This window comes from Apodemus sylvaticus, chromosome 17 (assembly GCF_947179515.1).
Source record: "Apodemus sylvaticus chromosome 17, mApoSyl1.1, whole genome shotgun sequence".
NCBI classification, from domain to species: Eukaryota; Metazoa; Chordata; class Mammalia; order Rodentia; family Muridae; genus Apodemus; species Apodemus sylvaticus.
Window position 1 is genome coordinate 67831025 of NC_067488.1, and position 117116 is coordinate 67948140.

The window sequence follows — 117116 nt, forward strand, 5'->3', positions numbered from 1 at the left end:
GACCAGGCTAGCCTCTAAGAGAGATCCACCTGCCTTTGCCTTGGGAATGCTGGGGTTGAAAGTGTACGCCACCACACCGGGTCTTTGGGATTCTTCAAAACTCTGACTTTGACACTGAAAAGGGTGCCAGGATGACCTCCGGATTCTCCTAGGATCTCCTCCCTCCCAAATGTGGATTCCAGCCTACATCTTGCATAGGTTGCATGAGAAAGGCTATAGAGAATCAAGGTTTGAGTGAAAACTAAAGGGAAGAATTTACTGAGTGTTCACAGTTTTTACTGATAGCTATTACCACAAACATGGGATCATTCAACTCCGTCAAAAAATTCAGTTCAAAACAGGTCTTCAGCTAGCTTTCTTTCTCCAATGAACTCTACTGGATAAATGATGCTTCTCCATCAACGTGAAGCGTGGAGCAAGGGCTGGAGAAATGGCTCAGTGATTAAGAGACTGCTCTTCCAGAGGTCCTGAGTTCAAGTCCCAGCATGCACATGGTGGCTCACAACCATCAGTAAAGAGATCTGGCTCCCTCTTCTGCAGTGTCTGAAAACAGCTACAGTATACTGTACAGTGTACTTAACATATAATACATCTTTAAAAAAAAAAAAAAAGGCTGGAGAGATGGCTCAGTGGTTAAGAATACTGACTGCTCTTCCAGAGGTCCTAAGTTCAAGTCCCAAAAGCACATGGTGGCTGACAACCATCTCTAATGGGATCTGATGCCCTCTTCTGATGTGTCTGAAGACAGCTACAGTGTACTCATATAAAAAAAAAAAAAGAGAGAGAGAGAGAGAGAAAAGCCAGGCAATGGTGACGCGCATGCCTTTAATCCCAGCATGCGGGGAGGCAGAGGCAGGAGGATTTCTGGGTTTGAGACCTGGTCTACAGAGTGAGTTCCGGGACAGCCAGGGCTATACAGAGAAACCCTGTCTGGAAAAACAAAAAAAACAACAAAAAAAGTTTTATATGAGTACACTGTCTTCAGACACACAAATATTAACATGTGTTACAAGGTGGGCCTGTTAAAACTATAATCCCAGGTACTGGGGGACAGAAGCAAGAGGATCTGACGTTCAATGAGTGAACTACAGGGGAGCTCAAGGCTAACATGGGTAATTTAAACCATTTCAAAATATAAAGTGAGGGGACTAGAGGGATGGGTCAACAGTAAAGAGCACTTGCAGCTCTTCCGAAGGTCCTGAGTTCAAATCCCAGCAACCACACAGTGGCTCACAACCATCTGTAACGATATCTGGCACCCTCTTCTGGTGTGTCTGAAGACAGCTACAGTGTTATTACACATAATAAATCTAAAAATAAAAATAAAAAAAGTGAAAAAGAAGGCTGTGGATGTAGCTCAGTGGTTAAAGCAGGCACTTAGCACGCACAAGGCCCTAGGTTCTAATAAACAGTGCCACAGTAAATCAATCAATAATGATTATTGACATTTCCTGGATACTCCTTGCAGGTAAAGGACATAGGAGAAAGGAGGCCAGCCATGAAGACATCAACTGTCTCAGAACTGACTTCTTCCTACACCTCAGCATGATACCCATCTGTGTGTTCTTTGCTGAAACCTGGGCCCAGTGCAAGTCAGGAATATGCGATCCCTGTAATCCCAGCACTCTGAGAGGCAGAGGCAGGCAGATTTATGAGTTCAGGGACAGCCAGGGCTATACAGAGAATCCCTGTCTCTGTAAAAAAAAAAAAAAAACAAAACAAAAACAAAAAAACAAACAAAACCAATCCAAAACAAAACAAAAAAGGAATACGCTATTCAACACTTGAGAGGAGATAATCAGGAGTTCAAGGCCAGCCTGGGCTACGTGAAGCCAGGTCTCAAAACAAAGCCAGATGTGGTGGCTTTAAGCCGAGCCTTTAAACCCAGCACCCTAGAGGCAAAGGCAAGTAGATCTCTGTAACAGAGAGGGCTGCCTGATTTACTGTGCCCTCCCCCAGCCTTGAGCAGTGGGTGCAGACCTGGTTTTACCACGGTTGCAACCCAAGGTTGGAGCCTTTGGACCTAGGTGAAGTCTATTGATCTTCCTGCAGATCTGCAGCTTCCTGCAATCAGCTGGCTACACACTGAGCAGCTGAACCAGTTTTCTCGACCAGATCCTGGCATATTGGGGGATGGGCTTCTCCCCTTTAAATTCACAATTATCCATTAACCATTGGGCCTTGATCAGAACCTTTGTCTTGTTTCATTATTCCTCTCACCTGTCTGGTCTCTCTTCCGCCCCAGCTCTCCTTCCAGGTGTACCCAGTTCGACCAAGATGTGGGACAGCTACAGGTTTGGTGTTTTTTTGTTGTTGTTGTTGGTTTTTTTGTTTGTTTGTTTGGTTGGTTTTGTTTTGTTTGGTTTGGTTTTGGTTTTTCAAGACTGGGTTTCTCTGTATAGCCCTGGCTGGCGTGAACCACCACTGCCCAGTGGACAGCTACAGTTTACATAGCAAATATCAGGTCTGCCAGGACCACATAGACAAACCTTATCTAAAAAAAAAAAAAAACCAACTACAACAACAAAAAATGTGCATGATAAAACTTGACTCATGGGCTGGGAAAATGGCTCAGCAGTTACGAGCACAGGCTGTTCTTCCAGAGGTCCTGAGTTCAATTCCCAGCAACCACATGGTGGCTCACAACCATCTGTAATGGGATCTGATGTCCTCTTTTGGTGTCTGAAGAGAGCAATGGTATACATATATACATAAAATAAATAAATCTTTAAAACAACAACAACAAAAATAAAACAAACACAAGGGGTTGGAGAGAAGGCTCAACGGTAAGACCACTGGCTGCTTTGCTGTTTGTGTCTCAGCATCCGCATAAGGCAGCTTCCAACCGTTTGTAACTCTAGCTCCAGGGGATCTGACACCTCTAGCCTCTGAAGGCACCTGCAGTCTCATGTATGTACCTACATGCAGACACACACACACACACACACACCTACACAATGACTCTTGTAATTAATTTATTGTGTATATATTCATAGGGACATGTGCAGGTACACGTGGAGGTCAGAGAACAACTCTCACCTTGAAGAAGTCTGTTCTCTCTCAACCATGTGGGTTCTGGGGATTGATCTCCGATCATCAGGCTTGGTGGCACAAATCCTTAACATTGCACCAGCCCTAAGTCATGTAGTTCAATCTTATGTCTGAATATTAACAGTATAAAAGAGGCAGGAGAGAGAGTGGAACTTGAGACTAGGCAGTGAAGATGGATTCTAGTCCCAGCTTCACTTGCCCAGTCTCTGTAAAAAGGGGTAAAACCCCACAGTGCTCAGGAGGCAGAGGCCAATGGTCTCTCTGAGTTTGAGGCCAGGGTCTACATAATGAGTTCCAGACTACCCAGAGCTACATAGAAGTACACTGAAATGGTCCTATCTCAAAAACAAAAACAAAAAACAAACAAAAAAGCAAGGTGAAGGATCTGGAGAGATGGCTCACTGTTTAAGAGCACTGACTGCTCTTCCAGAGGTCCTGAGTTCAATTCCTATCAACCACATGGTGGCTCAGAACCATCTGTAATGGGATCTGATGGCCTCTTCTGGGGTGTCTGAAGACAGCTACAGTGTACTCGTATAGATAAAAATTAATTAAATATTTTTTTAAAGAGCACTGTCTGTTCTTGTAGAGGATCCAGTTCCTAGCACCCACACAGCAGCTCAAAACCTAATACTGTTACTCTACCTTGATGCCCCTTCTGACCTTCTTGGGCTGGTGCATGTATAATACATTCAGGAACACACACACTTAAATATTTCTAAAAGGGTGAGGGGGCCTAGAGATATGAGTTGGGTCAAATGTATTAGAAATAATTAGGAATGTAATTATTATAAAATAAAGAAAATATCTAATAAAACAGAGAATGGTCTTGTTGGACATCAATGAGAGGAGAAGCCCTTGGTCCTGTGGAGGCTCACTGACCCAGGGAATGCCAGGACAGGGAAGCGGGAGTGGGTGGGTTGGTGAGTAGGGGAAGGGAAGAAGGGATAGGGGGTTTCTGGAGGGGAAACAAGGAAAGGAGATAACATTTGAAATGTAAATAAAGAAATATCTAGTAAGAAAAAGAAATAATTAGGGATGTATACTTGGGGATTAGTAGAAATAATTAGGGTTACATCCATTTTGTATTGCTTTGTTTTGTTGAGACAGACTTTCTCTGTGTAGCCCTGGCTGTCCCAGAGCTTGCTCTGTAGACCAGGCTGGACACAAACTCACAGAGATTCCTTTGCCTCTGCCTTTTGAGTGCTGGCTTTAAAGGCATGTCCCACCTCCACAATCAACTAGTGTTACATCCTATAATAATAAAAACTCTGAAAATATAAAGTTTTTTGTGTGTATTCAGCATATATACATTTTTTGTGTGTATACAGCATATATACATATATATGCACATGTATAAACATAAGTAAATGTGTTTACACATTCAAATGCATACCTAAACATGCATATGTGTGTGTGTTAAGTGTACACACGCGCGCACGTGCACACGCACAGCACACATAATGTCTTAGGGATAAGACCCACACAGAGTGTACTGGGTGGTTTTCCATCAACTTGACCCAAGCTAAAGTCATCAGAGAAGAAGGAGCCACAGTTGAGGCTGTGGCATTTTTTCAATTAGAGATCAATGGGGACTGGGCAGTGGTGGTACACACCTTTCATCCCAGCACTTGGGAGGCAGAGGCAGGCAGATTTCTGAGTTCAAAGCCAGCCTGGTCTACAGAGTGAGTTCCAGGACAGCCAGGGCTACACAGAGAAACCCTGTCTCGAAAAACAAAAAGAAAAACAAACAAAAAACCCCAAATAATAATAATAATAAATAAAAATTAAGGGAAAGGAGAAAATAATATAATAATAAAATAATAATAATGGGACTGGAGAGAGGGCTCAGCAGTTATGAGCCTTCTCTTCCAGAGGACTTAAATTCAGTTCCTATCGCCCACATGGCAGCTCGCAACTGTCTGTAACTCCTCCTCCAAGAGATTTGATGACCTCAACTGACCTACTTGGGCACCAGACACACATGTGGTACACATACAAATATTCAGGCAAAATACTCAATACACATTAAAAATAAAAATAGGGCTCAGTAGTTCAAAGCATCAGCTGCTCTTCCAGAGGTTCAATTGCCAGTAACCACATGGTGGCTCATAACCATCTATAATGGATCTGCTGCCATCTTCTGGCATGCAGGTGTACATACAGATAGAGCACTCATACATAAAATAAATACTAAAAAAAAAAAACAATCTAAAAAAAATTAAAATACATCTTTTTTGTTGTTGTTTTGTTTTGTTTTTTCTGAGACAGGGTTTCTCTGTGTATCCCTGGCTGTCCTGGAACTCACTCTATAGACCAGGCTGGCCTCGAACTCAGAAATCTGCCTGCCTCTGCCTCCCAAGTGCTGGGATTACAGGTGTGCACCACCACTGCCTGGCTAGGGAAAATACATCTTAAAATATTTATTTTTATGTACATTGGTATTTTGCCTGGATGAATGTCTCTGTGAGAATGTTGGATCCTTTGGAATTAGAGTTAAAGACCGTTGTTAGCTACCAGGTACATGCTAGAAATTGAACCCTGGTTCTCTAAAAGAGCAGCCAGTGCTCTTAGCCCCTGAGCCATTTCTCCAACCCCTTAGATACATTTTAAAAAATTGTTTTTAAAATAGAGGGCTGGAGAGATAGCTCAGCAGTTAAGAGCATTGACTTCCAGAGGTCCCAAGTTCAATCCCCAGCAGCCATATGGTGGTTCACAACCATCTTTAATGGGATCAGATGCCCTCTTCTGGTGTGTCTGAAGACATTGACAAATAAATAAATAAATAAATAAATCTTTTAAAAAAATCTTTAAAGAAAATGTTCCTCTATATACCCCTGGATATCCTGGAACTCACTCTTGGGGTAGACCAATCTGGCCTCAAACTCAAAAGATCTACCCAACTTTGCCTCCAGAGTGCTGGGGTTAAACGCATGCGCCTTCACCATCCAGCAGAGCTAAGACATGTTCTTATAACAGTAGATATGACCCCCAGCATGACACTCTGGGCCATTTAGTATTTTTATTCTGTGTTTCTATAGAAACATGGTAACGGACAATAATAAAGTGTGTATAGTGTTCACTGGCAGACAGCTTGCTTCGTATGAGTAAGTCGGTGGGACACATGGGCTCCATCCCAAGTACTACACAAAGAAGACAGGGAGAAGGAGGTAGTGGTGAATCCTGTAATCCTAGCGCTCAGGAGGCTGAGGCAGGAGGATCATATTTGAGGCCATCCTGTCTACATACTGTTTCAGGATATCCTGGGCTATAGAAATAGAATGAGGTCTAAACTGAAAAGCACTACAGGCCTTTCATCCCAGCACTGTGGAGGCAAAGGCTGGCAGATGTCTGAGTTCCAGGCCAGCCTGGTCTATAGAGTGAGTAGCCAAGGCTATGTAGAGAAACCTTGTTTCAAAACAAACAAAAAAACAAAAGGCTAAGTGTAGTACACACACCTGTTAGTCTTAGTACTTGGAAGGCTGAATCAAGAGGATCAGGACTTTAAGACAAGTCAGAGAGACTGCTCCACGGGTAGAGGGGTGCATGCTGCCAAACTGACAACCTGAGGTAGATTTTTGTGACCCTTATAATGGAAGGAAAGAACTGTCTGTCTCCTGCAAGCAGTCCTCTGACCTTCTCACTCATGATACGGCAGCCATACCCTGCCATACACACATCACACACATGCAAATAAATAAAATATAATAAGCCAATTTTTAAAGAGTTTAAGATCTCCCTTAACTACCTAGGTCGTAGACCTGTTGTAATGAACACACCTTCTGTTGTTGTTTGCTTTATTGATTTTTGAGACAGGGTTTCTCTGTGTAGCCCTGGCTGTCCTGGACCTCACTCTGTAGACCAGGCTGGCCTCAAACTCAGAGATTTATCTATTGTTTCTGCCTCCCAAGTGCTGCGATTAATAGTGAATGTTCAACACCTTTAGTTCTAGCACTTGGTAGGCAGACACAGGTGGAGCTGTGTAAGTTCAAAACCAGCCTGGTCTATAAAGTGAGACCCATCCCCCAAACAATGGCAAAACAGAGAAACAGGAGAGAGGGGAGAGAAGGGATGGAGGAATGGCTTGAAATAGGGAATGGAGAATAGGGAAAGGCACACCTCTCTCTGAGAAGCCTGCCCACCAGGTCCTGGGACCAGTACTTCCTCACTCCCAGGCCTCTGTCTCTGTCTACTAGGTTCTGTGGGGCCTTCTCTCCCCAGAACCATTTAAAAGCCATAGAGAAGTATTGTGCCTAGATGGATGGATAGTATCAGGAGCTCTTGAGGGAAGATTGTGGTCTGTATCAAGTCTGACCCCAAACTGACCTTCCCACTTGAGGAAGAGGAAAGGAGTTCAAGTGGAATAAACTGACAGTTCATCTGCACACACACCCAAAGCAGAAGGTCACTTGGATAGCCTGCTTCTTCCATCTGGGCTAGAACCAAGAATAAACACTGCTGGGAATCCCCCAGCCACTGGGATGTGCTGAAACGCTCTGCTTTTCTTACGGCCCCCCATCCAATCACTCTCATCCCTGAAGCCTGATGAACTCAGCTGTCAGGAGTCAAGAACTAAGATGTAAAAACAAACAGCCGAGGCTGGGGGTGCAGTTCAATAGAGCACTTGTTCAGGGTGTGTGAAGCCTTGGGCTCAGTCTCCCAAATCAAAAAAGATAAATCAAACACTTATGCAGTACTTAAACTGTGGGCCAAGTACTATTACAAGAACTTGAGCACAGTAACATTTAATCTTCCCAAGAGCCCTATAGGGTGGAAACAACCATGCTGTCCTTCCCATTCACAGATAAGGAAACTGAGGTGGAAAGTGGAGGAGCCAGATTTGAACCAGGCAGCAGCTGAGTCTAGATGCTTCTCTCTCTCTTCTCTCTCTCCTTCCCTGCCCCTCACATTGTTGTTGGTTGTTTTTCAAGACAGGGTTTCTCTGTGTAACACTCACTGGCTGTCCTGGAACTCTGTAGACCAGGCTGGTCTCAAACTCAGAAATTTGCCTGCCTCTGCCTCCCAAGTGCTGGGATTAAAGACACACACCACCAATGCCGGACTTGTTTTGTTTTTTTTTGTTTTTGAGAGAGAATCTCATGTAGCCCAGATTGGCCTTCAACTTGCTTCTTAGCTAAAGATGGCCTTGAACTCCTGACCCTACTACCCATACTTCCTTAGTGTTGGGATTTCAGATTAGGCTACTTCAATTCAGGCTTTTTTATTTATGTATTTATTTATGTATTTATTTATTTTTTGAGTAAGGGTCTTGCTATGTACCCCAGGTTGGGTTCCAAGTTGCTATGCAGCTTAGAATGACCTTTTAATCCTGATTGTACAGCTCAGCCTCCCAAGTGCAAGGAACATAAGCATGAACTACTATGCAAACGATCAGTCAGTTCGCTGTACAGGCTCAATACAGCACCTGTGTGTGGAGTCAGCATCTCACTTGAACCATATGAACCCACAGACGGATCAGACTCCAGAGCCTAAATGCTCTCACCTTGGTCTAGCTCCTGGAGCAGGGCTTGGGACAGAGGAGCGAGGTTAGAGACTAAACCACAAGTGTAACAACCTTTACATGTATTTTCATCTCAGCCCTTTAAAAAAACAAACAAACAAAAAAAAAGCTCACGGGGATAGGGACCTTAAACTTCCTTCCAGAACTTGGGACAGAGTCTGACAGGAAAGAATACACCCTACTCTTATCAGACCCTTTGACACGAGCTCATCAGGGACAAAATTAAAGGAACTTCCTAAGTTTCCCTTCTACCCTACTTCCTTATCATTTAAAAATATGAGCCCCATCCCCATCATAGTGCCAGCAGTAAATACTACAGTCATCTATAAAACAAGTCACTAGCTAGGTATGGACATCTGTAATTCCAGTAGGCCAGGGAGCCAGGCCTCTGAAACTTCAGTGCCAGGCTGGCAGGCTGGTCTACAAAGTCAGCTGCAGGCTAGCCAAAACTAAATAGTTTAAGACCCTTTCTTTCTTTCTTTCTTTCTTTCTTTCTTTCTTTCTTTCTTTCTTTCTTTCTTTCTTTCTTTCTTCTTTCTTTCTTTCTTTCTTTTTTTTTTTTTTTTTTGGATTTGGTATTTTCGAGACAGGGTTTCTCTGTATAGCCCTGGAACTCACTCTGTAGACGAGGCTGGCCTCAAACTCAGAAATCCGCCTGCCTCTGCCTCCCAGAATGCTGGGATTACAGGCGTGCGCTACCACCGCCCTGCTAGAACCTGTCTTAAAAACAGAAATGAGCTGGGCAGTGGTGGCGCACGCCTTTAATCCCAGCACTTGGGAGGGAGGCCAGCCTGGTCTACAGAGTGAGTTCCAGGACAGCCAGGGCTATACACAGAAACCCTGTCTTGAAAAACCAAAAAAAAAAAAAAAAAAAAACAAACCCAGAAATGAACAACAAACATCGACAACAACAAAATCAAATTACTAACTAGGCTCTGGAATCCCATCTGTTCTAATAGGTAGATTCTGCATGGGTGATTCTTGACTAGGTAGATGGCAGGTAGGCTGTTTCTTCTCCAGACATCCACTAGGCATCAGCTTGTTCTATATATGTGGGGAGGCTCAAGGGAAGGCTTGAAGGGGAGGCTCATTCAGCCTCCTGCTCTCAAGAGATTACATGATAGGAAAAAACGGAATGTCTACAGATAACTATAAAATGAGTCTCTGTCTAGCTCAACTCTGTAGAAAGAGGAAGTTAAATTATTGCAACAGACTGTTTTGTTTAGCCTTGAGATAAAGGAGGAAGGAAAATGATACCTGTTTTTGTACTTATCCTCAACTTCCACAGCCTGGGTGGGAGATACACACTGCCTTCTGCTGAGTGCACTCTTGAGACTGTTCCATTTCCCCAGTACCCTGGTGCAGAAGCTCCTTCCTCAGCTTATGCTATCTCTCCACACAGGCTGGTACTTAGAGGACCTGGAACAGCCTGATCTCTTCTGAGACCTAAGGACAAGCAGTTAATTCCTTCCAGAACAGGTGGGTCCCCGTGCCCATCTCAAGCACATTCCAGGACACACCCTTATGCCACCGTCCTTCACCACAACCCTTCCTTCTTAGAGCAGGCTCTGATTCCCTTGAGAAGCCCAGGTTCTGTTGGGAGGAGGAAAGACAGATACAATCAGAGGCGAGGCAGGGAGGGGCCCACAAAACTGGTGTTCCCACTGGTACAATTTCCTGCCCTGATGCTAGCTAGCCTTTACCTAGGCTGGGTGGGGAAGAATCAGGTACAGACAAGACATCTCAGTCCCTCACCCATTACCACTCTCTTCTTGGCAGCTCTCTGCTTGTTTCTTGAAGGGACTCAGGACCTAGTAGGCCCTAAACAAATGGAGCACTTGAGTCACAAAGGCAGAAAGCAGAGGAGCATGCATGTTCAGAACAGCAATCTTATTCCTACAGGAAAGGCTTTCGTTTACCAGACTGGGTTAGTCACTGCAGCAGCCCAAACCTCTGGAATCTTTGTTCAAGGGCCTGGTATATTGGGCACTGGACACGTGCTCTAAGATCATTTTCCCCTTTCGGGGTAGATGGCTCAGTGGTTAAAGGCACTTACTGCATAATCATGAGGACCAGAGGTCAGATCTCAACACATGTAATAAGTTGAGCGAGTATCCTGACTGTAACCCCAACTCCAAGAAACCATCTTTCCCCTGCATGTGCACTGAGGATTTTGCTTGACAACTGGAGAGGGTACCTGTCCTGGTCACCTGTCCTGGTCAAGAGTAAGGACTTAGGAGCCTCTGGATCTCTCTATGCAGTCCTGTTGACAGGCATTTCACAGCTCTCAGTTTGGCTGGAGATATTTGACTTGAAGACATTAGAACCCCACCTATTACCTCAAAAATCTCCAGTTGCCCCCTCACCAGAAACTGAGGTGGGTACAGGAGAGGACAAGTAAGTGGAATTCATTAAAAGTGTTTATTTCTCACAGCGAGGAGAAAGGGCAGTACACAGTCAGCTTTTGGCTCCTTTCCAGGCTGTCTCCCCCATGTCCTTCCCAACACAAAGCACTGGCAAGAGGGGCTGCAGGACAGAGTCACAACGTGAGTCACAGGTGGGTAGATGGGGTTCTAGAGTCCCATCTTGGACCCCTTGTCCTGGAGAATCAAAGCTCGGGGGCATAGGGCTCCCCATTGGGGGAGGGGACCCGCAACTCAGCATCGTGTCTCACCACAGTGAAGAGTCCCGCCACTGCCAGCAGAGTCGTCACCATGACAGCAGAGCAGATGCTGAACATATTTCTGGTGCCCGTTTTCCGATCGCTGTCATGGAGGACAAGGAGCCCTAGGCAGGCCAGTAAATGCAGGGGCACTCGGAACCAATTGAGGACGCCGGCCTGCTCTGTCTCGGGGATCACTTTCCTCCGCAGGAAGCTCATGCTGGGAAAGTAGAGCCCACAGGCCAACTCGATAAGTAAAAAGGCGATGAAGGATTCCACAGGATTTTCCTGGCCTGGGCTGGTGGAGAAAGTCAACATGAAGAGAGAGAAGACGACAATGAGTACCGCCAGGGAGAGCAGGTGCATGGGCTGGAGGTGGTACCTCTTGGAGGTGGCGATGCGGTACAGAGAGGAACCCAGAAGGCTGGCAGCCATGAAGCTGGAGAACACAATGCCCAGCGGGGCCCCGTGTGGGTCCAGCACAGGTGTCCAGAGGAAGACAAAGATGAAGATGACACTCTCAAACAGGGCCTGTATGACACCCAGCAGCAACACCCGGCGGTCAGACAGGAGGCAGCGCAGGCCTCCGGCACAGGTCTTGGAGAAGGCACGCTGGCGGTCGTAATTCTCTCCCCAGTTTCGAAGGGCCAAGGCCCCAGCCAGAGCTAGAAGAGGGATGGCAGCCACAAAGGGTGCCACAGGCCCCATCCCCATCCAGCTAGCCACAGCCTCAGCTGCCACACCAGCTGCCACGGCCAGCACGTGGTTCCAGAAGGCGGCTCGGGCAAAGGTAGCCGGGATCCACTCGGATGGGAAGTCATGCCTCTCCACATGCTCGTGGATGTACCAGGCCTCAAAGGCGGAGAAGAGGAGAGCTGTGGACAACCCGCCGAGTGCTCTGCCCACCAGCAGCACAAAGTAGTCTTGAGAGAGCTTGGTTATGCAACATAGAGAGTAAGTGAGGGAGAAAAGGACACAGGACTTCTTACGACCCAGCCAGTCCACAAGCGAGGAGGCCACTAGGCCAAAGAGGACCGTGGAGGCAAGGCCACAGACGTAGAGGATAGCAATCTGACCCTCCAGGAAGTGGTAATGCTGATAGAGTTTATACAGGTAGGGGGCTTGGAGCCAGTCCGCTGCCAGGGCCAGAAAGTAGACTTGATAGAAGTCTAGTTGAAACTGAAGGAAGGAGGGGTTGCTGCAAGCTCTTCCAGGGGGCCTGGCTCTGCATCTGGACAGCTCCAGGCCCAGGCAGGAGGCCAAGAGGCCCACAAAAGACAAATAGGCAGTCAGCAGCATGGTGGGCCCCCGGACGACCTGGAGAGAGAACGGTGGTCACAGTCACATCCATAATCCAAGTTGCATAGTCAAGGGGTTGGGTGTCTAAGCAGAAGGCAACTCCACCCAACTGCACAGTCTCTCCCCCAGAGCTGAGACTGGAGGGACCAGTTGGGTGGGTGGGAGGAGAGGTTGTCTCCTAAGATTCTGTGGGGCAGGGGAAGGTGACAGTGGGGAGAGGCCAGAGCACTCGCTCCACCCTTGCCTGGTACAGCAAGGGGGACTCCTTTCAGTAATCCCGGTCCCGCAGGTTCGAAAGGGGCAACTGTCCTTCTCCATGATAGGTTCTGCAGGTTTCCTGTACCTCCCATCCTCGCCGATGAGCCAGTTTTAGACCTCAGTGTTTCCACATCTATTCCCGAGCATCCCTTCCGCCCGCGCCGGCCTCTCCAATGCTTCGCAGTCACGCGCGCGCACCGCAGGTTCCCCGACTCTGGGTCACGGGTGACCCCCCTGCGCCCCCTAGCCTCAGCCCAGCGTCCCCTCACCTGCTTGCGCCTCGCCCGGCCCCCATCTCACCTGCTGCCCCGGTTTGCGGGGACGCTCCGGACACGTCCGGCTCCAGGCCGCCGGGCCACCCTCCCCGCACTGGCTCCGGCTCCGCTCCGGTTCCAGCAGCGCGCCCGCCCCTCACAGCCTGCTTCCGGGAGCCGGGCTGGCTCGTGGCCGCCGCCATGATAGCCTCGTCACGTGACGGGGGGCGGGGGCGCGGCGCGGAAGCCACGCCCCATTGCCGCGCCCCGCCCTGGAGCGGAAGAGACTGTAGGGCAGGGGATGCTGGAGCGCGGAGCTGCTACTGCGGGCTCCATCGGGTCTTCCTGCTGGCTGGTACCCGCGGGATCGTCCGGAATGACGGAATATTTTCTGTTCTCCACGCGGTATCTCAGAAAGGCGCCGACAGTCCCTCCGAACCAGCGGGTACCGCTTGCTAATGAACTCCGCTGCTCTAAACTGAGCTGCTCTAGGGTTTGGACCTCTCCTGACCTCAGGACCAGCTGTCAGTATTGTCCAGACACCTGAGGGAGGCGGTATGGTGTAAAGACCGAGTCTGGCTGCACATAGATTGAGGTTGCAATCTTAAACCAGGGAAGCAGTAGCAAATTTAGAGTTTAAAACTTCAGCCCTGGAGCCGACTCCCACCTCCTACTACCTAGGATCTGCTAAATAAATAAACAAATGCTAGATAGAATGCTCTGTGATTAACAGATTAAGAGCACTTGCTGTTCTTGCAGAAGAGAGGCAGAGGGGTGGAAGAACACTTGTTACTGCTTTTGCAGAGTAATATGCAGAGTGGTTTTCACAATTGTTTGTAACTCCAGCTCCTCCAGGGGATCTGACTGAACTCTTCTGACTTCTGAGAGCACCTAAATGAAAATAGTGTGAGTAGTGTCGCTTAGGTACACATGCATTCACATAAAATAAATTTTAAATAAATCTTTAAATTCATAAATTAAAATAACAGACAAGCAGGACTGGAGAGATAGCTCAGCAGTTAAGAGCACTGACTGCTTTTCCAGAGGTCCTGAGTTCAAGTCCCAGCAGCCACGTGGTAGCTCACAACCATCTGTAATGGAATCTGATGCTCTCTTCTGGTATGTCTGAAGACAGCAACAGTGTACTAATATACATAAATAAATCTTTAAAAACAAACAAAAAATCCCAAACAAACAAAGACCCTAAGAAGTCGTTTTTAGCTATCCTCTTTTTTCACAAAAAGGGTATTTTTTGGAGGGGTGGGGTGGAGAGGAGTTTCCTCAATTTTATTTTAGATTTTTTTATTTTATGTATGTAATTGTTTTGCCTTCACGTATGTCTGTGCATCATGTGAGTGCCTAGTGACCACAGAGGCCAGAGAAAAGTGTCAAATCACCTGACACTGGAGTTACAGACAACTGTGAAAAGAAAAGATGTGTGCTAAGAACCAAACCCTGGTGTTCCTTTGTCTTGGGGGATGGGGGTCTCACGAATCTACAGGCTTAAAGTTTGTAGCCCAATTTGATCTTCAGTCTTAGCAGCCTGAGTGCTGAGCCTTGCATGTGCTAGATAAGAACTTTATCAAATGAAAAGACAAAAAAAAAAAAAAAGACACCCCAAGCCCCCCCTTTTGGATTATTTTTTATAGACTAGGTCTTGTGTTGCCCAGTCTGGTCTTTAACCCAGGATGTTACCAAAATTAACATTTAACATTGAACTCCTGACCTACATGCCTTCACCTCCCAAGTGCTTAGATTTCAGAGATGTACCACCAGGCTTAGTGGCCTGCTCTCCTTCCTTCTGTCTTTCCCTGTTTGCTACATTTTCTCTGAAGCACTTAACACCATCTGGTGGACTGAATTTTCTATTTGTTCATTTGTTCCTTCTCCCCACAGACTTGTATTTGTTTCTCCACCTGTATTCTCAATATTTAAAGCAGCCATTAATGATGTCATAAGTACTCTATAATTATTCACAGATAAAATGAATTTATAATTTAATCCATGTAAATTATATTAGAAAGTCCTGGCTCATATTAAGTTATCATTTGTCAGATAATTATTATTTGCCTACTCTCTGAAAAAGAACATATGTGTGTGTGTTTGTGTGTGTGTGTGTGTATTTTTTTGCAGGTACCTTTGGAAGTCAGAGGCTTCAGATTCCCTAGAACTGGAGTGGCAGATAGTAACAAGTTATCTGATGTGGGTGCTGGGAATAAAACCCATGTTGCCTGTAAATGAGAAATAAGGGCTCTTGACCTCTGAGACATCTCTCCAGCCCTGTGTGGTTGTACCACATAGGAAGACCCCATCTTGGCTGGCAATTTATTTACAAGATATATGTGTGTGTGCGTGTGTGTATGTATATATATGTTTATATACATGTGTATATAGATTAAATATAAAATAAAAACATAATAATAATAATTTTTAAAGACTTATTTTATTTATATGATCACACTGTAGCTGTCTTCAGTCACATCAGAAGAGGGCATTAGATACCCTTAGAGATGGTTGTGAGCCACCATGTGGTTGCTGGGAATTGAACTCAGGACCTTTGGAAGAGCAGTCAGTTCTCTTAACTGCTGAGGCATCTCTCCAGCCCCTGTTAATTAATTTTAAACAGGGTACCCTTCTGTAGCCCAGCCTGGACTAGAACCTCCGTCTTCTCGTCTCAGCCTCTCTGTTGCTATTATCATCATGCCTGCCATTTCTTTCAGTGTTTGTTCATTTATATTTTGTGTGTATGTTTTGCCTACATATATGTCTGTACACTATACGCGATCAGTGCCTGTGCAGGCCATAAGAGGGTATCAGATTCCCTGTAACTGGAGTTACAGTTGTTAGCCACCATGTGAGAGTTGGGAACTAACCCTGGGTCCTCTAAACTACTGAGATGTCTGTACAAGCTTTCTTTCTTTCTTTCTTTCTTTCTTTCTTTCTTTCTTTCTTTCTTCCTTTCTTTCTTGTTTTGGGTTTTTTGTTTATTTGTTTGTTTGTTTTTGTTTGTTTGTTTGTTTGTTTTGAGACAGGGTTTTACTGTAGCTCTGGCTGTCCTGGAACTCACTCTGTAGACCAGGCTGTCCTTGAACTCCTAGAGATCTACCTGCCCAGGCCTCCCGGGTGTTGGGAATCAAAGGTGTGTGCCACCCCCCGCTCAGCTTTTTCTTTCTTAAAATCAACTCCACGATCTCCATTATCAGTTACATGTTTCCTATAAAGGTATGGCAAATGAGTCGGGGTTGTTAAAAAGAAAAGAAAAAACAAACACAGGAATACAAATATTACTCCTTTCACTTGGTTGTTCGGATGTCTCTACATCAAGCACAGCAGCTACAGCTGTTTGAAGCTTAGACATACTTCACACCCATGGGAGCCACATGTGTCTTTTATAATCTCACCCATGGATTATGTAGATCATCGATAGAATGTTTGCCTACTGTGAATGAGAGCCTTTGATCCCTAACACTGGGGAAAAAAACCAATCTTGGCCAACTACTGTGGATGGCATTTAACTGTTAAAATAATTCATAAGGTAGGTGCCACTAGCACACAGGGTTAAGGAACAACTTTACCCAGCATTCCACAGTAAGAGATAAAGCAGAAATTAAGACTACAAAATCATTCTTGCACAGTTCCTGGGAAAATGAAATCGGTACAGTATCCATATAATCTATTTGTAAATTATTATTTAATCTATTTAAAACCTCAGAGAAAGCTGGGCAATGGTGGCACATAACTTTAATCCCAACACTTGGGAGGCAGAGACAGGCAGATTTCTGAGTTCGAGGCCAGCTAAGTGTAAAGAGTGAGTTCCAGGGCAGCCAGGGCTACACAGAGAAACCCTTTTCTTGGGGTGGGGGTGGGAGTGACACAGAGAAGCCAGGCAATGGTGGCACATGCCTTTAATCCCAGCACTCGGGAGACAGGCAGGCAGATCTCTGTAAGTTTGAGGTCAGCCTGGTCTGCAGAGTGAGTTCCAGGACAGACAGGGTCACACCGAGAAACTCTGTCCTAAACAAACAAACAAACAAACAAACAAAAACCAAGCAACAACAACTCCAAAGACTGTTTGAGTGGTTGCCTGCAGGCATGTTTATATACCCATGTGCTCTCAGTTCCCTCAGAGGCCAGAAGAGGGCATTAAAACATGTAGAATCTGGGTTCCAGGAGGTTGGGAGCTGTCCTATGGATGCAGGAAATCAAATGTGGGCTCTCTCTGAGAGTAGTACCCACTCTTACCCATGGTGCAAACCCTGCAGTCCCTGTATTATTTTTGTATTATTGTAGGATCTGTTCAAAATACATATACTTATCCGGGCAGTGGTGGCACACGCCTGTAATCCCAGCACTCTGGGAGGCAAAGGCAGGCGGATTTCTGAGTTCGAAGCCAGCCTGGTCTACAGAGTGAGTTCCAGGACAGCCAGGACTATACAGAGAAACCCTGTCTCGGAAAAACCAAATAAAAAAAAAAAAAAACCAAAAAAAAAAAAATACATATACTCTCAAGGTTGCTATGACCCCTTGGACTCTGAGGTACAACTTGGAAAGATCTTGTCAGGAAGTTTGCTAGCAGGTGACTAGAGGGGCCTGCCCAATCAGTTTGTCTCCAAGACAATCTTCCAGTCGCTCGGATGTGTGTGTGAGAAGCCATGAGGAAGTCTTAGCTTTCAGGGAGATGTGCTAGGAGTGTTGCTAGGAACCAAACTCAGCAGAGGAGTTTCACAGTATTTTATTATGAAAATGTTCACAATCCCATTCGCATTTAATCCAACAATGATACACTCTGCTGCTCCCACTTCTGCCCTCCCCAAGAGACATTTCAAACCAAGTAGGCTAGTTCACAACCCCAGAGCCATGTTTACCTCGGACAAAATTAGCACCAGTTCCTTACATCATAAAACTCAGTCCAGGGCCAGGAGGATGGCCACCCAGGGGGCTGACTGCTCACCACCAACCCTGACATCCTAAGTTTTGATTCCCCGAGACCCACTTGGGGGAGGTAAAGAATAGACTTGAAAAAGTATCCTCTGACCTCTACATACATGGTGTGTGCATGTGCACATGCAGGAGTCCACATGCACACACACATACACATGCACATAGGAACACATGCACTCAATAGGTAAATGTTAAGTAAAATTTAAAGCTATAGGACACAAGCTAAGAAGGATGATACATTTAACCTTAGCACTGTAAAGGCAGAGGCAGCTGGATCACTGTGAGTTCAAGACAGGCTAGATCTATATAGCAAGTTCCAGACCATCCGGGGCTGTATAATCAGATCCTATCTCATAAACAAAACCTATAACCCAAGTCTGCAATAAATGTTCTTGACTTCTAAAACATCTTTATAGTTGGCATCCCAAGTCTTGAAGGAACAGAGATCCATACATTCTATGTGGTTGTCCGCACCCCCATGCCCTCAGGCTTTATGCCCCCTATATATGGGTTCTGTCACTGGAGTACATTCTCAGCTCTGTATCTGTGTTTCAGGCTCCTTCCACATATGGGGGATACCCACAGCTGATGACTTATTTAGGTAACTGGGTCAGAGTCTCTTTAACGTCGCCCACATTTTACCGGAGTCTGCTTACTTCCTTGTGTCGTTTATGTTTCTCCATCTCCTGCATTTCTCACTAAAAAAGGGGCTGAGGAGTTAGTTCAGGAAGTAAAGCACCTGATTGACATACAAACTCAATGTGAGATTAATTCTCAGAACTGGTAAAAAAATTGTGGGCTTGGTGATGGGGCAAGAGTGTAATCCCAGAGCCAAGGATACAGAGACAGGACCTAGTGAGCGATTATGTTAAAAAAAGAAAAGAGGGCTGGAGAGATGATGGCTCAGCAGTTTAGGGCACTGACTGCTCTTCCAGAGGTCCTGAGTTCAATTCCCAGCAACCACATGGTGGCTCACAAACATCTGTAATGAGGTCTGATGCCCTCTTCGGGTGAGTCTGAAGATAGCTACAGTGTAGTTACATGTACATACAATAAAAAATAAAAAAAAAAAAAAAGAGGCTGGGCAGTGGTGGTGCATGCCTTTAATCCCAGCACTTGGGAGGCAGATTTCTGAGTTCGAGGCCAGCCTGGTCTACAGAGTGAGTTCCAGGACAGCCGGGGCTACACAGAGAACCCTGTCTTGAAAAACCATGCCGGGCCCGGGCAGTGGTGGCGCACGCCTGTAATCCCAGCACTCTGGGAGGCAGAGGCAGGCGGATTTCTGAGTTCAAGGCCAGCCTGGTCTACAGAGTGAGTTCCAGGACAGCCAGGGCTACACAGAGAAACCCTGTCTCGAAAAAAAACCAAATCCAAAACCAAAAGAAAGAAAGAAAGAAAGAAAGAAAGAAAGAAAGAAAGAAAGAAGGAAAGAAATCAAGGTGGACCACGCGCTGAGGAATACAACCTTGGGTTGATCTCCATGGATGCCTGCATACACATAGGATGCGCACATGCCACACTCATGAACACACACACAAATGGCACTTTGACTTAATTCATGTTGAGAGGTTTGTTTGCTTCTTTGGCCAGCATCTTTTCTAGGCAGTACTGGCTGCTTCAGACCGCATTGTGACAGCAGGCAAAGGTGTCCATGCCAGGCTCTGTCACATTTATTGATGCTAAGCTTCGTCAGTGGATTCAGGTGATGGCATCATGATTCCTCCATTGTAAAGTTCCCCACGAATCACGTAGGCACCATGGTACACATCTAACACCCCAGCTCTGGGGAGGTTGTGGCAGAATAAGACAGAGTTTGAGGCCAGCCTGGGGTAAGAGTCTGTCCAAAAAAAAAAAAAAAAGCAAAACAAAAAGAAAAAAAGAAAAAGAATTAATGAAACAAAGAGAAAAAGAAATCCAGAAGGAGAAAAAAACAGAGACTGGGCCTGTCAGGATGGCACAGCACCTGCTGCCAAGCCAGAGGATCTGAACTTAATTCCTGTGTCCTACAGGGTGGAAGGAGAGACCTGACTCCCAGAGGTTGCCATCTGCCCTCCACTGGTGTGCTGTGGGAGGCCAGGGCCCACACACACACAAAATAAAATAAAATGTAACAAAGATGAGAAGGGGGAGGAATTGAAGAAGGGAGAGTTAGGTACTGTGGCACAAACTTGTGATCTCAACCCTTGTGAAATAGAAGCAGGCTTGGGCAGTGGTGATGCATGCCTTTTATCCCAGCACTTGGGAGGCAGAGGCAGGCAGATTTCTGAGGTTAACCTGGTCTACAGAGTGAGTTCCAGGACAGCCAGGGCTACACAGAGAAACCCTGTCTCGAAAAACAAAACAAACAAACAAACAAAGCAGGAAGAATAGGAATTTAAGGCTAAAGTTGGCTATACTGTAAATTCATAAGGCTATATAAAACTCTCTCTCAGGGTTGAGGATTTAGCTCAATGGTAGATTTTTTTTTTTTTTAAAGATTTATTTATTTGGGGCTGGAGAGATGGCTCAGTGGTTAAGAGCACCGACTGCTCTTCGGGAGGTCCTGAGTTCAAATCCCAGCAACCACATGGTGGCTCACAACCATCCGTAAAAGAGATCTGACACCCTCTTCTGGTGTGTCTGAAAAGCAGCTACAGTGTACTTACATATAATAAATAAATAAATCTTTAAAAAAATTATTTATTTTATGTATATGAGTACACTGTAGCTGTCTTCAGACATGCCAGGAAAGGACATCAGATCCCATTACCCATTAGAGATGGCTGTGAGCCACCATGTAGTTGCTGGGAATTGAACTCAGGACCTCCAGGAGAACAGTCAGTGCTCTTAACCACTGAGCCATCTCTCCAGCCCAATGATAGAATTCTTGCCTAGCAAGCATAACGTCCTGTCCTCAGCTCCAGAAGAAAACCAAACCAAACCAAAACAAAATAACAAAAACCAAAAAAGCTACCTCATTTGGTGGTGTTTGAATCTCTCACCTCCACCCTAACAGGGAACTTACAACCACCCGTGTGTGGGTAGGACCCCTGAGATCCTCTTCCCCAAGATAGATGAACATGGCTGTCTCAGACAGGACAGGATTACTGCTGCAAGATTGAGGTCATGAGGCTAAGTGAGTGCTTAGAAATTTCCAACATAAAACACCCACATCCGGGTAGGCAGAAGGTTCCTGGATGGACACAAAAGACCAGGAAGGATGTCAAAGCCATCCCAGGGGAGGGGGAAAACGAGCCCTGGGCTTTGCCACCTCTTCTAGTCTGAGGGCTGCTTTTACTGGTTTACGACAAGAGATTAGGAGGCCAGAGACAATCAGGAGTGAGGATGGAGGTCTAGAGTCAGAACAAAGTGCTTCCCCAACCCTATCATCTAGAAAAGGAGCCTGTCATACCCTTGAACTGCAAGAGGAGACAAGCCTCCCACTGGAGGCTGAGAGGAGAGGAAAGGGCCACAGACAGACACACTTACCTTTAAAGGGCTGCAAGAAGGCTCTGAGGACACTTTCCAGGAGGAACAGGTTTTGGAACCAGCAGGATCACACCCAGAATCAAACGTCCAAGGAGTAGTTCCCTATCCCCTTCAGTCAGGGGTCTGCCTGATTTCATCCGGGCTCTATGTTGAATTTTTGTCTGAGAAAGTAGCTCCAGGGCTAGCGGAACCACCTTTTGCGGGACATATCTTCTCAGCCTAGATTATCTGGCAGAACCCTCGAGAAGCCCTCTGTCTCCTGAAGCAGACACTGCAGCAGCCCGTGGAGCCCCGAGGCCCCCATGCAACACCACGGCTACAGCTGCAGGCACTACTGCAGCCCAAGCGGGAGCTCCGACAGGCAGTTTGACCCACGGAACAAGAATAACTGGGGCAAGGCGAGGGCCGGCAGTAGGTCATAGATGGACCAGAGCAGAGGACGCAGCAGGTATGCGGACACGTCGAGGGAGGACATGCAGGGCAGGGAGGGCAAGAACACGTGCAGGGTGGGCCAGGGAGGCCTGGACAGGAAGGACAGGTGGCAGCAGAGTCTGAGGGACAAGCAGTGCAGGAGCATGGCGGAGGGGGGCAGCTGGGACAGGGGCAGGCACAGGCGGAAGGGGGACAGGACAAGCAGGGAGAGGTAGTTGGAGGTCCACGCCCAGAGGATGGAGGGGGCTCCTGGTAGGTAGCCTTCTTATTCCGAGGCCCCAGTCGAAGGCCCAGAGAGAAGTCCATTTGGTTGCAGGAGGCTACTTTGGGGGCAGGGTGGAAGGGAGGGCTGGGTGAAACAGGAGGGTACACAGTGGAGCGGAGGGGGGGGGCAGGATTAAGCCTAAGACACTCTGAGCTTCGCTGATCCTGCAGGGAGCTCAGACCTCCCCACCTGGCCATTCTCTTCTAGCCGTGCCTGACATTACTCATCCGACCTACCTTCTGCTGACAGTCTTTTTACCTGTGCTACAGCAGGACCCAAACTTCGGTCATCAGTTACTCTTACAGTTCCTTCTGCCTGGAATACCTTTCCTGTCTTAGACTGGTCTTACCTTTCTGAAGGCCCAGAGGTCCTGAGTTCAGTTGCCAGCAATCATATGGTGATTCACAACCATCTGAAATGGGATCTGATGCCCTCTTCTGGTGTGTCTGAAGACAGCTATAGTACAGTTGTATACATAAAATAATTTTTTTAAAAAAAGTCTTCCTTCTCTCTATTCAAACCTGAGGTACTTCTAGCAATTCTAGGCCCTGATACTTGTCTGAGTCTCTCCAACGCTGATGGCCAGAACTAAGACTTCAGGTTCTCCAGTAGCTCCCAGAGGGGCTTCCAGAGGGGCTCCCAGAGGGGCTCCCAGAGGGGCTCAATGAGGCGGCACCAGCAATAGAAGCCCTGCAGGACCTTGAGTCAGGGATGCTGCTGGGAGACGGTAGGAGTCTTGGGGTGCCTGGGTTCTGGGAGTTTCTGGAGAGAGTGAGTCCCAGTGTGGGTGTGGGGGGTGCCTGGCTGTCTATGGGAAACCAACAACTGGCTTGGACAACTATTATTTGCTGGCTTATTATGGATCAGTCGCTGACTGCTGGAGTGAATTAGACAGCTGACTTTCCTCTCTTAAAAAGGGCCCTTAATATAAGGAGTAGGGCAGGGTGGGGACAGAGGCCCAATGGGTAGATAAGTCAGCATTTCAGAGCTTGAGTGACTATGTTCATCATCATAGGGCAATCAGATAAAAAGTGGTTTGGAGAGGGGAATCCAGACAGCACCCAGTACTTAGAATACTCCTTAAGGATTCTGGGCAAGTTTTCAAGCCCTGACAGAAGAGGGGGAGCTGTCTGAATGAACCCAAATCACCAGGTAAGGAGAAAAACAAAATTAAGGATAAGGGAACCTGGGCTGGAGAGGTTCAGGCTCAGAGGTTCAGAGCACTGGCTGCTCTTCCAGAGGTCCTGAGTTCAATTCCCAGCAACCACATGACAGCTCACAACCATCTAGATAATGAGATTTTACTGTGTGGGCATACATACAGGCAGAACTCTGTATACATAGTAAGTAAATAAATCTAAAATGGGAGCTAGAAAGATGGCTTAGTGGTTAAGAGCACTGACTGTTCTTCCAGAGGTCCTGAGTTCAGTTCCCAGCAACAACATTGTGGCTCACAAACATCTATAATGGGCATCCGATGCTGTCTTCTGCTGTGTCTGAAGAGAGTGACAGCGTACCCACATATATGAAATAAATATGGCTGGAGCAAGAGGAGCTAAAAAATACTTAATAAAATAAAATAAAATCTAAAATGAAAAAAGGGAGCCTCCAGGTTTGATCCCAGAACCATATTAAAGAAGGGGAGCAGGCAGAAGACATGGGTTACAAGTGCTTGCTGCTCTTTTAAGGGCCTGGGTCCAGATCCCAGCACCCATAAGCTCACGACTATCTGTAACTCCAGTACTAAGGGATCTGATGCCCTCTTCTGACCCATGTGAGCACTAGACATGCCTATGGTACAAGCAGACCACTCAGACTCATAAAATAAAAACAAAAAGTAGATAGAAGGAAGAGAAGCTGGAGAGATGGCTCATCCAGGAAAGGCCTTGCCTGCAAGCCTGGCAGCCTGGCACTGGTCACCAAGCCCACGGTGGAAGGAGAGCCCGGACTCCTGCAAACTGATCTATGCCTTCCTGTGCTGGGGGGGAGGGTAGGAGGTGGGGAGGGTGTGGAGGGTGTGGGGGGGGCGGGGGGGGGGAACTCCCAAGACAATAAGTGAAACAAAGTGACAAGTAGAGGAGAAGAAGGCACAGAGAAGGGAAGGGCCTGGACTACTATGGAGAGCTACGGAGAGTACAATATTAATGAAAGATGCCTTCAGGTTCTAGTGTAAGGGCATTCCACACACTGCCATAAGCACAGACAAGGCTCAGGTCAGAGATTAAGGTAGAGGCCCCACCAACCAGGGCTTGTGAGCCGGGGTAGAGGTAGGGACTTGGATGTTTGTTTGTATTTTTTTTTTTAGGATTTATTTATTTTCTGGTTGTTGTTTTTGTTTGGTTGGGTTTTTTTGAGACAGGGTTTCTCTGAGTAGCCCTGGCCGTCCTGGTACTCACTCTGTAGACCAGGCTACCCTTGAACTCAGAAATCTGACTGCCTCTACCTCCCAAGTGCTAGGATTAAAGGAGTGCATCACCACTGCTCAGCCAGTTATTTATTCTATGTGAGTACACTGTAGCTGTCTTCAGACACTCCAGAAGAGGGCATCAGATCTTGTTACAGATGGTTGTGAGACACCATGTGGTTACTAGGATTTGAACTCAGGATCTTCAGAAGAACAGTCAGTGCTCTTAACCGCTGAGCCATCTCTCCAGCCCCTGGATATTTGTTTTTCAAGACAGGGTTTCTCTGTATAGCCCCGACTGACCTGGAACTCACTCTGTAGACTAGGCCAGCCAGGAACTCAGAGATCTGCCTGCCTCTGCCTCCCAGGTGCAGGGGGCGGTGTCTAAAAGTGTGCACCACCACCCTCCCGCCAAGAGGGAACTTGAATCTTATTCAAGTAAAAAAGAAGAACCACAGATGGTTAGAGATGACAAAGCTTGGTGGGCTTCTTGTTGCTCTTCCTGACCCTTTTAGAACTTATTGTTACTTATTGTTAAGGTCTTTTTGTTTTGTTTTTTTAGTTGTTTTTGTTTTTTGAGGCAGGGTCTTCTGTAGCTTAGCTAGCTTCAAACTCATTATGTAGCCAGTGGCTTGAACTTTTGAACCCCCTGTTTTGACCTCCCAAGTTCTGGGATTATAGGTGCTAGCCTACACCCTTGGCCTAGCAGAACTGTCTGGTAAACAACGTGGCATTGTCAGATACAATTGAACCTGAAGGATATGATGGCACAAACTTGCAGTCTCAGCCCTGGGGAGCTGAGGCAGGAGTACACATTCCCTGTCCAAAGCCACTTTGGGCCACATATCCAAGACTCTGTTTCAAACAAAACTAAAACCAACACCAACAGAAAATTGAATATACAGTTTGGTTTTCTCGAGAAACTGTGATGTTCGAACAGGGCTGGAGAGGTGGCTTAGAGGTTAAGAGCACCAGTTGCTCTCACAGAGATCCTAGATTCAGTTCCCTGTACTCATAGAGTGGATCACAACTGTTTGTAACTCCCGTCCCAGGGGGATCTGACACCCTTTTCTGGCCTCTGGCCACCAGGCTCACACATGGTACCCATACATGCAGACAAACCACCTACATGCATAAACAGAAAAAACAAAAAAAACAGTTATGCATAGCCATGCTGTTTTCGATGGTCTGAACGAAATTTAACTTCCAGACCACTAGGGTGAGAGGGTGAATTGTGCCGTAGGAATGCAGGGTTATGCAACAATGAAGGCAATTCTGTATAGACACATCTCACAGAAAGACTGAGAAGGCACAATAGGAAATGGTGACAATATCATGGTATTATAAAACAAGGAAGATGGAGGCCAGGCAAGACTACAGATATAATGCCATGTGATGCCTCCCTTTGAAAAATTGACTTGGGATAGTATGAGTTTGAGGGTAGCCTGGACTACACAGTAGGGGAAAAAAAGACAAAATTAAGTTTTATTTTAAATATTTATTTACTTTATGTATATGAGTACGCTGTAGATGTCTTCAGACACATCAGAAGAGGGCATCAGATCACATTACAGATGGTTGTGAGCCACCATGTGGTTGCTGGAAATTGAACTCAGGACCTCTGGAAGAGCAGTCAGTGAATACTCTTAACCACTTGAGCCATCTTTCCAGCCCTGTTTTATTTTTTTTATTAACATTTTAATAATCTCTCTCTCTCTGTGTGTGTGTGTGTGTGTGTGTGTGTGTGTAAATGTCTCAAACATGTCTGTGGGTGCTCACAATGGCCAGAAAAGGGTGTCTGATCCTCTAGAGCTGGGGTTACAGGCAATGGTGAGCCGGCTAACCTCAGTGTTGGGTCCTTTGGTAGAGCATCTGGTACTCTTGACCTCTGAAGTATCTCTCCAGCATCCTTTACTGTTTTGTTTTGTTTTTTGTTTGTTTCATTTTGTTTTGTAAGACATGATCTCAGGTATCCCAGGCTGGCCTCAAACTCACCTCACAGCCAAGCATGACCTACATCTCCTGCTCCTCCCACTTCTGTCTCCCAAGTACTGAACTGACAGGCAACTCATGCATCACCATGCCCAACTTGTCCTCCATGTATTTACACTTACCCTGACATACACACACATACACAAGACAAAAAGAAAACTTCTCTCCTGTACTGGACACTCCTCAGTTGGCATGTATAAAGCCCTTGATTCCTTCTGGTCTCTAGCATAGACAGGTGCTTCGTGCCTGTAATTCTGCATTCCGGATCAGAGAGATTCAAGTTCATCTGAGCTACACGGCAAGTTCAAGGCTACTTGGGATACTGAGGTTAGACATTTGCTAGTCCATATGCGCATCTCTCACATAGATCTTGAGGACTGTGACCCCTTTATTTTTGGCACCTGCCAGAGCCTGGGTATATAAGATGCTCAGTAAATGCCTGCTGAATTAGGTTAGACTCAATTTCCAAGTCTCTTGTCCCATGGAGAGAGGAGTAGGAGGCTAAAGGAAAGGCATAGAAAGCCCATTATGATCAAGGGAGCTCAGGACTCCCAATACCTGGTTACTGCACCTTGGTTATGACCTAGCTATGAGGCACTGGGCAAGTCATTCAACCCCTTTGCTTCTCAGCTCCTCCATCTATAAAATGAGAATGATAGTCGGGTGGTGGTGGCGCACACCTGTAATCCCAGCACTCGGGGAGGCAGAGGCAGGTGGATTTCTGAGTTCGAGGCCAGCCTGGTCTACAGAGTGAGTTCCAGGACAGCCAGGGTTACAGAGAAACCCTGTCTCAAAAAAAACCCCAAAATCCAAAAAAACAAACAAAAGAGAGAGAGAGAGAGAGAGAGAGAGAGAGAGAGAGAGAGAGAATGCTAAACTATGAAATCTCTGGATCACATTGGTGTGTATTATTAGGTGCTGTACATGCCTAGACAGTGCCTGGCACAGGGTAAATAATCAGTAAGGGATAGCTTTTTGCAAGCCCTATCTTCCTTGCACCACATCTCAAAAAATGTTTTTTTTCAGTTGTGCTTTCCCCAGCACTCGGCAGAGGCAGAGGCAGAGGCAGAGGCAGAGGCAGAGGCAGAGGCAGAGGCAGAGGCAGAGGCAGAGGCAGAGGCAGAGGCAGAGGCAGAGGCAGAAGGATCTCTGTGAGTTCATGGCCAGCCTAGTCTTCATGAGTTCTAGGACAGCCAGGGCTACACAGAGAAACCCTGTTTTGAACCCCACCCCTCCATACACAAAAATCTTCAGATGGGGAGTAGCTAGGCATCAAAGGAGGCCCTAAAGGGTGGACCTACAGGGTTGGGATCTCTTGGTGTGGGTATCAAGCTGTAGTTTGGCATGTAGAGTAATGGAGATCTGATTGGAGGTGAGCAGAACCCAGGCAGTTGATGAGAGTTGGCAGAGCAGGCAGGAGGCCTGGGTCTTGGGGCTTTCCAATCAGGGGAAGTCCCAGGTGTGGGTACAGGGGTGCCAGGCTGGCTCCACCCAACACACTGGCCTCAGGGGATGTGGGCACAGGTAGAAAAGTAGGTCAGATCAGGGACGGTGTTTAACCCATTGGTCCCATGATCTGTGCCACCCCCAGAGGTGTCATGGCTTCCCTCCTCCAAAGGGCCCTCCATTCTTTTTTATTTTTTCCCAGAAAGGAAAACTTGTGCAACTGGTATGCAGCTACCTGTTAGCCCTTGCTAAACACGTCCAAGGCCCTGGGACCAATCTCAAGCACTGAATTAAAAAGTATCCTTAGAGCTTTGGTACCTGGAGAATGGATGGAGGAGAAGGAAGATCCTCCCTCAGTAAGTAGGTTCTGTGCAAAACAGACAGCTGCTCCCGCCTACATGTTGCTGGCAGACACCTGGAGTGCTCACCTGGTACACACTGTAGCAACTGTGGAGGCAGACATGCTAGCTCCAGGGAGTGGGGCAGGTCAGGGCTGGATCTGCAGGAGGGCGGAGTATACAGGGAGGAGAAAGCTTTCTCCCCAAGAGGCTCCAGCCAGGCGATGCAAGATTCTTCATGCTGGAGAATTTGCCAGTTTGGAGCTTTGACTTTAGCATGGTAATCTCAAGCCCGAGCCTGTAACGCTTCCCCTTTCTGTGTCTCAGTTTTGCTCTTTGGAACAGGAGAAGGAGAGAATGGAATCACACAGGCATGCCATCACTGTGTGTCCTAGGGCTAGCTCTGAACTTGAGGAGGGTCTTACTATCCTTTCCTCAGGGCATACTGGACACAGGAAGGGCACAGTAATAGGGGTCTCCCTCTTTTTTTGTCATAGTGGTATGATAGAGAGCTCAGACCCCAACCCCAGGGTCTTTGACCATTTTTCTTTCATTACCCTCCTCTCTCCCTTCTACCCAGAAAGCTCTCCTAATGCCCCTGGCTGGGTATAAACACACCCTTCTACAGCACCTCTCCATCCTGATTGCCTGGTTAGTTAACACCTGACACCTCCATCCGACTTCCAGCCAACAAGGGCAGGGACCATGTATAGTATTCCCAGGGCTTAGCATAGTCTGTTCAATTCAAAATTGCCGAATTAATGAACAGTACACGTAGGGAAAGAAATCCTCCGAACACATAAAACGTGTTTGAAAACCAAGGCATTATTCTACATGGAGGTCTGGACAGCCCTGGGGCTGGTTAGAACCTTCCACATACAAACTTACACATCAGCAGAGCCAAGGAGCTGGCAAGCACAGACAGACCTGGTACAAGGGCAGAATTGAATAAGCACCGAGGGCAAAGCCAGCACCAGCCTTGGCACAGAGCACACTTGGAGGGAGGAGGTAGCAAAGGAGAGGAGGGAGGACGAGAAAAAGCACACGTGTAGTACAAAACATGTTTTCATCATGTCCTCCCCGGGTGCCCTGGTCTCCAAGCCCCTCTAGTACTTCTGTGCCTTAATGATGTCCTTGGGGATTGTAATCCAGCTTCCCCCAGCCCCCACAGACATCTGCCAGCAACCTCTGGGTTTAGCACAGGGCATGCCTGCAGGATCAGACTGAGAAGATGACTTAGTCAGTGTCTTGAAGCTAGCTAGAGGGGTAACAGGAGAAATAGAGAACCAGGAGGACATTCCTGAATCCTCTTCTCCCTGCAATTCTTCTTGGTCTTTGCTCTGTTAAGCAGGTAGTAAGGGGGGTAGAGGGATGGCTCAGCAGTTGGCCATGCTTGTGGCTCTTCCAGAGGACCAGGGTTTGGCTTCCAACACCCATGTAGTACAGGTGTCTGTAACCCAAGTTCTAGGGGATTCAATGCCACCACATCCTCTTCTTCCTCCTCCCCCTCCTCCTCATTATTATTATTCCTTTTTGTAAGACAAGGTTTCTCTGTGTTGCCTTGGCTATCCTGAAACTCACTCTGTAGACCAGGTTAGCCATCACTGCCTGACTGGTCAATACCTTCTTCTGACCTTCATTGTTGCTGGATATATATATATATAGTGTGTGTGTGTGTGTGTGTGTGTGTGTGTGTGAGAGAGAGAGAGAGAGAGAGAGAGAGCACTCATAAAATAAATATTAAAAAGCAATGGTATAGGACTGGAGAGATGAACAGCAGTTAAGAGCACAGACTGCTCTTCCAGAGGTCCTGAGTTCAATTCCCAGCAGCTACATGGTGGCTTACAACCATCTGTCATGGAATCCGATGCCCTCTTCTGGTGTGTCTGAAGACAGCGACAGTGTACTCATATAAATAAAAATAAATACATCTTTTTTTTTTTTTTAAAAGCAAGGGTAGAAAAGGAGGAAGCATGACCCTTGGACCCCCCAGGTTATCACTTCTCCGAGCTGTCACAATGAGCAAGAAAAGCACCTATAAATATAGCAAAACCTAGAAGCAGACTTAACCCTAGGCGTAGAAAAGGGAACAGAGTCTCCTCCACTGGGATAGAGAGAAACAGAATGTGACTCAGTTGCAAGGTGGGGGTGGGGCGGGAGGGAAACATTTGAACTCTTAGGTTTTTCTCCCTATCTGCTGTGTTTATTAATTTTTACACTGCTGGACCTAAGTCTAGGACTTTATATTGCCAGTCAAGTGCTGTACCCAAGAACTGACCTAGCCAGCCCTCTTTTTTCCTTAATTTTATTTTATGTGCATGAATGTCTTATCTATGTCTGCATTGTGCACCCAGATCCTGGTCCACAAGGAGATCATAAGATGGCAGAGGTGCTGGAAACTGAACCCAGGTCCTCTGCAAGAACAACAAGCGAGCCCTCTCTCCTGCTCCAAGGACATGGGGGTGGGAAGGGATTTCAAAGCACACTGGATTTGCATTTCTTTGACTTCTAGTGAGGTTGGACATATTTTCCAGTGTTTCTTGGCCATTTGTATTTGCCTTTTGAGACGAACCTGTTCATTTCATCAGCCCTTTCACTGTTGAGTTCTTTCTCTAGCTATTACTCTTGTTAGACACATGGCTGGCAAGGACTTTCCTGCTGCACAGTGGCTACTTCTCCACTTGGTTGATTACCAGTCTCCTTTGCTGTACAGAAGCTCTTTACTTACATGAGGTTCCTCATGCTACAGCCTCCTGAGTAGCTGGGATTAAGGCCTCAGTCACCAGTCCTGTCTGTTGTGGTTAAGTGCTTCTGTGTACAACTCCAGTGGTTGGGTTTGGTGAGGCACAGAGACAATTACTGATGAGAGGAGTTGGTACAGGGTAAGTGTTCTTGGACAGACATAGACTGGAATGAGGAAGTTTCAAGGAAGTAGTTACAGTAACCAGAATGGATAATAAATGAACAGACTCCCACCACAGACAGACAGAGACATATCATAGATCAAGACAAAGGGAACAGGAAAACAATGGGACTTTAGACTTATTGTCCTCTTGGATGCTCTCCCATGTTTGTCCCCCCTCCCATCCCATGAACTTCCCCCATCCTCATCTGCTACCAAAGCTGCAGTCTCAGAGTTCCAATGCTCTGGGTCAAGTCTCTGAGATCCTCTAAGGAAGGTGAAGGGAGGAGCCGGTGGAGAGAGCTGAGCAGGGTGGTGCCTGAGTCTGTGTCCCAGTGCCTGGGCAGGAAGGGAATGGTGCCCAAACCCGGTTCATGAGGACAGGAGACTCATTCACTGTAAACCAACTACAGATGTGCTGGGGTGGGGTGGGGAGGGGGATTAGGGCCACATTCCCAAACCGCAGCTGCGCCCGCCCCTCCTTCCGCCAGCCACCACCAGGGCAGGGCAGGAGGGGTTAACTTTGTAGCCTCCTGGCAGGATCCCTGCCACACAGGCAGCTCACTATCCCACCCCAGCCTGAATGCCAGGGTCCAACTCCCTGACACACACCCCTCCCACCCTGCTAGGAGCTGCTCCCAGGGTAACCGGCAAAGTCAACAGCAGTCAGGCCACCTGGGGACGGGACCCTGGAGTACCTATTCCCAACCCTGGAGTGAAGGCAGAGTTTGTCTGCATCCCCCTCCCCCATGACATCGCTGGTCTCCTGGGATTGCCACAGCATGCCTCTTCTTCCCCCTTCTCCTTCAACTGATAATGGCTACCCAAAAAAGTCTTTCCCTGGAGGGGGATGCCTGGCCTCTAGGGTGACAGCAAGACCAGAGCTGAGTAATTCCAAGGTGGAAAATGTGATGTGATTCAGGGGCCCATTACCCAGGTGCTGGCCACTCTGGGAGCGTTGCTGGGGATGGTCCTTTGGGCTAGTGCCTGGCCCAGCCCATCCAATGATTTTTCTCCTCTTCTGGAGTCGTGACCATTCCTGTGAGAGTGCTTCTGTTCTGTGCATAGGACTTCACTTTTCTCTGGCTCTGTGCTCTGCAGTATAAAGTCAAACTATTGGCTTCCCTCTCTAGGTTTGAGAGCCTTTCAGCTTTAGCTTTTTTTGCGTCAGAGAACGTCCCTATTAGACACAGACTTTGGGCTTTTAGAGACCCAGCGTCAACAACATTCGTGGCGCATCTACCAGGCAGCCAGGCAGGCCTCGCTGGCTGAGCCAGACACACACCCTTGCCTGGGCTTTCTCCCTCACACCCAGCGCAAGGCTCCTCCCATCCCCCCTCCTTCCTAAAAGTTCTTTCAGTCCTCCTCCCAGCCAGCCTCTCCCCCTCTAAATCCGAGCCTAAAGGTGGGGACAATATTGGCAGCAAGAAACCCACGCGCTTTAACTCCTGGAGCTGCAGGCAGAGGGAGAGGGAGGCGGTCTGTGAGCCCAGTGCGCAGCACCTTCATAACCCCCACTAGTTAAACCAGTTTGCTCCTAGGCCATAGGACAGAAAAGGCCAGGGGAAGGGAGACTCTTTTGACCCGCAGGTGGAGGTTAACTAAGAAAAGGGGACAGTGCCTTCTCCTCTGGTAATACTCCTGCCCCATCACTCCACATCCTGGGAGTGTCCACGTCCCTCACTGCCTTCCCTGGGAGGTACCAGAGACCGGCCTGGCAGAATACAGCGTGGCCAAAGACAACTCAGTCTTCCCAACTGTCTGGAAGGGGGACAACGCCAGAGAGAAAGGGTTGGCATCATGGGGCCCAGGACACTGACCTCTGCCAGCTCTGCCCGGCCTCCCGGGGATGGAGCCACGGAAGCCTAGCAAATGGGAGGGGCAGAGACCCAGGCGTCCTGGGCCGCCCCGCCCAGTCCTCCCCACAGCCCCCCCCCCCCCCCACAGCCCCAGGGCACCGAGGAGGGAGCCGGGCAGGGGCAGGCGGCAGGGGAGGGAGGAGCGAGGGCGGGAGGGGGAGGAGGGAGCCAGGCAGGGAGGGAGGTGGGGGGGTAGGGAGGGAGAAAAAGAAAGAAAATATTTTCCGTGTCCCCGCCTGCGGAGTCAGTGTGCGGTTTGGGAGAAAATGTGTCGGATATTTTGGGGCGGTCACGTGGGCGGGCGGGCTCCGAGAGGCCCGGGGATTGTCCCAGCCTAGAGCCGTGCCCCCCTGAAGCCCCCCATTACCGCGAGTCACTAACACCGCCGCGCTCCATCCCCGAGACCCGCCCGACGCCGGGACCTCCGGGCTCTGCGGCCTTCCTACCCCCCGCCCTCCCCTCCAGGTGAGTCAGGCGGGGAAGCCGGCTTGCCCGACTGCTCGCCCGCCCGCCCGCTCTCCGGCCGCGTACGCCGGGGGTCGTCTGCTGAAATGAGCCAGGGGTGGGGGCGTCGGGAGCCTTGGGGTCCCTTCCCTCAGGGGGTGGCCAAATTTAGCTGGGATTACGATGAGGCTTCCTGCCCCAAGTTGGGGTCGGTCGTGACCTGGGAAGGGAAAAGGGAAGATTTTTAGACAGACTGAGAATGGGTCGGGTTGTCTGCCCTTGATTTTTTGTGAGTATTGAAGGAGAGCATTTAGCAAAGTCTTGGGCAAGCGAAAGAAACCTACTTCCTGTACTCAGAATGTCAGGGAAGATGGGTTTTCCTCCTCTGGGAAAGGATGGCATTCTTCCACGGGGTAGGGGGGTACTGAAGGGTGGATCTGATAGTCCAAGTACCCTTTCTCCAATGGAATGGCAGGGCTCTTAGAGGGACCAGGAAAGGTCTAGCAAGTGGGTCCTAGCTGTTTCTAGGTGGGTAAAGTGGTCTGTGTGTGGAGTTTGGACTGCAGACCCTGCATTCTCTCTAACCTATCCCTAACTGCACAAGTGAACCAACGAAGGGGAGCTCTTTTAGAATATTCTAGAAGGGAGGCCCCAGTGGAACAGAGGTAGAGCTATAATGCCAGCCAGGACAGTTTCCTGGAGTGCCACTGACAGCTCCTTGCCTCTCTTTTCCAGCGGTTTCCACCAGGTCCCTCACTTCAGCCTGGCCCAGTATGTAGGAGGGAATCTCTGCAGAGGCCAGAGGGTAAGAATATGCTTAGCTGGTGGTCATGAGGATGGGGCAGCAGGGATGTCTGACTCTGGGAGGGGTCTCAAGGACAAAATGCTCAAATAATTTCCTCTTGTAGGGATTAAGCCTTGGGCAGTTGGGATCCTATTCCTCAAATTTGAGGGTCCTGCCCTTATGGTCATTCTTCAGGTACTGAGTTGGGGTTTAAGGACCACAGCTGTTGTCAGTAAGGAGAAGACTTGGAAGGAGTTAAGGGGAGTGTGTGTGTCCTCGGTGCTCGGAGCTTGGTATTCCAATACCACACCACACACACACACACACACACACACACACACACACACACACACTGGCTTAGAACTGGTAGGCAGCACAGGACACGCCCCCCCCATCCCGGCACACCCCCACCTCTGGCTCAGAAAGCCACCTAACTGGCACCTCCAGTTCCCCCCTTGGCCCCACCCTGCCCGTGCCCTCTGATGCCCACACACATTCCACTGGCATTGCCTGCCTGCCTCCTGGGTACTGCCCCTCCCTGGGGCCAGTGGGGTAGAGGGAGGGCACCTGAGGATTCAAGGTGGAGCATCAAGGGTCCAGACTCCCCCAACAACTGCACAGAGCCAGGGAAGCTAGGTCCACTGCTGCCACAGGCTGGGGGCTCAGGCTAGAGTAAAGGATGCCGGGGTTCTCCGCCCATTCTGGAGATGGGGTCATGGAAAAAGGTGGTCGTGTTTATACAGAGGGGAGGGGGGCAGCGGGCGGAGAGCGACTGACAAGAGCAGCTTTGTTCCTGGCTCTGGAGCGGGCAGGGCAGCAGGGAGACGCCCCCCTCCATCCGGCAGCCCCCTTCATCCATGCCCTCCCCTCAACGCCACCTCATCTCTAAGAGAAGCTTTGTAAGAACCCTTTCCCCAAGTCGGTTGCCTGCCTTCTAGGTCGCACCATCTGAGGTGGCATCTTGGGAAGAGGGATGCGGTCTCGTCTTCTGCAGGTCCCACAAAGAACCAAAACAGTTAAGGCTTCATTTAGGATTCCCTTTGAGTCGGCACTATCCTGCTCTCTTCTACCTGGAACTGAAGTGTGCCCCCTTCCCAGAGAGACCAGATTTAGGAGAGAGGAATTCCTGTTATCTTCTTCATCTCTAAGCCTTCCCTCCCAGATAGTTGAGGAGGAAGGCCAGGGAGAGTTGTCCTTTGCTTTCAATGTCCTTGGTGAGGACCAGGAGCCTGAACACACCTTCCCCCACCTCCTGTTGAAGTCCTGTCCTACCTTAGAGGTCTGTCTCCCATCTGTAGGTAAGATGCCAAGACAAGGATGGTTGAAATAGCCTATTCCCAGTCTAAGCAGAATCTGGGAAAGATGAGGGGGATACTCTACCAGTTCATCACTCTTGGCATTGGAGGGGTTAATCCACTTGGAATGTAGCCCAGCCTGTTGAGCTATGGCCCAGGGGCCTAGGGGGCCCTGGACTCCTGGATCCACCTGAGTTTAACTTGGGATGAGGACCTCATGGACTAAGAGAAGGATCCTGAAGCTCTGAGTTAATACTGTAGGACTCTGGTGACATCTGGGTAAAGCTTCGGAGGGTCCTGGGCCTGCTGATGGCACCTAGTGAGGATTAGAGTTTCATTTACAGGTTTATTCCTTGGAGTCTGGAGTTTTAGAGAGATGAGAGTAAGAAAGAGGGGGGAAAAGCAGAGGTACAAAGACAAGGGAAAAGGTGCTGATCTTAGACAGTTTCTAACTGAAAGGGATGCAGAGGTACGTGTACGATGCCCACCTGTGCTCTCACTGTAGTCTTCTGTTCACTTTCGTTCGCTCTCCTGTGCACGAAGCTGCAGCCCGGCCCATTAACCTTCATGGTGGTAGGTGGTTCTGGAGATCCTGATTGAGGACCTTTCTTTGGCCACCACATGATGGTGTGCAGGACCTGGATTTCCCTTTCCTAGATCAAGGGTCAGGGGAGGAAAGAACATAGGGAGAATTTTTAGAAGTCCAGAGAGAGAAGGAGGAGGAGCAGCAATGTGGGCTGAGGACAAGGAGGGGGTTTTCTGGGGCTACAGCTCTCTCCTAGTAGGGCTCCACCTGCACAGAGAGCATAGGCAGTGTAGGCTGACTGTGGGACAATTGGTGACAGAGGAAGAGTTGGGAGGGGAAACAAGGAGTACCGAGGAAGACCGAGAAAGCAAATGATAATTAAAAGGCACGCGGGAAGTATGATTTTGACATAGTATTTAGCATGTGCCCCACTTTATCTTAAGCATTTTGTACATGATGAATTAGTGAATCCTCCAACCAAACAACCTTACCAACTGCTGGGTCCTATTATTCTCAAATGGTAGATGAAGAAAAAGAGGCACAGAGAGATTAAATAACTTCTCCCAAGTCCCCTAGACAGCAAGTGGGGGTGTCAGTTCAGGGAGTCTGCATGTGACCAGTACTGTACTCCCCAAGACTCAGAAGTTACAGCGGAGATATTTGCTTGCTGCTTCCATGGTAGCGAGAGTTTGAATTAATTGATTTTTTAATGTGCTTACTATTTATTTATTTATTTATTCTTCTCTCTCTCTCTCTCTTTCTTTCTTTCCTTTTTGGCAAGGTCTTACTGTGTAGGCCTGACTGGCCCCAAACTTGAGAGATCTGCCTGCCACTGCCTCATGGGTGCTGAGATCAAAGGTATTCAGGATAAAAGTGTACATTGCTCAGTTTGATTTTTTTTCCTGGTTCTAGGTATCGAACCCAGAACCTTGCACTTGCTACATGCTGAGCAAGTGACCCACCACTGAGCTACAAGCCCCTAGTCTAAGTGCTGTGTCTTGGGAGTCATGCTCTCTATTTTGCAGGACAGATATTAGAGCAGATGTCTGCTCCAGCTGGGATGCTTCCATCTAGGAACTTCACCAAAAGATCTCAAATCGTTATTCACCTTAGAACCTCAGTTTACCCTTCTCTGAAGCTAAACCGAGGAATTTCTCATAATGCATACAACTTTCTGCCCTGCCCACACTATGGAATTGCAAGTGCCCAAGCCAGGCGGTATGAGTGACAGAAGGACAGCCGCGCACGGCCTTGGGTTACACGGTGATTGCCATCATCTCATGTGTGTTTTTTCCTTTCTCTCTCTCTAGGACCCTCAGAGACCCATTGGGCAGGCCAGGCAGGGTGGGCACGGAGCCTCCCAGGCCAGGGCAGAGGGCATGGGCGGGGGCTGTAGCTGAAGACCACCCCCGCCCACAGCAGAGTCCAAGAGATTCTCACACCGCAGCTACCATGGCCACCAATAAGGAGCGGCTGTTTGCGCCTGGTGCCCTGGGGCCTGGATCTGGTTACCCAGGAGCAGGCTTCCCGTTCGCCTTCCCAGGAGCACTAAGAGGGTCACCGCCATTTGAGATGCTGAGCCCTAGCTTCCGGGGCCTGGGCCAGCCTGACCTCCCCAAGGAGATGGCTTCTCTCTGTGAGTCTCGGGGGTCTTGGAGAAAATAAGGGCAAATGGGTAGTGGGTGATATAGAAAATGGACACCCTTGCTGGAAAGGTGGGGAAGGAAGGGGGTAGTGGGGGTAGAGTTAGATGTATTTTGAGGATAGTATCTGTGAATGGTAGTTCTGTTCAAATATGAGCTGAAAGTGGAGGCCTAACACTGCCCCCTGGGCCATTCAACACAGAAGGGAACACAGTCCTGTGGACACCCAAGTGGGCCTGTGCACCTGGTGCCCTTCAAGGCTGCATGCGGTGGGGAGGGCAGACTGGGGACTAGAGACGCTGAGAAGTCAGTCGGTCAGCTGGGTCTGTGATGAAGAAGAGCGGTGGGGTTCTAAGGCTGCACATAGGAAGGAAACTTAGTGCCCCCACCCCACCCCCGGTGTGTAAAGACATGTGGGGCCGGGGAAATGCCAACAGGTCCTGAGGACAGGGATAACTCGGTGGCAAAGAGGTGGCTCCTGGTCCACAGCCTATCTAGACGGGAGCAAGGTTTACTCAGGAGCATCCTTTGCCTCAGCCACATGTTTCTGGACTCTTCCCCTCCCTCCAGGTCTGGAATAGTCCTCCCCCCCCCACACACACACACCGGAGATCCCTGCTTGTCCTGGGGCCTGTCCTCCTTAGGCTAGCATTTCAATGCTGCCAGCAAGTAAAGCCTGAGCTTCCTTTTTCCCTCTGGGATCTCTCTTTGCCCACTTGGTAATTGTCACTCCAGACCAGGACATGACAGACAGGGGTGTGGTAGGGGCCTCGGACTCCAGTTCCTGGCACAGGGCTCTGTGTATACAGTGATGGAGCACGGAGAGTTAAAGCGAAAGCTTTGCCAGGAGCAGGGAAATAGACACAGAAAAAGAAAGATGAAGGCACATTTTTTTAAAAAGATTTTATTTATTTGTCGTACATGTGTGATGAGTACACTGTAGCTGTCTTCAGGCACACCAGAAGAGAGTATCAGATTCCATTACAGGTGTTTGTGAGCCACCGTGTGGTTGCTGGGATTTGAACTCAGGACCTCTGGAAGAGCAGTCAGTGTCTCAACCACTGGGTCATCCCTCCAGGCCGAAGACACATTCTCTAGCATGGTGGTTCACACTTTTAATTACAGCACTCTTGAGGTTGAGGCAGAGATCTCTGAGTTTGAGACCAGCCTGGTCTACACAGAGAAACCTGTTTCAAAGAACAACAGCAGCAGCAACAACAAGTAAAGGTACAGCTGTCACACTGAGCAAAAGAGGAGAGCCTTTAAGGCGAAGGTGGGGATACCAGGAGGACTTCGTATATAAGGGCGACTAGACTGGGCTGGGAGCTCCAGTGGAAAGAGAATGCTTATCTGGAGCGTGTGAGTGTTTGTCTCGAGGACCATGTGTAGTGTGTGCTTCTACACTGAACTCCGTATTCCACAAAATTGTGAAGAATCAGGAGGGCTGATTATCAAGAATTTGTAGGGCTGCTGACCTGTGGTAGGGGTTGCCTGTGGTGTGGCTATAATACAGCAGAGGTTATGGGGTGGCATGCAGGATGAGTGTTTAGAAACTTCAGCTGGAGCCTTTCTCTTCCCGAGTGTTATTCCACGAACCTGCCCAGCACCAGGCAGTGGAAATAAGCCTCAACTCCTGCAAATGTATTCCTTTGTGGGGGAATCATACAACCTAATCACACAATCTTCCAACTCGGTTTCCCCAGGTTCTGTGGGAGGTAACAAAAGGAGCCGAAGCCAGAAAGGAAGAAGGGAAAGGCTGGTGGTAGGAAGACCACTGAGAGACATGGCTGGTACCCAGTGAAAGCCTCCTTGTGTTCCTGTATTCTAGATACGTGGAGATGGAGGTCAGGGTTCAAAGTGAGGTTAAGGTATTGGAAAGTGGCATGCTAAGCCCCATCCTCAAAGGTCGCCCTGAAGGACGGGGGACTGGAAGGAGAGCTCCAAAAGAAGAGCCAGCACCAGGGGAGGCAGCTGAGGAGGGTGCGGCGGGCTAGCATGGAGGGACAGGCCCAGGCAGAGAGGGAGCAGGTGAGGTAGGGAGGAGGGGAAAGCCTGGATCCAGACAGTATGCTTGGGGTGGAGCGTCCAGCTGAAGGGAAGGAGGAATCCTGGAGTTTAGGGACCCTTTCTTGGTGGGAGAGTAACCGACCAAAGGATGAGAGAGTGATGTCTCTGCTTTGATCCGCTGTCCCTTTTTAGTTGTAGCCATCTAATCACAAATGGGAGGGGTGGATCAGAGCCATAAATCTGACGGCACACCCGTACTCTCTCACCTACACCGGGAGCTCTGTCTCTCCTTACAACCTCTTGTTCAGTGTACCGCCCTCTTTCTCAGGATAAGAAGGGATGGTTTAAGGAGAGGCCTGAAGCTTCTCCTTGGGGGCTGGTTTTTGGATGATATTGAAGAGTCATCCCCTGGTACCATGGGGATATCCTTGGTGAGAAGAAGTCTTGCTCCACCTCTTGGGGCTCTCCCGGGCCCTCAGTGGGTGAGGCAGGCGGCTTAGAACCCTGTAGTGGAGGAGGGGAGAGGCGAGGGGAGCATGTGCTCCCGAGCTAGACAAGCATAGACCTGTGTGCATGAAAGACAGAGGGAGTGCATGCGCACGCGCACCTGTGCGTATGCATGTGTGCATACACGCGTGTGAGCAAAAGGCCAAGTGTCCGGACTCCTCTGTGTAGTTCTCACGAACACCGATGTGTAGTATAATTGCCTTTCCAGATTACAGGGGCAGAGTGTGTCAGCAGAGAAAGGATTCCGTGGTCTTGAAGACCTGGCCCAATTTGTCCTTCAAATATTGTGGTGGTAATAACCGCCATGGCCGTGGGGCAAGGAGCCCAAGCTCCACCGTACTAAGTTACTTGGGGACACTGAGAGCAGGCTGGCACAAGGAGAGAAGGATTTAAGCTGGAGGTGCCCAGACCTAATCGGGGGAGGGCAAGCTATACAGGTGCAGACTCAGAGAGGGGCCAGGCACGAGGGGAAAAAGTAAGGAAAGAAAGCCGTGGCAGAGGATGGTGGCACGCCAGCGGCAGCGGAGTCTCCTCCAGGAAAAGCCCCCAGTGGCTGCCTCTTTCCCCTCCCCTCCCAGTCTCTCCTCCTCCTCCGGCTCCAACTCCAGCCCCAGGCCGACACAAACGGGGCTTTGATTGCAACAGGAAACCTCTCCGGCGGGGGGAGCTGAGCTTGCCGCCGCTGCTGGGGCCCAGGCGGCACCCCCCCTCTCCTGGCCCCCTACCCTGTCCCAGCCCCCATCCTGCCAAGAGCGCCCTCACATCCTTGGTCTGGGCCTCACCCTCCCTTTCACACCTCCCTCTGCCACCCCCTCCTTGTCTTCGGAAGACCCCTCCCAGAGCTCCTCAGGTGGGACCTATCCCTTTAGGACTTACCCTTTTGGGCGGGGCCTACTTTGGTTTGAAATGTCCCCTTCAGTTTTTAGAGTGAGACTTTGGAAGAAAAGGAGGGTTATTAAGCAGAAAGAACTCCAAGCCAGTGATCCTCAAACGTAAAGGTGGCAAGACAGAGAGAAGGAGGATTTAGCTGTCCTGCTCCCCCAACCCAGCCCAGGCCAAACTCACTTTTTTTTTTTTTTTTTTTTTTGGCCAGGGACTGGTAGAGCTCTGAGGGGTGACCAGGCTGGAAGCCTGAGTGCTATTGGCCTTCTCGGTGGGGGAGGGGCACATTCTTTGCCCCCGGGACCATAGCTTTTCCAGGATCTAGCTGGGAGGGGGTGCACCCTGGTGGTGGGGATCATAGGGAAGGGGGTGAGTCAGGCACCAGCCCCCTCTTCATACCCTTACCAAGGCTGGTGGGGAACATCTGGTTCCCATGAAATGCTAGAGGCTAATGGGTCTAATTGCCGCAATAAGGGTTGGGGGGTTGCTTTGGGGAAAAGAGGGGCACTAGATTCCCCCCATTTTGCTTTCTATCCAAGGCTGTACTGTGTATTGAGCAAGGGCTGGGGTTGGTGGCATAGTCTGGTCTGCTACCTTAATACTCTTTCCCAGCAGTGCTCTCAAAATACACACAGATGGGGTGATGAGAACTTGGGTGCATCTGGTGAAGAGAAAGGGGGGACTTTTGAGAACTCATGGCTTCCTGGAGCCCTCCCCCCCCAACTCTTGTGCCCTCCTCCCAACCCCCTCCCTGTGGCCTGGCCACTTCTGGTTCTAATTACCAACCAGGCAGGCCTGACTTAATTGGGACCTTTCAGATTTCGGAGGGGGAAGGGGAACTTACAAGCCTGAAGTTGACTCGTCAAGGCTCTTTTTTCCTCGTTTTTTTGGGGGTACTCTTCATTTTCTACTTTTTTTCTATACTGGTTCTATTCCGATCTAGGCACTTAGTCCTGGACTTTTCTGTTTTGTTTTGTTGGGGGGTACGGTTGGATTCAGAAATGGAGTGTTGGACATTATGGGAAAGTTCACATTAGGTTAGAAAGATCTTGTCTTCCTCTTCATGCCTGCTGCAAGCTCCCAGTTTGCCCGTCCACCCCAGCCCACCATCGCCATCCGCATTTTAGGCCCTCCCCTCCAGCCCTGCTCCCCCCCCCCCAGTCCCTGGCAGCCTCCCGTTCCCCTCCCCCGTTCCCGCCTTCTTTGCCTACTCTGGCACCCCTTCCTGCTTTTTTATTCTTCCAACAGGCGCCCCACTCTCTCAGCACCCCAGTGCGACCCCGACTCGGTACAGCAGATTCTTAGAAAAGTGCGCCCCGCCCTGGCTCAGCCACAGCCGCCGGGCGGGGGAAGGGGTCGGGCCGGGCGCCGCTCCCGCTCCCGGGCGCTCCCCGTGTGAGCCGCGCTGACAGAGCCGGCTGGGCCGGCCCGCCAGGCGGTCGGGCGGTCGGGCAGCCGGCGGGCGGGGCACGGGGGGAGGGGGCGGTTTCCGGGAGTCGCCGCCACTGGCGTTGTCCCGGGGCCAGGGTCCCCGATTCGACGCGGCCAGGCCAGGGCAAACTTCTGACGTGGCCAACCCCCTCCCTTGAGTGCGGGGGGGGGGCACTGAAGGTGGCACCGAGGGAGGGGCAGCTATTTCCCATGGTGGGGTATAAATGACCCTGAGCAGTGAATGACCAGCAGGGCAGTTACTGGCGAAGGGGAGGGGAGCTCTTAGCACAGTGGAAACTCGGGGTAGGGGCAGTTGTCATTGGGAGGGATCAGTTTCGTCTGAGTTGCAGTTTGGTACTGTAGGGACAGTTTAGGGGGCAGTTTGTGCTCTAAAACTGAAGTCGGGTTCTGGGAGAGGGCAATGAGGGAGGTAGCCGAGGCACTTTGGGAGTGTCAGTCGCGGGATAGAGCTTTGGGGACTTTGAGGGAGGCGGCCCAACCCTTAGCAGAGGAAGGATAGCCGGAGCTAGGAGGGGTAGACTCCGCTGCGCTGGAGGGGGGGACTCCGCTGCGGAGCTGGCGACGGCCTGGGCGGGGTGGGGCGGGGCCGGGTCAGGAGGAGGTGAGCGCGCCCGGCCACCCGCCCCGAGGGGGGTTCCCGGAGAGTTCACCGCGGGAGCGCGCTCTGGCCCTCGGACCGGGGTGGGAAGATCGGGAAGGAAGGAGGCGGCAGCGCGCACTGAGCCACAGGAATGTACAGTTCTGAAGCAAACGCGCGCGCACGGGAGCGCGCGCGGAGGAAAAAGGAGGAGTCGGGCCTGGGAATGAGGGGGTGGAGGTAACGCAGGTCCTACGGGTCTGGAGAGCTGCGTAGCGCAGGGCGTCTCAAGGTTCCCCTCTACGCGGCCATTCTTAACACCCTTGCTTGTGTTGACTTGTATGCCGCGGAAAGGATTGAAGGGAGGGGGAAGACGCTGTGAAAGGAAATGCACATATTTGATTCCTTCACTCCTTATCCCTATCCCCACCTGGGCACGCGCCTAAGTACAAATGTGTTCAGACCCCCAGCTAGTCGAGAGAGCATAACTGCAAGCATTTTTTTCCTGAGCCAGGTGCGCTTGCTCAAATTCTTGCACCTATGAATGTTTGTGCGTGCAGATATGCGTGTGCACTATTGCACGTTTGCAAATTTGTGGTGCCTGCCAAGATAAATGCTTGCACAGATGTATGTCTGAGCAAGCGCGTGCGCCGCTCAGCTAAGTAGACGTATGTGTATGTGCGTGTGCTCCACTCCCAGCTCTGCTCATCTCGGTGCCCGGCCCCTTTCGCTCTCCAGGCCCCACCCCCATCCCTCTAGGCTCTGCATTTACAAAAGGTCTCCACAGAGCTAGCTAGCTGCCTAGGCACCCTAAGTGAAGCGGACGGAGGCAGAAGCTACAGCTTTGCCTTCGTGCCCCGCCCAGTTATTTTCCCTTGCTGGGGATCCCCCTCTTCCCCGCCCACCCCTTACCCCCCATGCATCTCAGCGCCCTATGCTAGCCCTCCCCCTCCCCCCTCCAAGAGCGGGGCGCTGCGGGGGGAGGAGGGGGAATGGGCTGCGGGTCCTTGGTGTTCTAGCACCCAGTTTCTCTCCAAGCCGGGTCGCGATGTACGACTGCATGGAATCGTTTGTCCCGGGTCCGCGAAGGCTGTATGGGGCGGCCGGGCCCGGGGCCGGCTTGCTACGCAGAGCTACTGGCAGCTCCTGTTTCGCCGGACTTGAGTCTTTTGCCTGGGCACAGTCTGCCAGTCTACAGTGTAGGTATTCGAGCTCGGAGATCGGGTATTGGGTGCACGAGAGGTTGGTGCTTACTATTTCCGTGTGTAGAGTTTGGGACCGGGGCTCAAGAGGGTATTCTGGTCCTTTCTATGTGAGGTACTGGCCCTTTAAACAGGAGGGCCTCCAGAGTCTGTCTCCTTTGCGTGTGTTCTCCAGTGTTTGGAGTATATGTGGTTTTTATGGTGGATGTTTAGCTAGGGCTTTGGTTGATGCCACTCCAGAGTCCCTGGGTGAGAGACCGATGTATGTTGCTCGTGTGTCCTCCAGTCCTTAGTCTCGGAAGGCACCCAGCACTGTGGGTAGCGTTTGTAGAGAAGTTGGGAGCATTAACAGAAAATACAGAGCGTGTGAATCCCTGGCTTGTGCAGACCTACAAGACATGGGTGTGGAGTAGGGGGTTTCTCCACACACTGTCACCTTCCATCTAGGTTGGCAGATGTTTGAAGCCCAAAGTGGAGATGTTTGTGGCTTGAGGCCGGGAGGGCGTGTGCATTGCGTGGCTGCGGGGGCGGTTTTGGAAAGTGCTGTGTCCTAGAGTGCATCCTGTGTGCTCTGCTTTTTGGGGTGCAAGGGGTGTGCACAGAAGAGTGAGAAAGCTAGATTCTGAGTTCATCCTCATAAAAACAACACAAAACCCCTGGAAGTATGTTATGTATTTGGATGTCTTGACAGATGACTTTTTCTGCTGATCCAACACCACTTAAGCAGGAAGAGAAAAGTTTAAAGTCAAGTGTGTGGAGTGTAGGGGGGGTCTGGACGTGACAGCTGGTAGGGGATAACAATCGTAAGGCCCCCAAATATCCATCTTCCCCCTCTCTGTAATGGGAGATGCCAGGCATGGGGCCCTGGAACCCCTTTCCAGAGCGGCAATAAAAAGCTGGGGATGGAGAGGCCGTAAAAATAAAGTCCAGATGAGAGGCGGCTTTGAAGCCTGGGCCACAGTGCCTGGCGGGGTGGGCTTTTGGAAGGGGCTGAGAGAGGAGCCTGGGACACCCCCCGAATTTACTGGGGGTTGGCACTGCACTCACAGTCTGGGTATGGATGACTGCAGACCTAGGCTGGGGGGGTCACGCTGGGAGGGGGCCGGCAGCGGGCGGGGTGGCTGGCGCTGGGGGAGTGCGCACGCCGGGTCACTGAGCCCCCGCCAACACGCCTCGATCCTTGGCACTCAGCAGCGCTGTTTACAAGTTCAGATTTTTTTTTTCCTGTCCTAGGGCAGAGCACTCAGATTTAACTGGGATAGTGGAAAGGAAGGTATCAAACAGGAGACAGTACTTTGGGATTGGGTGGGATAAGAATTGGTGTACTATTTAAAGGCTGACGATGGAACTCGTGCATTGCACCAAATTCCTATGAATTCTTAACCTTGCCATGCCCAGTATAATAGGGAACTATTGGGCACATTGGCTGGCGTCTGAGTTAGCAATATGGGGGGGGAGGTGATGGTGGTGGCTGGGCAGGGACAACATATATTCTTATTTAGGCCTCTGGGGAGATTTTGGTCTTGGTAGCTCAATATTTTTGCATTTCTGTTTGAACCAGTAAGTTTGACCAGTAATGGGCACACTGAACCAACTATATACCCCCTGCTGCTCTCAAAGGGAAGGTGGTTTAGAATAGAGCTGGATTTCGTGTTAGTGGCATTTGGACAGAGACTTTGGTGTCCTGGTGTTGTGCTGACTGAGTGTGGTAGTAGAGCTGTTAGCTTGTAACTTTGTGACTTGTCACCCACCAACATGAAGCATTTGGGGCTTGATGTCTGTGAGTCCCTCTGTTTAAAGGTCCGGCCCAGGCGAAGGCAGTGCCCACTGTTAGTCTGCCTGCTTCTGTATCTGTGTCTTGTTGGCCTGCAAAAGTGTGTATCTTCAAGGAGATCTTGTGCTAGATTGTGAGTCCAGGCGGCTCAAGCTCTGGGCCTTGCAGCTGGGAGCGTTTACAGCCGGTTATAAAGAGTTTGTTTGAAGCTCCGCTCAGCCTGGCCAGGAATTTCCTCAATTTCAGCAATTTGGGCTTTAAAAGGAGAAAACCCCGAGCCCACCCCCTCCTCCTCAGCAGGGGCCCCTGCCTAGCCCAGGAGCTGCATCCCAGCGCAGAGGTCTCAGCTCTATGTTGAAGAAGGGATCCCTGGATGTCCCAGAAGACCCCCGCTAGCTTTGCAGTGCCCTCCACCCACAGTGCCCTCAGAGCCATCGAATGGCACTTTCGGATATGGGGCGGGGGGGGGGGTGGCTGGGGATGTGCCAGAGGGGTGCTGAGAGAGGGTGGCGGTGCCATTGGGATGGCGGTGCCATTGGGATGGGAAAGGCTGCCCAAGGGCAGGCTCTCTGGGGCCTCCGTCTTGTAATTGGCTGGTTCTGCCTGCCCCATGCCAGCCTGACCGCACCCAGGCCTTGCGCAAGAGAGGAAGTGAGGAAATGAGGCAGCGCTCTGTGGGTAGGGAGGGCGTCAGTGCAGGAGAGAGTACCACCCCACGCACAGGCCTGCGGGTCAGGCACATGTCCTGTGGACCCCAGATTGGGCTGCCTGTGAAGACCTGAAAGGCCTTCCAGGCTTTCCCAAACCTCCCAGCACCCATTCAGGCAGCTCCACCCCCAGACTTGAATAAACTCCCTGCACCCTTCCGCCCCCTTTCTCTTGAGGAGGAATCTAACTCCAGCAGGATTCTTATGCTAATTGAGTGTGTGGGGGGTGGGGTGGGTAGAGAGGGCTTCCCTCTTTGTAAGGTGGTGGAGCTGGTCTGGAACCCCCAACCTATGGGCTCTTCTGTCCTCTCACTACCTTGGGTCGTATGGACTTGTGACCAGGTGGGTTGCACTGCGTGGGAGGAAGGATGCACACAGGAGGTGTGTTCAAAGGACCCCGGAGGTTTTAAGGATATCCCCAGCTCCACCCCCTTTTCCCCCCCAGACACCCCCACTTCCAAATGCAGGCAGCAGGTCCTGCAGGCTGGATGATTTTCAAATGTCCTGAGCCTCCGAGGGTGAACCCCACCCTCTCCCAGCCTGTGGCAGGCTTGCACTCAGCAACCTCCTGTATAAAGTGTGGGTTCCCCTACTCTGGGCCTTGGCTAGGACTCCATATCTACTACTGTTTTCTGAAGCAGTTCAGGAGTGAAGACTGGCTCAGAAAGGGTCTGGGCAGCTCCCTTCCCCCTCAGCTCTGTTTACCCAGAGTCACCTGGCTCTCTGCTACACCCACACTGCTCCTGGGTGAATCCCTCCCTGTCTTCCTCTGCAGCTTCTTTCACTAAAGACCACATAGCTATCGATGGTCAGAGCCCTGAGAGCTTTGGCTCCCTGCGTCAGCTCCCCCGACACTGGGCCGGCCACTTGGCTACTAAAACGCAACGCGCACCTTCTGACCTGAGAGGTCTTTCAGCCAGGTGCCAGCTGTAGGTAGACTGTGACTGCTTCACTTGCCTTTACATTTGCTGCCTCTCCCCTCCCCACCCCGCCCCTGCAACCCCAACTGCTTCCAGAGGCCAAGGATGGTGGAACTCTGGGGTCACCAGAGTCAGGAGTGACTAACCCTTCATTCAGCTCTATGCCCTCCCTCCCCCTTTTTTTAAATGTGTGTGGCATTCTGTCTGTATGTATTTTTGCGTGCCATTTTTGTGCCTGGTGCCCACAGAAGCCAGAAGAGGGAACTGATTCCTCTAGAACTGGAGTTACAAATGGCTGTAAACTACCATGTAGGAATTGAACCCTGGTCCTCTGGAAGAGCAGCCAGTGGCTCTCACCTACTGAGTCCCAACCAGTCTTCACCTTTATGTTTACTGGAACAGAAGCAGAGAAGTGAACTCCTAGGTCGACCTCGGCCTGGAATGTGTAGAATTGAACATTAATGTAAAAGAGCTAGCCTGCAAGGATGGTGTGGGGTGGTAGGGGGCAGTGGTGGGGCCTAGAATCCAGCAAGCTACTAAGAGTGGTGGCCTGGGGGCCTGGGCTTTCCGGGGAGTACCTGCTAAGGGCTTATGCACAGGAGTGACAACAGTGGTCACCAGCAGGTCCCAAGAAAGGGAGGCCACGGGAGGAGGGTACGTCCGCTCATCTTCTGGTGCTCTTCCTTCAGCGGTGGAGACCCAGAGCACCAGCTCAGAGGAGATGGTGCCCAGCTCTCCCTCACCCCCGCCACCTCCTCGGGTCTACAAGCCATGCTTCGTATGCAATGACAAGTCTTCCGGCTACCACTATGGGGTCAGCTCGTGTGAAGGCTGCAAGGTGCGTATATGGTGGGGCAAATGAGTTTAGGACCCAGAGTTACCTGGGCTTGCTGTCAGAGACAGGAAAACAAGGCTGGGAATGTAGCTTGGTAGGTGGAATGCTTGTTTAGCATACTCAAGAACTCAGCAACACATCAGAGACCCTCCCTCTCAGGTCAACGCTCTAGAGGCAGAGGCAGGCAGATCTCTATGAGTTCGAGGCCAGCCTGGTCTACAGAACTCGTTCCAGGACAGCCAGGGTTACACAAAGAAACCCTGTCTTGAAGAACCCAAAAGTAATAAATAAATGAATAGATAAATAAAAATTATTTTAAAGATGGGGGACAAAGGTGCTGTGTTCACATGAGGCTTTTTTGCCTGTGTGGGATGAGGGACTGCTTTGGGCATAGATGATTAACTGATTGGGTGAGGTGCTGAGGGCCTGGCTCAGTGGTAGAATGCTTGCATGGTGTGCAGAAGGTTCGATATCGCACACACACACACACACACACATCACACATGCATACCACATACACACACCCCACACATACATACTCCATACACACACACACATGCATAACACACACACACACATCACACATGCATACCACATACACACACCTCACACATACATACTCCATACACACACACACACACACATGCATAACACACACACACACACACACACACACACGACTAGTCAGGTCTAGGTAGGGTCGGTTGTTTTGTTTGAAAAATACTGGTATTCCCAGCACCTGGTTTAGTGACACTCCTGCTCCCAAATTCAGGGCTTCTTCAGACGCAGCATCCAGAAAAACATGGTGTATACATGTCACCGTGACAAAAACTGTATCATCAACAAGGTCACCAGGAATCGATGCCAGTACTGCCGGCTACAAAAGTGTTTCGAAGTGGGCATGTCCAAGGAAGGTAGGCTCTCTCCCATGCTGTACTATTGCGTGGTTGTCTCTTTTGCAGTCCAGCTTCCCTGACCCTGAGGCCTAGCCTGCCCGCAACTGCTTTCTTCTCCAAGACCATTCCCATCAAATTAGCTCCCTTCACCCTGTAGGCTACAGTCTTTTACACTCTTCGCTCTCCTGACTGTTCTTCTGAAACCTGGCACTAAGGGTTTCTCTTCTGTTTGGTGGAGCAGGAGGGTTGGGCTCATCCCTTCCCTCTCCTGTTCTTTCACAGGACAGATCCTGAGATGGCTCTGAGCTGGCCCCTCCTTTCCACCCCCCCCCCACCATTGTGCTGCCAAAGCTATAAGTGGATATCCTGCCTGCATATCCTGCCCCCCTCCAACCCCCAGCGCCTGCAGGGCAACCGGAAGGGCAGGATGGAGCCGAATTGGCCTGGGGAGGGAGCGTGCCTGTAGGCTCTGGGTGGGGCTGGGGCAGGCCAGCCTGGAAATCAGAGCTTATGGGGCAGAGAGGGAAACTAGGGCACTGACATGGATTCTTAGTGAGGACGGAGCCCATCGACCTAGGATGAGAGAGGACATCCAGGAGGAGAGCCTGATCCTTCTCTTTGCCTCCAACCCCAAGCTGTAAGGAACGATCGGAACAAGAAGAAAAAGGAGGTGAAGGAGGAGAGCTCCCCCGATAGCTACGAACTGAGCCCACAGTTAGAGGAACTCATCACCAAGGTCAGCAAAGCCCACCAGGAGACTTTCCCCTCGCTTTGCCAGCTGGGCAAGTACACCACGGTGAGGAGTGAGCAGAGTCTGGGTGAGGGCGCTGGGGGAGAGAGTGCCCAGGGGGATCCTTCATGGCTCACGGCTCTCTTCTTCCCCACAGAACTCCAGCGCAGATCACCGGGTGCAGCTGGACCTAGGGCTGTGGGACAAGTTCAGTGAGCTGGCCACCAAATGCATCATCAAGATTGTGGAGTTCGCGAAGCGGCTGCCTGGTTTTACGGGACTCAGCATTGCCGACCAGATCACGCTGCTCAAGGCCGCCTGCCTGGACATCCTAGTGAGTTAGGCGGATGAGTCCTGAACCACTTTGACCCTTTCTATCACCACCACTGCCACCACCACCACCACCACCACCACCACCACCACCACCACCACCACCGCGCCCTTTAGCCTTCTCTTTTTGTCTTAGCCGTTGCCTCCTGGTTTGCCTAGCCTCCCTTTTCCAATCTCAGACCTCTCTGCCCTACTCCTTACTTACTGGGAACTAAACTTACTTAGGAATCCTTCCTCAGGGGCAGCACTAACATCATCCTTACCCCCAACCTCCAGATGCTGCGGATCTGTACAAGGTATACCCCAGAGCAAGACACCATGACATTCTCGGATGGGCTGACCCTGAACCGAACCCAGATGCACAATGCTGGCTTTGGGCCCCTTACAGACCTCGTCTTTGCCTTTGCTGGGCAGCTCCTGCCCCTGGAGATGGACGACACGGAGACTGGGCTACTTAGTGCTATCTGCCTCATCTGTGGAGGTGCGGGGGCGCCCCCTGGTGTCTGCTTGGGCTCCCTCTCCCACCAGACTCTGTCCACACTCCCTGGCCAAAGTGGCAGGGTCTTTTCCCCTTGGAATTGTTCCCATTGACCTATCCTACAGACTTCCCAGCTTATGTACAAGCTTTCTGGCTAACCAAGCCAAGGGAAAAAGAGGGAGGCGGAGTCCGGAGAACTCAGCTACAATGCTGAGATAAGAATTTAGTAGGGGTGATACCCTAGAGCAGCGTCCTCGCTGAGGGGTAAACACAGGACCTTACGTCAGGGGAGCCCTGGAGGGAGGGCTTCGTAACAGGAGTAAAGGGCTGATGAGACAGTCTGCCTTTGAGCCCCTCAGCGTAAGGTCTGTCAGGTGTCAGCCACCTGTCACTGTGTCCTACCCTTCCTCGTCCACTGTTCTTGTATAGACCGAATGGACCTGGAAGAACCTGAAAAGGTGGACAAGCTACAGGAGCCCCTGCTGGAAGCCCTGAGGCTTTATGCCCGTCGACGGAGACCCAGCCAACCCTACATGTTTCCAAGGATGCTTATGAAAATCACGGACCTCCGGGGCATCAGCACGAAGGGTTAGTTCTGAGTCAACTCCCTCTCCCTCCCCAGATCAGCAGGTTTCCTGAGTCACACAGGTGGACAGGCACAGGCAGGGAGATAAAAGAACTCGGAATTCAATGACCTTCATAGAGTCCTAGCTTGATGACTACATCCTAATTGGCAGATTTTTTGAGATTAGGGACAAATTCTTTTCTGTTTCAGTTTGGCTACTGCTGTGCATGCGTGTGTGCGTGAGGGGAGGGGGCTGGGAGAGGAACCCCGTGCCATCCATAAACTAGTCAAATGCTCTATCTAATTGACAGCCCACCCTCTTTTACTTTTTTATGTCTTTTTTTTTTTCTGTTTAGAAACTAGATAGGCCAAACTTGATCCTACTTCAGAAGGTTATTATAAGGACTAAGTACCTACACTACCTTGAGAATTAAAAGCCATGCATGGTGGGTGGGTCATGCATGTCATTTCAGTATTAGGGAGGCTGACGCAGGAGGTTTACTTTGAGTTCATGAGTTCAAGGCTGGTCTGGACATTTTCACCATCACAGTGCTTATAACATCATGGGTATTTGATAAACACCATCATAAAAGTTATTAAGAACCGGCCTTGCAACAGCTGAGGAGCTCTGGACATTAGAGTCTGGCTGCCATTCCGGGTAACGGAGCTGGAAGATGCATAGAGTGTGGTCTTCAAAAAAATATTTTACAACTAGGAGTTGATGGTGGCGCACACCTATAACCCCAGTCCCCAGGAGGCAGAGGCAGGCAGGTCTCTGTGAGTTCGAGGCCAGCCTAGTCTACAGAGTAAGTTTCAGGACATCCAGGGCTACACAGAGAAACACTGTCTCGAAAACAAAAACAAACAAAGACATGTTTTATGATTATTTATTGATCAATTGATTGATTATATATGAGCCGTTCTTGTCATTGCATGATGTAAGGATTAGGGGGTGGCTCATTCACAGGAATAATTTCTGTTCCACATTGTGTGTGTGTGTGTGTGTGTGTGTGTGAGAGAGAGAGAGAGAGAGAGAGAGAGAGAGGTGTGTCATAGCTTGTGTGTGGAGGTCAGAAGGCAACTTTGTACAGTTGGATCTCTCCTTTCAGCTTTATGTAGGTTCTTGGATCAAAGGTTGTCAGACCGTGTTATCACATTATACGCTGAGCTGTCTGCCATCTCACAGACCCATGGTTTTGAAAAGATGTTGAGCATGGTAGTGCACGTCTTTAATCTAAGCACCCAGGAGGCAGAGGCAGGGGGATCTCTGTGAGTTCAGGACTAGCCTGGTTTACACAGTGAGTCCCAGGACAACTATGCATAGAAACCCTGTTTTAAAAAAAGAAGAAGAAAGGAAAGAAGGAAGGAAGGAAGAAGAGATGCCAGAAGGGCTGGAGAGATGGCTCAGGTGCTAAGAGCACTGGCATTTCTTCTGGAGGTCTGAGATCAATTCCCAGCACCCTTATGGTGGCTCACAAACACCTGTAATGGGATATTATGCACTCTTCTGGTGTATCTGAATACATTGTATTCACATGTATAAAATAAATAAATAAATAAATCTTTAAAAAAAAATGGAAAAAGAACCAAAGAACTGAAGCTGCACGCTTTGTCCTGTACCTCTGACACCAAGGATGGCTGGCAGGTTTGAGGTCACATGACAAAGGTCGGAGCTAGCCAGGGCTCCTGTCTCTAAAAACATCAAAGAAGAGGAAGTTTGAGAATGTCAGCAGGTTAGGTGACTGAAGGCAGGGAGGGAGCACCACTAGGGAGCACCACACGGAGGGAGAGGGCAACGGAGGGAGAGGGCAACGTCGATACCCAGAAGTGGCAGGTCTGAGCTGGGAGCATCTGAGAGGCAGAGGCCACCCCATGTGCTCCCGATCCTCTTTGCACTTCTGCGCTCCCAATCTTCTTTGCTTCTCTCTGTAGGAGCAGAAAGGGCTATAACCCTGAAGATGGAGATTCCAGGTCCGATGCCCCCTCTGATCCGAGAGATGCTGGAGAACCCTGAGATGTTTGAGGACGACTCCTCGAAGCCCGGCCCCCACCCCAAGGCTTCCAGTGAGGATGAAGCTCCAGGGGGCCAGGGCAAAAGGGGCCAAAGTCCCCAACCTGACCAGGGTCCCTGACCTACCCCACTGTGGGGTTGGGCCCCAGGCAGCAGACTGACCATTTCCCAGATACCACCAGTGACTGGGGGAGGACCTGCCCCGCCCACTCCCCACCCTTTCAATGAGCTCGTTGTTTTGCCAAAGTTTCTAGGGGTGCCTGTGTTCATCCCTGTCCTGTTCTAACCGGCTCCCTCTATAGTCCTGAGGGACTGCCACGCACCTACCAGAAGAGCCGGAGAAGGGGCGAGCCTGGGTCTAGACTCTTAAAATCTCAGCACTGCCTTTCGGATTCAGGCCACAGGCTCCCCACGCAAGAGGAAGCCCCGCCTTCCCACAGCCCTTTCCTCTGCCAGGTGCTTGGGCCTCTGGGAGCAAACAGGAACACTAGAGACCAAAAGGGGGCCCCTCGGGGAGGGCTGAGCCCACCCTTGTGCCCCACCCTGAGCGCCCGCCCAACGCTGTGTGATGAACCCGCGGCGCTCAATGCCCTCAGTGCCCCATCCTAACCCTCCTGCCAGGTGTAGGGGCAGGCTGGGGCCTGCGTTTCTGGGGTGGGGCCTGCGGGGGAAGGGAGAAATGTGAGCCCATTCTGCACCTCTGCTGAAGTACAGCAGTCATCCTGGGCCATCCATTTTATAAGCCTCTGCCTTACTCCTGTCTCGAGCCTTGGCCTCTAGCCCTCATCTCAGCCATCAGGCAGGGCCCTCCTACACTACAGAGGGGCTGGGGTCCCTCTCCTAGTGCCTTCTACCCTTGACCCCCCAGAGCAGCTTGGCCCCGGGGAGGGGAGATGCTGCTTAGCTGATCCCACCCTGACCCAGAGGAAGCCTCTATTTATTTATTAGCTTTTGTTTACACCCTGGAAATGACCCCTTCCTCCAGGGGTCTTGGGAGGGGGAGCCCAGGGCCTCTGTGACCCCCTTCTTTTCTTTCCCCAAGCCCCCAGTTTATATTTAGCTGCCAAATAAGATTCCTGCAGGCTCCCCCTTTTCTCTGGGGGGTTAGGGTGCTGTCCCCTCCCCTCTGTTTACATCTCCTACCCCGCTGTTCGCATATTGCTGAGTTTTCTATTTTTGCAAAATAAAGTGATGGAAACTCAATCCTCCTGGTGTGGATCCCTCTAAAGTTGGGGAGGTGAGCTGCAGACCTGGGGGAGGAGCTGGGCCCAGTGGCGGAGCTGCTAAGGGACTTTATAGTTTTCTTAGGGGAGCAGAATACCTATGGGCTCGTGCTCCACCTAGGTGTGTGTTTGCCTGGGATCCTGTGGGTTCAAGCTCCACCTCGGTGTGTATTTGCCTGCTTTGGCCAACAGTTATCTGAGCTGCCATTTGTTTAGCAAGTTGTCCCTGGACAGACCTGCAGCACACTCAAGCTCCAGTGTTTTTAGAGTTTGTTTGTTTGAGAAAGGGTCTCACTGTAACTCAACCTGGCCTCCAACTCCTCCTCCCTCAGCCTCCTGAGAGCTGGATCACAGGCCTAAGCCACCACTCCTGGTCATTGTTGAACTCACTCTTCAGGGACCTCTCCCATCCTTGGTGACCTCACGACCTACACGTTGGCAGCCTCACCCTGTGGCCTCCATTCCCTCTATAGCCCTCTGGTCACCTTGTCTCCTCATGTTCTTTACCTCCTCTAGTAGGCCTTCACTCCGCCCCACCCCTTTAGAAGACTGTGGTCCTCCACCACTGTCTCTTGCTCTCTGTAACTCCCGCTAAGTCCCCCAGGACAGAGATTTCCTTACCTTGCTCCTGGCTCTCTTCGGTGACCAGAGCTATGGGAAGGAGGTGGGTGTGGGGCGGGGGAGGCAAGAAGAGGAGGGAGAGGAAAGCAGAAGAAGAAAGTGAAAGAAGATTTAGAGGAAACCACAGGGCCAGGGGAAAAGAGGGCATTGTCATAGTTACCATCGGTTGATGGGGGAAGGGCAGAAGGTCTGGCCGCCCCTTAGCCTGGAGCCAACTAAGGCTCACCCAGAGGCCTCCCCTCCAGTCACCTACAGCAGCCTCACTTTCAGGAGCATTTGTGATAGGAATTCTTTTGCTCTGTGAGGACAGCAGGGCAGCCAACTGTACTTGTCTGTGCACACCAGGAACCAGGAACGCTGCTTCCTTCAGGGAACCTCCACCAGCACTGAAAAGCAATGCTCTCAATGGCGAACCGTGGTGGTGGTGTGTGTGTGGGGGGAAATCCCATTTATATTTACAGAACTCATTCTCCTGACTTACGCCCAGATGCTGTTGCTGCACTCTCTCCCGGGCTCACCTCTGTCCTGGCTCCTGGGCCCCCAGAGACACAGAGACACCTCCAAACCCAGCCATCTTTCTCTCTCGAACTTGCTAACTGTCTAGACCCTTAAAGTCTTTGCCTCGTCTCCCCTTAGACTCTGCATTCCTAGGGATACTGCCTCGCCCTTCTCAGTGTTGGAGACAGGACCTAAGGTCTCTTGACAGCTGGGCAAGCATCTTGACACTGAGCTGCATCCTCGCCCCAGCCCATTCCCGCTGTTCCAGATGGTCTTTTAAATAGACACCATCTTATTTTTACGATGATCTGAGTGCAGATAAAATGGCAGCCATAGGAAGTTCTCCCCTTCTGAACATCACGACTCCTTAATACAGTTCTTCGTGCTGTGGTGACCCCCAACCAAAATCATTTTCTTTTCTTTTTCTTTTTTCTTTTTATCTTTTTGGTTTTTTAAGACAGGGTTTCTCTGAATAGCCCTGGCTGTCTTGGAACTCACTCTGTGAAATCACCAGGCTGACCTCCAACTCAGAAATTTGCCTGCCTCTGCCTCCCAAGTGCTGGAATTAAAGGCATGCGCCACCACTGCCTGGCTCAAAATCATTTTCATTGCTACGTTATAACTACAATTTTTGCTACTGTTATGAATTATAACGCAAATATCTGATATTTCTGATGGTCTTAGGTGACCCCTGTGAAAGAGTAGTTCAACTCCTATGGGGTCATGACTCACAGATTTGTGAAACCCTGGATTAGACTTTTACTACTTCCTGCTAATGGAGAGAGAGAGCCAGGATTTTAACTCAGGCAGGTTGGCTTCAGAGTCCAAATAGTTTAGCTGTGATACAGTTAGGAGTCGAGACTTCTGGGGAAAAGACCTCGATTCAATCCAGATTATAGTTAAGTTTATTGATACTGGTAGCAAGACAGCAATCTCTGAGCCAAATTAGAGACTGCCACTCAAAGGGGACCTCAGAGTAGTCCTTGACTGTCTGCACAAGAATGTTAGAGAAAACAAAAAACAAACCAACAGCAATACACACCAGCTATATCAAAACAAGAACAGATGTATGCTTCTGGGTGGAGGTCAGGGTGTCAGGGTTATTAGGAACTTACCTTCCTGGTAAATCAAAAGAAAAATGGCTATTAGAACCAAGATGGATACCTAGCATGAATCGTGGTCATCACAACAACACAATGGTCCCTGGGTTTTCCAAAGGAACAGAAACCATCTTCCTTCAAGTTTCTTCCTGTCTGGCTCCTTCCTCTCTGAGATACTGGAGAGATCATCGATTTTAGAAGGAAGCTGACTTGGATTTCTTTCTTTTCTTTTTTTTTTTTTTTTTTTTTTTGAGACAGGGTTTCTCTGTATATCCCTGGCTGTCCTGGAACTTACTCTGTACACCAGGCTGGCCTCGAACTCAGAAATCCACCTGCCTCTGCCTCCCAAGTGCTGGGATTACAGGCATGCACCACCACTGCCCGGCTTGACTTGGATTTAGATTATAGCCCAGCCCCTTGCTACCTGTGTGACATTTTGCAAAGTTGGTCTCTCTTTAGAGTCTTGCTGGGCCTCAATCTCTGCGCCTGTGGTATGTGTGGGGGCAGGGGTGGGGGCACCGCCACTGTCTGACATGGTTCTTGTGACCCTTCCTTGTACTTCTTGATAGTTTAGCACAAAAGCAGTGCTTAGTAGATGGGACTCCGTCTAGGTCCTTTCTTTACCCAGCCCACTCCTATCTGCTCCACCTTCTGCTAGACCAGCCACCCTCCAAGAGTCCCCCCCCCCCAAGGGTGTGTCACTTCCTCCCCTGCAGCCTCTAGATCTGTACACAAAGGCTGTGCTACTGCCACCAGCAGAGGAAGGGCTGCTCCGCAAGCACCTGTGAGTACCGTCAGGGCAGTAGCCCACCACCTCCTCCCGTATCCAGGCCCACTTGTTCCCTACCTCTTGGGAAGAAGGCTGAGTTCTGGGCTCTCCAGTGCCCTGTCTAATCTTGAGAAAGGCTCTGAACCCCTTTCTGCACTCCTATGGTCCTATTATCTCTTTCTCTGTGATCACAGCCTCCTGCTGCTCATCCATTAGTTTCTGCACTAGAGCCAGAGGGAGGGAAGGAGATTGTGATACTATACATACGTGAGTGTTTTCTGAGAGCCGAGGCTTGCCCCAACCAGCATGTGCTTCTCCCAGCATTTCCTGTCTGTCCCTGGCTGCTATCCTTTGCAGCTTAATGTTTTTTGCACAGCCCAGAAGTCTTCCCACTTGGCACCCTAGCCACAGACTCCACATTCCTGGCCTACTGAGGTTTGCATTACACATGTGTACACTTTCACTCACATACACATGCACACACACACACATGCAAATACACATGCACACACATACACAAGTACATGGAAGGAGACAGACAGCGGGTGGCAAGATGCATGGATTGCCAAAGAAGGAAGAAGGAGACAGAATTGAGAGGGGCTGGGGAGGCCATGCATGAGTTCAGAGCCTCATCTTTAGGACAGATGAGTGGACTTGGCGTCTCTTTCTTGTGAACAGGGTGGAAATGGGAGCCCCATCTATGAGATGAGTCAAAGCTAAACTTTGTGCTGCAGAGTCTCGAGCCTCCCTGACCACAGCACAGAAAGCACGCAGGTCTGAGGTTTCAGTGAGGCTAAGCCTGGGGTCAGCCTCTCCCTGAGAGCAGAAGCTCTGTAACGTATTACACACCCATCTGAGGTCACATGGGGTGGTGAGCAGGATGGGGTGTTCAACGGCTCAGTACCCCACCCTTCCCCCTACTCCCTGCATCAGTGCCTCCCGAGTCTGGACCCAGGTTGAGGAGAATGTGGATGCTTCCTAGCAGTCTCTTGCACACTGCCGGTGACCATGGGAACACCATAGCACCCTAGGGAGCTTAAGCTACCCATGCTTACCAAGGTCACGGATACACAGTGGCTGCCAGCTGGTACCACACGTCTTCCAGAGGGTTCCTCGAGAGTCATCCACACACGTGTGGTGGCCGCATGTGCTTTCCTTGTGTGTCATGATTAGTAATAGTAGGCAATTAGAAACCATTATGTTTTTGAGGTTGGAGAGAGCAATCAGTGGTTAAGAGCACTTGTTGCTCTTGCAAAGAATCCGGGTTTGAACCCCAGCACCCATATTGCTTAACAATCATCCACAGCTCCAGGGACGAGGGAGCTGATGCCTCTTCTGAGCTCTGAGGGCATGTGTATAGTGTTATGATAGACTTATTGAGTAAAAGGAATAAATACAACAAAAAAAAATCGAAAAGGAAGATAGGAAAGAAACTATTACGTTTTTATGTGAAGCTGAAGGTTGAAAGGAGGGTTTTGACATGCTAGGCAGATGCCGTGCTAAGGAGTCACATCTATTAGATCCCAAATGATTGAATGTGATGCCTATCAGTTTAGGGTAACTAATTCTTGTTAACTCGCACAATGGGCGTCTATAAGGAGATACTTTACTTTAAATTTTCTCTTGTCCTTTTTTTTTTTTTTTTTTTTTTTTTTGGATGGGACTATGTAGTCCAGGCCTAGAACTCCTTATGTAGATCCACCTACCACTACCCACTCCACGCCATCAAACATGGCTCTGCAGCTCTCGTTCTAGACCACTAATTCACAAGCTTAGCTTTATGTTAGTACCACATTGTCTTTTTTTTTTTTTTTTTTAAGATTTATTTGCCGGTCGGTCATGGTGCACGCCCTGTAATCCCAGCACTCTGGGAGGCAGAGGCAGGCAGATTTCTGAGTTCGAGGCCAGCCTGGTCTACAGAGTGAGTTCCAGGACAGCCAGGGCTACACAGAGAAACCCTGTCTCGAAAAAAAGAAAAAAAGGATTTATTCATTTATATATGTAAGTACACTGTAGCTGTCTTCAGACACACCAGAAAAGGGCATCAGATCCCATTACAGATGATTGTGAGCCACCATGTGGTTGCTGGGATTTGAACTCAGGACCTCTGGAAGAGGTCAGTTCTCTCTCCTTCTCTCTCTCTCTCTCTCTCTCTCTCTCTCTCTCTCTCTCTCTCTCTCTCTCTTTTTTTTTTGGATTTTTTGGTTTTTTTGAGACAGGGTTTCTCTGTATAGCCCTGGCTGTCCTGGAACTCACTCTGTAGACCAGGCTGGCCTCGAACTCAGAAATCCGCCTGCCTCTGCCTCCCAGAGTGCTGGGATTACAGGCGTGCGCCACCACCACCCGGCTTTTTTTTTTTTTTTAAAGATTTATTTATTTATTATGTCTTCTGTGGCTGTCTTCAGACACACCAGAAGAGGACATCAGATCTCATTATGGATGGTCGTGAGCCACCATGTGGCTGCTGGGCTTTGAACTCAGGACCTTCAGAAGAGCAGTCAGTGCTCTTAACCGCTGAGCCATCTCTCCAGCCCCCACATTGTCTTGAATAATGCAGCATTATTTGTTTTTGATTAATTAAAACATCTTTTGAGACATGCAGTCTAGGCTGGCCTTGAACCCCTGTTCTGGGATAACAGCATGCACTGCTCTGTCTAACACCTTTTATTTTTGAATCATCACCTATTTGAATTTTATTCATTTAAAATTTTTTTTTTCTTTCAAGACAGTGAGGCACAGGCCAGCCAGGTCCCTATCTCCAAAACACCAACACCAAAGCAGCAACAGGAAGGCAGGCAACTGGAGCGTTCTTAGTGAGTGAAGATGCCTGCAGACAAGCCTGATGCCCTGTCCCACACGTTGCCCTCTGACCTCCACACACATGTTATAGTGTGCTATGGCATGTGCATGCTCTTCGCTACCAATTAAACACACAAGAAGCTGGGAGGTGGTAGCACACGCCTGTAATCCCAACACTTGGGAAGCAGAGGCAGGCGGATTTCTGAGTTCGAGGCCAGCCTGGTCTACAGAGTGAGTTCCAGGACAGCCAGGGCTACACAGAGAAATCCTGTCTCGAAAAAACAAAACAAAACAAACAAACAAACAAATAAACACACAAGAACATAAAACACATAAAACTAAACTAAGCTAACTGTACCAGGCTGGAGTTATATAGCAGATATAACATATCAGGCTGGGTGGCTAAGAGCACCCGCTCTTCTCAAGAACTTGGGTCTGGTTTCCACGGCAGCTCAGAACCATCCATAAGGTCAGTTCCACATCCTATGCTCTCTTCTGCCCTCCAAAGGCACCAGTGACACCCATTATATGCAGACATAACAATAAAATGAAATATAGATCCTGATATCAGTGAGGATTTCTGCTTACTAGGTGTCCTTCCTCTGGCTACTGCATTACCCGTGTGAAACCATGTTTCCCTGAGCACACACTTGCCCATCTCTACTCCTTCCCTCTCTTCTGCTCTTCTAGACTTTAATTCCTTCAGATGTGGAGACTGAGGCGGGGGAGGGGGGAAATTGGGGGTAAGTGAGCGGGGAAGGAGAGAGGAGAGGCAGGGGAGAACAGGGCATACTACAGAGCCACCGAGGGATCTAGGTGGGAAAGAATCTAGTGCTACCTTTCCTTCCACTTAGGATATTAGTGAAGAGATTGGGGCGCAGTCCTTACTGCTCTAGACTGTCCCACTGTCTTTCCTTCCTGCCTTCTTTTTTGTTTTTGAGAGAGATCTCACTGTATAACCCCTGCCTTGCCTGGAACTCACTGTGAAGGCCAGGCTGGCCTCAAAATCACAGTGATCCATCTACCTCTGCCTCCCATGTGGTGCCACTACACCTGGATTTAAAAAAAATTATACGTATGCATGTATACCTATGTGGGTGTGTGCACATGGGTTCAGGTATCCATGGAGAGGGGGTTAAGGGCAGTGGTGAGATGCCAGAAGCAGGCTGGGAATAGAATTCGGGTCCTCCAGAAAACTGTGTGCTTTTGCTCCCCTAAGATCTTTATTGATTCTTATGAGTTTGAGTGTTTTCTATGTATGTATGTCTCTGCACCACATGTATGACCGGTGCTCTTGGATGCTCAAGAGTGTGTTGGACCCTCTGGATCTAGAATTACAGATAGCCGCGAGCTGGCACGCCATGAAGGTGCTGGGAGTGGGACCCAGGGCAGAAGGGCGTCCTCTGGGAGAGAAGCCGGCGGTTTTGATTGGGAAGCCATCTCTTGAGCTCCACAGTGCTCTTAACCACTGAGTAATCTCTGCAGCTCACAGGCCCTTCCTCTGTCCACCCTGGGTCCCTGAAGTCTACACAAAGGAAGACAGGTCTCTGATCCCCTCCCTTGCTCTGGCACCTGTCACTTGCCACCATTTTGGAAAAGCTCCTGAATCCATAGGGGGATGTGAAACTCTGAGGAGAGAGTTGGAGTTGGGGTAAGGTTCAACTTGGCAACCACAAGCTAAGTTTAGAGGGCTTGGGCCCTCCCTGAGGACCTGTGTGTTTGTCTTTATATCCCATTACAGACCATGGTGGATTCATCAACTGTTCTCATTTTTCTGCTGGTTCTGGGCGGAGGTCAGAGTGAGTTAGATACCAAGATTACATCCTCGGGGGAGGCCACAGCACGGGAGGATCCTGACCTGTCTCTGCAGGGATCCTGCCAGCCAGCTCCTTCCTGCCAGAAGTGTATTCTCTCACACCCCAGCTGTGCATGGTGCAAGCAACTGGTAAACATGGTTCTGTGGCCATAAACATGTGTGATGTGTGTTGTGTCGGCATATTTGTGATTTTTCTAGGTATACTGTTTACTCTCATGTGTGACTGAATTTGGACAGACAGGATTCCAATGTGTGACTCATATGTGTGTAAGTATCTGTGCATATGTGAACAGGACCCGTGACCAATGAGCTCAGAGGAAGATGTCCTTGTGGGAGTTTGTGCTTCTTCATGGGAGAAAGCGGATAGGCCAGTTAAATATTCTGTGGCAAAATGCAACAGAAACATACTTCTTATGAATTGAGAGGCTTGGAATTCAAGAGCAAAGTGCTGGCTCATTTGGTTTACTCTGGAAGATTTTTTTCCTGGCTTAGAGATGGGCTACTTTCTTGCTATGTTATTACCTGGGGATTGGGGTTTGGGGAGGAGGGTCCTCTGCTGTTAATTTTTTTGAAAGATATTTATTTTATGTGCATGAGTGTTAGTGTGTGGATGTGCACCCCATGTCTGTAGGCACCTGTGGACGTCAGAAGAGGGTATCAGATCCCTTAGAACCGGAGTTACTGGTTGTAAGCCACCACATGGGTGCTGGGAACTTAACTTGGGTCCTCTCAAAGAGTAGTAAGTGCTGTTAACCACTGAGCCACCTCTCCAACCCCAGCTGTCACATCTTAAGAGGGCACATGTCATCACAAGGGTCTTGACCTCAGGACTTCACCTAAACCCAACTACCACCCAAAGGCCTCACCTCACATACCATCATAATGAGAGTTAAAAATTAAGCAAAGGTGGGGAATTGTGGCCTTTAATCCAAGCATTTGGGTGGCAGAAGCAGACAGGTCTCTGTGAGTTCAAAGCCAGCTTGGTCTACAACGCAAGTTCTAGGACAGACAGAGCTACATAAACAATAGATAGATAGATAGATGGATAGACACAGATAGACAGATAGACAGATAGATGTATATTCTTTATAAAAGCTGTTCTTTATGGATGCCTTAAAGAGGAAGTGCTCGTGAAAGAGTCTCAGAGGCATCTCTCACAGAAAGATGGAGATTTAGATAAGTGCAGACTTGGTAAGATATAGACACGCTGACAGGCAGCTGCATTTACAGCTGCCTAGAGGGCCCAAGAAACGCCTGATACAGAAACTGGAAGACAGACTCTGTAGGCAGTGAGGCAGAGGTCCTAGACAGTGACTAGAGTGATAAGTGTAGCAGTCCTCCCCGCTTTCCTGAACTCAACCCCCGTGCTCTGGGGACAGCCGCTGATCTGTGTCTGCCTCTCTGTTCCCTAGGGGCTGGCACCAATGCCCACTGAGAAGCCACCTAACCATTTCCTTCCCCTGTGGCTTGTCAGTCAGTGCAGGGTACCACACGTCCTGAGTGAGTGTATGAGCATGTGTGTGTGTGTGTGTCTTTCTGTCTTTATCGTCCTCCTTCCCAGAAACTAGTGTGACTGACCCCCTTCCTATTTTAGTCTGACTATGAAGGGGAAGTAGGACCATCAGGTAGTTTTTCTGTATCCTTGAGGTCCCTGAGATCTCAACAGGAAGTCTGTGGCTCTAATGAGAAAGGATAGGTGGGAGGCTGAGGGGGGGCGGGGGTTGAGTTCAGGAAAGCGGGGAGGACTGCTACAGGAAGTAGGCGCTGAAGAAGACAGGACTATAGGTTTTCCACAGTAGCTGTGGAATAAGTGAACTGTGAGAATAAATCAGGGCTCAGGGAGGCTGGCTGTGAACAGAGCGGGGTGGCAGGCGGCGGGGTTTGCAGGGTGGTGTTGGTACTCGGGTTGAGGGGCCGCGGGGACTGGGGCTCAGTGCGCCTCCTCTTGGGGTACAGAACTTCACTGCCTCGGGGGAGGCAGAGGCGAGGCGCTGCGCAAGGCGAGAGGAGCTACTGGCCCGCGGGTGCCCCGCGCAGGAGCTGGAGGAGCCGAGAGGCCACCAGGAGGTGCTGCAGGACAGGCCGCTCAGCCAGGGAGACCGCGGCGAGGGGGCCACCCAGCTGGCCCCGCAGCGGATCCGCGTCACGCTGCGGCCAGGTGAGACTCGGGCGGCACAGGACGTAAGTCTGGGCTGGTCCCGAATGCACTGACCTGCAGAGTCGAGTCTCTCTTTCTTTATCAGGGGAGCCCCAGAAATTCCGGGTCCGCTTCCTCCGAGCTGCCGGGTACCCCGTGGACCTGTACTATCTTATGGACCTGAGCTACTCAATGAAGGATGACTTGGAACGCGTGCGCCAGCTCGGGCACTCCCTGCTGGTTAAGCTGCAGGAGGTCACCCATTCTGTGCGCATAGGTGAGCATGCGCATGCGCTACCCAGACTCTGCCAGCCCTTGTCCCTGCCTTTAGCTTCCACCACCGCCTTAGACTCTCCCAGTATTTAACAGACTCCATCAGGCCGTTGGATCTTGACATTTCTCCCAAGAGACACTCATCTAGGTCTAAACTAGAGGGGCTTTAGGATTAACCCTTGGAGGATTTCTTGCTGTACATGAGGGCCAGCTGGGGCTCAGAATGTAAGAGACTGTTCAAACAGACAGCTGCCCATCACTGCCCTTATGCTACATCTCAACCCAGTGTTTCTGGGTAATCTAGATGGAACGTTCCATATTCTGTAATGATTTTCCACCCCATGGCTCAAAAGCACCCCGTGCCAGGTGGTGGTAGTGCACACCTTTAATCCCAGGAGGCAGAGGCAGGCAGAGCTCTGAGTTTGAGGACAGCCTGGTTACAGAGCCAGTTCCAGGACATCCTGGGCTACACAGAAAGACCCTGTGTCAAGATAAACAAGCCCCCTCCAAAGCAACCGCTCCGTGCCACCTGCTGCTTCTACACCCTTGCCCCTGGTGCCTCAGCCTCCAGGATGCCTGGTTGCTGCTGTTGGGTCCTCCTCTTCATCGCCTCCATTCCCATCTTCTTGAGCCATATTTTTCCCCTTGCCAGGTGCTAGGTCCCTGTGTACCCTCCTGTCTATTTAGCAGGGACTTTTTTTTTTTTTTTAAGATTTATTCATTGGGATGGAGAGATGGTTCAGTGGTTGAGAGCACCGACTGCTCTTCCAGAGGTCCTGAGTTCAATTCCCAGCAACCACATGGTGGCTCACAACCACCTGTAATGGGATCCGATGCCCTCTTCTGGTGTGTCTGAAGACAGCACATGAATACGTTAAATGAATAAGTTTTTTTATAAAAAAGATGAATACATTTAAAGATATATTCATCTCTCCAGGCCTCCCAGGGACTCTTACATCCTGCCCATGCCTTGTGACCTTTGGCACAGCCCCCATTGCTTTCTGCTTTCAGGTTTTGGCTCCTTCGTGGACAAAACGGTGTTGCCCTTTGTAAGCACAGTGCCCTCCAAGCTTCACCACCCGTGCCCCAGCCGGCTGGAACGCTGTCAGCCGCCCTTTAGTTTTCACCATGTGTTGTCCCTCACCGGGGACGCTCAAGCCTTCGAGAGAGAGGTGGGACGCCAGAATGTCTCTGGCAACCTGGACTCACCTGAAGGCGGCTTTGATGCCATTTTGCAGGCTGCCCTCTGCCAGGTGAGACAGGGTTAGGATCTGAGCCCAGGGCTGTCTGGGGCCGAGAGCGCCTGTTACAGATGTGGTACATCCGTTATCTCACTGAGGTGTGCGTGCTTACCTATTTGACAGTTATCCGGCACAACAGTGTAAACTATCTGAATAAGAGGCACTTTGCCTAGTTTGTAAGAGGGCCTCCACTAACAACAGGCTTGTTTGGAGGACAGTGTTCAGAGAGCTTGGAGCAGAGAGTTAGAAATGGGAAGGGAGGGGGCTGGAAAGATGGCTCAGTGGTCAAGAGCACTGACTGCTCTTCCAGAGGTCCTGAGTTCAAATCCCAGCAACCACATGGTGGCTCACAACCTTCTGTAATGAGATTTGACGCCCTCTTCTGGTGTGTCTGAACACAGCTACTCTGTACTTATATACACAAAATAAATAAATAAATCTTAATGGGAAGGGAGGGCAGACAAAATGACTCAGACTGGGATGGCTCAAATGCCATGGCCAGGTACAGAGGTTGCCCCCTTCCCCCCTCACAGGAGCAGATCGGCTGGAGAAATGTGTCCCGACTTCTGGTATTCACTTCAGACGATACGTTCCACACAGCCGGGGATGGGAAACTGGGTGGTATTTTCATGCCCAGCGACGGGCAATGCCATCTGGACAGCAATGGCGTCTACACCAACAGCGCAGAGTTTGTGAGTCCTCCCTCCCCCAGCTCTTCCTTCAGGATTCTTTGGCTCACCAGTTCTCACCGGATAGCATCCTGTGTCACCATCATCCTTCGGGGTTCCTCCTGGCGGTGGGACTGTGCACCCTGGCTTGCTTTGTTCAGTCTGAGGGTGCTTAGCACACTGAAGGGAGACCAGCAATAGTCACCTGTTCCCTCCCTGCCTCAGGACTATCCATCTGTGGGTCAAGTAGCCCAGGCCCTCACTGCGGCGAACATCCAGCCTATCTTTGCTGTCACTGGTGCCACACTGCCTGTGTATCAGGTGAGAGCTCTCCGAGTAAAGACCTCGAAACCCATCCCATAACTTCCTGACTCCAACCTAGTCTGTTCTTCCTACACATTCTCCTAAAGCTTTATTCATTATTGCTCTCCCCTCTTTGTAACACAGGAGCTGAGTCAGCTGATTCCCAAGTCTGCTGTCGGAGAGCTCAGCGAGGATTCCAGCAATGTGGTGCAGCTCATCATGGATGCTTATGATGTGAGTGGAGAGGGGTGGGGTGAGGGAGACGGGTCCTCAGGTGGCGGGGCATGACTAGGAGGGCATGAGAACTTCTACCATTTTACAGCCCCTACCTACAGTTCGCACATGGCTGCCCTTAGCTGCTCTGTATACGCACATTCATAAATATAATTTTATGTAATTCTTTTTGCCATATTAACAATTGAACCTAAGGCCTTATTGTGCTAGGAGAATACTCTGCCACAGAGCCATATTCCTTACTCTAGCTCTTTTTTATTAACCTAAAATATATTTAAGGGACACTGAGAGAGGGCTCAGTGGTTAAGAGCACTGGCTGTTCTTCCAGAGAACCTGGGTTCAATTCCCAGCTCCCACATGGCAGCTCACACCTGTCTGTAATATCCATGCAGGTAGAACACCAATGAACAGAACATTTTTTGAAAAATGATAAAGGTATACATGCAGGCAAAACATTCATATATAAAATAATTTAAAATTTTAAATATTTAATATTCATATATGTGTGTATATACATATACATTATATACATGTGTATATATTATATATACATTATATACATATACATTATATAGAAATATATTATATATAATACATATACATATACATTATATATACATATATGTGTATATGTATGTTTGTATATATACATATATGTATGTGTATATATGTGTATATGTATATATATATATATATATATATATGTGTGTGTGTGTGTGTGTGTGAGATGTGTTCAGATCAAATCTAACTCCCTATTCTCTCCTCTACAGTTTACTACTATACACCTACTATTTTCCCTCTTGAATTCACGTGGTCTTTTTCTTTTCTTTTCTTTTTTTAAGAGAATCCATGACTCCATTTAGAGCTGCATGCATGTTCACGCATGTACATGTATGCACACATATCTACATGTATGTACATTTTTGTTTTTCTTTGTTTGTTTTGAGATAGGGTTTTTTCCTGTGTAGGCCTGGCTTTCCAGGAACTCACTGTGTAGACCAGGCTGGCCTTGAACTCAGCAATCTGCCTGCCTCTGCCTCCTGAGTGATAGGCCTAAAGGTGTGTGCTTCTACCACTCAGTTGAAAAAAAAATTTTTTTTTGGTTTTTTGGATTTGGTTTTTTCAAGACAGGGTTTCTCTGTATAGCCCTGGCTGTCCTGGAACTCACTCTGTAGACCAGGCTGGCCTCAAACTCAGAAATCTGCCTGCCTCTGCCTCCCAGAGTGCTGGGAATACAGGCATGCGCCACCACCGCCCGGCTTGAAAAAAATTTTTTTAAATCTATCATTTTGTGTGTGTGTGAGAGACTATGTGCATGCGTGCACATGAGGTGGGCGCACATGAGTGCCACAGTGCATGTATCAGGCCAGAGTCAAGTTTGTGGAGTCAGTTCTCCCTTTTGACCCTACATTAAGAGTTCTGCAGATCTAACTAATCCAGGCTCCAGACTGGCCTGGCAAGTGTGCTTGCTTTTACTTGCTGAGGTGCCTCGCTAGTCCCGCTTCCTTTTTTTGTTTTTTTGTTTTTTTGTTTTTTGGTTTTTTTTTTTTTTTTGGTGTTTTTGGTGTTTTTGGATTTGGGTTTTTCGAGACAGGATTTCTCTGTATAGCTCTGGCTGTCCTGGAACTCACTCTGTAGACCAGGCTGGCCTGGAACTCAGAAATCCACCTGCCTCTGCCTCCCAGAGTGCTGGGATTACAGGTGCGCGCCATCACCGCCTGGTTCCTCTTCCTTAAAAAGTATTAATCTATCTATCTATCTATCTATCTATCTATCTATCTATCTATCTATCTATTTGGTGAGTATGAGTGTTCACTTGCCTGTACATAAGTGCATGCCTGTTGACCATGGAGGCCAGGAGAGGGATCAGATTGCCTAGAACTAGAGTTATAAATGGTTTTTAACAACCCTGTGGGTGCAGAGAACCAAATGCAAAAAGACCCTGTCTCCACAAATGAAACATTGAGCCATCTCTCCTGACCTTCATTAATTTTTAAATTTAATTTTGATGTTTGTTTTTAGAGATAGAGTCTTGCTTTAGCCCTGGTTGGCCTGGAATTCATTATGCAGATCAGGCTGGCCTTGAATTTGTGGTAATCCACCTGGTTCTGGCTTCTAAACTCTTGGGCTACAAGTGTATACTGACTGTGAATATAATGTATACAGTGCTGGGGATTAAATCCAGAGTCTCATGTTTGCTGGGCAAGCCTTCTAACCCTGAGCATTTTGCCTTTTTTTTTTTTAAATCCTTGGTGATCTTTTTTTTTTAAAGATTTAATTATTTATTATATGTAAATACACTGTAGCTGTCTTCAGACACTCCAGAAGAGGGCGTCAGATCTTGTTAGATGGTTGTGAGCCACAATGTGGTTGCTGGGATTTGAACTCAGGACCTCTGGAAAAGCAGTCTGTGCTCCTAACCACTGAGCAATCTCTCCAGCCCAGCATTTTGCTTTTTATTTGGAGACATTGTGTAGCAGTGACCTACCCTTACCCTTGCTTGGACCTTAGATTACCATCCTGTGCCACAAGGTCCTGCACCCTACCTGATTGGTAACTATTATCGTCCACATTTTAAAAAATTGTTTATTTTATTATTTATATGAGTACACTCTTTAGACACACCAGAAGAGGGTGTCAGATCACATTGCTGATGGTTGTAAGCCACCAGGTGGTTGCGGATTTGAACTCAGGACCTTTGGAAGAACAGTCGGTGCTCTTAACTTCTGAGCCATCTCTCTAGCCCCCAACACCAGTCTCTTAACCATGGTGAAAAGTCTTGAGACAGTGTTGGCATCAGCAGAATAATCATACGGAAATGAGTCTGCCCGGTAGATTTTTTTTTTTTTCGAGACAGGGTTTCTCTGTGTAGCCTTAGCTGTCCTAGAACTCACTCTGTAGACCAGACTGGCCTTGAACTCAGTAATCTGCCTGCCTCTGCCTCCCAAGTGCTGGGATTAAAGGCAAGCACCTTTTTTTTCCCCTGGTAGATCACACACACACACACACACACACACACACACACACACAGCTGTGTGCCTGGTTTGGGTTCGACAAACACACTCACAGCATGGGCTGCCCCACTGTGGCACATGTAGCTCTAGCTCCTGGTTGTGCCAGGGTGGTTCTTCTTTCAGAAATGACTTCTAACTGGGCAGGATGGAAGGAGCCCAGGGTGAAAAAAAGAGCCATACTGGGTGTAACTATGAGGGTAGAAAGCGGGGTGCGTTGGGGGCTTACCTTCCCTCCCTCCCTTTCCATAGAGCCTGTCATCCACCGTGACTCTGGAACACTCTCCGCTCCCACCTGGAGTCAGCATCTCTTTTGAATCTCACTGTAGGGGTGCTGAGAAGAGGGAGGCTGAGGCTGGGAACCGGGGACAGTGCAGTCATGTCCGAGTCAACCAGCAGGTGAGAGCCAGCCAGTCAGCCAGCCAGCCAGCCAGCCAGCCAGCTGGGATAGATACTCGCTTTCCCTCTTACCACAGGAAACGTGGGCGTGGAATTGAGAAACAAGCAGGAGAACCCATGGGGGCAGCCATGGGGGGAGGGGTGCATTTTCATGTGTTCTTAGTTTACCAAGGTCCTGGGTTCTGTGTGGTCAGTGGATTCTGTGTGTGTGTGTGTGTGTGTGTGTATGTGTGTGTACATGATGGTGTGTATAGCTTTCTTTGGTTCTCCTATCTTCAGGGTGTGTGTGTACATGAGTGTGTGTGTGTGTATATAAGGGTGTGTGTGTGTGCACGCGAGCGCATGAGGGTGGTGTGTATGCATGAGAGTATATGTGCATGAAGATATGTGTGTGTTCATGATGGTATGTGTGTGTGTGTGTGTGTGTGTGTGTGTATGCATGAGGGCATAAAGCTTTGCCTGGTCCTCCTGTCTTCAGGTGGATTTCTGGGTTACTCTTCGAGCCACTCACTGCCTCCCAGAAGCCCACGTCCTACGGCTCTGGGCCCTTGGCTTCTCCGAGGAGTTAACTGTGGAGCTGCACACTCTGTGTGACTGTGACTGTAGTGACACCCAGCCTCGTGCTCCCTACTGCAGTGATGGACAGGGGGACCTTCAATGCGGGATATGCAGGTGAGGGTTTTATGTACTCCCTTAGCTTAGGGCAAGTGACCCTCTCCTCTATTCCTTCCTTGCTTTCTGCCCTCCTGGAGTCACCTAGATATCTCAGAATCTACCTGAATGTCACACCCCAAAGCTTCCCATAAATGTTAAGGCCTTCACCTTGACCTGAATCCTCCCCCCTACCCCCCTTAACCCTTGGTACGATTCTATATCTTAGTTTGTTTCAGCTGCTCTGTCTCCTTCTCCTTTGAGAACATGGTCTTAGTGTAATGGTTCTCAACCTTCCTAACACTGTGACCCTTTAATGGAGTTCCTCATGTTTTGGTGACCCCAAACCATAAAACTGTCTTCACTGCTACTTCATAACTGTAATTTTGCTACTACTGTTATGAATTGTAACATATATATCTGTGTTTTTTCATGGTCTTAGGGGACCCCTGTGAAAGGGCCATTTGGCTCCCAAAGGGTTACAACTTACAGGTTGAAAATTGCTGGCCTAGGATATCCTGAGAGACAGGTCAGAGATGATGGAACTCTGACCCATCTCTCTGCTTCCCCCTCCAGCTGTGCCCCTGGCCGCCTTGGTCAGCTGTGTGAATGCTCTGAGGCTGACCTGTCCTCCCCAGATCTGGAATCTGGTTGCCGGGCCCCAAACGGGACAGGGCCCCTATGCAGTGGGAAGGGTCGATGCCAGTGTGGACGCTGCAGCTGCAGTGGACAGAGCTCTGGGCGTCTGTGCGAGTGTGATGATGCCAGCTGTGAGCGACACGAGGGCGTCCTCTGTGGAGGTACCTTTTGGAGGAGGGAGGGGGAGGAAGGAGAAGGAAGGAGAGGTGGGGGGGCAGGGAGACAGGAGGAAGGAGGGAGAGGAGGAGGAAGAAGGGGGAAAGGGAGGAGGGAGGGGGAGAAGGGAAGAGGGAGGGAGAGAATGGAGAAGGAAGGGGAGAAGGGAGGAGGGAGGGGGAAGGGAGAAAGAAGGAAGGAGAGGAGGAGGAGGAAGAGGAGGAGGAAAGGGAGAAAGAAGGGGGGAGTGGCAGGGAGGGGGAGGAGGGGGGAGCAAAGAGGGAGAGGAGGGTTTTCTAGGGCACTTATGACTCCAAGATCAAATTTCAAAGACTGTAGTATGAGCCAGAAGATGTGTCTGGCACGGTTGACACAGACTGTACCAACTGTGTGTGAGAATGGTGATCACCCTCTGAACGATTCTTCCCCAGGCTTTGGCCACTGCCAGTGTGGGGTGTGTCACTGTCCTGCCAACCGCACCGGCAGAGCATGTGAATGCAGTGTGAGTGTGGACAGTTGTGTCAGTCCGGAAGGAGGGCTCTGCAGTGGGCACGGACGCTGTAAATGCAACCGTTGCCAGTGCTTGGATGGCTACTACGGGGCTCTGTGTGACCAGTGCCTAGGCTGCAAGTCACCATGTGAGCAACACAGGTGAGGCTGCTCGGCTTTCATCTTGGGAGCTGGGGCAGTGAAAGTTGCTGGGAATTCCTGCCTGCCTGTTCTCCTTGTGGGTGTGTGGGGAGGGCTGGTGGGTGACAGCTGCCCAGATGTGAATCCACTGGTTGGCATTCACCGGACAGGAATTGTGCAGAGTGTGGTGCGTTTGGTACTGGTCCCCTGGCAGCCAACTGCAGTGAGGCCTGTGCTGACGTGAATGTGACCTTGGCCATGGCACCTAACTTGGATGATGGCTGGTGCAAAGAGAGGACAATAGACAACCAGCTGTTCTTCTTCCTGGTGGAACATGTGGCCAGTGGAGTTGTTCTGAGAGTGAGAGCCCAAGAGAGTAAGTGGTCAGAGACAACACCTATGATAAGTGGAGCTTGCCAGGCAGGACCTCAGAACTGGGGATGTGAATGAGATAGGGGTAATGGGTTTGAAACAGCTGCAAACCTGGGGCAGAGGCAGAGAGGATGAGGCTCAGGCCCTAGGAGGGAGGACAGCTGTGGGTTCTGCTGGGTCCTACTTTCAAGGACGGGCTGGGGAGGCTGGATACCCTTTGGGTAGCTGTGGGTCAGCCCTTATACCTTGGTCCCACCAGATCACACCCGTGCCATCATACTGGGCTGCATAGGGGGCATTGTGGCAGTGGGACTAGGGCTGGTCCTGGCTTACCGGCTTTCCGTGGAGATCTATGACCGCCGGGAGTACAGCCGCTTTGAGAAGGAGAGGCAGCAACTTAACTGGAAGCAGGTGAGTCCAGTGACTGCTACCACGGCCTGGGCTTTCCTCATTGGCCTTTCCTGGTGGGGTCTCTTACTCTTTCTACATCGCTAATCCATAACCAGCTCTAAAGCTTCCCCAAGCAATTCCCTCCCTCAGCATGACCAGGCCTTGTAGATCTGGCCTCATGGAGCGGTGATGGGAGCGCCTGAGTTTTCCTTGCAGTGTGCAATGTTTTCCCACAGGACAGCAATCCTCTCTACAAAAGTGCGGTCACGACCACCGTCAACCCCCGCTTCCAAGGGACAAACGGTCACCATCCCTCTCTGACCCAGGAAGCAGACTGACTGAATATTCTTGTCTTGGAGGACAGTGGGGAAGAGTTGGGCAGGGTCAGTGTCTGTCAGGCAAAGCTGCTGCCACTGCTCATTTTTCTCAGAGTGACCTTCAGAGGGCAACTTACCGCTGCAGCAGCCACTCCCACCACACAATAAAAGCTTTGCCTCAGACTTCCGGCCTCTACTTTACCTCACTCTGGGACAAAACCAGAAACAAGCAAAAAACCAGACTATGTAGCCGAGGTTTCTCACTTGAGCTGGTGGAGTCTTGGATGCCGGAGCCATCACCTTTGAAGGAACCCTGCCTAGCAGGAGTCAGACCTGATTTTGTCAGGCTGTTGAGATCCTTTTTTTCTTTTTTAAAAATAAAAAGCAGAAATGATGTTTTTGCCTTGACCTGATGCTTCTCTATGGAGAAAAGATGTCTCGACAGGGCAGTTGGCTCTGTTCCAAGCTGTAGGGTGGTCACACTAAGGGAGGAGAAGCAACCCATTGAAACCACTCTGGCCTTTGGAGAAAAAGCTTCCCCAACAAATCAAGTCTTCTCAAAGAGGACATGGAATGTAGAAAAGCGCTCTTTTTTATTTAAATATCCTAAATATGTCACGAAGGAACATACACTGCACTTTAATGGTAAAAAGATACAAGTTTATAACATCTTATAAAAACTACATTAAAAGTGATCTTGTCCATTTGATAGTTCCCTCCCCCATAGCAAAATAAGTATATTTAAAAAAAAATGGAGCACGGTAGGAGGGGAGTGGAAGATAAGAGCCCAGGGCCACAGCAGGGGCAAAAGGAACCCGGGGAAGGCTCAAAGTGTGGACATCCACTCCTCTAACCCTCTACATCAAGCCATGAAGTACAATCAGTAGCTAAATGATGACAAGAGGCTTCTGGGGACCACAGAAAGGGCAGGCACCGGCAAGGGCAGGGTGGGATGGCCTGGTGCAGGAGCCCCCCCCCCCCAACTGGTATTACTCTCCCCGCCAACCCCACATCCACATTCTGATGTCTGAGCACCCACCTTCTCATTTCCCCTTCTACACACCTGAGACATCTGTCCAGTGCTAACAACCCACCCCAGCAGAGGGGGGCATCAGGCCCAGGAGCCTTTGCAGCTGTCTGTGCATTCCCTGGGGTAGAGATGTGGTTCCTGGGCCCTTGGCTGCTGTATTACTCTCCACCCCAGAGCCTGTCTGTCCTTACCCACAGCCAGCTTCTGAGCTTCTTACACCTGGCCTTGGCAGCGTGGCTCTGGTTGGGCCATCTGTACACATCCAGTTCTATCTCGGTTCTCTCAGCTTCTACCTAGGCAGGAAGCCTCGGTCTGCAGGGCCTGCTCTGACCCAGTACACACATTCATATGTACAGAGGTAATGGGTCCTTCTTCCAACTCTCAGGACAAATGCATCATCTTCAAGTGGCAGGGAGGGATCCCACTTCCAAAAGCATTTCTGGGAGGGTATCTTTCTCAACATATCCTCTTTCCCAGAGTTGAATGACAGAAAAATTCCAGCCTAGCAGAACCCTCGAGCAGTGAAGGGTCTGTGTTATGTGCACATGGATGCCCAGGGGCCACATAGTGGATGAAGGTCTGAGGTGCAGGCTCTATAGCATGTCAGTGGGACAGCAGGAAGATAGACCACTCGGCAGTGCACACTCCTCAGACCTCCACTTAGGTGCTATCAGAGGACAGCTGAAGGCTGAGACATCCTCCCTTCTTCCCTTAAGTACCTCTGCCCTGAAGTGGTGGACCATCCCTCAATAATACACTGGAAGAGCTGCCTGGCTCTCATCTGCAAGTCAAGAACTTCTTCCTGGAGGCTGCCATCTCAGATTCCTACCCGGCTACAGCTGTGTGCTCAGGTGTACCCAGTGATCACACCTGAAGTAGGCCTCAGGGGTCGGGTAGTGCCCAATGAAACCCCAAAATCTCCCTACGAATCCTTTCTATAGCAGGACGAGAGTTATTTCACTTTAGGAAACACATGTTCAGAAGCCCTGGCTTAGAAACACTCTAACCAGTACACTGTTAAATCACCCTTCTGGAACAAGCCCCTCTGTTCCCTCGCTCTCAGCGAGCTCTGGGAGGCGGATGTCCTTCAGGTCTGGGTTGGGAAGGCTGTCCTATGCTTTCTGTCCTCAAAGTTGGTGGCCGAATAAATCTCGGTCAATATTTCTCATCCCTTCCAAGCAAAGAAACACAGGCACTCACAAATCAGACACACACACAAATCCAATCCATTTTCCAGGGGTAGACAAGATGGAGGTGTTGGAATAGAGTTAAGGTGAAGAATAAAACAGACATTAAGTGTCTTCCATCAACCCTTCCTCTGAAGAACCCTCCTCCACCACTCTACTGGGATGCCTATCAGGAGGGAGCCAAGGTCAGTTCTCTGAGACTGAAGACCAGACCAGACCAGAGCTCCATCTCCTCTACTTGAATAGGCAGAGGATTCTGACAGGAAGAGGGCTCTATCACACAAGTCACATAAGGACTGTCAATTTTGTTCTCACAATTGTTAGCAAAACTTTGGACTATCCTTGTTCTGAGAGGGCACAGAAGGACAGCCCATGCTGACACCCACAATTCCCTGCTCAACTCTGCCTGGATTCTGGAGTCAAGGACAAGCGAGGTAGCCACAAACCACAACCAAGACCAAGTGCCCAGAGGGAAGGGCTGCGTGGGCCACGCCACCCAAGCCTCCTCCACAAGGCACTTGAGCTGACCCATCAGGTCCCATGGCTACACAAACCACAGGAACACCCGTGACACAACACTGCTCTTCTTGAGATGAGGAAAGGTGTGCCTACTCTTCTTGTCCAGCCCACTGTCCTTCCCAGTTTCTCCTGTTGTCTTCACAGTGTGTAAGAAGTCCAAGGACGCCCAGCTGCCAGCCCCGTCCTGTTTGCTTTCAAAGAGGAAGTAAGGGCTGTGGAACACCAAGGGACTATGGTGACAGAAATGACTGGACCAGCCACAGTCCTGGCTGTGCTTCAGGATCTTCCTCTCCACATTTCCTGTATCCCTGGTTTACCTGCTGAAATTGCTTTTGGATAAACAAAAACAAGAGCAGAACAAATACCTCTCCCTTGTTCTTTCCATTTTAGCTGCCAGTTCCAGTCCAAGGTTGTGGGAACATTTCAGTCTTGGTCCTGCACCTCTGAGTCCCCACCTCACCTCAGCTGAGGTTTGGGGACCAGCTCCCTTGCCCAGGAATGCTGCAGGAGTCCCAGGATACTCGTGGTCTCAGGCGAGTTACAGAGCTGAGGCTCTGGAGCTGGGGTCCTCTGATGCTCTTCTGCTCACCTGGGACCAGTCCTCTAGGAAGGGGGACAGGTTCAGAGGAAGCGGTGGTGAGACCGTCGGAGCACGGGGCCATGCTCTTCTGGAGACTCTCCTCAGCACTCCCACCACCTAGGGCCCCTCGTGCCTATAGAGAAAACTGCCCATCAGAAGTCTTGGACTGGCATCCTTGGCACATCCGTTTGTGTCTGAGTAATCGGTCTGTCCGAGAAAAACACTGTAGAGAGAGAGAGGATTAAGTCACTAAGAGAAACTCAAGTCTCCTGTTAGTAAATTCCTTCCTCGAGGAGGAGGCATACACTGTGTTCTTGTCCTCTAGCATCTACACGGCAGAAGCATGCAGTGGGTAGGAAAGCTTGTTTTGCTAGGCATACCTGTAATTCCAGAACTCAGGATGCAGAGATAGGTGTGTAACTGTGAGTTTGAAACTAGCCTGGTCTATATAATGAGTTGCCAGGGATAGTTAGAGAGACTCTGTCTCAAATAAACAAACAAACAGAACTAAATTCAGGATCAAGAGGCTGGGGCTGCAGCTCAGGTGGTAGACTATTTGCTCAGTACACATGAAGGTCTAGACTTGAGCCCCCAAACTCTATAAACTGAGCATGGTGGTTTAATCACCTTTAATCTGAACACCTGGGAACTGAAGGCAGGAAAAGCAGAAGTTCAAGGTCATCCTTGGCTACCTGGCAGGCTGGAAGCCAGTGTGGACTACTTAAGACCCTGACTTAAAAAACGGGAAGGAGGGAGGATGATGAGGTGGCTCAGTAGGTCAAGCCACATGTTGCCCAGCCTGATGATCTGAGTTTGATCCCTAAAAGCAACATAAGGAGAGAAGATTTCCAAAAGCTGTCCTATGACCTCCATATTTGTGCCACACTATGTATACATAATAATAACATCAATATCATCATCACCACCATCACCATCAGGAGCTGCCACTGCTGGTGCTGGAGTCAGAGGGCTTGGCCTTCAAATGCTGGTTGTATCACTTACTCATGTGACACGAGGCAAATTACCTAACAGTCCTAAACCTGTCTATTCTCCTGAGGGAACAGGTGAAAAGCACCCAACATAGTGTAGCTGCTTCACTCAAGATCAACCTCAGGAGGACATGCTTGGATGGCACTCACCCCTGACAGCCTCTCATCACAGACTTATCTTTTTGTTTTTTTGTTTGCCATCCCCCTAACCCCACCCCAGACAGGGTTTCTCTGTGTAGCCCTGGCTGTCCTAGAACTCACTTTTGTAGACCAGGCTGGCCTCAACTCAGAAGTCTGCCTGCCTCTGCCTCCCAAGTGCTGGGATTAAAGGCGTGCGCCACCACTGCCCGGCCACAGACTTATCTTATGGCATGAACAGGACAGTGTGGAAAACTGGAAGGAGGAGACATCCCTCATGTTTCTGTGAGAACGTATTTGCTAGTTAATCTAGGCTGGCCCAGAACTTGTGGCCCAGAACTTTTGTTGCTGTTGTTTTGTTTTATTTGCAAACCACTGTGTCTTTGTATAGCTCTGGCAGTCCTGGAACTCACTCTGTAGACCAGGCCTCACTCTGCCTCCTGAGTGTTGGGATTATAGCATGTGCTACCAAACTTGGCTCCTTCATGGCATTTCATTCATCTTGGCACTGTGACGAGCTCACACAGCCCAGGCTGGCCTCAGATTTTCTATGGACAGGAGAGGATGTCTGTGGGATGCTGGGTTATGGCCTCAGTGTCATTAGGAGCAGCAGCAGCTCCCGTCCAGCACACTGAAGAATTAGAAAGGCTGAGCAGAGCATGCAGGAGAGGCAGTTACCACCACCTGTCATCAGCTGTCCTTGTTTGCCTTGGTCCAGTCCCTACCCTCTCAGATCAGACACCAGACCCCACAGCAAAGATCACATCTCTTCCTCCAAGGTGCAGGAGCTTTGCAGTTGGACTAAATTTAAACTCTTATCTGCTATGTCTTAGGGAAGTTAACGTTCCTCAACTTCAATTTCCCCATAGTGTGAAACGAGGGTGGCCCAGCCACCCTTCTAAAGAGACAGACAACATGAGATTAAAACAGCAGGTGGGTGGTGGTGCATGCTGTTACTCCCGGCACACGGGAGACAGAAGCAGATGGATCTCTGAGTTCAAGGCCAGCCTGGTCTACAGAGTGAGTTCCAGGACCGCCAGAGCTATACAAAAAGACACAGTAGTCTGCAAACAAAACAAAGAACAACAGCAACAAAAAACAGAAAAACCCCACTGTATCCAGCACTCCTTGAATTCTATGTCAAAATTGTTCTCACAGTGCCTGACATTGAATAGGTACTCAAGATATGATATTATCAGGCAGATCTCTGTTGAGTTTGAGGCCAGCCTGGTCTATATAGTGAGTTCCAGACAGCCAGAGCTACATAGGGTCTTGGGGAAAAACAAAAAATCCAACCAAACCAAACCTCAAATAAATGACATTATTATGATTCATTTTTTTTAGATAGGGTTTCTTGGTGTGGCTCTGCCTCTGCCTCCCACGTACTGGGATTAAAGGCATGTGCCACCATTGCCCCACTATTATGATATTCTAATAAGCATTCCCCATGATGAGTTCTGTAAGGCCAGAGCCGTGTCTCTTCCTGAGGTGCTAACTCTGTACTGAGGAGGCCCCTCTGTCAGCCAGGAAGGGGGCTGGTCCTATTGTTCCAGGGAGAGGACAGAGAGAGCTTACCTGATGACATCGTTCACACTGGTAAGGCTTTTCGCCACTGTGTACCCGCTTGTGGCGTTCGAGATGGTACTTCTGGATGAAACGCATATCACAGACATCACACTCAAACGGTTTCTCACCTGGTCCAGGGGCAAAAAGAAGTGAGCACCAAGAGAAAAGACAGCGGGGACTACACATTCCAGCTGTTGTTCAGACACCCAGTAGCCATAAACACATAAAACTACTGGCCTCAGTGACACCAAACAGAGCCACGCACCGCTCTGCCTCCACGACTAGTACTCTCAGGGAAAGCAAAGCCAGCAGGACAAGCTTCAGACTCTTCTCCCATCTGAACTCCAGTGTGAACAGAGCAGAGACTCACCAGTGTGGATAAGAACGTGCTGAACACAGCAGACTCACCAGTGTGGATAAGGACGTGCCTCTTGAGGTGGTAACTGCTCCGAAAGGCTCCAAAGCAGTGTTCACAAATAAAATTTTTGGGAATCTTTACTTGAAAAGAGCCATTTTGTTCCACTACCACCACCTGGGGGCAACAATCAGGCATGTCATGTGGGTGTCTCTGTCCTCTTCCCAGAGACATTTCTACTCTGGGACCAATTACAGCTGCCGGACTGAGAACCTGAGAACCGTTTTGATACTGTGAAAGGTAGTGCTGTCACCTGTCACACCCCTTGAGTTAAGAGCTAGCTGTGAAGGGAGGAGGATGGGGTGGATGAAGCAGCTGTCTTGTCACAGTCAACAAACACAGTGTGAGTGAGCTGGGGTTCGCCTCCCCTGCTACGCAAGCACAAGCCATACTTCCCACCTGTACTAAGAACACTCAGCAAGGGTGGACGGCAACGGTCAGAGAGGCCTCGGATGCAATCAGGGCATGAACTCACCAGGGAAGACTGTAAGTCACAGTCTTAAGATGACCCCATTACCAAACTGCACGAGTTTGGGGCTTCCCCATTACCTGCCTTTTTAACAGTCTTTTTTGAATGAGAGGCCTCAGCCAAGCTGTCATCATCTTTGCGGTTGCGGGATTTATCACTGTCTTTTCGGTGGCTCTTTGAAGACAAATCAAATCTAGGCTTACAGTCCATCTGGGAATATAAAATGTGAAACCAAATACAGTCTTTTGATGAACAGTTTGCAGAGGAGATAAACCACCTGCTTCCTCTCCACACATCAACTTCCTCTTTCCCTCTCCTGGTCTAATAAGAGTCTGCAGGTACCACAAGAACCTTCCTCGGCTCTCCAGACACCCGTACTCCTTCCTTCCCAGTTGGATCCCAGGTCCCCACTTCCCTAAACAGAAGAAGCAAGGCAAAGCCGGAGGAGCCACAGCTTGGTGCCTCCAGGCAGAGAGCTGGGGCCACCCGACCCCCGAGCACCACAGGGACTCAAGTGCTGTACCTGACTTGAGCACCTCAGCACATCAGGGCTACCTGCCCGCTCGCCATTTTCGGCCTGCTTGCTGGCAATCTGGCTCAGCATCATCTTCTTGTTGGCTGCAGTGGGAACCAAACTCACACCTGCTAGGCCTTCACAAGCCAGAAGACTTGCCTAAGTTGAAAGGAGATGAGGTGTCAGGCAGGGCAGGGCAGAGACAGGCTGCCATCCTCAACAGACCTACATCTATGCCCAGCAACAACTCGCTTCTCTCCAGGGAACGACTCCCTAACAGACACGCCTTGCTTCCTTCAAGTCCTTTCTAACTGTCTCACCAGGAGCTACTCCCCTCTTTGCACCCCTTAGGCAATGAAGCACAGATCAAGTTAATGAAGCAGCATCAACCCTTGTGGTTACTGTACCAAATAGCATGTGAGGTTAGATATTACCTAAGGTATTTCTGAGCTTTAACTGTAGGTAGGTATGATGGACGTCTGTCTGACTGTGTCTGACCCACCGAGATCAGAGATTCCTAGGGCAATGTCTTCCTTCCGAACTTTTATTTTTATTACTTCTACCTATTTATTTTGTGGGTATGCCTGCGTGTCAGGGTCATGGGGAGGTCCAAGGACCACTTGAGGCGTCAGTTCCATCATTCCACCATGTGACTTCTGATAATTCCTGTTGTCAGGTTGACAATACGATGCTTCATCTGTTAAACCATCTTGCTGACCTCCTCTTCTGTTTAAGATTTATTTTTATTATTTTGTGTGTGTGTGTGTGCATGCGTGCGCATGCCACATGTGGGCAAGGTGCCCAAGGAGACTAGAGGAGGGCATCAGATCCCCTGGAGCTGAAGTTAGTTAGCTGTGAGGGAATGATATGTGGTCCTCTGGAAGTGCTAACTAAACAGTGAGTGCCGGGCCCAGCAAAGCTGGGACGCGAAGCCCTCTTCGGACAGGTAGGCCTTGCTGGCACCAACTACATTTGCTATCAGGCTCTTTCTCACTTTAGATTTTAAATTCCCTAAGGGCTGTAACTTACAGCAAACAAAACCTCCAGATTCTGGAGTTGAATGTACAGTTTCTTTTGACCACTTTGGCTATTTTTAGTTTTTTTAAGACAGGGTTTCTCTGTGTAGTTCTGGCTGTCCTGAAACTCACTCTATAGACCAGGCTGGCCTCAAACTCAAGAAATCCACCTGCCCTTGGCTCCTGAGTGCTGGGATTAGTATGTGACACCACACTTGGCTTCCCCCACCCCTTTAGGCCATTTCTACATGTGCACTAAATAAAGTTAACAGTTAATTCATCAGGAGTGCCTTAAGAAATAACTACCTTGTACAACCCACAGCCCTCCAACTGACTCTACTGAGCTGGCACTCCCGAGTATATATTTCCTCTTACTCAGGAAAGTCTTTTAAAGAAATAGTTGGTAAACAAACTCCCAGATTAATAAAAGTATTTTCTTTTGGATGATCAGTGTGCCTTGGGATCCCTTCTCTCACTTCCATGAGAAGTTAAAAATCTTAGTTTGGCTGTTTGGGCTGTGCAATTCTGGGCAACTCTCTCTACCTTTGAAGCCTTGCTCCCCTCAAATGTGAAATGCCTGTCAGAGTGCCTACCTTCACAGGGCCAAGGAGAACGAGAGAGGGATGTAAAATGCTTAGTGCCAAGCACAAAGTCAATGCTTGGGAGAAGCAACCTTTTCAGAACAGTGAGCACAATGCGATGGAGTAAGCTGCGAACAGACAAAGGAAGAAATCCAGAGGCATGCTGCAGCACTTGGAAGAAAGCCAATCCCACTACAATCGGGCTGCCATCCTGGTGAGACTGGTAGAGGTTTCCTCAAAGAAAGCTCAGAAGAGCACACGGCTCTTCATTCAGAAGGCTAGAGCAGTCCCTTGGTCCCCTCATCCTTCCAATTCATCTGCCACTTCATAAAGACCGCTATCTTCTGAGTGACATTACTTTGATGCTTAACGTTCTTGGAGGAATCCCCACTCCCTGGATAATAATGTCTAATTCCTCAGGAAAGCACAAGAAGCCCTAGAGCCGCACTCTGCTGACTTCTCCAGAAAACACCTCCCTCTTTCCTTACCTACCCTCTCTCTCTAATGATCCCCCATTTTTAGTCCTTTGCTCCTTAACCAAACCACCAGTGGTGCCCCAACCCTCTAAGCCTTTGCCCACATATTCCCTCTGTCTGAACGCCCTTCTCTGTTTATTTATCTAGCAGAATCCTATGCTACCTCTAAGCTTTTCTTTTTCCCATCCAGGCTGAAGTACCACCACTCAGTAACAATCCTTCTATCACTGAGAACTCCTTTAGTCAACAGATTCAGAGTCTCTAGTACCAAGCCAGCTATCAAGCAGGGCACCGTGAATATAAAAGTAATATAAATAACAGACTGTCTTTCCATCATCCCTTCCCCTCCCCCCAACTAGCCTGGAAGCTTACTGGGGACAAGGACAATCTTATTCATCTTTGTATTCCAAGCACAATGCCTTGCATGTAACAGGAGCTCAATAAAATTCCTGTTGGAAAAAAAAAACAAATGAAGCATTCACCAGACTATTCACTCCCTTATGCCCGAGTACTTCACGTACCAAAAGTACACCGGGTACAAGGTGCTTTGCCAATGGCCCATCAGTGCCTGTGACGTGGTATATAGCCTACCTCCTTCATTTGACTGGAAGCTCCCTGAAGGCAGGGGCTGTGGCCTGTCTCCTTTCCTTCCTCTAGATCTCCCCCTGGTGCTTAATACAGAGCTCGGCTCACTGGGGACGGTCAATACTGTTGACTAAGGCAGAATTCAAGAGTGACACTGCAAACAGGCTTCCCAGTGAATGGTCTTGGAGGAGGACGCTAGAGCTTTTTACCTGAGCCATGCTGACTCCTCACTTAATGAACCCAAAAAGTTCAGAAGTTCTTTATCCAGTTTTTCTTAAGACACTTGTCGTTTGAAGAACCGTCACCAAATCACAGTAATGGTTCCTTCCTGTTCTTTCAGTTCGGTTGCCATATTGAACTGCTTGTCTTCTCAAAGAACTTAGTGTCCTCCAAAAGGAAAACAGGTGTCCCAAGAATCTGCAGTCTCTTTCTGACTTCTGCCTCTTGTTGGAAGATATGAGAGTCTACCAGTCTTGGTTTCCAAGTTGAATTCTCTTGGTGAAGCTCTAGGTCTGTTCCAGAAACCTGAAACCAGAAAGGGAGACGAGGCCCTTAGGTGCAACATCCTCAGGCCATACAACTCTCTCAACTTATTTTGCTGAGCGTTCTTAAGTTCTAAAGGAGGACATGAGTCAAGAGCTTTCTTTCTAGGTCAGTAAAAAATATTGGCCTCCTGGGCCGAACAGAGCAGCCAACCGGAGCAAAAGCAAGTTGGGCCTCCTATAGAGAGGATCTGCCAACGGAGTAAGTGCTGGGATTTGCCATCTTCGGAACGGAAGAAGGGGGCGGAGGCCCTTTGGGGCTTTTGTGCGGAGTGGGCCGGTCTGCAAAGCTGGCACTCCAAAGACCAGGAGGGCAGAACCGTGGTGGAAGGAAGCTCGGCGGTCTCCGCTGAACGGCGGGGTGGCTGGCAGTGCCCGCACGTGAGCGTCCGCCCGAAGGTGCGTAAATTCGCCGCGGAGGTGGAGGTCGGGCGTGTGCGCTCTGCAGGCAGCCGCAGCGCGCGGACCCGGAGCGCGGCCCGGGAGCGCCGAGCCGCGCGCGACTTGCGTGCTCGCGCCCGCGAACGTGCCGCCCCCTCCCCCGGCGGGCTCCCCCTCTCCCGGAGGGGGGGGCGGGGCGGCGACGGCCCTCCCTCTCGCGCCCCCTCCCTCCGCCGCGCGCCCCTCCTCCGCTGCGCTCCCCTCCCCCTTCGCGCGCGGCGCCCCACGGCCTGCGAGCTGCTGAGGCGCTGCTGTCCGCCCGCCCGCTCGCCCGCTGGACGCTGCCTCCCCGCGGCGCGCGCCTACCTGCCCGGCGCGGTCTCCCGCCGTCTCCTCCGCCGCGCGGCGCCCCCTCCAGGCCCCAGGCGCCCCGTGCCAAGCCCGCGGCCGCCGCTGCCCGCGCCGGGACCGAGGCAAGTTTACAAACACCAACCCGGGGCCCGTTTCCCCGGAAGCACTTCTCCCTCCCCCTCGCCCTCTTTGCCAAGCGGCCACATCCACTTCCGGGCTCGGGAGCCCGGACAGGAGGGGGCCTCCGAAAAGGGGTGAGGCTGGGGACGCGCGGAGAGCTGCAGCTGGCGAGTGGGAGGGGGACGGCCGGGAGGACCGGAGGAGGGTGGTGCGAAGTGCGGCGCGTGCGCCGTGGCGCTCGCACGCGTCCCGGTCGCCATCTTGACTGAGGGCAGCACCCCCCAGGTTCGCCTGGAACCTTTAGGTACTGAGTGTTCTTTGAGAAAGTTCGCCAGGTGGGCTGGTTGATTCTCGCAGAAACTCCGTCTCCCTCCAGACGCCCCAGATAGAAGCTGGAACAGTTCGTACCCCTGATCTTTTTCTTTAAGCTTGGTCAGGTTTGTCTTTCCGGGCGCAGATCTGCAGACTGAGGTCAGCCGGGAGGAGAGTTAAACCATTGCGCAGTCCTGCGGTGCACACTAAACCACAATCTGCATATGAGTCTCAAGAGACTTCCCTCAATACCCAAGGCAAACGTGCTCCAGCCCCGCAGTCTTGACCTAACTAAACTGGGCTTCCTTTCAAGAAAAGGCCTTTTTCCCTTCAGTGGACTAGTCTTGTTGGCGATTTGGAAGTGCATGTTGTGTTGTCCTCAGGGCCAGGCTGTGTTTGGAAAATTGAGCCCATCCTCGAATACTAACCCCGTGTCACCCCCCTTTAGCATTAGAGAGGAATCCTGCTAAAAGATGGGTTATTCTAAGTGCACGCTTGGCAGAAGGAAACGTGAATTCCATTTAAGTCCCAGATTCTATTCTAACTGCTGTCTGGTGACTTTAAGAGACTGTAAGGCACTATCCAAAAATACATAAGGATTCCTAACCACAGACCTGCACATTTTACACCACTAAAGTAAGTTCTATTTCTCTTATACGATCATTCTGAAACCGACATAGAATAGAAATGTCACCAGGGATGTTTTTAAAACAGATTAGGGACCTGAAGAGATGACCCAGCTGTTAAGAGTGCTTGCTGGAAAATCTTGAGGACCAGAGTTTGGATACTGTTATCCAGGTAACAAGCCTGCTAATGGGAATATTCACGTAAACCCAACTCTGATGAAGGTGGAGACTGGAGGATCCCCTGGAATTGCTAGATTCCACCTTAATTGAGAAAATGAGAGCCTCAGGTTGGGGGAGAGACCCTGTTTCTAAAGGAATAGGCAGGGTGATAGGCAACTCATATAATACCCTCTTCTGACTTCCAAGTGTGCACAGGCTCTTAAACTTGTGTGGACATAGCCACATGCAACAACGTAAACAAACATACAGTTGTAAACATTAGTTTAAGCTAGGGAGTGCGGCAAATATCTTTAATCCCAGCACCTGAAAGGCAGAGCAGGCAGATTCCTGTGAGTTCAAGGCCAACCTGGTATATACATAGTAAGTTCTACCAGCTAGAGATACCCAATCTTTAAAAAACAAAGAACAGCCTAATCCATTACGAGTCTATAGAATACAAAAATACATAATTTTTTCTTCTAGCCAAGTTCTTGAAGATAATCATTCTTATTATTGTTTCTTATTACTGGATATTTAATTTCTTTATTTTTATGTGTGTATGTGTGTTTTGTCTGTGTAACACTTGAGTGTCTGGTGCCCTTAGAGGCCAGGAGAGGGTGTAGAATACCTAGAATGGAGCTACTGATTCTTATGGGTCTCCTGGAGTAACAGACACTGTGAGCCAACACGTGGGTTCTGGGGATTGAAACTGGGTCCTCTGGGAGAGCAGGCAGTGCTCTCGACTGCTGAGCCGTCTTTCCAGTCCCTGTTGTTATATTTTTGATAGTGTGGGGTTTGTTGGAATTCATGGTCTGGCATATGCTAGACAAGGTGTCAGCTACTGAGTTTTTTTTTTTTTTTCCCTTTCTATTTTTTTTTAAAAGATTTATTTATTTTAGCTGGGCAGTGGTGGCTCATGCCTTTAATCCCAGTACTTGGGAGGCAGAGGCAGGCTGATTTCTGAGTTTGAGGCCAGCCTAGTCTACAGAGTGAGTTCCAGGACAGCCAGGGCTACACAGAGAAACCCTGTCTTGAAAAATCAAAAAAAAAAAAAAAAAAGAATTATATTATGTATATGAGTCACTATCACTGTCTTCAGACACACCAGAAGAGGGCATCGGATCCCATTACAGATAGATGGGTGTGAGCCACCGTGTGGTTACTCAGAATTGAACTCAGGACCTCTGGAAGAGCAGCCAGTGTTCTTAACTGCTGAGCCATCTCTCCAGCCCCAGACCCTGGATGTTCTACTACTTTCTACCACTCCCCAGGTCTTATCAATGCAACACTTTTTCTGAGTTCATTTTTTTTGTCACCCAAAATGTACTATGCACTGTATTTTATTTTCTGTTTTTGTTTGGAATAGGTTCTTATTCTGTAGCTCACGTTGGCTTCCAAGTCTCCTTTTCCTCCTGCCTCACACTGGAGTATTGGGTTTCAAACCCTGCAGATAGTCCATGTTAGATATCTAAGTGAGTTCACATTTTAAGAATTATTTCATAACAAAAGCTGCGTGAGATGATCCAGACTTGTAGCCTCAGCTGCCAAGCAGGTTGAAGCAAGAGAATCACTTGAGCCCGGGAGTTCAGAAGCCGGAACAGCATAGTGAGACTGTCTCAAGGCAGAAAAACCAAAGTAAACAAAACAAACCCCACCCAAGCAGCAGTTCGTAGTGAAGGTGTGTTTCATGAACTGGGAGAAGCAGGTAAATCTGAACTTGAAGGTCATCCTCAGCTACACAGTGAGTTTGAGGCCAGCTTGGGCTGAGTGGTACCCTGTCTTGGGTAAAAAAAAAAAGACAGTAATTATTCAGCAGTGGATATCCTTATGTGGTTATCTACTCACACTTACACCGAGTACGGGAGTAAATATGAAATGTGACTTTTAAATATGCCTAAATTTATTTCCATTTTTATTCATGTGTGTATTGTAAGTGTATGAATGTTTCACCTGCATGTATGTATGTGTATAATATGCATTCGGTGGAGGGCATTGGATCCCTTGAACTGGAATTACAGATGACTCCATACTGGGAACCACACCTGGATCGGCTGCAGGAGCAATAAGTACTCTTTACACTGAGCTGTTCCTCCAGCCTCCAAATTCTCCCCCTCCTCCCTCCTTCCCCAGTTTTAATCATGGTGTTGAAGGTTGAAACCATTCTGCCGTGAAGCACAGCTGTGTGCCAGGTTTCAAACTTTTTTTCTTTAAAACATGTATTTTTTTAAAAAGATTGATGTATTTTATATATATATATATATATATATATATATATATATATATATATATATATATATATATATATATGAGTACACTGTAGCTGTCTTCAGACACACCAGAAGAGAGCATCAGATCTCATTACAGATGGTTGTGAGCCACCATGTGATTGCTGGGCATTGAACTCAGGACCTCTGGAAGAGCAACCAGTGCTCTTAACTGCGGAGCCATCTCCCCAGCCCCAAAACATGTATTATATTTATTTTGTGTGTACCCATGTCGAGGTCAGAGTATAGCTTTTTTTTTTTATATGTAGGCCTGGCTGTCCTGGAATTCTCCATGTAGACCAGGCTGGCCTTGAACCGGTAGTTTTGCCTGCCTCTGCTTCCCAAGTACTGGAATTAAAGATAGATGCCACAATGTACTGCCAGAGAACAACTTTTGAGGGTCGGTTTTCTCCTTCTGCCACGTGGGTCCAGGGATGGAAGAGCTTGGGTCACTAGGCTTGAGCATGTGGCCTTCACCTGAGTGTCTGACGGACTGTCAGGTGTTCAGACTGTGCAGCAGTCCCTCTCTAGAGTGAGTGTCTGCTCCATTACATGGTTTTGCCTTCAGTCTGGATCTTGCTGGCTGCTAGTTGGAACCCACAGGACAAACACTGTCCCTGGAGCAGTTGCCAGTCAAGCGGCAGACATAGACAGTCAATGTTTGCTAAACAAGCTGAACCCATTCTCTTGAGAGCCAGCATGGGTTGCATAATAGAAACAAGCTGTCTAGCTCCCTTTGCCATCCCTTAGACCTTTGGTGAGACTGAATAAAGAAGTTGGGAAATAGAATGATGTACATTTCCTTGAGCCTGGCAGTGTATGTAATTGGGAATTTTTGTTTTAGTTTTGTGGTGCTGGGGATTGAACCAAGGACCTTGGCTTTCACAAAACTAATATGCCAGCTCCTTCTTAACTTTTTTTTTTTTTTTTTTTTGAGACAGGGTTTCTCTGTGTAGTCCTGGCTGTCCTGGAACTCACTCTGTAGACCAGGCTGGCCTCGAACTCAGAAATTTGCCTGCCTCTGCCTCCCAAGTGCTGGGATTAAAGGTGTGCACCACCAAACTTTTTTTTTATTACTATCTTTTCTATTTTTTTTCCGAGACAGGGTCTCACTATGCAGCCCTGGTTGGCCTGGAACTTGCATGTAAACCAAACTAGTCTTGAACTCACAGAGATGTAAAAAGATGTGCACTACCACTCTCAGAACCTTCTCAGTCCCTTCTTGTTTTAAAGTAACTTTTATTTTAATGGTGTATGTAATGTGAGATTATCGTATACTTTTTTTTAAATACGGAGGGGGACACTGATGATTGTCTTTGTTAACTAGCCGTCACGAGTCTCCTTTGAGGGGTTGTGTAAATCATGTTGGCCTGTGGACATATCTGTAAGGTACTTCCCTCACCCAGGCAACTGTGAGGGGTACCATTCTCCAGGCTGGGGGCCCTGGACTGTATAAGAGCTAGATAGAGGACTGGCTGGGTAGTGAGCATTCAGGTAGAAGTGTGTATTTCGAGGCAGGGTTTCTCCGTGTAGCCCTGGCTGTCCTGGAACTCACTCTGTAGACAAGGCTGGCCTTGAACTCAGAAATCCACCTGCCTCTGCCTCCTAAGTGCTGGGTTTAAAGGCGTGAGCCACCACTGCGCAGCTATGTGTATTCATTTCTGTCTATTCTTCTTTTTTTTTTTTTAACTTAATTGTGTGTATATGGGTGTTTTGCCTGCATGTATGTATGTCCAGTGCATGTGGATAGTGCCTGAGGAGGCCAGAAGAGAGGACTGGATCTCTTGGGTTTATAATTACAGTCCACTTGGGTGCTGGGACTCCACCTCTAGTCTCCTGGAAGATCAGCTGGTGTTCCTAACAATGGAGCCAACTCTTCAGACCCCTGTATATGTCAGCTCCAGCCTGTGAATGTGACGATTAGATCCAACATATCCTACCCCCAGATGATGGACTGCACACTGGAACTGTAAGACAAATAAACCCTTTCTTCCCTAAGTTGGTTTTGTGGGGTTATTTGTCACAACAAAGGTGAATTAGGACTGCTGGGGCCATGGCTTTGCGGGAGCCTACTGTGCAAACATGGGGACTGAGTTTGCGTGCCCAGCACCACACATAAATCAGATGCAGTGGCAAACAGATTGATCCTGGTGACTCGCTGGTCATCCAGTCTACCTGAGACATGGAACTCTGGCCTCCATGAGAGTCTGTCTCAGGAAGGAAGGTGGGCTGACCTCTATGTGAGCACTCCTGAGCACAGATCGTACTGAAGATTAGAGCTGTATAAACACAGAATCCAAATCACCTATGATTCATCCCAACACCACAGTAAAAAATGCACAGGGGCTGGAGAAATGCCAAGCATTTACGCAGGCTCCATTTCCATAACCCACATCACCTGTAACTCCAGTTTCAGGGGATTTAAAACCCTTTCTGGATTCTTTGGGTACTTACATGTTATGGGTACCACGAGCCCATATGCCCCCTACTCCTAACACAGGTGGATCTCTGAGTTCGAGGCCAGCCTGGTCTACAGAGGTAGTTCAAGGCCAGCAAGGCTACACAGAGGAACCCTGTATTGAAAAATCAAATAAAAGAAAAATGCATAGGGATAGGATGGGGGTGTAGGTGAGGGAGCCCAGCTATGTGTGGTGAGACAAGCAGACTGATAAATAATGGCTGTCAGATGGCTTGTGAAGGATATGGATGAACTGAATCCATTCATTTTGGAGGCAGGAGTCTTGAAGATAGGAACTATGGGGTGGTATGCTGAGGGGAATCAAGAGGAAAGGAAGTAAAGACAGAATAGAGAGAACTTCTGGAAGTTGACTACCAAGAGGAGGTGGCTAGAGGGGCTGTGTTACAAGAGGTTGATCAACATAAAATATGAAGAAGGGGAGAGGACCAGGATTGAAGAGATGAGAGCATAATCGAGAGATAACCTTGAAGGAGAAGGAGGGAAACCTTCAGACCAGGGGATCAGACTTAGCCAGCTGCAGGTGGAAGAGACACGGCAGGACAGACCTGCTGAAACACACGCAGAGCCATGAAGGGCCTGTGCCCAGCAGTAACCCTCCTCACCCGCTGTCCTGGCTTTGTCCTTGTATGGAAGGGACACACTCTGCTCCTGAAGCAGGAGCTCTGCAGGTGGCTCACTGGTCAGTGATTGCAACAGATGTGCCACATGCCAGCTTTGAGGCTGGAGTGTGATTTCCTCTGCGTTTTGTTTTGAGGTCGGTTCTTTCAGTCAGGCTCTTGGAGTACAAGCATGAGCCTCAGTGCTTTAGCAGACAGCACCATTACTATAAACCATATAAACCATGTAGAAGAATACACAGTTTTGGTTTTTTTTTTTTCTTTTTCTTTCGTTTTGTTTTTGAGAAAAATATGTCTATATAAACCAGGCTGACTTGGAACTCATCCTTCGGTCTGGACTAGCCAGGGTCTTATGGCAATCCTTCTGCCTCAGCCATAGACACTGGAATTGCATGAGTCTCTTAAACTGTGCTGAGGCTGCACAGTGCTTGTCAGGCATTCACAAGGCCTGTAGTTCTATCCAGCACTACAGAAAGAAAAGAAAGCAAAGCTGAGGGCAGGAGGATGCCCCTAAAGGCCCAGTGCTTGCAAGGCTGAGGTAGGAAGACTGCTTAAACTCAAGAGTGGGGGGCAGCCAGGGCCACACAGCAACCCCAAGAAGACCCTCTGTTCTGCTATCTTGGGACAGTGAGATTTTGAAGTGTGTCATTGCTTCAGAGAAACTGACTATACACTTACATAAAACCATACTGAGATGTGTGTGTGTTTGTGTGTATGTGTGCACATGTGTGTACGTGCTCCCACATGTGTGTGTGCTATGCTGGAAGTCAAGTCAGGATCTCATACAAAGTAGGAAACCACTCTAAGATTGAGCTACACACCCAGACCCTGAGATATTTTTACTCCTCAATTTCAGAAGTATTTCAGAAGTTTTGTCTTGCTGAAGCTAAGGGCATGGACATTTACTAAGAAATTGAAGAAATACAATTCTTAGCTGGGCGGTGGCGGTGGTGGCGCACACCTTTGATCCCAGAAGAGGCAGGCAGATCTCTCTCAGTTCCAGGCCAGCCTGATCTACAGAGTGAGTTTCCACGACAGCCTGGACTGTACAAAGAAACCCTGTTTCAAAAAAACAAAAACAAAACAACACCTTAGCCTTAGTTATATTTATTTCCTTAGTGTGTGTGCCTGTGTGCATGCACACATATTTGCTGTGGTACACAGGTGAAGAAGGTCAGAGAATAACTTCTGCAAATCAGGTCTTTCCTTCCACCATTTGGATTCCTGGGATGAGATTCAGATCATCAGGCTGGGTGCCAAGCACTTTAATCTACTCAGCCATCTCACTGGCCCTGTAGGACATTTTAAAAATTATGTTTACTCATCATGAATGCATGAGTGTGTGTGTGACTGTATGTGTCTGTCTGTCTGTCTGTCTGTCTGTGTATGAGTGTGTGTGTGAGTTTATCTCCATGTTAGAGTGCATATATGTGTGTATCATGTGTTATCATATGTGCATCATATGTGTATATGTGAGTATGAGGTGTGCATGTGTGTTTGAGAGAGAGTGTGTATGTGTATATGAGTGTGTATATATGTGAGAGAATGAGTGTGTGTGTGTGTATGAGTGTGTATATATGTGATAGAGAATGAGAGTGTGTATGTGTGTGTGTGAGAGAGAGAATGTGTGTGTGTGTGTGTGTGTGTGAGGGAGAGAGAGTGAGAGAGAGAGAGAGTGTGTGTGTGTAGAGGTCAGAAAACAACTTACAAAAGTCAATTCTTTCTATCTATCACATGGAGTCCAGGCATCGCATTCAGGTCAGGCTTGGCTGCAAGTGCCTTTAACCCACTGAGCCACTTTGCTAGTCCAACGTTTTTATATGTTGGTACAAGTTTTATAAATGTTGGCCCCCATCAAGCATGCAAGACGGCTGTGGCATAAAAGGCAGACAGTAACAAGTCTCTGCAAAGGCACGGAACACCTGGTGTCCTTGTCCATTATTGGTGGGAACTGAAAAATGGCATCTATTTTGGAAAACAGTTTGGCAATTCCTCAAAAGATTAAACCGAGTTAGCGTATGACTCAGCAGTTTTACCACCAGGACTTTCTTCGGCGGAGTTGAAAACACACACCCACACAAAAACTTGTACACAAACGTTCATAGCAGCTCTGCCTAGCAGAACCAAGTCACAGATGACTGAAAGATCAGTCTGAAAGAAGAACTTACAAATGGCCATGTGAAGTGCAGTGTACTATACACCTACAAAGAGTAGGATCCTGCCTTGAAAAGGAGTGAGATGCTGGCTCTTGCTATAACAAGGATGAGCCTTGAAAACAGTGTGCTAAGTAAAGAAGCCAGTCTTAGAACCCCACATATTATATGCTTCTTTAAAGGAGTGGGGGCTGGAGAGATGGCTCAGCCTTAAGAACATTGGCTGCTCCTCTAGAGGGTTCAATTTCCAGCACCTACACGGCAGCTCACAAGTGTCTTTAACTCCAGTTCTAGGGGATCCAACATCCTCATTCAGACATACGTGTGGGCAAAAACATAAATGTACATAAAAATGAATAAAGCTAAAAAAGAAGAAGGATTGTAGGTGCATGCAGAAGAGGGAGCAGAGTTACAAAGTAGCTGTGAGCTGTCCAGTGGGTGCTAGGGACTGAACCTGGGTCCTCTGCATGAAGGGCAGTGCACGCTCTCAACCAGTGAGCCATCTCACCATCATCTGTTTGTGCTTTTTAGGACCTGCCCACCACAGGCAAATCCGTAGAGATGGAAAGTAGATTTGTGGTTGTCAGAGGTTTTGGGGACAGGAGCCAGATGAGCTTATTCCTGGGATGAGGAAAAGGTCCTTGAGTTAGGAAGTGGCAGTGATTGCACAAGATTGTGGCTATACTAAAACCCCTGGATGAAGGGCTGTGCTCTGTGGTATGTAAGTTATATCTCCATAAAGCTGTTATATTAAAGAAGAATGAGGAGGTTCTGTACATACTAAATAAGATTACCCGTGTTTTATTTGTGGAGAAAAAACAATTGTAGAATGACTTTGTGCCTCTTGTGTAAAAAGGGAAAAAAATAGGTTCACATTTGTTAGTATTTGCAATAAAACTCTGAAAGGACATCCAAGAAACCAATAAATCGATTCCTTATGTGCTCCAGAGTGAGCTGTAGAGAACAGGAACAGACTGGGAAACATGCTTTGTTATGGCAGTGTATATTTTTGAGACGGAGTATTGCTCTTTTTTTTTTTTTTTTTTTTTTTTTTTTAAATACAGAGTCTCTATACCAAGGTCTGGCTATCATGGAACTTAGTATGTAGACCAAGCTGTCCTTAAATTGACAAAAATCCTCCTGCCTCAGCCTCCCAAGTGCAGAGATTAAAGGTATACACCACTATTCCTACCTCAGTCCCTAATTTTTAAAGTTTTGAAAATACTATAAAGCTAAACAAAGCTGTGTCTGCGGGTGGACTTGGCTTCTTGTTTTCCACTGAGGTTTTGCATTCTCCTCTCTGCTCCAATGTCCAGCAAAGTCAGTAGTGCTCACTGGGGACTGAGTAAACAGACTGAGATTCTAGGTGCAGGGTACAGGTGCTGAGCTTTGTCTGCTTTTGTTTACTTAAAGTACATTTTGTGTATGTTTGTGTTTATTTAGTGTGTGTGTATACATATGTGTGTACCACACATATATGCCTGGTGCCCTCAGGGGTGTTGGTGTATGCACACATGAGCATGTACACACAAATACACACACACTGCTTTTAACAGAACTCAAAAATAGTCTATTTATTAGGATGAGCTGTCAGTGCTTTATCAAAGATGAAGCTGTCTGAGAGGGATGGTGGCATGAAGGACCCTTGGCTGTGACACTTCTTGGCCACCACGAGGACAGTAGAAAGGTACTGGTCCCAGTTCCTGAGAAAGCCTATCTGGGGGAATCACTGAGCAACAGCACAGGGTCTTGATCCTGCTCAGGTTCCTTCCCTCGGTGTGGAGCTCCCTGTGGGGCCTCAGAGCTGCCAGATGTTCCTGGGCCCAGAATGTTTGGGACCCTGCTCAGGGAGTCGTCTTGGTGACTGGTGCTTTTACCTGCTGAACCGTCTTGCTAGCTCAGTTTATCTATTTTTAGCTCTGTTTCTTTTATTTTGCCCTTTAAAAATTAAATATTTAATCTGGGTGATGGTGGCACATGCCTTTAATTCCAGCACTTGGGAGTCAGAGTTAGGGAGATCTCTATGAGTTCAAGGTTAGCCTGGTCTACAGAATGAGTTCCAGGACAGCCAGGACTATACAGGCAAACCCTGTCTCAAAAAACCAAACCAAACCAACCAACCAACCAACCAAATTAAATAATATTCATACATGCATACAATGTGTTTGAATTTAACCCACTTCCCATTTCTTCCCTCTGTTGCCCCACCCCCATCTCCCCTGCTATCCTCTCCATTGTCATGTGTTCTTGCTATATAGCCTAGAGTGCTTTCCAGCTTGAGGTGATCCTCCTGTCTCAGTGCTGGGATTACAGGCATGCGCTACCGCCGCTCGGCTTCTCTGATACTTGTTCTTTCTTTAGTTGTCTTACATACATGTATACATACATACGTACATACATACATACACATATGTTTGTCATTTGGAGTTTTTATCTTTAGTCTCACTTAGTTGTTCAGGTTTTCTGAGGCAGTGTCTCCTCACAGGCTGACTTGGAACTCACAGTGTAGCTAAGGATGAGCCTGACCCTTCCTTGCTTCTCCGTTCTCCTTAGCCTCTTTGTGTCAGCCTTTCAGATGCTAGGATTACAGGCATGTGTCCATGCTTAGTGTTCTGTCTGTCCGGCTTGACAGTAAGGCTTTATGAACAAACTGTGACTGGTGGCATCCCTGACGGGGAAGGCCTGCGTTTTCTTTTGTCGTCACACAGAGCTCCCGTGCAAGCAAGGCCCACCTCCAGCCCCAAGGGTGAGTCTTTTCTCTGGATTTTGTTTCTTCAGAGAGATATTTTCCAGGCTCTGGCCCTGGAAAATTGATGCCTGACAACTAGGGGCAAGGGTCACCTTTTCCTGTGTCAAGACAGTGTTCAGTCCACCCTTCGGATGTTCTTATGTCCCAGAAATGTCTCCAGTGTTCCCGTTTCTCCAGAGAACAAGCCTGTTTGTTTAGAAGAGGGTGGAGTGGCTGCTACCTGGCAGATGGGTGTGAGGTGGAAAGAGCTGCTGGGGTCGTGCAGATTTTCATCCGGTTGTTCTGAGACAGAGAGCTGAGGTGACTCAGGACGCCATCCCTGGCTGAAGATGCCAGCGTGGCAGGGCCAACTCTGCACGGCATCTCCAGTCCATAAGTTCCTCAGAATGGCTTCTTCCTCTTTCCCTTAACTTCCCTTGTCCAACTTCAATCCCATGGTCCCTTGTTTCAGCCATTGTCTTTCTGATAGTCTCTTCTTCACAGCTGTGCTCTCCTACCACAGACTCCATCTAGGGGAAAGCCCCAGTGCAGCAGCCTGCACTTCCTCCCCAATGCACTGTGCTTGCTGCAGCTGCCTGTGGAAAAGTCACAGCCATCCAAACTGGCATTGCTCTATAAATTCATGGTCCCTGAGTTCCTCCCTTAGACACAGCAGAATAAACGCACACATTTGCCGTTTCTCCTTCATCAGAACGCCACTGAAATCACAACAGCAGAACTTTAATCTGGAAAAATAAGGCAAATGAGAAAGAGATAAGGGACAGCTGTCAATAATTATGCGTGACCGGAGGCAGGAGAGTGGCACAGCTGGGCACTGGGAGCCATGTACCAGGTCACAGAACTGGTTGTGTAACCTGGATAGGTGCCATGTATCATTGAAACGCAGCTCCCTCTTTAAAATGTGGTTTGTAGGCTTACCCTGAACGAGTGTGAGGGCTAGCATGGTGCATTCTAAGTGCAGAAGGTGGTGTACGTTAAGACATGGAGTAGGACTCCTTTTTTGTTTGTTTTTGTTGGTCTTTCATGTGGTAGGCAAGCTCGGATGGCCACCCCAGCCCAGTTTGACTGTTTAATTAGTCTCTCGACCTTTGTACTCTGTTGAGCTAGCACAGTGCCTCTGAAGGACTGACCCTCCCTCCCACATCCTGGCCAGTGCTCCCCCCATCCCCAGACTGAGTGTATTCATAAAACGTCTAAGCATCCCTTGACCCGTTTCCAGCTAGTGAGGCCATTGAGGGCTGACAGATTATGTTTGAGCAGTTCCTCTCAGGAAGGTGGTTGTGTTGCAGATCTGCTCGCCCTCTCCTGGGGCTCTTTAGACCTCAGTGTTGGCCTCTCTCCTCACCCCTCCCTCTGAGTATCAGAAAGACTCACCTCCCTGGGATCTCAAGTCGGCCTCCCATAGCATCTCTGGCTGGCTCTAGCCAAGCTGTCCCCAGTTGTGGGTTCCAGGTCGTCCCCACTTTGGGTCCCAGGCTGTCCCCGCTTGTGGGTCCCCACTTGGATGAACACCTGGAGGTGGTCCTCCATCCGCTCTCACTCTGCTCTTTCCTCTTGCATCCATATTTGTCCAGGGGCATATAATTTTTCTAGTCACCGAGTCGTGAAACTCCAGGGTTAACTTTGATTCTTCCATTTCCTTCAACAGAGATTTTGTAAGCATCTTGTATAACACAGAGAATGACCAAACCTAGTTTCTTCTGTTTGCCCTTATTCAGGTGGGGTTGGCCCCTTGCCTGTCAATTTTCCTGCATCCAGTGGTAAAAACCTGCCTCTTGAAAATCAGCTTTATTTTCTCTCTTCTCTTCTCTTCTCTTCTCTTCTCTTCTCTTCTCTTCTTCCCTCCCTTCCCCTCCCCTCCCCTTCCCTCCTCTTCCCTCCCTCCTCTCTCTTCTTCTTCCTCTGCCTCCTCCTCCTTTAAAGATAGGGGCTTCCTATGTAGTTTAGGCTGGCCCCAAACTCACTATGTACCCCAGGCTAGCCTCAGACTTGCAGTGATCCTTCTGCCTGAACTTCCTAAGTAAGCACTGGGATACGTACATCTGCTGAAAGCATTGATTTTTTTGAGACAGGGTTTCTCTGTGTAGCTTTGGCTGTCGTAGAACTCATTCTAGCCCAGGCTGCCCTCAAACTTAGAGATCCACCTGTGTCTACTTCCTGAGGGCTGGGGTTAAAGGTGAGCACCACCACCAGCCAGCCTAAAACATTGAGTTTTAAAAAATAGTTTCATTTCTTTTTATTCATTTTCCTATGTACATGTGTGTGTGTGTGTGTGGCTTGGGGCAAGTGTGGAGGCCAGAGGACAACTTGTGGGAGTTGTCCTCTCATCCAGCATGTGGGTCCCAGGAATCAAACTCCTACTGTCAGGCTCATTAAAAGGTCCATCCACCTACTGGGCCATCTTTCCCATTCTTATTATTTTTTTTGGAGGCAAGGTTTCTCTGTGTAGCACCAACTATCCTAGAACTCACTCTATAGACCAGGCTGGCCTTGAACTCAGAGGCCGACCTGCCTCGGCCTCCCAAGTGTTGGGATTGAAGGCGTGGGCCACCACCCGGCTCATCCTTCCCATTCTAATTCTTGTTTTGTTTTGTTTTTGTTTGGGGGGGTATTTGGCTTTTTCGAGGCAGAGTTTCTCTGTATAGCCCTGGCTATCCTGGAACTCACTTTGTAGACCAGGCTGGCCTGGAACTCAGAAATCCACCTGTCTCTGCCTCCCAGAGTGCTGGGATTACAGGCGTGCGCCACCACCACCCGGTCTGGTTTTTTTTTTTCAAGTCAGGGACTTTGTATGTAGTGCTAAAACTGGCCTGGGACTTGCTGTGATCCCCCTGCCTCTGCTTCCAGTTGTGGTTGCAGGCTTGAACCAACACACCCAGTTCTCAGCTCCAATGTAATGATATGACTTGCTACAGAGTCCTTTGGTGACTTTCTGCAGAGTAAAATTAGATTCCTAGGTCTGGTTGATGGTTCAGACTTGCCATAAATCACTCACCTTTGCTCCCGTACCTCAGCTGGTCAGGACCAGCCTTGCCCATCCCTAGCTTATGGTCTGCCTTCTTCTTCTTACTTCAGGTGCTCCTCACCTCAGACTCACCTGCGCTGGTTCTCCTGTCCAATCTCAAGTCTCAGCTTCCATCTTCTCTCAGGTCTCCCCACAGTGACTTCAGCCTCCTGGGGCTCTTTATTTATTTATTTATTTTTTTAATTCTAAGCACACTTAGGGTCAGGATTCATCAGGCCCTGGACTGTTGCTGTTGCATATATGTGTCTGTGTCTTTCCTAGCCTGGATAGCAGAGATCATGACCGTGTAACACAGTGCTTCCTCATGACTCCTTTGAGAGGACTTCAGGAACCAGGACAATGTAGGCCTGTCAAATCACAGGAAAGCAGGAGGATTTTAGTTTTAAGGGAAGCTTGGGCTATGCTGAAGTCTCTGTCTAGAGATAAGGGGGTCAGGAGTGCGTGGGTATGGATAGCATTCGGTTGATACGCTGTGAGCCTAGAGTATACAAAGCCCTGGCTCTGCATGGCGGCTCATTCCTATAACCCCAGCCCTTGAGAGGTAGATGCAAGAAACGAGTGGTTCAGAAGTCATCTCTGGTTACCCATCAGGTTGGAGGCCAGCCTGAGATACATGCAACCTTAAAAAACAACACTCAGTACTGTGGAGGCAGATGCAGGTGGATCTCTGTGAGTTCGAGGCCAGCCTGGTCTGCAGAGTGAGTTTTAGGACAGCCAGGGCTACACAGAAAAAAACTGTCTCAAAAAATGGAAGAGGAGGAGGAAGAGGAAGAGGATTAGGGAAAACTAGGATAGTTCTAGAAAGTCTCAGCTGTGGGGTGGCTTGCACATCTCAGGCCCTCCCTGGCCTGTTTCCTGGGCCTCTCTGCCCTTGCCTTCCCCGAGTCTTCTCCCATTCCCTGAGCACCTAGATTCACAGTGGGAATTTCTTCTCCACTCACAGCCCCCTCCCTGAGGCGAGTGTGCCACCTGCCTCTCATGCCCCGCCCATCTGTGCAGGCTAATGATTATGCAGGGAACTTCACTGCTGTCCCTGTCCCAAATCTGTAAAAGTTCTCTTTCGGGCAAGGGTCATGAGAGTAATGCCACTGCCATGTGACTCTGGCTTTACCCCGCTCCCTCTGCTGTCTTAGTCCTATTCTGAAAAGTCCATTGTGTACCTTGTCATCAGCTCGTCTGAACCTTCTCTGAACCCTCCTGAGCTGGAAGGTAAGTGGGTTAGTGGCCCCTGCCTAGCACCTCCTGCTCAGCCTTTCCCCTCCTTGTTCCCACCATCTCCTCGGATGCCTGCCATTGCCCTCATGTGAACTCAGCCAGGACCTCAGCCCCCTTACCAGGTGGAAGGCCTTGCTGGTGTCCAGGTGGGGCCGCAGGCTGAATGAAGAATGGCTCCACCCTGCTTGCAGATTTCATCCTGATGGCTGACTCAAAACAACTCAGGACCATGGATGGGGACCCTATGGCTGTGGAGGCCTTGCTCCGGGACGTGTTTGGGATTGTTGTAGATGAGGCCATTCGGAAGGGGACCAGTGCCTCTGAGAAGGTGGGTTCTGTCTCCTCCCTCCTGCTGCCTTCCATTTGTAAACTTGACTTGACTTCACCCCTGTCCCTGGTGTACCTCATGATTGGCACTCTGAGTCCTATGTCCTTTGTTTCCCCTTGCTTGGACACACTTGTGAAAACATCCTGGACCTGTTGTAATTGCAAGCTGCTGATGCCTTGCATCTGTTACGTGACGGCTAGATCTCAGCCAGGGGTCTAAGATCCCGGCATCTTGGCCTCTCCTAGGTCTGTGAATGGAAGGAGCCTGAAGAGCTCAAGCAGCTGCTGGATTTGGAGCTGCAGAGCCAGGGCGAGTCTCAGGAGCAGATCCTGGAGCGCTGCCGGGCTGTGATTCACTACAGTGTCAAGACTGGTGTGCCTGGGGACCTGGTGGGAGGGTCTCTGGCCCCAGTACCAACTCCAACCTGAGTCCTCTGCCTGCTCCTCTTCTCCAGGTCACCCCCGGTTCTTCAACCAGCTCTTCTCAGGGTTAGATCCCCATGCTCTGGCTGGGCGCATCATTACGGAGAGCCTCAATACCAGCCAGTGAGCCATCTGGGGCTTCTGTTCACAAAGGACTTGGGTTGGCTGGGAGGAGAGCCATCTGGGTAGGAGAGGAGAGTGGCTTCTGCCTCTTGCCACAATTTTCTACAAATGCCTCTCATCAGACAGGATGTTTTCCCTGCTGTCTGTCCTTGAACTCCTTCACCAACCTCCTTATGCCTCCTGATCCCACTATCTTTCTCATGTGGGCTTTTTGGTTCTTTGACACATGCTGATTTCTCTCTTGGGACCCTTACTTCACCCCCTCCATCTCCCTTAGCTTAAAGACTTAGCTGGACAGTGCTGTCACCTCGGCCTCTGTCACCCATGTTCTCTGGCAGGTACACATATGAGATTGCCCCCGTGTTTGTGCTCATGGAAGAGGAGGTGCTGAAGAAACTCCGTGCCCTGGTGGGCTGGAACTCTGGGGATGGGGTCTTCTGTCCTGGTATGTGAGAAGGGGGCTTCTCTTGGGTCTTGGTACAGGGTCTGCCTCTTGTACTCTGTTTTTTGTTTTTGTTTTTTTTTTGTTGTTGTTTTTTGTTTTGTTTTTTTGAGACAGGGTTTCTCTGTATAGCCCTGGCTGTCCTGGAACTCACGCTGTAGATCAGGCTGGCCTTGAACTCAGAAATCGGCTTGCCTCTGCCTCCCAAGTGCTGGGATTAAAGGCATGCGCCACCACCGCCTGGCTCTTGTACTCTGTCTTGTTCTGTGTAACCAGTGTGGAGGGTTAATGGCTGTTTCCTCTCTGGCTCCACTGGGCTGGGCTGTGGAGAGGCTTCCCAGTCTCCTTATCTTGGTGTTGGCCAGCAATGCTCTGGGGTCGTATGGGGAATGTGTCCCTACAGGGCAGCTCAGGGTGTAGAGGGTTTTCTGGTCCTGGGTCTGTTCCATATGGTATGCTATTTATGAACCCGGGGAATTCATGACTTGGGAGCAAATGGGTTGCCTGCTTCTTTGATCAGTTCTGGGTGGTAAGGTCAGAGGAAGAAAACACCCGTCTTGGCTCACCTCCTCTCCCTCCTCTCCCCCCTTTCCCTCCTCTCCCACCCTGCCTGTGACAGGTGGCTCCATCTCTAACATGTACGCCATGAACTTGGCCCGCTTTCAGCGCTACCCAGACTGCAAGCAGAGGGGCCTCCGCGCCCTGCCACCCTTGGCTCTCTTCACTTCAAAGGAGGTAGGGAAGAGTAGGGGGTAGGGAAGAGTCGGGGGCAGGAAAGAGTCAAAGCCCTGACCGGGGACTTCATCCAGCCCAGTCAGAGATCCTCCAAGTCTTCTCCCTGCCCTCAAAGGGGGATGCTTCCTTCCGAGGAGGCAAAATAGGTGCTTATCCTTCTCAGGGGTAGGGTAGGAAGATGCAGTTGACACAGGTTCCACTTCTGAGGGAAGTTCAGGGTTAAGCAGCATTGACATCACCTGGGAGGTTATGAGAAACGCAGTCTCAGACTCTTTAACTAGAGTCCAACACAATTCCTTCACAAGAACACTGAAGCCGTGTGGTGGTCCATGCCTTTAATCCTAGCATTCGGGAGGCAGAGGCAGGTGAATCTGCCAGCCTAGTCTACAGCCAGAGCCATACAGAGAAACCCTGTCTGAAAAAACAAAACAAAACAAGATCCTTTGAAAACCCTGGCCATGGGGCCCCATCAATCGCAGCTGACACAGCTGTGCCGTCTCTGCCCTCCTATCCTCAGCACCTCTGACCCCGCTCAGGTTATGCTGACTTGCCTTCTGTGTCTTTACAGTGCCACTACTCCATCACCAAGGGAGCGGCTTTTCTGGGACTTGGCACCGACAGTGTCCGAGTGGTCAAGGCTGATGAGAGGTGACAGTCCTTCTGCCGACATGGCCCTGACCCAGCTGGGCACAATGTGCCATCTACTTGCCAAAAAAAAAAAAAAAAGCTGTGGCCTCAGGCCCTTACCCCACACTCCTCCCCCACCCACTCCTCGTTCAGACCCGCAGCTCCTGCTGCTCATCGCCCACTAGTGTCCCACCCTGTGCTCTGAGGTGTGGTCTGTACCACGGCCTCTGCCTTGCCCCTCTGCCTTCCCCAGCTGTGTCAGGTGACCCCCCCGGTCTGGAGCGCCTGAGTTTCCTCCACTCACTCAGCTTCTTTCTTTTCCAGAGGGAAAATGATCCCTGAGGATCTGGAGAGGCAGATCAGTCTGGCAGAGGCTGAGGTGAGTGAGGGCTCTGGGTAGTGGGGGAGGCCCATCTGTCCCCTCAGGAAAGGCGGCTTGGGCTCTTCTGCTGGAGAAACTCCTCACAACTCACACCTGTTAGGGTCAGAGGTGCTGCAGAGACTTGTAGGTGGGTTAGGCTCTGAATTTCCAAGGGAGTCCCAAGCAAACCTGGGCAGTGGGGGTCCGGTGCCTGGAGCATACGTGGTTGGAAGGTTTCTGTGTACTGAGGGTCAGTACAGGGAAATGCTGAGGAGGACGTGCAGGCATGGTGAGCACTGCTGGCCTCTGCCTAGGGAGGAGGTGGGACATTAGCTCTCACTACCCCCAGGATACAGTGTAGCCAAATGTAAGATAGGAGTGTAAATAAAACAACATGAAAATATTTTCTTTTTCTTTCTTTCTTTCTTTCTTTCTTTTTTTTTTGGAATTGGTTTTTTGGAGACGGGGTTTCTCTGTGTAGCCCTGGCTGTCCTGGAACTCACTCTGTAGACCAGACTGGTCTCAAACTCAGAAATCCGCCTGCCTCTGCCTCCCAAGTGCTGGGATTACAGGCAAAAATATTTTCACTGTACACAAAATATGAGTTTCAGGTCACTATACAGGATGAACAGCCTATTTTTGCTGTTTACAATAATGCATGTATATATTTTTTAAAACCCTGATTTCATTATGTTTTTACATGCATGGGTGTCTTGGCTGCATGTGTGTCTGGTATCCATTTGAGGGGACAGCACCCACCGAGGCCAGAAGAAGGCAGCATGTTGCCTGGAACTATGGTCACACATGGATGTTAGCTGCCGTGTGGACACTGGGAGCCCAACCTCTGTTCTTTGTGAGAGCAGCCAGTGCTTCTCACTGCAGCCACCTCTCTTTTCCAGAAGATCTGTTGTTATAGCTAACTGAGTAGTTCATCTTTATTTTATTTTATTTTATTTTATGGGTATTTTGCCTACTTACATGTCTGTGCAGTACTGCATGTACTGTGTGCAGAGTTCATATCCCTGGAACTGGAGCTCCAGACAGTTGTCAGCTGCCATGTGGGTGCTGAGCATTGAACTTAGTCCTCTAGAAGGACAGTATCTACAACCTATGTCCTCTGTCATCATCATCATCATCACCACCACCACCACCATCACCATCACCATCACCATCACTGTATAGTAGCCTACTGATGGCTGTGTGTACTGCCCATTGCAGTGTTGTCCCAAGTGCCAAACCCTAAAGAAAACTGACTCCCCTCGGGACTCATCAGCTGTTAAGTTCCCAGCTAGGGCTAGGGGTTCCTACCCTGTTTTCTAAAGTGGCTGTGCCAATTTACAGCCCCAACAGCATGTGATGTTCTGATTTGTCTGCATGCTCACCAACACTTGGTATTGGTTTTCTTTCTTTCTTTCTTTCTTTCTTTCTTTCTTTCTTTCTTTCTTTCTTTCTTTCTTTCCTTCCTTCCTTCCTTCCTTCCTTCCTTCCTTCCTTCCTTCCTTCCTTTGTTTTGGAGACAGGGTCTCCTGTAGCTCAGGTGGGCTTTGAACCTTCTGTGTAGGCAAGGACAACAGTCAGTCCTGACCTTTTGAGTACAGAGGTTATGAGCGTGTACCACCACCTGGTTCAAGCTGTGTTGGTGATTAACCCAGGGCTTCATGAGTGCTGGGCAGGTACTCTGCTAACTGAGCTACCTCCCCAGCACACACACACCCACACACACACTCATGCACACACACATGCACACACAAACACACACACACACTCATGCACACAAACACACTCATGTACATACACTCATGAACACACATACACAGATATACACAGACTGCCCCTCCCATACTTCACACATGCACACACATATACACAGATGTACACATACATACACACATGCACAGCCTGTATACACTGTGCCTCCCACACCCCAGACACATGCGCACGCACACACACTCATGCACACATATGTACATATACACACTCATGAACACACACATGTACCGATGCACACACACACAAAGCACACATACACACACTGCTCCTCCTACACCTCAGACACACACACACATATACACAGATGTATATATGCATACAGAAATGCACAGCCTGTACACACTGCTCCTCCCATACCCCAGACACATGCGCATGCACACACACTCATGCACACATATGTACATATACACACTCATGAACACACACATGTACCGATGCACACACACACAAAGCACACATACACACACTGCTCCTCCTACACCTCAGACACACACAACACATATACACAGATGTATATATGCATACAGAAATGCGCAGCCTGTACACACTGCTCCTCCCATACCCCAGACATGCACACACACACACACAGCCCCCCCCACAGCCTGTCTCACTCCACCCCACTGCACCCCCACACAGCCTTCCCCATCCAGGTGGACTTTCCTGGGGCTGAGGCCCTATTGCTCCACTCTCTGAGTAATGGGAGGACATTAGAAGAGAGAGCAGTTCAGTTTTCAGTTTTGTGACAGGCCAGGGAGCATTACTACATTTGTTGACAGCAATCCAGAAGACTGTGTGTTGCATACGGTTTGAGTGTGTCTGGAAGTTCCAGTTGTAACTTAATTTCTTTTTTTTTTTTCTAAAGATTTATTTATTTATTATATGTAAGTACACTGTAGCTGTTTTCAGACACTCCAGAAGAGGGCGTCAGATCTCTTTACGGATGGTTGTGAGCCATCATGTGGTTGCTGGGGTTTGAACTCAAGACCTTTGAAAGAGCAGTCAGTGCTCTTAACCGTTGAGCCAAGTCTCCAGTCCGTAACTTAATTTCTATTGTATGTATTTGTCATTTTGATTATCCATTCATCTAGCAACAGGCACTGGGCTGCTCCTACACTTTGGCCGTTGTGAACAGTGCTGCATTGGACAGCTGCCTCTTCATGTGTTTAGTCTACTTTTAGTTAGTGCGGTGAAATGCCTTAGGCTGGGTACCTTGATGAAGAAAAGAGGTTTGCTTTGACTCACAGTTGTGGTCCAAGGTTCAAGACTTAAATCTGGTGATGCCTTTCTTGCTGGCAGAGCACCACATCAGTACAGGTGGTCACATGACCAGAGACAGGGATGAGGTGGGTGTCTCCTCTGGTCTCTCTCCCCTTCTTAGCTAATAACCAGGAGTCAACCATAAGGGCTCAGCCTGTGACTTGCACTAAGAAGCCCCGCCCCCAGCATCACAGTTGGATTAAATTTCTACTCTCTCAATACTTTACAGTGGGGATTAAATTTCAACATGTGAACCTCAGGGATCTGCTGAGCCAGACCCAGACGGTGGCAACACCGGATGAGCCAAACCCAGACGGTGGCAATTGCTTTTAGTTCTTAGGATTCATACCCAGAAGCTGAATTACTGATAATTCCATTTTTTAATTTTATTTTTTGAGTCAGGGTCTTGTTGTGTAGCCCAACTTGACCTCAAACTTAGAGTGATCCTCCTGCCTTAGCCTCTTGAGTACATATGTGCCCCATGGAGATCAGAGGAGTTAGTTCTCTCCCTCCACCATGTGAAGGGCCCAGGAGGCAAACAAACCGTCAGACATGAAGGCAAACACCTTTACCAGGGGCTTCCTTCCTGCTGCTCTCTCCTCAGCTCTGTTCCCTGTGTTCAGATGTCATATCTTACCTAACCCAAGAGCACAACGTTTCCCTTTATATTTTAACTGTTTTATAGTTTTTAATTATTTAAAAATTTTAAAGGTTCGTTTTTAATTTAATTTTGTTTATGTGTGACTGTGTGTGGATGTGCATGTGAGCGCAGTGCCCTTGGAGACCAGATGGGGGTGTTGGATTCTCTGGAACTAGAGTTATAGGTAGTTATACGTCATCTGAAGTGGGCACTAGGGTTAACCGCAGGTCTTTGGAAGTAGCAAGTGCTTGTAACTGCTGAGCCATCTGCCTAGTTCCTCATAATTTACATTATTTTTGTTTTTATTTTTTATTTTGTGAGATAGGGTCTACTATGTAGCCCTTGATGGCCTTGAATTTATATCAGGCTAGCCTTGAACTCAAAGATAACCACATATCTCTGCTTCTCAAGTGCTAACATTAAATGTGTGTACCATCACACACAGCATAATTTAATGAACAGTGGTACCATGCCTGCCAGTAGGTTTGCTTGCGTGTATATGTGGGGTGGTGGGCAGCAGACATTTCTCTCTCTTTTTTTTTTTAAGGTTTATTTATTCATTTTATGTATATGAGAACACTGTAGCTGTACAGATGGTTGTGAGCTACCATGTGGTTGCTGGGATTTGAACTCAGGACCTTCAGAAGAACAGTCAGTGTTCTTAACCGCTGAGCCATCTCTCCAGCCCAGCAGTGGGCATTTCAAGCAAGTGCTCCATCACTGAACGTTCTGTAGCTTTCTTTGGGACTTTAATTAACTAATTGATTGACTGATTGATGTTCTTTGAGACAGGGTTTCTCTGTGTATCTCTGGCTGGTTTTAAACTTGTCAGTCTTCCTCAGCTGTTGGAATAGCTGAGATTATAGGCCAGCACCACCAGGCCTTGCCACAGGAGATTATTTTCTTAGTTTATTTTCCCTTTTGAGACAGGGTCTCACTTTGTAGCTCTTGCTGTCCTGGAGCTGTCAGTGTAGACCAGGCTGGCCTTGATTTCACAGAGATCTGCCTGCCTCTGCTTCCCTGGTGCTGGTATTGCATGTGTGTGCGCTATTGTGCCTGCCTTTTGGAGTCATGTTTGTGCCCATGTTTCTTTGTGTACACACAATTGACTGAATGTGTTTTGTTGTTCTGTTTGTGTTTTGTTCGTTTGGTATGGGAGATTCTGCTTATGGCCCCAGGTATGCTAGGCATGTGCTCCTACACTGAGCTGTCTGCCTCCAGCTCTAGTTCTTTTTCTTTTTCTTTTTCTTTTTTTCTTTTCTTTTCTTTTCTTTTCTTTTCCTTTTCCTTTTCCTTTTCCTTTTCCTTTTCCTTTCTTCTTTCTTTCTTTCTTTCTTTCTTTCTTTCTTTCTTTCTTTCTTTCTTTCTTTCTTTCTTTCTTTCTTTCTTTTTTGATTTTTGAGACAGGGTTTCTCTGTATATCCCTGGCTGTCCTAGAACTCACTCTGTAGACCAGGCTAGCCTTGAACTCAGAAATCCACCTGCCTCTGCCTCCCAAGTGCTGGGATTAAAGGTGTGCGCCACCATTGCCCTGCTCTAGTTGGTTTTATGTATTCTGTTTAGGGGGAGGAGATACTTGTGAGCTAGTATTATCTGTTTATTGTTTTTAATTTTATTTTTATAGGTATGTGTGGTTTGCCTGTATGTATGTGTATCTGTGTGTCAATCAGTGTGAGTTCCTGGATCTCAGGAAACCCAGAAGAGGATGTTGAGTCCCCTGAGACTGGATTTGCACGCAGTTATGAGCTGTCATATGGCAGCTTGAACCTGGGTCCTCTGGAAGAGCAGATAATGCTTTTATTGTTACAAGATTTATTTTAAATTTATTTTATGTGTGTGTGGGTTCTACAGAAGACCCTCTAGAGCTTTTAGCCACTGAGCCACCTCCCCAGCCAGCAGTGTCTATCTTTTTAAACGTTTGAGAAAATTCATTAGTGAGCCTATCTGTGCTTAGGCTTTTCTCTGTAGTAGGTTTTTTTTTTTTTATTATTACTAATCCAATGTTAGTATGAACTTTTGTAGTATTGGGGCTTTTCAGTAGTGTTTGGCCCTCCAGTAAGATATTACATATTGGGGTTAGGGATTTAGCTTAGTGGTAGAACACTTGCTTAGCAAGCACAAGGCCCTGGGTTCAGTCCTCAGCTCCAAAAGAAAAAAGAAAAAAAGACATTATACGCTTATGTTCATAGGTGTGTGTATGTGTTCATGTGTCTGCATGTTTGTGTATGTCGAGGTATGCATGTGGAACCCTAATATTGACCTCTGGTGTTGCTCTCAGAAGGCATCCACCTTGCTTTTTAGGTGGTCTTTTAGCTAGCCTAGGCTGGCCAGCAAGCCCCAGGGCCAGCCTATCTCTGGCTCCCTAAACCATGGAAATAGGTAAACCTAGGTTTTGCTGAGATGTAGCGCCCCTGACTGCAGACTTCAGAGGAGGCAGCTTCCATGTTGGGAAAGGTGTGCAGAGAGCTTAGGGCCCAGCACTAGCTTCCGACCAGCTTCAACAATGACTCCACGGCTTCTTTTTCCTCCACCTTTTGGCTACAGGGCTCTGTGCCATTTCTGGTCAGTGCCACCTCAGGTACCACCGTGCTAGGGGCCTTTGACCCCCTGGATGCAATTGCTGATGTTTGCCAGCGCCACGGACTGTGGTTACATGTGGATGTGAGTGATACTTGGGTCACGGGGGTAGGGTGGGCTGCACTGAGGCCAAGACCCACGCTGTTCCTCCTGCTCCACAGGCCGCCTGGGGTGGGAGCGTCCTGCTGTCTCGGACACACAGGCATCTCCTGGATGGGATCCAGAGGTGCATACGGCCTCCTTCCCGAATCCTTCCCTTCCAATCCTTACTTCTCACAATAGCCACAAACTAGGGAGCCTGGGGAGGGTGAGATGGGAACTGAAGAGATGATTGATTTCCAGATTAGAGGGAGGGTAGTTATGGGAATTCTTCCTGGCTGCAGGGGAAGGGTAGCCCTTTACCTTTACCTTTGTTGAAGGAGTCACTGACCCAGCTTTGCCTTGTCTTACCTAGGGCTGACTCCGTGGCCTGGAACCCTCACAAGCTTCTCGCCGCAGGGCTGCAGTGCTCTGCCCTTCTTCTCCGGGACACCTCGGTGGGTCTGCCCTGGTCCCAGACCCCAGCCTTCCTTTCTCTAGACCCTACTTTGTCTGGCTCGCCACAGAGATCTGGGCTTTAATGCGCTCTCTTAACCATCCCAGCTGAAGTCACATCTTTCTGACCATCCTAACCCTGTGTTGAGCTCCCATGCACCCAGTGCATTGTTTTCATGGGACAGAAAGGGTTTCTCTCTTGTACTTATGGTCGGAGGGATCCTGGCAGAATTTGGGAAGAGCTCACGTGTTGGTAGTGACCTAGAGAGAAGCCTGGGTTGGCTGCAGCTGTCTCAGTGCTGCTAAACTCCAGGTGGCTCGTTTGAGACCGCCGAGTAGCACTTGAGCTGATAGCTCCCTCCCCACAGAACCTGCTCAAGCGCTGCCATGGGTCCCAGGCCAGCTACCTGTTCCAGCAAGACAAGTTCTACGATGTGACTCTGGACACCGGAGACAAGGTGGTGCAGTGTGGCCGCCGTGTGGATTGTCTGAAGCTGTGGCTCATGTGGAAGGCACAGGGTGGGCAAGGGCTGGAGCGGCGCATCGACCAGGCCTTTGCTCTCACCCGGTAGGCACAAAGGACCCAGATCTCCTTCTCTTCCACTCTCCATGGCCTCCCCTGTCCCCTTGTCTCTTCCTTTCCTCCATGTGTGCTTTCTTACCCTTCCCCCCAGGTACTTGGTGGAGGAGATTAAAAAGCGGGAAGGATTTGAGTTGGTCCTGGAGGTAGGACTCCTGGCTCCTTTGAACGCCTCTCCCACCTTGTTCCATACATGAAGCCTCATAAAGGAACAGGAACAAAGACAGGGAAACAACCCCTTCCTTCCCCAACTCATGCCTCCCTCATCCCTCCCCTCAGCCTGAGTTCGTCAACGTGTGCTTCTGGTTTGTGCCTCCCAGCCTGCGGGGGAAGAAGGAGAGTCCAGATTACAGCCAAAGGCTGTCTCAGGTAGTCTAGTCTTTGCCCTCTGGTAACCCAATTCCAGGAACTAAGCAGCAGGTATGTTTCTGCCCTCTGCTGGCTATGCCTAGTATTGCATATCCCTGCCTCTTGAGATGGCAGGCACAGGAAAGCACCTCCTTACCCTCGTTTTTAATAGGATGCAGGTAGGGAGAAAATTTTATTTCTGGAAAGTAAGGAGACAGAGGAAGTCACCAGAGTACATCACACAGATGTCTGTGCTGGAACTAAGGAACGATCAGTAATAGCCGATCATCCCAGATGTACTTGCAGAGGCAGGGGGCTGTGTTATGTCCTTATTCCTAAGAATGGGTTAGTGCTGGCTGCCTCAGTAACCTGAAGGAACATCACCACCCTACCCTCCTGGGGCTGTTCCTGCAGAGGAGGAATGCTTGTGTTCAAGGCGGCTTGGTAAGTTACCTCTAGATTACATGGTACAGCTCAGAAATATGTCAGGAACTAAGAAGGGGAGAAGGTATTGAGGATGGAAGCTTGAGACTGGGGAGTAGCAGTGTTAAATATCAGAGACAAGTCTGGTTCGTGTTCCCAGCTTCAGTTCCTGCAGAGAGGAGAGGGTGGACGAAAGCAGGGTTCTGAGAAGGCCACTCAGGTTGCATGTTGTAGAAAAGGAGTGCGAGCAGTGAGTGTGCGCAGAGGTGTGGGGATGGCAGCTTCTGGAGCCAGTGGCCGGCTGCTTCAGCTCTCCCTCCACAACCCACAGGTGGCCCCTGCACTCAAGGAGCGCATGGTGAAGAAGGGGACCATGATGATCGGCTACCAGCCCCATGGGACCCGGGCCAACTTCTTCCGGATGGTGGTGGCCAACCCCATACTGGCCCAGGCCGACATAGATTTCCTTCTAGGCGAGCTGGAGCGCCTGGGCCAGGACCTGTGAGCTACTTCCTCTCTGCCCCACCCAAGCTCTGCATAATCTCCTGGGTTCTCAAAAGCACCTTTCTAGGAAACAGTGGCCTTGACCATGTGTGCTCCCACACACTAACTCTCCCAGCTAAGTACTTGCTGTCAGGAGGGTATCTCAGCACACTACAGTATGCTCTTACGAAATACGCTTTTGTTAAGTTGGGCATAGGGGCACACACCTTTAACACCAGCACTGGGGAGGCAGAGGCAGACACAGGCAGATCTCTGAGTTTGAAGCCAGCCTGGATTACAGAGCTGGGCTACACAGAGAAACCCTCCCCCCACCAAAAAAAAAGAAAAGAAAAATATTTTTAACTAAAATTAATGTTTACAAATAATTTTTATTAATATGAGAGAAATGGTATGATGTATTAAGAAAGCTGGATATGAGTTTATATATCATGGTATCTGAGTTATGCTAAAAATTACATAGGAAAAGGTGGTGGGTGGAACTGTGCCAAAGGTCAGCAGTTGTCCCTGGAATGGGATAATAGGCTGTTCCCAAATCAACCTTTTGGACCTTCTGTGCGTCCCCATTTTATTATGTAACAACATTACATACTTCTGAAATAGGACAATAAAGCTGCAGTTTCTGTTATGTTTTGTACATTTTAAAGCTTTATTTCTAACTAAACAATAGAGAACTTGAAGCAGGCAGACAAACAGAAAGCACATACTAGAGGAAATTGGGAGATAACATCTCCACTCAGAACCTTAGTGGGGGAGAGACACCCCAGGGTGGGGTCAGTCACACCTAATAACACCTTGAGATATCTGAAACAGCACGGGCAGGCATGGCACCTTTAAACCCAGCAGCAGAGGCAGATAAACCTCTGAGTTCCAGGCCAGCCTGGTCTACACTGTGAGACCTAGTGAAAAGGAAGAAGGGAGGAAAACGGCTGGGACTTTATCTGTAGATAAGAACCCCATCTTCTCACCTCCCCTAGGGTTTTGAAACTGTCCTACTCTGTAACTCAAGCTATCCTTAACTCACTGTATAGCCCAGGCTAGCTAGCCTTATACCTTCGGTTATTCTTCTGCCTCAGTAGCTTCCTGAATGCTGTGATTACGAGCATGAGCCCAGTCTGTCTGCCTGTTTTGTTTTAAACTAGCTACATAGAACTTCTGACCCTCCTGCTTTCACCTCTCCTAGGATTACAGTCACACATCACTACATCAGGTTTATTGTTTTGTGATTTTTTTTTGAGGCAAGGTCTCATGTAATCTGTTGACCTTGAACTCCTAATCTTCCTGCCAGCATTACACAAGTACCGCTCTGTCTGACCCTGCTACTTACCATTCCTTAAACATCCTCACCAAGCCGGGCAGTGGTGGTGCATGCCTGTAAATCCCAGCACTCTGGGAGGCAGAGGTAGGCTGATTTCTGAGTTCGAGGCCAGCCTGGTCTACAGAATGAGTTCCAGGACAGCCAGGACTATACAGAGACAGAGAAATCCTGTCTTAAAAAAACCAAATCCAAAAAACCAAAAAAAAAAAAAAAAAAAAAAAAAACACCTCACCAAAATAAATTAATAATAATAATAGTAATAATAATCAGGGCTAGGGGTGTAGCCCCCTTGGCAGAGTTTTGGCCTAGCATTCTAACTGCCTTCATTTTGAACTCCCAGACTGTATTACAGTCCAGGTGTGGTGGCACACATCTGTAATCCCAGAACTCTGGAGATGGAGGCAGACAGATCAGCCATCCTTGGCTATATATCAGTTTCGGGGTCCACTAGGATACATGTGGACCCTGACTTGAGAAACAGAAAAAGACTTCTGTAATTTAGCTTCTCGTGGTGTTGCTTGGGATTGCCACTGCTTTGCACAAAGCACTTAAGGGTGAAGGAATCCGTCAGTGGTGCAGTGCTTGCCTTTACCACTGTTCAGGAGGCTCCCAGTTGAGGCTTCTGCTGTGCTTCTGCCCAGATCCATGCTTTGCCCAAGGACCCGCAGCTCCCCAAGAACTCAGGGCTGTTGTGTTCTCCAGTGTCACCTCCCTGTAGGGGCTCCTGCCACTCCTGCAGGTGGAGTTCACAGCTGTGTCCTCAGATGATCCCATTCCCATTCTCCTATGCATTTCTCAGCCACCCGAATGCCTCAGGGCCACAGGGACTGGAGCAGAGCCTTCTGGGCCTCCGAGCTGAGACAGAACAGTGACAGATCTCTCTAGACTGAAAATTACCCAGTGGGATTTAGCTTCATGACCCAAATTTGACAGTATTCCTAGGGTACATTTTAACCACACCCTCCACCACCAACATAATTAGATCATACATTCAGTTACTTTGTTTAATTAAAAAAATTTTAGACAGGGTCTCACTGTGTGCAGACCTGGGTGTCCTATAACTTACTTTGTAGACCAGACTGGCCTTGAACTCACAGTGATGCATCTGCCTCTGCCTCCCAAGTTCTGGGACTAAAGGCTTTTTTTTACAATATACATTAAATATACATTACAATACAAATCAATACACATTAAATACATTAAATATACATGCTCCTGGGGCTGTTAAGATGGCTCATCAGGTAAAGGTGGTTCTTGCCAAGTGAAATAACCTGAGCTTGAATCTCAGAGCCAACACAGTTTGAAGAAAGAACTGATTCCTGGAGGCCGTTCACTGACTGTAGATGCTATGGCATGGGTGTGCTCACACAGACACACACATGGTAAATTACATGTATGCTGTTGCACAGCTGTTCATACAGACACAGCAAATAAATAATTTTAAAGATGTATGTATGTATACATCTATACATGAATGCACTTTTTTTTTTAAATTTAGACATGATGGCTCATGCCTTAGCACTCAGGAGGTAGAGGCACAGGGATCTCTGAGTTCAAGGCCAGCATGATCTATATAGAGATCCAGTCCAGCCTGGGTACATAGTAAAATCTTATCTTAAAAGAAAAAAAGAATCCAGTTAGTTAATTGTTAAAGGCTATTGAGATTGTTTCCATTTTATTAACTGATAGTTTTTGTTGGTTTGTTTTTAAGAAATTTGTTGGAGCTTGGCATAATTGCACGTACCTTTAAATTCCAGCACTCAAGAGGCAAAGGCAGGTGGATCTCTTATGAGTTTTTGGCCAGCTTAGTCTATGTAGCTAGCTAGCTCTAAGCCAGCCAAGCCCACATAGTGAGAACCTCTCAAAAAAATAAAAATAAAATAAAAAATAAATTTATCAGGCCAGTAAGATGGCTCAGCTGCTGACGGCACTTGCTGCCAAGCCTGATGACCTAATTTCAATCCACAAGGCCCACATGGTGAAAGGAGAGGACCCCATTTCCACACTGTGACACACATGTAAAATAAATATATAACATTTAAAAACTTAAACCTTTAGTCTTAGTTAGTGTTTTACTGCTGTGAAAAGACTCCATGACCAAGGCAAGTCTTTTAAAGGACATTTAATTGGGGCTGGCTTTTAGAGGTTCAGTCTAGTATCATCAAGGTGGGAACATGGCAGCATCCAGGCAGGCATGGTACAGGAAGAGCTGAGAGTTTTACTTTTTTTTTTTTTTTTTTTTTTGAGACAGGGTTTCTCTGTGTAGCCCTGGCTGTCCTGGAACTCACTCTGTAGACCAGACTGGCCTTGAACTCAGAAATCCACCTGCCTCTGCCTCTCAAGTGCTGGGATTACAGGCGTGCGCTACCACCACCTGGTGATTTATTTTATATATGTATTGACACCATCTTCAGACACACCAGAATAGGGCATTGGATCCCATTACAGATCAACCATAGTGAGCCACTATGGTTGCTGGGAATTGAATTCAGGACTTCTGGAAGAGCAGTGAGTGCTCTTAACTGCTAGAACCATCTCTCTAGCCCAGGATAGTTAATTTTATGTGACAACTTGCTTAGGCTTAAGGAATGTCTAGATGGCTGGTAAAATACTATTTCTGATGATCTTTCTTTTTTTCTTTTAGATTTATTTATTATTATATCTAAGTATACTGTAGCTGTCTTCAGAAGCACCAGAAGAGAGCATCAGGTCTCATTATGGATGGTTGTGAGCTACCATGTGGTTGCGAGCTACCATGTGGTTGCTGGGACTTGAACTCAGAACCATCGGAAGAGCAGTCAGTGTTCTTAACCACTGAGCCATCTTTCTAGCCCCTCTGATGATGTTTCTAAAGAGTTAGTATTTAAATCAGGAGACTGAATAAAGAATTTTGACTCTCAGGGCAGGACCTGGGTTCAAATCCCAGCGCCCACAAGACAGCTCACAACTGTCTGTGACTCCAAGATTTTACACTCTCCCTTAAACAAACATGCAGGCAAAACGCCAATGCACATACTGAGCTTGGGCATCCTCATTGCCTGTTCTCTGCACTGGGTCTCCTGTTCCTGGCCTTTGAGGTCAGGCCAGGGGGTCCCACCACAGGTCCCATGCCCTTGAACCGAGACTGAATTACAATATATATGAATGAATATATATATATATATATTT

At 49.1% G+C, this 117116-nt stretch overlaps 6 protein-coding genes across 17 annotated transcripts; 3 read left to right on the forward strand and 3 right to left on the reverse strand.

Annotated features, from left to right (window-relative positions):
* Positions 1 to 10974: 10974 nt before the first annotated feature.
* Positions 10975 to 13266, reverse strand: Mfsd5 (major facilitator superfamily domain containing 5). Of its 2 annotated transcripts, none has more exons than XM_052160581.1 (2): positions 13092 to 13266; positions 10975 to 12551 (listed from the first exon to the last, which is right to left on the reverse strand). In XM_052160581.1, exon 2 carries the CDS (start codon positions 12531 to 12533, stop codon positions 11181 to 11183), a length of 1353 nt encoding a protein of 450 aa, XP_052016541.1. In that variant the 5' UTR covers positions 12534 to 12551; positions 13092 to 13266; the 3' UTR covers positions 10975 to 11180. The 2 variants fall into 2 exon arrangements, with proteins under 2 accessions (XP_052016541.1, XP_052016542.1); XM_052160582.1 differs by lacking the exon at positions 13092 to 13266 and adding an exon at positions 12877 to 12959.
* Positions 13267 to 21623: 8357 nt separating this feature from the next.
* On the reverse strand, positions 21624 to 22192 carry LOC127667524 (uncharacterized). The gene has a single exon (XM_052160584.1). The coding sequence runs from the start codon at positions 22190 to 22192 to the stop codon at positions 21674 to 21676; it is 519 nt and encodes a 172-aa protein (XP_052016544.1). The 3' UTR covers positions 21624 to 21673.
* An 11121-nt stretch (positions 22193 to 33313) lies between these two features.
* Positions 33314 to 54860, forward strand: Rarg (retinoic acid receptor gamma). 2 transcript variants are annotated; one of them, XM_052160580.1, is made up of 10 exons: positions 33314 to 33557; positions 34272 to 34341; positions 37452 to 37777; positions 48502 to 48650; positions 49420 to 49561; positions 50179 to 50339; positions 50431 to 50607; positions 50880 to 51084; positions 51511 to 51669; positions 53579 to 54860. In XM_052160580.1, the coding sequence occupies exons 3-10, from the start codon at positions 37594 to 37596 to the stop codon at positions 53776 to 53778; spliced, it is 1377 nt and encodes a 458-aa protein (XP_052016540.1). In that variant the 5' UTR covers positions 33314 to 33557; positions 34272 to 34341; positions 37452 to 37593; the 3' UTR covers positions 53779 to 54860. The 2 variants fall into 2 exon arrangements, with proteins under 2 accessions (XP_052016540.1, XP_052016539.1); XM_052160579.1 differs by lacking the exons at positions 33314 to 33557; positions 34272 to 34341; positions 37452 to 37777 and adding an exon at positions 44058 to 44408.
* A 2947-nt stretch (positions 54861 to 57807) lies between these two features.
* Itgb7 (integrin subunit beta 7) lies at positions 57808 to 74312 on the forward strand. Of its 3 annotated transcripts, none has more exons than XM_052161401.1 (16): positions 57810 to 57883; positions 62153 to 62318; positions 62409 to 62612; positions 64440 to 64641; positions 64727 to 64897; positions 65905 to 66146; positions 66668 to 66826; positions 67028 to 67123; positions 67250 to 67339; positions 70603 to 70749; positions 71228 to 71421; positions 71977 to 72200; positions 72627 to 72846; positions 72996 to 73201; positions 73457 to 73608; positions 73824 to 74312. In XM_052161401.1, exons 3-16 carry the CDS (start codon positions 62412 to 62414, stop codon positions 73923 to 73925), a joined length of 2406 nt encoding a protein of 801 aa, XP_052017361.1. In that variant the 5' UTR covers positions 57810 to 57883; positions 62153 to 62318; positions 62409 to 62411; the 3' UTR covers positions 73926 to 74312. The 3 variants fall into 3 exon arrangements, with proteins under 3 accessions (XP_052017360.1, XP_052017361.1, XP_052017362.1); XM_052161402.1 differs by lacking the exon at positions 62153 to 62318 and adding an exon at positions 59689 to 59869 and having other exon boundaries at positions 57823 to 57883; XM_052161400.1 differs by lacking the exon at positions 62153 to 62318 and having other exon boundaries at positions 57808 to 57883.
* Positions 74313 to 74478: 166 nt separating this feature from the next.
* Positions 74479 to 85342, reverse strand: Znf740 (zinc finger protein 740). Of its 5 annotated transcripts, XM_052161410.1 has the most exons (9): positions 85259 to 85342; positions 83976 to 84494; positions 83757 to 83833; positions 82921 to 83036; positions 81321 to 81470; positions 80882 to 81007; positions 80322 to 80445; positions 79923 to 80041; positions 74479 to 77443 (listed from the first exon to the last, which is right to left on the reverse strand). In XM_052161410.1, the coding sequence occupies exons 5-9, from the start codon at positions 81402 to 81404 to the stop codon at positions 77354 to 77356; spliced, it is 543 nt and encodes a 180-aa protein (XP_052017370.1). In that variant the 5' UTR covers positions 81405 to 81470; positions 82921 to 83036; positions 83757 to 83833; positions 83976 to 84494; positions 85259 to 85342; the 3' UTR covers positions 74479 to 77353. The 5 variants fall into 5 exon arrangements, with proteins under 5 accessions (XP_052017370.1, XP_052017371.1, XP_052017369.1 ...); XM_052161411.1 differs by lacking the exon at positions 82921 to 83036 and having other exon boundaries at positions 84179 to 84494; XM_052161409.1 differs by lacking the exon at positions 82921 to 83036.
* On the forward strand, positions 84772 to 113258 carry Csad (cysteine sulfinic acid decarboxylase). 4 transcript variants are annotated; one of them, XM_052161403.1, is made up of 15 exons: positions 84773 to 84910; positions 101154 to 101290; positions 101536 to 101662; positions 101745 to 101835; positions 102174 to 102280; positions 102897 to 103012; positions 103581 to 103660; positions 103964 to 104018; positions 110212 to 110328; positions 110406 to 110470; positions 110699 to 110780; positions 111147 to 111346; positions 111453 to 111504; positions 111638 to 111727; positions 112461 to 113258. In XM_052161403.1, the coding sequence occupies exons 2-15, from the start codon at positions 101165 to 101167 to the stop codon at positions 112632 to 112634; spliced, it is 1482 nt and encodes a 493-aa protein (XP_052017363.1). In that variant the 5' UTR covers positions 84773 to 84910; positions 101154 to 101164; the 3' UTR covers positions 112635 to 113258. The 4 variants fall into 4 exon arrangements, with proteins under 4 accessions (XP_052017365.1, XP_052017363.1, XP_052017366.1 ...); XM_052161406.1 differs by lacking the exon at positions 84773 to 84910 and adding an exon at positions 85300 to 85365; XM_052161404.1 differs by lacking the exon at positions 84773 to 84910 and adding an exon at positions 100746 to 100956.
* Positions 113259 to 117116: the final 3858 nt, after the last annotated feature.

Coding starts and splice junctions, on each gene's coding strand:
- Mfsd5 (XM_052160581.1), bottom strand. CDS start 12,533: ATGCTGCTGACTGCCTATTTGTCTTTTGTGGGCCTCTTGGCCTCCTGC.
- Znf740 (XM_052161408.1), bottom strand. Junction 81,008..81,320: donor TGCTGAGGTGCTCAAGTCAG/GTACAGCACTTG, acceptor TTATATTCCCAG/ATGGACTGTAAGCCTAGATT. Junction 77,444..79,922: donor AGTGTGAACGATGTCATCAG/GTAAGCTCTCTC, acceptor CTCTCTCTACAG/TGTTTTTCTCGGACAGACCG.
- Rarg (XM_052160579.1), top strand. CDS start 44,144: ATGCTAGCCCTCCCCCTCCCCCCTCCAAGAGCGGGGCGCTGCGGGGGG. Junction 49,562..50,178: donor AGTGGGCATGTCCAAGGAAG/GTAGGCTCTCTC, acceptor TCCAACCCCAAG/CTGTAAGGAACGATCGGAAC. Junction 51,670..53,578: donor CCGGGGCATCAGCACGAAGG/GTTAGTTCTGAG, acceptor TTCTCTCTGTAG/GAGCAGAAAGGGCTATAACC.
- Csad (XM_052161403.1), top strand. CDS start 101,165: ATGGCTGACTCAAAACAACTCAGGACCATGGATGGGGACCCTATGGCT. Junction 101,836..102,173: donor GAGAGCCTCAATACCAGCCA/GTGAGCCATCTG, acceptor GTTCTCTGGCAG/GTACACATATGAGATTGCCC. Junction 110,329..110,405: donor GACTGTGGTTACATGTGGAT/GTGAGTGATACT, acceptor CCTGCTCCACAG/GCCGCCTGGGGTGGGAGCGT.
- LOC127667524 (XM_052160584.1), bottom strand. CDS start 22,192: ATGGACTTCTCTCTGGGCCTTCGACTGGGGCCTCGGAATAAGAAGGCT.
- Itgb7 (XM_052161400.1), top strand. CDS start 62,412: ATGGTGGATTCATCAACTGTTCTCATTTTTCTGCTGGTTCTGGGCGGA. Junction 66,827..67,027: donor ACACCAACAGCGCAGAGTTT/GTGAGTCCTCCC, acceptor TCCCTGCCTCAG/GACTATCCATCTGTGGGTCA. Junction 67,124..67,249: donor CCACACTGCCTGTGTATCAG/GTGAGAGCTCTC, acceptor TTTGTAACACAG/GAGCTGAGTCAGCTGATTCC.